This window comes from Brachyhypopomus gauderio, chromosome 6 (genome assembly GCF_052324685.1).
Source record: "Brachyhypopomus gauderio isolate BG-103 chromosome 6, BGAUD_0.2, whole genome shotgun sequence".
NCBI classification, from domain to species: Eukaryota; Metazoa; Chordata; class Actinopteri; order Gymnotiformes; family Hypopomidae; genus Brachyhypopomus; species Brachyhypopomus gauderio.
In genome coordinates this window covers 2041435-2184121 of record NC_135216.1, presented here as the reverse complement: position 1 = coordinate 2184121, position 142687 = coordinate 2041435, and the positions used below count along the sequence as shown (strand labels likewise).

General features: G+C 42.5%; 7 protein-coding genes across 36 annotated transcripts in view; 5 read left to right on the top strand and 2 right to left on the bottom strand.

Annotated features, from left to right (window-relative positions):
• Positions 1 to 599, bottom strand: part of celf3a (cugbp, Elav-like family member 3a) — a 96718-nt gene extending 96119 nt beyond the window's left edge. For all 4 annotated transcript variants that reach the window (XR_013131693.1, XR_013131691.1, XR_013131692.1 and 1 more), the window contains exon 1: positions 360 to 599. The gene's annotated coding sequence lies outside the window, so the exon portion shown is untranslated. The remainder of the gene's footprint in view (positions 1 to 359) is intronic.
• Positions 600 to 12354: 11755 nt separating this feature from the next.
• Positions 12355 to 17870, bottom strand: mrps21 (mitochondrial ribosomal protein S21). Of its 3 annotated transcripts, XR_013131690.1 has the most exons (3): positions 14329 to 17870; positions 13487 to 13657; positions 12713 to 12851 (listed from the first exon to the last, which is right to left on the bottom strand). XR_013131690.1 is itself a non-coding variant. In XM_077008115.1 (2 exons), the coding sequence occupies exons 1-2, from the start codon at positions 13582 to 13584 to the stop codon at positions 12671 to 12673; spliced, it is 279 nt and encodes a 92-aa protein (XP_076864230.1). In that variant the 5' UTR covers positions 13585 to 13646; the 3' UTR covers positions 12355 to 12670. The 3 variants fall into 3 exon arrangements, 2 of the variants coding, with proteins under 2 accessions (XP_076864230.1, XP_076864229.1); XM_077008115.1 differs by lacking the exon at positions 14329 to 17870 and having other exon boundaries at positions 12355 to 12851; positions 13487 to 13646; XM_077008114.1 differs by lacking the exons at positions 12713 to 12851; positions 13487 to 13657 and having other exon boundaries at positions 15460 to 15598; positions 15688 to 17870.
• A 1232-nt stretch (positions 17871 to 19102) lies between these two features.
• Positions 19103 to 64920, top strand: crabp2b (cellular retinoic acid binding protein 2, b). Its single transcript, XM_077007733.1, has 4 exons — positions 19103 to 19379; positions 33111 to 33289; positions 33476 to 33592; positions 64621 to 64920. Exons 1-4 carry the CDS (start codon positions 19298 to 19300, stop codon positions 64669 to 64671), a joined length of 429 nt encoding a protein of 142 aa, XP_076863848.1. The 5' UTR covers positions 19103 to 19297; the 3' UTR covers positions 64672 to 64920.
• A 3770-nt stretch (positions 64921 to 68690) lies between these two features.
• On the top strand, positions 68691 to 78953 carry scamp3 (secretory carrier membrane protein 3). Its single transcript, XM_077008113.1, has 9 exons — positions 68691 to 69214; positions 69360 to 69443; positions 69991 to 70098; positions 70412 to 70535; positions 70856 to 70984; positions 75716 to 75875; positions 76186 to 76287; positions 76424 to 76541; positions 77269 to 78953. The coding sequence occupies exons 1-9, from the start codon at positions 69161 to 69163 to the stop codon at positions 77416 to 77418; spliced, it is 1029 nt and encodes a 342-aa protein (XP_076864228.1). The 5' UTR covers positions 68691 to 69160; the 3' UTR covers positions 77419 to 78953.
• A 75-nt stretch (positions 78954 to 79028) lies between these two features.
• Positions 79029 to 86785, top strand: rnf115b (ring finger protein 115b). Of its 4 annotated transcripts, none has more exons than XM_077008108.1 (10): positions 79029 to 79325; positions 79584 to 79723; positions 80002 to 80060; positions 80179 to 80251; positions 80664 to 80875; positions 82962 to 83030; positions 84609 to 84681; positions 84860 to 84953; positions 85284 to 85399; positions 86007 to 86785. In XM_077008108.1, exons 1-10 carry the CDS (start codon positions 79145 to 79147, stop codon positions 86127 to 86129), a joined length of 1140 nt encoding a protein of 379 aa, XP_076864223.1. In that variant the 5' UTR covers positions 79029 to 79144; the 3' UTR covers positions 86130 to 86785. The 4 variants fall into 4 exon arrangements, with proteins under 4 accessions (XP_076864223.1, XP_076864225.1, XP_076864227.1 ...); XM_077008112.1 differs by having other exon boundaries at positions 79212 to 79348; XM_077008110.1 differs by lacking the exon at positions 79584 to 79723 and having other exon boundaries at positions 79029 to 79348.
• A 1886-nt stretch (positions 86786 to 88671) lies between these two features.
• Positions 88672 to 123240, top strand: ash1l (ash1 (absent, small, or homeotic)-like (Drosophila)). 8 transcript variants are annotated; one of them, XM_077008096.1, is made up of 27 exons: positions 88672 to 88829; positions 89778 to 89876; positions 94058 to 94828; positions 95347 to 99694; positions 101790 to 102489; positions 102692 to 102865; positions 103004 to 103098; positions 105038 to 105111; positions 105245 to 105290; positions 105573 to 105681; positions 106961 to 107167; positions 109620 to 109766; positions 111166 to 111274; positions 111508 to 111660; positions 111760 to 111830; positions 111935 to 112101; positions 112179 to 112331; positions 113320 to 113374; positions 113701 to 113833; positions 114228 to 114515; positions 114851 to 114937; positions 115892 to 115982; positions 116231 to 116369; positions 117168 to 117340; positions 117663 to 117829; positions 119566 to 120049; positions 120509 to 123240. In XM_077008096.1, the coding sequence occupies exons 3-27, from the start codon at positions 94250 to 94252 to the stop codon at positions 120598 to 120600; spliced, it is 8841 nt and encodes a 2946-aa protein (XP_076864211.1). In that variant the 5' UTR covers positions 88672 to 88829; positions 89778 to 89876; positions 94058 to 94249; the 3' UTR covers positions 120601 to 123240. The 8 variants fall into 8 exon arrangements, with proteins under 8 accessions (XP_076864211.1, XP_076864208.1, XP_076864203.1 ...); XM_077008093.1 differs by adding an exon at positions 92517 to 92627 and having other exon boundaries at positions 111508 to 111830; XM_077008094.1 differs by adding an exon at positions 92517 to 92627 and having other exon boundaries at positions 88675 to 88829; positions 89745 to 89876; positions 111508 to 111830.
• Positions 123241 to 123668: 428 nt separating this feature from the next.
• lrrc71 (leucine rich repeat containing 71) lies at positions 123669 to 138648 on the top strand. 15 transcript variants are annotated; one of them, XM_077008101.1, is made up of 17 exons: positions 123669 to 123956; positions 124184 to 124222; positions 124322 to 124453; positions 125885 to 126004; positions 127574 to 127649; positions 127749 to 127823; positions 128148 to 128216; positions 128371 to 128560; positions 131439 to 131522; positions 132282 to 132356; positions 132587 to 132700; positions 133095 to 133182; positions 133558 to 133637; positions 137273 to 137296; positions 137718 to 137829; positions 137906 to 137994; positions 138238 to 138648. In XM_077008101.1, the coding sequence occupies exons 2-17, from the start codon at positions 124186 to 124188 to the stop codon at positions 138358 to 138360; spliced, it is 1488 nt and encodes a 495-aa protein (XP_076864216.1). In that variant the 5' UTR covers positions 123669 to 123956; positions 124184 to 124185; the 3' UTR covers positions 138361 to 138648. The 15 variants fall into 15 exon arrangements, 10 of the variants coding, with proteins under 10 accessions (XP_076864216.1, XP_076864214.1, XP_076864212.1 ...); XM_077008099.1 differs by having other exon boundaries at positions 123669 to 124011; positions 128401 to 128560; XM_077008097.1 differs by having other exon boundaries at positions 123669 to 124011.
• Positions 138649 to 142687: the final 4039 nt, after the last annotated feature.

Below are 142687 nucleotides of genomic sequence, written 5' to 3'. Positions count from 1 at the left end.
GCGCGGTGACGGTATTACCCTCGTAGCTAGCGAGGTTAGCTAGCTAATGCATAATGTAGCCGGCGAGGTTAGCTTGTGTGGCTAGCTAGCTAGTTAGCTAACGTAGCTAAGACCGGACGGGAAACGCACTAGCTTAGCTACAGATGCTAGGTGGATAACTGAAACAAGCTCTAGCTCGCCAGCTACAGCCGCTATCACACGGCAAACAGTTCAGCTACGCGGACGTCTGTGTGTAGTGGGTGTGTAGTGAATTATCCAGCGAGTGAGTCGTTAATACCCCGCCAGCGGCCTCCGTGAGCGGGAGCTGCCTCGCCAGGGTCAACTAGCCCAGCATACAGGTTAGCCAAAGTGCTACTCACATTTCCTCAACCACTTCATCCAGTACCGCACGATTACACTGTGGTGTTTCTTGCTCTCGATGCACCAAGTTGATAGTCCTTGAATTGACTCCATTGTATTTGTTACTCCTTGAAAACGACGGTCTAATGTTGACTCCAAAACAGCAGAGGAACCACGACCGTGGCCGCTTGCGCCTTCACTTCCAGCCGCCATTTTCCAGGCCCACTGTTGCTGTGTGCTGTGTTTGTTGAGCTGACCTAGACACATCCTTGGGCCAGCCAGCAGGCTAAAAGTCGGATATAAACACAGTCTTAGCTAGTTTTTTATTTTATTTTATATATATATATATATATATATATATATATATATATATATATATATATATATATATATATATATATATATATATATTTATAATCCCCCTCCACATACTGTAATAATAAAGAAAAAATTTCAGCTTTGACATATGAAACAACAAATAGGACGAACATAAGAACCTTGAATGGAGCTTCGAATCTTTGCAGAGACTTTAAATGGAGGTACCAATGTAGGCATGTGCAGCATCTCCATATTTTACATTTACATTTACATTTATGGCATTTAGCAGACGCTCTTATCCAGAGCGACTTACAAAAGTGCTATGTAGTTGCTTGGAATCTCCAAGGTAGAATATATAGTCCTGAACACAAGGTACTCTAAGCTGGAAAAACCACTAGACGAAAGTCAAATGATACCTAACAATTATACCTGAATATACACATCCCCTGAGGAAAAAGACAGTAAACAATTCCTATAACCCAATTATGCACAATACCTGAGGAAAGAGACGATAAAGTACAATAGACAAAGCATAATTATGCAAAGTGCACTTGAAAGAGGTGGGTCTTCAGTCGGCGTCTGAAGACAGCAAGTGACTCCGATGTTCGGACACACAAGGGAAGTTCATTCCACCACCTTGGAGCCAGGACAGAGAAAATTTTAACCCAATGATGCAAGAGCAATAACAAACAACACTTATGCAGTGCGTTAATACAGTTTTACTGAAAATGGTTGACTGAGAAATACTGAATGTAATAAGTTAGGGCTTTGGCATAAATCTGAACATGCACAGAAGTTCCGACATATGGCTTGGATATCCTGATTCTTTTTGGAGCCACCTATGATATGCTTCATAAAAAATCCATTGTTTATCGTGTAGATGGAACAGCAGATGCAAAATTCTGAGGTATGTACACATAGCAAAATTAGCAAAAAACAAATGACCCAATTTCAATTCAAGTGCCAAAAATGGGATTGCAATATAAGCTTGATAGAGGGATGGGGCAAAGTGTTAGGTATACATGACCCTCCAAAATAGGTTTTTCAGAGGTAGACTCCAAATGAGAAATTTCTCAGAAATCCGTAAATGTATGTGTTTTCTCCAGTAATAAAGATATGAAAATTACAACCATAGTAACTGCGGTTTCACTGTATTTTACTTCTTTATTTGTAACAAGCATTAAAATCGCTAGTAGGTAGTTAGCGTTATATCAATGTTGCTGACAATCCTGCATTTTGATATTTTCCTGTCTCACTCCACTGAAGGACATTTGAAGGCATATGAGTTTGATGGACTTTACTGCTCCTCTAATAAGAATGGAGACGGGCAAAGTTGTCTACTGAACATAGTAACTTGGTAATGAAGCAGTGTTCGTTTTTATTTGGTGACTGACTGATGCATGAAATTAAAGTAATGAACATCAACTGCAGACAACTGTAAAAGGATGCTAATATAAGAGAGTCACCATTGCTGAGGACTGCATATTAAGCCTTTTACATTTACTGATGACACATCCGAATCTTGAACGGTTCTTCCATTTTGTAGGTTTAACAAGTCAACCATTACCACTTCTCACTCACTTCCAAGGAGCACTCGAAAACCAAGGGTGGGATAAAAATAAGAGATTGGATTGGGCACTCTGCTCAGCTTCTAAAATCATCTTAGTCTCACATTTGGTTTTAATACTTTCTTATACTCAGCTCAATCTCTTATTCTAGGGTGAACAGGTGATGTGTGTGTTGTGATCTCTTATTCTAGGGTGAACAGGTGTGTGTGTTGTGATGCTTTGACCACTGAATGTACATGGTTTTCATCAGCCTGTTACCAAATATGCTAGTGTAATGCATCTATAGTTTATAGAATAAATTAGCCCTGTAATTGGATAGGTTCACATTTCATACATAATGGTCTGACATTAAGCATGACTAAAGAGACATAGCTCCAACATCCTGTCAGCCACTGCAGACATTCATTACAGCAACTAAATCCTGTAATGAAAATAGGAAATGAAAAAGAAAACAAATATTGAGGTGGGTAATGATTTTCAGTAAGAATTTAAATCCAACATAAATTGAAGACTCAAAAGCTTCACAAATTAATTTAATTTTATTAAAACCATAACATTTTCTGAAAACAGAAGTTATTTTTTGTAAACTGCATTCAAAAGCATCTTTTTCCCCACAATGAAGTAAATAGCTTGCAGGAAAAGACAGACCAAGGTTTGTGATAAAAAAATGTACTCACCACATTTTAATGTTGTAATCATTTACATCATGGCAGTATTGTACTATATCAGGAGATCCTCATAAGCAAGTGGTCATAACACAATAAACAGGTTTCACATTCTGCAGGCATTCGCACCTGACAAGGCCACTCTTACATCATCACTTTCTCCTTCTCTAAATATTGCTACACTCAGCTCTGTCTATGTCCTTGTAATTCAAAATGTTCATGAAGCATCTTCATAAACATTTTGTCATGCTTTCTATGGATTATAAAACACATTAAATGATACATATCCTAATGTAACAGTTTATCCTCAACATTTAATCCTGAGTGGGCACAATCAACCCAAGTAAATCTACAGATTTCAGATTTGTAAACAAAACATGGAACTCTGGTCAATAAATGTAGAATTCTTATTGCCCTCTATTAAAATTCAAAAACTTGTATAAAGTCATGCTCTTTAGCCAGACTAATGCACAATTCTTGCATTCAAGTCAGGCTTGCTTGCAAATCCATCTTATGTAAAGATGTGAAGCAAAAGTTTAGGCTGCAATACACATGAGCCATGTGTATTATGTATTATGGCATCAGGTAAGCAAAACTATAAAGGTTCTGTAAAAACAAACAAAAAAGTGTCACGTAGGGCTACACTCCCTCTCATAGCTGTCACTCTGGGTTTAGCTGTCTGCCTGTTTATCCCGCCCTGCTCGTTGTCTCTGTGATTTCCCATTGTTTGCCACGCCCCTGTTATCATTGTTCGCACCTGGTCCTTGTCTAGTCCTGTGTATAAAAGTCCCGGTGTCTCCCATGTCTGTATCGGTCTTTTTGTTCAATCTTGTTTTTCGTGAATATTGTTTCCTCAGCGAGTATTTCTGCCTGTTCCATGTTTTCCCCGTCGCGTTTAGTTTCTCTGTCCGATTATGTCTGTTCGTATTTCATGTCTGGACTGCCTGCCTGTTATGACCCATGCCTGTCACTTCGACTCTGCCTATGGAATGTCCTTTAATAAATCTCGCTCTCCTCAGCGTTTGTGTCCGCCTCCCTGTTCTGCCCAGCGCAGATCGTTACAAAAAGTTTCCAGACCAATGCTCTGAAACCTCTTAACTACAGAAGCATAACTAATCTTTTCAACTGAATAAATGGAATAAATAGTGCAAATTACTCTTTAAAAACCTATAAGATGTACATTGTATTTTCCCAATAACATTTGTTCACAATTTCCTTTGTTTTTCATATTGAACAATATTTCATACCCATTGTTCCACCTTTAAAATAACTCATTAGGTTCCACTGAATACATACACAACAGAGATATGGTGGTGAGCTGACATGAACTCAACTTTTATACTTTATATTTTACCATTTCAAGGCTACATCAATGGGTTCAGTGTCTTCAAGTACAGATAAAATTGCTTTGAAATAAGTTGGAGGTCTTTGTTCTTGATTGATTGATTAATTGATAAAACTTTATTGTCCATTAAAATTGCATAAAATGGAAAATTATCTTTGGCAGTCTGGCTGACATATACATACAGTTACACAAGTACACACAAAAATATTTACGTAAATACAATTCCCACTATGTACGAGCTTTATGTATAATTCCATTGATCAAAATATTCACAGCAGAAGGAACAAATGATTTTTTTGTATCCATTCTTCTTAGCTAATGGAACCTTAAGTCTCCTGCCTGAAGGCAGTAACTGAAATGATGAGTTAAGGGCAGGGGTGGAAAGTAACTAATTACATTTACTCACATTACTGTAATTGAGTACTTTTTATGAGTAATTTGTAATTTTCTGAGTAGTTTTTGAAATATGTAATTTTTACTTTTACTTGAGTACATTTTGACCCAAGTAGTTTTACTTCACTACATTTGAACGCCCTCACATTACTGAGTAAAAAAATATTGATGGTGAAAAATTAAATGCGGGCAGAGTCCCAGAACTGAAGGCCAATTGCATGGCCTTGCCTTGCGCGTGCTCTTTCCATTGTCTCAATCAGGTCGTAATCTGGTGCACTTTTTTTCCAAAAGGATGAGATTGTTCTATTTTTAAATCTTCTATCAGGTTCTGTGGGATCCTGTGGACATTTTATTGTGAAAAGTGGAATCCTATGGGCACTGAATTTTGAATAGTTGGATCCTGTGAGCGTTTTAAATTGTGGAATCCTGTGCGCATTTTGTTTTATTTTGAGATGTGGGATCTTGTGGTCATTTTATATTTTATTTTGAGTTGTGGCAATCTGTGGGCATTTAATTGTGAATAGTGGGATCCGGTGGGCACTATATTTTGAATAGTTGGATCCTGTGAGCACTTACTTTTAAATTGTGGGATCCTATGAGCATTTTTTAATTTTTGATGTGGGATCCTGTGGGCATTTTATTGTGAGTGTGAATCCTGTTGCATTTTAGTTTGATTTGTGGCATCTTGTGGGCACTTAATTTTGTGTGCATTTTGTTTTTTGAATAATTTGCAATTTAAATTTCTTTATTCGTATCATGGTGTTGTCCGTTGGACAATAGGACTGAAAATTGTTTGCACTTTATGGTACAGGTTGTGACTGTCCTTGTTCTGTGAGGATGTATGTTCCTGAGCCCAGCTGATCTTTTTGCAAGTGTGAATGTGCACTTAAATACACTTTGAAATCGATTAAAACAACTTGTGCTGAATTTGGTTCATGAGTCATCCATGCATGAAATAACTGAAAGTAACTAAGTAACTTTTACTCAAATTACATTTTAAATGAAGTAATTTTGTACTTTTACTCGAGTAAATTTTAATATGGTTAATTTTACGTTTACTCTGAGTAGATTTTAGGTAAAGTAATGATACTTTTACTCAATTACAATTTTTCAGTACTCTTTCCACCTCTGGTTAAGGGGATGGGTATGATCATTGTAGACCCGAGTTGCCCTGTTTGATAAAGATCGACTGTATAAGTTCTCTAATGACAACAGTTTGTCTCCAATGATTTTACTGGCCTGTTTAACCACCTGGACCAGCTTATTCCTGTACTTCACTGATAGGTTTCCATACCAAGACACAATGTTAAAACTGAGAACACTTTCAACAAGTGACCTATAAACCATGACCAGAGTGTGTTTACTGGTATTAAAACATCTCAACTTCCTAAGAAGAGAGAGTCTCTGCCTCGCCTTTTTATAGAGGTTATCCGCATTAACCTGAAAGCTAAGTCTATTGTCAATGTATGTCCCAAGGTATTTAAAGTGCTCTACTTGTTCCACTTCTTCCCCTTTAATAATAACTGGTTTAAAGACAGACCCTGTGCCTGCCATCCTTCCTCCAAAGCACAGCTCCTTTGTCTTATTAACATTAAGATCAAGAAAGCTGGTGTCAAACCAGGTGGCTAATTGGCTGATGGACAGAGTGTAGGAGGAGCTTATAGGGTCCTCCAAGCAAGCAACCAGGGCCATATCGTCAGCATATTTTATAAGGGAGATATTTTTGCTATTGTATTTAATCTTGTTTGTATATATTGAGAAAAGAAGTGGCGATAAAACACACCCCTGTGAGACACCAGTGTTCAGGACAAGGCAGTTAGAAAAGCTGCTACCCACACACACACACTGGGGCCTCCTCCTCAGAAACTCTATGATTCACAATACAATGCTACTGCTAACCTTCAGGTCACATAAACGTTGTAAGAGAAAATGGGGCTGGACTGTATTAAAAGCCGAGGAGAAATCAGGAGAAATCCATAAAGAGCACCCGAACATATGTGTTAGGCTTGTCTGTACCTTATGACCAAGCACCTTATCTAAGGGCGTACTCACACTAGGCACGGTTTGCTGGATCCGTGCTGGGGCCCGGTTATCCCCCCTCCCCACTCCCCCTCTGGCCTGCACTCACACTGGCTTCAGCAACCCGGCCCGAGCACACTTACGTCATCACAACGTGACTTTATTTGGAATAAAAGCGCGCTCGCACAACACTATGGAGTTCACGATTCTCTTTTTATTGTATTTTTGGAGTCGTTTTGGGAGTGCAGAAACACGGTGCAAGCACAGATTTATCGATAATTTAACACAACGATTGTCTGCTAATCGCTTTGCCGCTATGACTGTTTAACGTGAGCATCGCATCACTGACGTCATGTTTGAGTTCCAGCAAAATGAACCAATCACACGAGGCACAAAGCGGGCCCGGGCACGGATAGCGCTCACACTAGAAGCGAACCGTGCCCGAGTCCACATGAATCGTGCCCTGGCCCACCTCTTCAAGCGGGCCCGAGCACGGTTAACTGATCCGGGCCCGGGCACGGTTGGAGCGCTCACACTAGCCAAACGAACCGTGCTTCGGCAGGCAACCGTGCCCGGGCCCGGATCACAGAGCCTAGTGTGAGTACGCCCTAAGAGAACCAGAGTGGCATCTTCCACTCCTCTACCAGCTTGATAGGCAAATTGCATGGGGTCCATGAACTTAGCTGTTTGTGATATTAGCTCCTTGCAAACTAAACACTCCATGCATTTACCTAATACTGATGTAAGTGCAATGGGTCTATAATCATTTAATGATTTGATACGACTGGTTTTTGGTACTGGAATAATTGTTGCCATTTTCCACGCCTGAGGGACAAAACTAGTATTAAAAAACATCTGGAACAATTGAGAAAAAACAGGTCCCAGTTGGATGGCACATTCCTTCAAGACCCTTCCCTTGAGTCCATCTGGCCCACTAGTTTTATGAGGGTTGACTTTTTGGAAGATCGAAACAACGTCCTCATCCTTAAATGTCACAGGGGTCGGGGTCAGTCCCTCACAAACAGAATCACCATCTTTACTAAAATCATGCTTATCAAATCTAGAGTAGAACATATTTATATATTATATATATTATATTAATATATATACATATATTCTTCTTGCATTCAGTGGTAGTTTACACATTTATAAGCTGCAGATGGCTAAGGTTTTGACATCATATTGTGCTATACTAATGGAATACCAAAAGTTTGTTCAGTAGATAGGTGTAGTCTAGCTTTAGGTGCAGTTTATAGCAGTTTATGCATCTAATTGTATTACAACTAAGTGTTCTAGAAGCTGCTATGCATTAGTGGCTCTTTTAGATGCTCAATATGCAGAGGTGGGTAGGAACGCATTACATTTACTCCGTTACATTTACTCAAGTAGATTTTTGGACAAAAATGTACTTGTAAGAGTAGTTTTAATATGAACGACTTCTACTTTTACTTGAGTAAATATGTGGTGAGAAAAACGCGACTTTTACTCCGTTACAATCGGATTTGCGCCGCGCGCTACCGTTACTTTCGTTTTGTAAATAATTCGTCTTTTCAGTGAGAAGACTGACCAACCTCTCGTCACCCGAGTATGAGTGACCAATCAAATGAAGCCGGTCAATCACGTGATCACATACGCAAATTTTCTCCACCGTAGCAAGAAAGTGACAGAAAAACCTACCGAGCATCCCTGACCTCATACAGCCAATGTTTATATTACAAACGTGTAAAAGGACAGTTATATAATGCGCTGCAGGGTTGCCAAGTTTTCAAGATCACTTTTAGTGAGATTTAAAACGGGGTGGGAGGTGGGGGTTTGGGTGGTGAACGTAAATTGTTGACGGGAGGGGGGGTGCAAAATGGACACAAGTTAAGTGTTATATCGCGATCGATCGATCACCAGTGGTTGGTGCCAGAGCGAACTAGTAACTCATTGAATCATAGATGTGGATCAGAGGTAAATAAAATTAATTTTTTTCGGCGTGAGAATTCGGATGTGTGGCGTGTAAGCGTGTGAAGACAGTCAAATGCGTGTGTCTCACGCTCAATGCGTGAGAGTTTGCAACCTTGGCGCTGCCAATTGTGTCTGCAAACGTGTGGACATTTCAGCCTACAAGAACTCAACATCAAATATGAGGAAACACGATGCGATAACGTTTGCTGTATGTATAATTTTGTGTAATGCTATATCTCTGAGGCATAACGTTTGTATGATGTAATTATTAAATGTAACGCAGTGCAATACTAAAAACCAGTTCTCACACTGATTGTACACACTAGCAATATAGGATGATTAAGTCTGCTACAAATTGATTCAGTTGGTGTCAAGTTGTATCTACACGTATTGGCTGACAGTCTCATCAGTTAGTGCCTTTGTGGAACACATTAAAGTTACACAGGCCTAATAATTAGGAACAAACAAAAATACATATTATTTATAATAAAGAATTTATTTATATATATATATATATATATATATATATATATATATATATATATATATATATATATATATATATATATATATAATATTTATTTATAATAAATTATTTTTATCATTAAAAGTCATTGTTTCCCGTAATTCAATTTCCCATGATGTAATTTACTGACATGAGACAGTACTCATGCATTTACTCACTACTTGAGTAGCTTTTAATCAAAGTACTTTTTTACTTTTACTCAAGTAAATTTTTGGGATGCATACTTTTACTTTTACTTGAGTAACATTTGGTTCAAGTAACAGTACTTTTACTTGAGTAAAATTGTTGAATACTCTACCCACCTCTGTCAATATGTTGAAATACAGTTGTTATAGTTATTCATCAGACTTAGCTACATCAATGGCAAATGTAATTCCATCACTGGCAAGTTTCAAGATGTCTAAGCAAACTGTAGAGTATACAATATTTTTGTGAAGTATTTGAGTATCTGTGGCTATGACATCTGTGGGACTTGGGATGGGTAAATGAACAACAAGAGAATAAGACCTCAGTTTTCTTTGTGAATGATGAGTTCCCAATATAAGTGGATTAGGAAATTTTTAAAGAAAAATTACCCACTTAATTCTATATGCTTAGCTTCTCTGTTGTCTTTCTTGGCCGTACCCCATTCACATATCATGTCTAGCATGGGTCTGAAGTAAGGGTGATCAAAGAGACAGAACAGTACTGTGTGTCTAATCAGCACCCACCCGTGGAGGGAGGTGGTACTACAAGTGAGTGTCGTTGAGGATAGGGTGTTGCTGCACATATCAAGATTGCAGATACCTTTTGATTCTGGTACCACTGGTCTTTCTTTCCTAAGAACCACATATTTTCTGTGAGAGATAGATGCTGTTGCAGTTCTGGCAAGCCCTGAGATCATCTGCCTGGGATGCTGCTCTTCATTTTTGCCTTCATTAAGTGCGTTTGCAACTTAAATAGGTAAGACTCTGGGGCTTGGGATCTGACCAACTTAATTGCCATTTCTGAAGGAGTGTGTGAAGAAATTGGCTCAACATGGAGATGTGCACATTCTGGTCTAAATGACACAGCAAACATTTTTTCTTACTTGTGGTAAAAAAAAACATTGTCCAAAAAAGAAAACATACACCAATTTTGTAAACTGTACATCATATTAGCAACAGTTGATGCATCTTGTACTATGATACATCTTGTACATGTTAAAGTGAATGCACATTGATGCCATTATTGAGTGTATGTGTGATTTATACCAATTTTCAAAAAGCTTATGATGAATTTTCCACTTCAAATAAAAATATTCCAAACAGGAACTTGTAGGTTTTCTAGATATAAATTAACTGAATAATGCAATAAATGGAATGGATTTTTGAAGGCTCTAGACTAGTCAGTCTAGTGTGTCTCTGTTACTAAATAAATCTCACCTTACAATTGCTTTAGTAAAAAATCCATTTGATATTCCTGCAGAAAACTTAATCAGCTGTAATTATCCCTAACGCTTAATGTATATATCACTAATAACAATATGTTAAGCTGGTATTATCCTTAACTAGTGCTGTCAATTCCAGGTGCCGCGATTAAAAGTCCTCACCAGGATTTTGCTCAAGCTTGCTAGATTTTCTAATTAGCAATCCAGGTAAAATTTGAGGAATCAACACAATCCAGGAAGCCTGAGCAAAATCCTGGCAACCCCCAAACCCAGACTACAGTACTTGTCTGACTGCAGTGTGCCAAGTGTAAAGTTTGGTGGAGGGGGGATTATGGTGTGGGGTAGTGTTTCCGGACTTGGCCCCTTCGTTCCAGTGAAAGGAACTCTGAATACTTCAGCATACCAAGATATTTTGGACAATTCCACGCTCCCAACTTTGTGGGACTAGTTTGGAGGTGGCCCCTTCCTCTTCCAACATGACTGTGCACCAGTGCACAAAACAAGGTCCATAAAGATAATATTCTCAAGTGTTTTGTTGTTTGTCAAATTAAATAGCCCATCTATGCCAAACCACCTGGAATTCTTTGAGATGCTATTATCGCGCACGTCTAACTATGAAACCAAGCATTTGACAAAATCCTGAGCCGCGTCAAGGCTGGATTATTTATTATGGATTATACTTTTGCGAGTGACCGTAGCGCGACTCCGCACACCTCGTGCAAACCTGCGCGAACAGCGCATTCTTTGCAGTGTTGTCCGAAACGATATGTGGTAGTATAAAGAAACACCCCTCAAAAACAGGGGAAAGAACATTTTTTGAAGGGATGTTGCATTGTGTTCCAGGTTTGAAAAGTGCTGGAATTTATGCTAAAGTGAGGGCAGCCCTGTTCTTAATCAGAGTGTAGATAGAGTGACTGTCAGTATGCAACATGCAACCCCCCCCCCTCATTGACTAGAAATGTTAAAGCTGGCACTCCATGTCTCAAAGGTTGCTGGCCCCTGGACTAGAATGTTGGTCTTGCTTTGTCATATATGCTTGCTTACTTGATTTGATTTGATGTGTGGGCAAAACGGTGGCTTGGTGGTTAGCATGTTAGCCTATCAGCACTGAGGTCTTGGGTTCAAGTCCCTGTCTGAGTGGAGTTTCCAAGTTCTCACCGTGTCTGCATGTGTTTCCTCTGGGGTCTCCGGTTTCCTCCCACAGTCCATAAACATAGAGGTAAATTGACAATCCCTGAGTGTGTGTCTGTTTCACTCCATGTTCAATAAAAGCAGTTGTGTGAGTGTGTGCGCTTGTATGTCCAGTGGTGGATGGTGCTCTGTCACTAGGATCTGTCCTCTCTCCCCTTCCTGCACCACATTCAGTCCCCCAGGGGGTGTGGACCCCGGTAGAGAGTACGCTGTGAGAGTATGCAATTGGCTGCCGCTTCTCGCCGGTGTGTAATTGGTTGTGTAAGAGTTGTACCTGTATTAAAATTTGTAAAGCGACCTTGGGTATCTAAAAAGGCACTATATAAGTAATCAACCATTAATTCATTCTGACATTGTTCAATCTCATGTAGCTCTTTGCAGCCATTTTATCAATCTTGCTGCCTTGTAAATGAAGTACCTGGACAGTTGTGGTGCTTTATAAAACTACTATTCAGCATAGGCCAGCTTAAATGATTCAAATCATTATGCAAACTGTTGGAAGTATACACAGTATAAATGCTATTATGTCTGATTTTGGGGCTGTGCAAGCTGCATGTAAAAAAGTTAAAATCAATGTAAATGGAGCAAAAATAACAATGACAAAAGAATGAAAAATGACATGTACTAATATACACATTTGAATGGTAACATAATGGTAATATTTAATAGTGCTATACACTGAAAGTGTGATGTGATTTCATAAATGTGGCCAATTTCACATAGTGTGAAAGTCTGAAAAGATAATCCAAACAAGCACAAAATGAGCATCAAATAACACAAAATTGCTCAAATATTCATTTACAGGGGTAGAATTCCAGTACCTGAATGTTGCCTAATATTTTCATATACCAGTCCATAAATCCCCTTTCTTCATTAAAATTATACACCCCCAACCTAAACACGTGGTTTGTTCGTCCTTGTTAAAGTCATCTTCAGTCATCTTTCATGCTAACACCCCAGCCATGGGTCTTGCCTATTTTTCCTGGATATGAAGGAGATCTTGCGGGCCATCTCCATTTGGTAGATCCTCTTGCAGTTCTCATAATTCTCCCTCTGTCTGCGCCTGCACGGCTTCTCATAGTAGCGTCCACGTTTCACCGTCTCGATGATGCCGTCTAATGTCAACACCCTGAAGAAAGACGATGGGAGGAAGGAAGAGGAAGAGGCATGATCTGCTAAGCAGTCACAGTTACCTCAGAGGAAAAAACGCCTCCTGATTCTGGCATATTTCTGCCTAATTAGTGGAACATCATGATCAGGCATTTGGAAGCAGAAGGACACAAGTGACATGTATCCAATTAAAGCTCTTGAAACAGCCCAGACCACCCACCCTAAATTCACTAATGCTAATAACTGAAGTGACTACTTGGACAAACAATAAGAGAGTACGATAAACCGTGTGAAACTTAATCGTAGCTGTAGTCTCAAGTTAACGTGACTGATAACTAACCAGCTAGTTAGATTGCTCAGTGAAGGAAAGAAAACAGGCACCACTTAAGCGCGACTAGTTCGTGAAACAACCATATCTAGCTAACTAGACTGTCCTGATAAACATTTCGGATAAGTTTGTTATCTTAAGAGTTCAATTTTCTTTTTTACTGGCTTGTTTGTATGCTTGATAGATAACGCTAGGTAGTAATGACATTGAAAAAGTCGGGCATGGCATCTATTATCCCAACTGCTGGAGAACATTAATAATGTCAATTTAGTGTTTGTAAGATGTCTCCAAAATTACATATTTTAAATACTCAGGAGAAAAAATACCTATTGAGAGCTTTATACGCAGCATCAATATTTCCATCCTGAACCATTACTGTCCGTGCGACGAAGCGTAGGTGGTTCGCCATTTTCCTCGTGTTCATAAAAATATCGTCCGTGTAGAACTGCAGCTGTCCGAAAGGTTCCCACTCATGTGACTCCAATGCCAAATAAAACCTTGTTGACGGCAAATGCACAAAGACGGGTGGTTATTGTTTAATGTCCTACCCCTGATTTTAAAAATGCTTTTAAAGAGTATTTCTTTAAATAAAAATAAAGAAAGCATTTCTCAATAGGTAATACACTCGACCTGTTTTATTTTAATTTTAGTAGTTTCTTATTCAATGTAGATATATTTTTGAAATTATATTCATTATTGAGGAAGAAAAAATATTTTTATTAGGAATCTCTCTAGGTATTAGGCATATCTCCTCCTCTCGCTGTCTTTCCCAGGAGGAGAATCAGACAGTGGGGTCAGTGCTGGGCGACAGCTCATTAGGAATGTCACAATATATAAATTCAAGTAAGTGGCACTAATCATTTCAAACAAAGAGTTACAAATGTTCACTTAGGGAAGGCATTCAAAGAGAATGTAGTAAAACACAATAAACTCTTTCCACAGACTCTATTTTGACCTCAAAAACATGCTAACGCAAGAACCTTCTTCCATCTTTCTCCTCCTTTTTTAGACTCTGTTGCTGTCTTTATTTTCCAGGTGTGTCAATTTTTTCCCGACATGTTGAAATAGAGCTGATGAAATGGGCTTGGTGTGTGTAGAATCAGGTGAGCGAGTGGGAAAGAGAGAGGGTGGGTGGAGGCAGGGGGACGGGGGGGGGGGGGGTAATTACCTCTGAGCATTTGAGTCAGGGGGTCTGAAGTCTCAGCACCAACCCACAGCTGCCCACTCACATTCCATGGTGCACTGAAGCTCCATTCACCTTTCATGTCTGCCATTCTCAGCCTGTTCCTCATTGTAAGACACACCTCCATTTTCAGGTGACCCTTTGAAGGATGCTGTATTTTTCCTCACACTTTCAAATGACTTGCTTTACATTTACATTTACATTTATGGCATTTAGCAGACGCTCTTATCCAGAGCGACTTACAAAAGTGCTATGTAGTTGCTTGGAATCTCCAAGGTAGAATAGATAGTCCTGAACACAAGGTACTCTAAGCTGGAAAAACCACTAGACGAAAGTCAAATGATACCTAACAATTATACCTGAATATACACATCCCCTGAGGAAAAAGACAGTAAACAATTCCTATAACCCAATTATGCACAATACCTGAGGAAAGAGACGATAAAGTACAAAAGACAAAGCATAATTATGCAAAGTGCACTTGAAAGAGGTGGGTCTTCAGTCGGCGTCTGAAGACAGCAAGTGACTCCGATGTTCGGACACACAAGGGAAGTTCATTCCACCACCTTGGAGCCAGGACAGAGAAAAGTCTGGATGCTTGTCTCCCATGTGTCCTGGATGATGGAGGGTCAAGACGAGACATACTTGAGGCGCGGAGGGCTCTAGGTATGCATCTGGGTTTTACCATGGCCATCAAGTAAGGAGGAGCTGGACCATCCTTTGCTTTGTAGGCCAGCACCAGGGTTTTATATTTGATGCGGGCAGCTACCGGAAGCCAGTGGAGGGAGGACAGCAAGGGAGTGACATGGCTGAACTTGGGAAGGTTGAAGACCAACCGAGCTGCAGCGTTCTGGATCAGTTGCAGGGGTTTGATGGCATGCATAGGAAGACCAGCCAGTAGGCAGTTGCAGTAGTCCAGTCTTGAGATAACAAGGGACTGGACAAGGACCTGAGTGGCCTCCCTAGAGAGAAATGGCCGAATCCTCCGAATGTTGTGAAGGGCGAATCTGCATGATCGTGTTGTGTTAGCAACGTGGGCCGTGAAGGAGAGCTGATTGTCGACAACTACACCAAGGCTACGCGCTTCCATGGATGGAGTGATCACGGTGTTCTCGAATGAGATAGAAAGATCACGATGAGGACTGGCTCTTGCAGGGATGTACAGCATCTCCGTCTTGCTTGGGTTAAGCTTTAGGTGGTGAGCTGCCATCCAAGAGGCAATGTCTTTCAGACATGCAGAGATTCGAGCTGAAACCTGTGTGTCAGAGGGTGGGAAGGAAAAGAAGAGCTGGGTGTCATCCGCATAACAGTGATAAGAGAAGCCATGTGCAGATATTGACTCACCCAGAGAGCGGGTATAAAGGGAAAAAAGAAGTGGACCCAGTACTGAGCCTTGTGGAACACCGGTGGAGAGTTTGCATGGCGTGGATGTTGATCCTCCCCATGTTACTTGGTAGGAACGACCCTCCAGGTAGGATGCAAACCATGTCCATGCATTGCCAGTGATACCAAGGCCTGAGAGGATGGACAGAAGGATCTCATGATTGACTGTGTCAAAGGCAGCCGAAAGGTCAAGCAGAATCAGAACTGATGATAGTCCATTTGCTCTAGCCGCATGGAGTTTCTCAGTTACTGCAATGAGTGCAGTTTCCGTAGAATGTGCCGGCTTGAAGCCAGATTGGTTGGGGTCCTGAAGCTGGTTCTGTGAGAGAAAAGAGGATAGCTGGTTGTGTACAGCCCGTTCAAGGATCTTAGAAAGGAATGAGAGGAGAGATACCGGTCTGTAGTTGCTGATGTTGGTGGCATCAAGGTTGGGTTTCTTTAGGATTGGCACCACCCTAGCCGCCTTGAATGATGATGGCACAATTCCTGAAGATAAGGAGTTGTTGATGATGGTCGAGATGAAAGGGAGGAGTTCGTGGGAGATTGTCTGGAGGAGTGTGGATGGGATGGGGTCCAGAGGGCATGTGGTGGGACTGCTGGATGTCAGCAGCTGAAGCACCGTCTCAGCTGAGAGAGGAGAGAAGGAGGTTAGAGAAAAGGGAGGAGTAGGAGGGGACACAGTGGGAACAGGGACTAGGGAAAAGGTGCTGCGAATCGTATTGACCTTCTCTTCAAAGAAGGTGACAAAATCATCTGCAGTAAGAGAAGTGGGAGTTGGAGGGGGGGAGGGTTTGAGGAGAGAAGAGAAGATTTTGAACATCTTGCGTGGATCTGATGTAGATGCCTCCAGCTTCTCTCTGTAGAATGATGTCTTGGCAGCAGTTAGTTCCATGGAGAATAGGGACAGGAGAGACTGATACAAGCGAAGATCAGCAGTAAGCTTCGATTTCCTCCATCGCCTCTCAACCATCCTCAGTTCTCGTCGGTTGTTACGTAGGGTGTCCGAGAGCCAAGGAGCAGGTGGGGAGGATCTTGTGGGTTTGGAAGAGAGGGGACATAAGAGGTCAATAGATGAAGAGAGGGAGGACAATAAAGTGTCAGTGGCGGTGTCTGTGGAGAGACAAGAGAAAGAGTCATGGGACGGGAGGGCTGTGGTGATAGTAGAGGCAAGTACTGATGGAGAGATGGAATGAAGGTTACGACGGATGGTGGTAGTGCCTGTAGCAGTAAGGGTGTGACGGTGGGGAGGAAGAGATAAGGAGAAAGATACAAGGTGATGATCTGAACAGTGGAGAGGAGTTACTGCAATGTCCATCACTGCAGGTGGTCTAGTGAAGACCAGGTCTAGGACATTGCCTGCTCTGTGTGTTGGAGAAGACTGGGTGAGGTTGAGGTTGAATGATGACAGCAAAGGAAGAACGCCAGATGATTGTAGTTTATCTGTTGGGAGGTTGAAGTCACCAAGCAGAAGAAGAGGAGTTTCATCATTAGGGAGGACGCTCAGAAGTGTGTCTAATTCCTCAGTGAAGTTACCTAGGGTGCAGGGTGGACGATAAACAACAATGATGTGAAGTGTGGTTGGGAAGCGTACAGTGACAGCATGATACTCAAATGTTGAGATGGTAATTTGTGGGAAAGTGCAAGGAGTAAAGCGCCAGCAACTGGACAGAAGCAATCCAGTGCCACCTCCCCTTCCAGTCTGTCTTGGAGAGTGAGAGAAGGAAAATGCAGATGACAGGGCAGCAGGAGTAGCAGAGTTCTCTGGGGTGATCCATGTCTCTGTTAGGGCCAAGAAGTCAAGGGAGTGATGAGCTGCAATGGCTGTGATGAAGTCTGCTTTCTGGACTGCAGACTGGCAGTTCCAGAGCCCCCCGGTCGCAATGATCGGGGTGTTTGTTGAGAGTGGAGGGTAGATGAGGTTACTGGTAGTGCGTTTTCTGTAGTGATGTTTGTATTGACGGCGACTATAGGGAGTAAGAACAGGGATGGAAAAACACATGATGAATAAATGAATGAAGGTAGTATATGATGTGTGTCAAGGTGTGATACTTAACCAAAAAATGAAGATGGGCTTCAGTTGATTGAAGAGTAGAGGATGTCTCTAACCGCTACAGACTGCCACTTATTGCTTTCATTTCAGACCCCCTCTCCGACCCTTCAGGAATGTGACACCAAAGGCCTGGAATTGAACTGAATGAAGGAAATGGTGAACATGAAACAGATGTGTGTATATGTATATGTATGTATATATATATAACTTCTGCATGCCTTGATTATATATAGACGCTAAAACCTAGGTTAGTTCAAACCACGATTCAGACTGTGACTGCACACTTTAAATCTGATTTTTTTTCTCTCGCTGTGTCCATTTTAAACATTTTACGTTCGCCACCCCCCCCCCCCCCCCCCCCCCCCCCGCTCAACAACTTACGTTCGCCGCCACCCTGTGTCAGTATGACAGTGTCCTTGTTTTTTGTCAGACCTAGGTGGCAACCCTAGCTACAAATGATACTCGCCATTTCCGTTGTTTCTATGCATAAATAAGGGCTAATATTTAATTATCCATCACAGCAAACGGCATTATCTATAGCCAAACAAAGACACACTGATTCGTGGGTGTTAAATGTTTTTAATAAAATGTACCATAGGTTGGTTGTTCCCGTAGCACCCTTGGGGATCGACTGCCTTTCATGCTCAGAATTATGCTCAGAACACTTTACATATATTTTAATTCTCAGGCCTGAAAAAGTAACATAGCCTACTTGCTATACCGAAGTTCCCCTCTGACCACGGGACTTTGCAATATCAATCAATCAATCAAATTTTATTTACATTGCGCTTTTTACAACAGTTGTTGCCACAAAGCAGCTTTACAATTGTCCAGTGAGCAAGCCAAGGGCGACAGTGGAAAAACTCTAAGGGCATGAGGAAGAAACCTTGAGAGGAACCAAGACTCGGGGGGGCGACGGGGGGGGGGGGGGGGGGGGGGGGGGGGGGGCGACACACATCCACCTCTGGTCACCATGACAGCAATTAGAGATATACAGTATTACTTTGTTCCTCTGTTCCTCGTCATTATTGACGAACTTAACCGCCTCTCTCTCTCTCTCTCTCTCTCTCTCTCTCTCTCTCTGTGATTTTTTATGATTTGACTTAGCAATTTGGGGGCTCAAGGCGAATTTAGCTAGCTATCAACATTAATATGCAAGAAATAAGTTAGCTAGTCAGGGGGCCCCTACAGTAGGCTGCAGTGGGAGGGGCCCAAGGCAATTGCCTAGCAACGTCTCTATGCAAAGACCACCTCTGCTCCAACGTACCTAACTGCCTAACCACATGGTGTGAGCATATGACCGTCCCGTGAATCAGACAACCCATGCGGCAAAAAGAATGAGAGACTGATGTGTGTGTCTGTGTATGTGTGTGTGTGTGTGTGTGTGTGTGTGTGTGAGAGAGAGAGAGAGAGAGAGAGAGAGAGAGAGAGATACAAACAGGCAGATAGATAGAGAGAGAGATCCAGTGCCAATGTACGGGATTTTTTGAGAGACAGAAAAAAAATCTGAAGAAGCAAAATATGGAGTCTCAAATAGTAGACTTTTCTGGAACTTGGAAAATGAAAAGTTCGGAAAATTTCGAGGAGCTCCTTAAAGCGCTAGGTAGGTTTGATAAGATTTCACCGATCCCCAGAGGTAGTTTTACCTTGCTCGTTCAAACGTGTTGTTTCATGTAGGAAATATCATTAGGATTACCTTTTAAAACAAATTTGGCTATTAAGCTATTTTATTGCATAATTTTCTTTCATAAGCGAGAATAGATTTTAATGTAGGCTATACCCTAGTTTCTCATTAGGCAAATTGAGTAGCCTATAGTATAGCATTTCTTTGTCATTATGAAATCTTGTCGTTTCTCTGAAAAGTTAAATAAACTCCTCAATGAAACCCCTGTCACGTATTATTCAGCGTGGGTGCACGTGGGGTATTCATTAAAAAAATTAAAGAGGTCCAGTCGGGCAATATTTCATGATGCCAAGGTCTGGAAGTCCAACTAGTTATAATGTGAGAAGATACATATATAACATCTGCATGCCTTGATTTGTCAATCAAGTGAAATGAATTCAGTCTTATTTAAGTATTTTTTTAACTATATTTATTGTCCCTCGTCCCCCGTATTTATCTCGTTGTATAGCCAAACTCGTTTGCAATTGGTCCGTAGGTTTATTTGGACGTGTGACCATTACCATTATATGTAAGTTATTCTGTCTCAATATTAAAATGAAAATGTAATACGCATTTGCATTTATATGTTCCACTCATACAAGCAACTTTGAGCTCAAAATTCAAATTCAAATGGAATAGTTCCATTTACATTTTGCATTGCATTTTGCAAGACTGCAAAGACAAAAGTGTTCTTGGACACAGTGTTAATTTTGACAACAATTTTTGATTTAGTTTTAGTCTTAGTCTTTTGACTAAAATGTCATTTAGTTTTAGTCATAATTTAGTCATTGGATTTGTTTTTAGTCTTAGTCTAGTTTTAGTCGACTAATTTTCATTAGAATTTATTCAACTAATTATCAAAAGAATTTAGTTGACTAAAATATAAATGGTGTAATAGTCATTATATACACTTGCACAAAATGAAACATTTATTAACCAGTTACAGAATATTATTGTTTGTATGTGCAATATATACAAAAACAAATTTCCAAACAACTTTATTGACCAGAGGGGTATTCCAGAAAGTGGGTTTAACCTACTCTAAACTTAACCCTGAACTCTGAGTTAGCTTGTAGCTTGCAGTATTAATGACTGCGTCTGCAGAATATTTAGATATTATTAAACGTAAATGTAATACTGCGGTAGATGCTATAGAGAAAGGCAGTCAGCATGTAAAAAAAATGCCAACAGAGTTAATGCGTGAGTGAAAATTATATTTTTATATTTAGCAGAAGGGCGCGATTATATTATTATATTCCCCACATTTATAATACTGTATTGAGTTTTAAAATATTTTTTAAATTGAACACTTACTAATTTCAGGTCTAATCTGAGTGGTGTGTGTAACGCTTGGGTGAGGGAAGCAGGCACCAAGACGATTACTGTGTACAACGAACATTTAATGACATCAAACGAATAAGCACGGTGCGGAGCGCAAGCAGCACAATATCACACTCACGCTGACACGTTGCTTTAGACAAAAGACGAGCACACGACACTGCGCGAACGCACATTAAATAGGTGAGTTACACAGACCCACGTGACCTCGAGACAAGGCACAGGTGTAACAAACGAACACGCTCACAAACAACCCACACCCACGGAAGTACAAACATGGACATAACTGCACGCAGACGACAAAATGACACGCCCACAGGGAAGGGTCCGGAGCTGTCCCGTGACAGAACCCGCCACCAGGGGCTCGCTACTCCCGGAGCGTCCGGCGCAGCTGGAAAGCCCCGAACCAACACCGACGGGCAGGTCCGGAGCCGCCGGGATCACGGGCCTCCGAGAGCCGACACCCCCGACGGCGGGAACCGCCGCGAACAGCTCTATCACACCCTCCCTGGGAAGACAGGGGAGAAAACATTAAACATGGGCACGAGGACAAATACGCACACCGGAACAGTAAACACGAAGGGCACAAACGGGAACAGTGGGTTAGGGAGACACAAGGGGACAGACAAAAACACAGGAACACAGACATTCATTCCCGGAGCCAGGCTTCCCGCCTGGGGCAACGCCTGTAGCGGCGCGAAGGCTCCGGGGGCTGGAGACGCTGCAGTAGGCGGTACTCCTCCCGCCTGTTCCGCCCGCTCACCGCCAGGTGCCGCACGGCTGGCGGACGCGCTGGGTGTAGCGCGACTGGTCGACCGCTTGGGGGCAGTCCCTTTGGCGGACGCGCGAGGCGTAGCGCGATTGGTCGACTGCTTGGGGGCAGTCCCTCTGGCGGACGCGCGAGGTGCAGCGCAACTGTCCGACCGCTTGGGGGCCGTGCTTCGGGCGGACGCGCGAGGTGCAGCGCGACTTGCAGCCCGCTTGGATGCAGCGCGACTGGCGGGTCTCGCGGCGACCCACCTCCCGGGTCCGCGGCTCCCTCCCCCCGGGAGGGCCGTAGGGGCTTGCCGCCCTATAGGCCTGCCGGCGCTCCCTCTCCGGGAACCCCCTGTAGGAAGCTCCTCCATTGCCAGGCCAGCCCCCTCTGGAACCGGTATCGGGGGTGGTGTCCATCTCCGGCTCCTCCTCCTCGGCCACGCTCCAGTCCATGGACCGAGCGGGGGTCTCGCATCGGGAGTGTTCCATGGGCTCCTCCCCGCAGGAATCCCTACTCACCGACGCGAGCGAACTGTCCGGTCCGCTCCCTCTCCCTTTGTATACCGTCGGGAGCGAACACACTGACGGAGGGCTCTCCCCCTCGCTCTCCTCGATGTAGTCGGATGGGAGGGGACTGACGTCATCCTCCCCGTAGCGAATGGTGCTCTCCGAGCACACTGATGGGGAATACTCCTCTTCCTCGGAGTCCACCCCCTTCGCCTCGCAACCAGACGGGGGGGGGGGGGGGAACCGACGTCATCCCTCCCATAGTGAACGGTGCTCTCCGAGCACACTGATGGGGAATACTCCTCCTCCTCGGAGTCCACCCCTGTCGCCTCGCCTCGCTGAGCGAATGTAAACAAAAAAAAAGACATGCGCAGACTCACTATGTGACGTCAGCGTTTTCCTAAACATGCGTTTTCCCCGTCCACACGAATACGCCGAGACCGGAGTTTTCAAAAGTCTCCACCTTGGAAGGCGTTTTCAAAAACCTCTGTTTTCGGTGACCGAAAACGCCGTTTTCGTGTGGACGGGAGGCTAAAAACCTCAGTTTTTAGAAACCTCCGGCGTCGTGTGGACGTAGATATTTTTGAAAACGGAGACAAAAACCTCCGTTTTTAAAAAACTCCGGCGTCGTGTGGATGTAGATATTTTTGAAAACGGAGACAAAAACCTCCGTTTTTAAAAATCTCCGGCGTCGTGTGGACGTAGATATTTTTGAAAACGCTGATCGTGTGGACGGAGATATTTTTGAAAACGGAGACAAAAACCTCCATTTTTAAAAACCTCCGGCGTCGTGTGGACGGGGCCTAAGATAACTAATAAAATATTACAGTGACTGATGATAAACGCTTTTAGAGGGGCTGTTAGCATCAGCTGTTAGCATCAGCCCATCTAAAACAGTGCTCTGACGCTTCAAAACCCGCTAGCATAAATGCTAACCCATCGATATATAAAACACTGGAAAAAGGCCACCGACTAACCCAATAAATAGCTAATTTGTGTTCTGTTATGCCAAGAAAACCCATAAAATACAACACGTACGCTATAAAAACTTAAATAACTTACATTTGAAAATGACTTCGCCGCTGGACGTCCTTCTTCCGTCCGCCATGATGAAAAAAGTTGAGCTGTGCCGTGCTGCCCCGCGTTGCATCATGGGATTGCCTTACCGGCTGAGGAAGGGTCTAATGCTGACTTATTTCAGGGTCAGATTAAGATATCTTAGTAGACAGCATTTTAAGGTATCTAAGAATTGAGACAGCCTACTTCTCAGGAACGCGCATTCCATGACGTAAGATGCTGTCTATGTAGAGAGCTCACTAGGTTTTGAGACAGACCCATAGTCAGGGGGAGGTAAGTCTATATATGTCCAGTTTGAGGGAAAGTGGCTGGTGACAATAGCTGGGTCATTCCAGGATTTTGGTACATTTCCTGTCCCACCACTTAAATTTCAAATGTACATATCCAAAATATCTAAATGACTCTAAAAAATTTTTTTTTAAACATTGTACTTGTTATAAGACAAACTGTAAAATTTGGTGGAAAAATAAGCGCCTTAGATATTATTCAAAAGACCGAATACCTTTGAACCACCTCAAAAAATGGCCATTTTCTCTTGTCCCACACATTGGGTGACCAACTCCTTTGCCAAATTTAACAATTAAAATAAGCTCTAAATAAATTACTTCCTCTTGTATATTGTTGAAATGCATCTCCTTTACTTATGAAAACAACTTATTTGGTGTACATTGTATTGCATGTCACAGTTTTTACACTATTAAGTTGTGTCCCACAACATGCGCGCAACCCTGTTACCATAAGGAATTTTATCTGGCAGAGAAAGGGTTAAAAATATTTGTGTACTAGCACAAAGGAATTTGCATCACAAGGACATTTCCTGCCCACATGGCAAGAAAAATGGTAAGTGCTCTAACAATTTTCAAGGTTTTTTTCCAAATATGTTTGTCCAAGTTGTGTGTGTCACTCAGTGAATGCAACCCTGTTCCTCATATTCTAAGACTAATATTGAGTAGAGTCAAAATTTACTTTATATACTTATATAACCATATTTGTCCTTGATCTTGTATACATAGCTAAATTTTACAGTGAGCATCTGTTCCTGGGGTAGACCACAACTTAGCCTAAATTTGCAACCCTGTTAGTCGCAACCCTGTTACTGCATACCAATTTACTGCACACCAATCTAATAAAGAAAAAACTTCTTCCATATCTGAGATTGACGAATCAAACTTTTTGATAGTTTATAACCTGTAGATTATAAATATATGATTTAAAATGATCAAATTGAAGATCAAATTTTCAGAAGTTACCACCCCTGAAATGTACCAAAATCCTGGAATGACCCAGCTACATTATTTTTGTTACCATTAAAGATAAGTACATTATTCATTACGTATTATAAAGGTTAGTACCTGTACATTAATGCTATGGATGGATTTTCTGTTTATGTAATCGCCTTCATGTTCTAATGGTGCTGGAATAGGTAGCATATGTAGGTTCCATCAATGCTCTAGGAAATCCTTAAAATGTAAATGGAATATAGTTTTATATAGTGCTTCTCCTTTGCTTAATTTCTTTATTGTCCGTGTGAATTAAAGACAAACCAACGATGCTGTGGAATTCCTCTTTGATGTCCATAACTGGCTTATGCCCAGGAAACACCACAAAACTGGGCACTAGTCATTTTAATGCCAGACATAGTTTTCGGACAGACGGACATACAGTAGCTTTGCTGACAGATCCCGCATCTCCTACACCAGTGGTTCCCAAAGTGGGGGGCGCGCCCCCTAGGTGGGGCGCGGAGCTATTGCAGGGGGGCGCGGAGCTTGGAAGTAAAACATGTGTCATTAGGGATGCACTGATTCCGATATTAATATCTGAAAAAATTCTAGATCGGGTATCGGGGACAATGTGACCGATCCATAAAAACAGATCTATTCAGTCTAATTCTATGCTTGTATTGCTTGGTTTTCGGAGTTAGTTCAACCTTAATACTCGCGCTGGTGGTATTCCACTTAGTCCGTTTATTTGCTGGTTGACCAAAATAAACCTGGGCTCCAGCAATACTTCACTGTTCATACATAAACTGGTGAGTTGTCCAAAGCTCATTGAATGCGTTACAGAAATAAATTAAATAGCAGTGGTCTGACTCGGTCTACGGCAGAAAGCTAAAAAAACAATATTCCATACGCGCGCTCAACTCGCTCCCTTAAAGAGACAGTACACATATTTCTGGCCGTTACATGCTTTGTGCTCTGCGTGATGTCTGCGCTTGCAAACTAGCCGCATATGTATTGCTGTTTCTCTTATTTCATCTCCTTATTTATTTTCAATTATATTTAGAATTCTTGAACCATTTAAAAGGTTTCTTGCAATTTATTTTTTTCATGTTTGACCAAAGTTGTGAACCTATTGTTTTTGTACGTTTTCAACACATCCCTAGTCAATATGGGGGGGGGGGGGTGTAGGGGGGGGCGCAAAAATGTTCTCATCTACTAAAGGGGGGCACTGCAGAAAAAGTTTGGGAACCACTGGTTTAGAGCATTCAATTAGAAGACTATTACAGTAGTTCAATCTCGACGAGACAAAAGCATGGACCAGTTTCTCTGCGTCAGCTAATGAAAGTAAGTGCAGGGCCGGCGCCAGAACATATACAGTGAGGGGGCGTCAGAAAATTTCGGGGGGGCGAACGTAAGTTGTTGAGCGGGGGGGGGGGGGGGGGGTGCGTAGCGATTGTTGTAAAATAAATGGGTCTTATTTTTTACATTGAGGGGGCGGGACACCTCGCCTGAGGGGGCGACGCCCCCATTCGCCCTCCCGTGGCGCCGGCCCTGAGTAAGTGTCTCAGCTTGGCGATATTACATAAATGGAAAAAGGCAGCCTTAGTGACATTGCATACATGTCCGTCAAATGAAAGATCAGAATCAATAGTGACACCTAAACTTTTTGCAGTAGATTTAGGTAGAGTGACCATATTTTTATCTGATTAAAAACAGAACTGCCCTCACTGATGAGGCTCAGGGATTCCGTGTCATGCAGCGCCGTGCTCAGGGTCCTAGTGCCTGTAGAATTAATGGCCGGATGAAGGTAATTTAAAAACCAGGACATTTCCTCACTTTAAAAAAAGAACCCGGGACGCCGGACGTGAAATACGGACATGTCCCGGGAAATACGGACGTTTGGTCACCCTAATTTAGGTGTTACTGAAAAACCATCTAGGGTAAGGGGAATATCAGCCCAATTGCTTCTAGCAGCTTTAGGCCAAAGAATCAGCACCTCAGTCTTGTCAGAATTTAGTTGAAGAAAATTAGATGCCATCCAGTTTTTAATGTCCTGGACGCAGTTCTCAATCTTGCGAGTTGTAGTGATATCATCTGGATTATAAGATACAGTTGTGATCAAATTTATTCAACCCCCACTGAAATAAAGTGTTTTGGCCAGTTTGACATTGATTTTGATCATTTCAGTCATCTTATTTACAATTATATCAAAGAGGCACTTATAAATTAGACAAACATAACATAATATTTATGATGGAATAACCACAAATGTCTTTACTGTGCTCACATCATTATCAGTTTTATTCAACCCCCTAGTGACATTATTTTTTAGTACTTAGTACAACATCCTTTTCCAGTTATGACAGCTTTCAAGCGTGAAGCATAGCTTGACACAAGTGTCTTGCAGCGCCCTATGGGTATCTTAGCCCATTCTTTATGGGCAAAAGCCTCCAGTTCAGTCACATTCTTAGGCTTGCGCACTGCAACTGCCTTCTTTAGGTCCCACCAGAGGTTCTCAATTGGATTTAAGTCTGGTGATTGCGATGGCCACTCTAGAATGTTCCAGCCTTTCATGTTCAACCATGCTCTAGTGGACTTGGATGTGTGCTTCGGATCATTGTCCTGTTGGAAGGTCCAACGTCTCCCAAGCCGCAGGTTTGTGACTGACTCCATCACATTTTCCTCCAAGATCTCCTGGTACTGAAGGGAATTCATGGTACCCTGCACACGTTGAAGCTTTCCTGTACCATTAGAAGCAAAACAGCCCCAAAGCATAATTGACCCCCTGCCATGCTTCACAGTAGGCAAGGTGTTCTTTTGTTCATAAGCCTGGTTCTTCCTTCTCCAAACATAGCGCTGGTCCATTGTCCCAAACAGTTCTAATTTAGTTTCCAAAACCTGTTCCAAAACCTTTGTGGCTTGTCCACATGACTTTTGGCATACTGCAGTCGACTTTTCTTGTTCTTTGGAGTCAGCAAGGGGGTGCGTCTGAGCGTTCTGGCATGGAGGTCTTCGTTATGCAGTGCGCGCCTTATTGTCTGAGCTGAAACTTCAGTGCCCACATCTGACAGGTCTTTTTTCAGTTCCTTAGCAGTCACGCGGGGATTTTTCTCCACATTACGCTTCAGGTAGCGCACAGCAGTCGCGGTCAGGATCTTCTTTCTGCCACGACCAGGTAACGTTTCCACTGTGCCCTTTAACTTGAACTTGCGAATGATACTTCCGATAGTGTCTCTTGGAATATTTAACAACTTCGCAATCTTTTTATATCCATTGCCATTCTTGTGAAGAGCAATAACCTCTTCTCTTGTCTTCTGGGACCATTCTCTTGCTTTCACCATGCTTGGAAACACACCAGTAGATGTCTAGAAGGAGCTGAGTATCACAGTCCTTTTAAATCTGCCTAATTGGTGCTTATCATGCTTGATTGCTGCTCGTTGACATCCACAGATGTTTTCAATACCTGATGGAAAACACTGGAATGAACCTCTGTTCTTAGGAGTGGTAGTCGTAAAGGGGTTGAATAATTGTGTCAATGAAGAAATCACAAAAAGGCCATTTAATACTTTATGACAAAAAAAATTGATGCTATCTTAGTTGCATTTAGTTCTTTAACAAGTCCTTGTAAGATTTCATTATGAACACAATTACAAATGTGCACTGAATTCCATAAAACCCTTCGCAGCATTGGGGGTTGAATAAATTTGATCACAACTGTATATACAACTGAGTATCATCTGCGTAGCAATGGAAGCTAATATCATGCCTACGAATGATAGTGCCCAGTGGTAGCATATATAATGAGAATAATATGGGGCCCAGTACAGATCCTTGTGGGACACCATACTTTACTTTAGAATGCTCTGAGCATTCATTATTTACTAGTACAAATTGGTAACGATCTGTCAGGTAGGACCTGAACCAGGAGAGTGCTTGAACTCTTATGCCAATGAGTGTCTCCAGCCTAGTAAGTAGAATATTATGGTCAATGGTGTCAAAAGCAGCACTGAGGTCTAGCAGTATGAGAAAAGAAATGTGTCCTTTATCAGAGGATATTAAGAGATTGTTCAATACTTTAGTCTGTGCCGTTTCAGTGCTGTGATGAGCTCTAAATCCAGACTGAAATAACTCTAAGACATGTTCTGTCTGTAAGAAGGAAGAGAGTTGAGAAGAAACTACTTTCTCTAAAATTTTGGATATGAATGACAGATTAGAAATTGGCCTATAGTTGGACAGTTCTTGGGGGTTAAGACCAGGTTTTTTAATTAACGGCTTGATGACTGCAAGTTTAAATGAACTGGGAGCGTAGCCCAGGCTAAGAGAATAGTTTATCATAGTAAGCAACGGTTCTACATTGCTATGCAGTCATTCTTTAAGTAGATGGGTTGGTACAGCATCTAGTATGCATGTGGAGGGTTTAGCAGATTTCACCAGTGAAATAAGCTCCTCGCGACCAATTGGGGAGAAGGACTCTAACAGGGCATCAGATCTGACCAGACAGCTGTCAAGGTGCATTGGCATGTTGACAGGCTCTGAGATAGCACTACTAATTTTTCCCTAATTTTATCAATCTTATCATTAAAGAACTTCATAAAATTGTTACTGCTACACTCTAGTGGAATTAGAGAATTGATTTGTTCGTGACTCCTCGTAAGGCTGGAAACAGTTTTAAAAAGGAGTCCTGAATTGTTTTTATGTTTTTCTATTAAAGCCGATAAATATAAGGACTTTGCCGTATGGAGGGCATGCTTATATTCAATAAGGCTGCTTTTCCATGATAGTCTATACACTTCTAACTTCGAATTTCGCCATTTATGCTCCAGGATCCGCGTGGCTCGTTTGAGACTACGCGTGTGCTCATTGTACCATGGCGCTATTCTTCTCTCAGTGGCTCTCTTATATCGTAATGGCGCAACCTTGTCTAAAGCTGTACGAAGGGAAGTCTCGACGTGCTCAGTGAATCGCTCTAGTCCTTCTGGAGCTACAGGTGAGAGAACATGAGAGAACGTGAAGACGTTAACATTGGGCATTTTGAAAATAAACAACCATTAAATAATGTGATAAAAAGCGAATTATTTCGGATCATTTCGAATATATGTATAAATATTTAACTTAATTAAGTTTAATGTGCTGGAAAATATAGAAATGGACCTTGAGAGTGATGTACAAGTGCTTGAATTCCACCTTGTAAAGGTGTATGAACCCTGCAAACATGACTTTGTTCATTGCGCTGAGGCGCGGCGCGCGCGAAGTTACAAAATTCAAGAGGTGCACGACCTCGCGAATTGACAGCGCGCGAGGCCCTCGCGCATGGGCGGAGCCACAGCGATTACGTCATTTTCGCTGCGCGGACCCTTGCGCCGCGTCACAAGTACCCGTCGCTGCAGAATCAAAAGTCCAGGGGGTGGAGCTGGATCTAGATCCAACTCCTCCCACCGTCCATAGTTTCTTTTGGTCGGTCCAGGGGGTGGGCAGAGCTGCATCTAATCCAGCTCTTCCTACGTGTCGCTTACGTTTTCTGACCAGGAAATAGAAATCCAATAAATTCACCCTTTTACCGTTTAAAGATCAAAATGTTCTTTGAATGTTATTTAAATAACACAATACATGTTTTTTTAAGTTTACAAGAAAACGTAAAAGTGGACAGGAATAATGATCTGTGATTGCCAACATAATAAAGTACAGTACATTTCTTAAATATGTACTATTAAATTTTTTTACCATTAATAATTTATTAATAATTTAATAATAATAAATTACTTTTTTCGTTAGGACGGTACACTTCAGGTGTGCAGAATGGACAGTGGTATTTACTACAACATGTAGTGCACTGCACAACTGAAAGCGTCTGTCCTTTTTTCAAAACCGTGATATGCATCTATAGATGGATGGAAAAATATAGTTGTGAAGTTTTTCAGTGAACTGGTTAATGAAGATCATGGCCGTTACATGCACGCACTACTGAATAACCCCCCTTGACGTGTCCATGCGGTACTTTTAAGTAACTACAGCAAACACGAATTAATTTAACAGTTTATGTCCAATATGAAGAACACAACATACATAAGTATTTAATCTGTATTAAATCTGTATTCTGTTTAGCTAAACATTCATCTTCTAACATCAGTTTTTACCATCACTTACTTAGACACCTAGATTAGATAAACTTAACAGTGTTCGTACAAACAGAAATAGTCAGATTTAGTATAATCACCAAAGGAAACTAGTTACTAGCATTAGCGAGATGAAAATTGGTTTATTATTAACCTACTTTCACATTCGTGATTGTTCACAAATGAAAGGCATGAGAGTAAATAAGAATAGCAATTTAGGACTACAACGGTGATTTGGAATGGCTGATCTGATGCTACTCTGCGTAGTGCAATTACTTCAGACCAATGAAAACACGATGGTGGGAGGAGTTGGATCTAAGATCCAGCTCCACCCCCTGGACTTTTGCTTCTGCAGCGACGGGTATCTCCCGCGTCAAGTATAAACCAGGCTTTATTTAGTTATCAGCTCTGTTCGAAATAGCCTACTACATACTACTGGTGTACTGATCGAGCCCCAAATCAGTATGCCGTATGCAGTATGTGACCAAAATGAAATTTTCCAGTACACGAAACATACCCGGATGACCTACTACTTTTGCAAAATATTCCAGTACGCGAACAGAGCTATCTTTGTAGTGTACTGCATCCCATCATGCAACGCTATGTTCACGTGACCCCGTAGTATGCTTTGCATTTGTCGCATACTGGAAACTATACTGCATACTACTACGAGGACCAGTATGCAGTAGGCTATGTCTCGTTTTCGTCATGAAAAAAAGGTTTGTTGACGAAAACTATGACGAAAAGTATTCGTCAACAAAATTAACACTGCTTGGACATCATCTCTTGAATTTCTGTACACTAAAATAAAAATTTTATATGAAATTTAGAAAAACGCCCAATTTTTGACTATGGTCAAAAATGCATTGCACATTCATGTCTGTATATAAAAGTGTTTTCTCATGAAACTTTGAAGGCTTTTGAGTACAAATACATTATGAAATTGCCTGAATAGGAAGCTTCAAGATTTGGGTGTGTAATTTCGGGCAGAAAACGAAAAAAAGGCTGAAGTTTTAACTGGGTAAACAAACCAGCAGAAATGTTTTTCTATTTCTGATCACATGAGGCGCTTCACGGACGTTGGCCGTCCTACCGCCGTAATTTGAGGCACACTCAGTTGCTCTGCCACAGCGCTCAATTTGGCAATAACAGTCACATCAGCCCCAGATTAGGCTGATGTCCACCACTTGCTCAATTAATCTTTCACACTTACCGAGTGTAAATTCACCATAAGGACTCGTTTGCTACACTTTGAATTAATCTAATGAGCGCTTGTACTGCCATGCTTAAAAAAACTTAGCGTGCTATAGTCCCATCCTGATTGGCTGCCTGATGTAGAAAGTGTGACAACTAGGACAGAGGGCTGAACGCAGATGCGGACTGAACAAAGGTTTAATGATACATATACACAAAGCACACAAAACATACACCAATAATCATCAAACAACACCTAACATAGGAACCAAACACTAACATAACTGGGGGAACATGACTACAGAAAAGGAAAGACATCAACAAGCATATAACTAGAAAAACCACAATCTGAAGTACAACTGAAAGAGAACATCAAAGAACAGAGTACAAACAGGCTAAATATACAAACAGAGAACACCAAGAATCCAACAGGTATACGAGCAAGAAGTACTTACAATAACCGACAAGACAAGAGACTAAACACAAGACTTAAATACACTAACCAACCAAGGGACTCAACAAGACACAGCAGAAAGCAATAACAAGGGGCAGAAAACAAGGCAGGGGAGTGAAGTCAGACACAATGAGGAATTTCAAAATAAAAGACAAACGGAAGACATGACCGACAGGAGGGAGGCAGGCCTGACAGAAAGCTGTGGAACCCAATTGGCTGAATATAGTGGAGGGCTGTGGAATCTGATTGGCAGGCTGATGAAATAGAATTTGTTTGACTATAATTTGACTGTAGTGGAAGACCATGAAAATGAAAATGTATTCTGCTCGGATTGCGTTTTCAAAATGCATTTTGACAGTTTGAGCGCTGTTGGTATCGTAATGTTATTGCAAACAGGAGAGGTGCTATTGCTCCATTAACATTTGAATATTGACATCTTTTTAGCATGGTGGTGAGGTTGAAAATTACATTTGAAAAGCGTTATTACGGAATGCAAAGCATATTAAGCAAATAGCATTTTGATTGTAATTTTGATACAACCTTTGCTTGATCACATAAACTTGATCATTCAAATCGGGAAATACATTTTTATTTCAATAAAGGGATAAATAAAGCATCAAAATGTATGTGTAAATGAAATATGAATAGACGTCTACCACATTTCAAATGTAAATGGAACTATTGCATTTGAATTAGAATTTTGAGCTCAAAGTTGCTTGTATGAGTGGAACATGTAGATGCAAATACGTATTACATTTTCATTTTAATATTGAGACAGAATAACTTCCACACCGTTAAGTACTGTAAAAGCTGCTCCAGAAAACCAGAAAGTGCTCAACAAGATTATACGTTGTCGTTTCTGTTTTGATATGAGTTTCAGGCCCGCATGGGACATCATTTCGGTCCGGATCCAGATTGAAGTCCACCTATTAGTGGCCTGTGGCTTAGACTATCTACATAGTTCTACGCAATCTGCGTTTTCTCCATTTAAGCATCCATTTGTGTTCTGTAGGTGTAAATGTATTTTTAAGGAAAATTGCAGTGGCAGCAGCCTCAAGACCCATGGTTGAGATCACACAGCAGGGAGAGACTCTGTCTATCCAGACCTCCACAAGTGTCCGCACCACTCATGTCTCCTTCACGGTGGGTCAGTCCTTCAACGAGACCACTGTAGATGGGCGACCTTGCACGGTAACGCCACCCTGTTTTGCATACTTTTATGCAACAAACACAAATTAAATAGAAATTAAATGATCGAATTATACATATAATCCCACATAGGAATAGATCTGTTCATCATTTCTGTAAGAAAAGTGATATTTTTAAACAGATTTATTCAGCATGTACAACATATACTTTATTGATTCTTTCCTTCAGAGTTTTCCAAAATGGGAGACAGACAGAAAAATCACCTGTGAACAGACTCTGCAAAAAGGCGAGCAGCTTCAGACATCATGGACACGGGAGCTGACTAGTGATGGAGAACTCATTCTCGTAAGACCATCCTTCATTTGGCTACAGAATAACTAAAAAATTTATTTTCAGTCATTACATATAACATAAGAGCCATGTCACTTTAGCTACATTCAAACATGCAGGAAAAATACATTTTCAGTTTCAGTTTCAGACACTTCAAATCCAACACATATCCAATAAGCGGTAACATAACTCTGGCCACATGAATCTGAATATTTTAAAATGTAGTAAAGTTTAAATGTAGTAAATGTGGTAAATTATAACATTTTGTTTTCAGCGTTGGTCTACACAAAAATGGCATTTTAGGGTCACCAAAATGATGCTTTTCAAAAATATCCCCTAGGTATTTCCCCTTAGGAATGCCCTTGATTGTCTTCAAGTACCCTGATTATATAGATGAATAAAAGGTTCATGGAAAACATTAGGCTTTGAAAATTAAATCCCGGTACTCGTGGACAGGGCCTTAGTGTGCTACTTTTGCACCAGTTACATAAAACTCAACATTTATCAAAAATGTTTATGCCGGCACAAAAGCAAAACAGGTAGTAGCCACAGAGAGCCATAATTAAAATCTTGTCCCTCTTTTGACTCACAATGTCTTACTGAATTTGCATCTGGCCTCATTAACATGAGCATGAAACTAGTAGCTGCCATGGTTGACTGAAGTTACAACATGTTTAATTTGTCATGTGAAGGATCCCTTGCACATGCAGGTCAGTTCAGGCCCATGATCTGATCAGATTAATGTCATACTGTATTGGCAACTGTAACAGGGAGGGGGGAGCAGGATGCAGAGCCCAGATAGCAATCAAACAAGAGGCTTTATTTGTATTAACTAGTACATACAAAGCACGAATAAACACGCACAGCGTCACTCACCGAAGACTCTGACAAAGACGAGCGACAGACACAACATATGGAATTATCAGCACTTTCGGAGCCAGAGCAGGCTAGAGTTAAGGGGTTGCTGATGAGGTATGAAACGGTGTTCTCAGCATTTGAGGGAGATTTGGGGTGTACTGCATTGATTTCCCATGACATCCCAGTAACTGATGACAAACCAGTGAGGCAGCGGTATCGGCGCATTCCCCCTTGTGACTATGATGCAGTGAAGGCTCATATCCACCAGTTACTTGACAATCAAGTGATCCGGGAAAGTAGTAGCCCTTACGCCTCACCCATTGTTGTAGTAAAGAAGAAGGATGGTAGCATCCGTATGTGTGTGGACTACCGTTCCCTAAACAGTAAGACCAGGAAAGATGCTCTCCCCCTCCCTCGTATTGAAGAGTCATTAGATGCTTTGTCCGGCGCCAAGTGGTTTTCCACCATGGATTTGGCTAGCGGGTACAACCAGATTCCAGTAACAGAGGGCGATCGCCCCAAGACTGCATTTTGCACACCATTTGGACTATTTGAGTTCAATAGAATGCCGTTTGGGCTGTGTAATGCACCTACAGTTGTGATCAAATTTATTCAACCCCCACTGAAATAAAGTGTTTTGGCCAGTTTGACATTGATTTTGATCATTTCAGTCATCTTATTTACAATTATATCAAAGAGGCACTTATAAATTAGACAAACATAACATAATATTTATGATGGAATAACCACAAATGTCTTTACTGTGCTCACATCATTATCAGTTTTATTCAACCCCCTAGTGACATTATTTTTTAGTACTTAGTACAACATCCTTTTCCAGTTATGACAGCTTTCAAGCGTGAAGCATAGCTTGACACAAGTGTCTTGCAGCGACCTATGGGTATCTTAGCCCATTCTTCATGGGCAAAAGCCTCCAGTTCAGTCACATTCTTAGGCTTGCGCACTGCAACTGCCTTCTTTAGGTCCCACCAGAGGTTCTCAATTGGATTTAAGTCTGGTGATTGCGATGGCCACTCTAGAATGTTCCAGCCTTTCATGTTCAACCATGCTCTAGTGGACTTGGATGTGTGCTTCGGATCATTGTCCTGTTGGAAGGTCCAACGTCTCCCAAGCCGCAGGTTTGTGACTGACTCCATCACATTTTCCTCCAAGATCTCCTGGTACTGAAGGGAATTCATGGTACCCTGCACACGTTGAAGCTTTCCTGTACCATTAGAAGCAAAACAGCCCCAAAGCATAATTGACCCCCCGCCATGCTTCACAGTAGGCAAGGTGTTCTTTTGTTCATAAGCCTGGTTCTTCCTTCTCCAAACATAGCGCTGGTCCATTGTCCCAAACAGTTCTAATTTAGTTTCATCTGACCACAGTACACTGTTCCAAAACCTTTGTGGCTTGTCCACATGACTTTTGGCATACTGCAGTCGACTTTTCTTGTTCTTTGGAGTCAGCAAGGGGGTGCGTCTGGGCGTTCTGGCATGAAGGTCTTCGTTATGCAGTGCGCGCCTTATTGTCTGAGCTGAAACTTCAGTGCCCACATCTGACAGGTCTTTTTTCAGTTCCTTAGCAGTCACACAGGGATTTTTCTCCACATTACGCTTCAAGTAGCGCACAGCAGTCGCGGTCAGGATCTTCTTTCTGCCACGACCAGGTAACGTTTCCACTGTGCCCTTTAACTTGAACTTGCGAATGATACTTCCGATAGTGTCTCTTGGAATATTTAACAACTTCGCAATCTTTTTATATCCATTGCCATTCTTGTGAAGAGCAATAACCTCTTCTCTTGTCTTCTGGGACCATTCTCTTGCCTTCACCATGCTTGGAAACACACCAGTAGATGTCTAGAAGGAGCTGAGTATCACAGTCCTTTTAAATCTGCCTAATTGGTGCTTATCATGCTTGATTGCTGCTCGTTGACATCCACAGATGTTTTCAATACCTGATGGAAAACACTGGAATGAACCTCTGTTCTTAGGAGTGGTAGTCGTAAAGGGGTTGAATAATTGTGTCAATGAAGAAATCACAAAAAGGCCATTTAATACTTTATGACAAAAAAATTGATGCTATCTTAGTTGCATTTAGTTCTTTAACAAGTCCTTGTAAGATTTCATTATGAACACAATTACAAATGTGCACTGAATTCCATAAAACCCTTCGCAGCATTGGGGGTTGAATAAATTTGATCACAACTGTAGTACATTCCAAAGGTTAATGGAACGCATGTTTGGGAACCAGAACTGCCAGTCCTTGTTACTTTACCTGGATGATATTATTATTTTTTCATCTAGTGTAGAGGAACATGTACATCGGTTAGAGCTGGTATTGAGCCGATTGCAACAGGAGGGCTTGAAGGCAAAACTGGAGAAATGCTGTTTCTTCAAACATGAGGTTCAGTATTTGGGTCATCGCATCTCAGAGAGGGGGGTGTCTACTGACCCTGAAAAGGTGTCTGCAGTTGCACATTGGCCACGACCCACCAATGTGGCAGAGCTGCGCTCATTTTTGGGCTTTGCCAGCTACTATAGGCGGTTTGTGGCAGGCTTTTCTAAACTGGCAGGTCCTCTGTATCACCTAGTGGCCGAACAGGGTTCTACAAAAAAAACGGAAACAGGCCAGGCCATTTTTGCCTCAGGTGTGGTCGGAATCATGTGAGAATAGCTTCAAGCACCTGAAGGAGAGACTCATCCAGGCCCCTATCCTTGCTTTTGCTGACTTTTCTCTCCCTTTCATTCTAGAGGTTGATGCTAGCCACCAAGGCCTGGGAGCTGTTTTGTCTCAAGACCGGGGGGGGGGGGGGAGGTTAGACCTATTGCCTATGCGAGTCGAAGTCTTCGGCCACCTGAAAAGTCATATAGCTCCATGAAGCTGGAGTTTTTGGGACCAAAGTGGGCCATGACGGAGAAATTCCGGGAGTATTTGTGTGGTCAGCGGTGCATTGTGTGGACTGACAATAACCCACTGAGTCACTTGGAGACAGCCAAGTTGGGGGCCACAGAACAACGGTGGGTGGCCCAACTTTCCTCCTTTCAGTATACCGTTCGTTATCGACCTGGACGAACTAATAAGAATGCGGATTCATTGTCCAGGCAGTGCCTTGATCCCATTGTAGGCACTGAGGTTGATACAGGGGGGACTATATTGCCCCTGGCACTACAAGGTGCCGTTGCCGGAGATTCACATCCTGCTATGGCTCAGTTAGCCATTACAGCACTACCATCTCGTACTAGTGAAGAGGTGAGGGCTTTGCAACAGTCAGATCCTGCTATAAGTGCATTCCATCCATTCTGGCAGGACCAGAGACGGCCTAGGGCAGAGGAGAGAAGGCAGTTACCTACAGCAGTTCACGGGCTTTTGCAACAGTGGGATCGTATTGTTCAGTCTGAGGGCATTTTGTATAGACAAATTTTTCGACCAGAAGGAGGGGAGGAGGTCTGGCAGTTAATTCTGCCAGATGGTTTGAAAAAGGAAGTACTACAACAGTTGCATGACAATCATGGCCATCAAGGTGTTGAACGTACCCTGGAATTGGTGCGACAGAGGTGCTATTGGCCAGGTATGAGTCAGGACATTAGAGAGTGGTGTCAACAGTGTGGTAGGTGTGCATTGGCAAAGCCTCCACACACTCGGATACGGGCCCCAATGGGTCATCTATTGGCGTCGAGACCCAATGAGATAGTGGCAATGGACTTTTCTTTGTTGGAACCATCTGCAGAAGGATTTGAGCAGGTGTTGGTGATAACTGATGTTTTCTCAAAGTTTACACAGGTAATTCCTACACGTGATCAGCGGGCCTCTACAGTGGCGAATGTGCTGCTTAAAGAATGGTTTTACAGGTATGGTGTCCCTAGGCAAATACATTCTGACCAGGGTCGAAGCTTTGAGAATGCTTTAGTCCACCAGCTCTGTGCTTTGTATGGTGTCCAAAAGACACGTACTACTCCTTACCATCCACAAGGAAATGGCCAATGCGAGAGATTTAATCGCACCATGCATGGTCTCCTGCGTACTCTTTCTCATGAGCAGAAGAGGCACTGGACAGAATTTCTCCCTCAGTTGGTGTTTAATTATAATTCTACAGTTCACCAGACCACCAAGGAGTCCCCTCATTTTTTGATGTTTGGGCAAGAACCCCAGCTTCCTATTGACTTTTTGTTAGGACGATCACGGGAGCTAGAAGGGGGTTCCGTGTGTAGTTGGATGAGGGAACATCAGAGGCGACTTCGGGTGGCATTTGAGAAGGTGAGAGTTAAGGTGCAGACTGCAGCTCAACAACGGAAGGAGGGGCATGACCAGAAGTTGCAAGCGGAGCCATTAAGGGTGGGCAGCCTCGTTTATCTTCGCAACAACTCGGTACGAGGCCGTAATAAAATTCAAGATGCTTGGGAATCCACTGTTTATGAAGTACTAATGGCCCCAGGAGTGGGCGGAGCGGTCTATTCAGTGGCCCCAGTACAGGACCATAGTCGTCCCCGTCAGGTCCATCGTTCCATGTTGAAGTTGGCCCCACCTTGCGTCCAGCCACCGCCGTCAGAGATAGGACTGACCGAACTGGATGGTGATATCAGTGGTGGGGGAGAGGACCTGGGACAGTGGGTTGCAGTAGTGCCTTTGGACACTAGAGATCAAGTACAACCACCGTTGCTGCTGGAGCCTGACGTTTCTTCCAGGTCTCCTAATAATTTAAGGGGTGCTGTGCCCTCTAATGTAATTCACTCTCCCCCTGTAGTGGTGCCTGGCACTGAAGTGCGTGTGGGGCGTAGGACAACTCGCACTACAGCAGGGACACATAGGAATCCCCACCATTTGCCTGTGTCTGTAGTGGGTATGGCAGTTGGGGTGGAAAACAACCGGGTCCCTAGGGTTGGTGGTAGTCTGCCTGCCATATTTAGGCCATGGTGTTAGGATTTTAGGTTTTGAGCTATCGGTGGGACACCGATTTAAAATGTCCGGGGTAGAATGTAACCAGCCGACTATTGTGGGCTGAGAAACGGCATCTTCTTTTAAGTCCCATTGGGCAGAGGTGTGCTTTTATTCCATCTATTACGGTAGTGAGCTAATCTCAGCTGCAGCCCATTTTAAAATGACAACTAATTATTAGGGGGGTATGTATAAAGACAGACCCAAGTCAGATGATGTGGTGCAACATTTTGGTGTGCCCTGCGTTGATGCTCTGGTGACTTGCAAAGAGTTTACTGTTGTGCCCAAACTTTGGACCAGTACGGGTTGAGAGCCTGGGGGAACCGGAGTCCAACTTAATTGCCGTTGCTGTTTTTGCCTAACGGGTTTGACATTAGTGTTCTGTTTCCTTTTCTTTTTTTTCTTGGTTTGGTGTTTTGTTGCTTGTGTGGGATGTTAGTTATGTTTTGTTTTTATATGATTTAGTGGCGTTACTGTATTGTGAATGATTATTGTTTTTTTTGTTTAACTGACCACAGTTAGGTAGCAAGTGTTGCTGTGAGTCCATCGGTTTTGCTGGCTGATCGTAAGCTGCACGGCGACTGGCGATAGGCCTCTGAGTTGGTGAGCTGGGCTGTTGCCGTAATTGGCAGTGTTAGTGGGCGGCTGGGAGGTAATATCGTGTTATGCTCTGCTAAGAGATACTTTCTTATTGATTTTGGATTGCGGGTGTACGCGGGTTTGATGTGTGATTGTGCTAATTCAAATTGTTGTTGGGGTGCTGTGCATGTAGAGCTAACCGGCCAGCCCTTAACTTTTATTGCCTTTATTGCACCCTTCCCAGTCAGGTGTCCTGTGTTGTCGAACGGCAGAGCGGCCAGCCAGCGGGTTTGATGAGACCTGAGGAGCCTTAATCGGTGCTCCGGTTGTTGTATGGACGGCACTTGTCCTTTTGTGAAGACTGTAGCTTTGTGATGTGGTTTTATGATTGTTATGTATTTTATCCAGTCCTGTTATTAAATATTTGCTACTGGTAGTGCTCAAAGTAACTGTGTTTATTGTTCATTACAACCATTGTTAAATTAGGGTCCTGGGGGGTGGGGCCCCAGGTGGCGTAGTAAAAAAAATTATCTATCGGCCAAATAGTAGCGGACGGAGTGAGCAAGGTGACGGCCGCCAGGCTACACATAGATGGAACCCATATTCCCATAAAATGCCCATCTACTCCAGATGCTGAGGAATACAGGAACCGCAAGAATTGGTTTTCCATAAATGTCCAAGGTGTATGCACTCCCCAATTACTGTTTTCAAACATTGTTGCACGTTGGAAAGGTGCTACTCATGATTCCCGTATTTTTCTTAACTCATCTCTGTATGCTCAATTTGAAAGAGGAGTACACAACGGAATATTGCTTGGTGACAGTGGGTACGCCCAGAAGAATTTTTTGTTTAAGCCATACTTGCATCCAGCAACAGCTGAGCAGTGGTGCTACAACCAGGCTCACATGCGCACTAGGGGTCTAATAGAGCGCATGTTTGGAATTTGGAAGAGTCATTTTCAGTGCCTTCGAAAAACACTCAGGTTCAAGCCAAGAAGATGCTGCATTGTCATCATTGCAACAGCTGTTCTACACAACTACCTGAAACTGCGTGGATGCCCTGATCCTCCAATTGAAGAGGATGACAATCCAGATGTACCACCATTTCCAGCAGACGCCAGAGAAGGACTTGCATACAGAGATGCATTTGCACTGTGCCACTTTAAGTAGATATTCTCAACATTATCCTTTTTTTTAACTTCTGCTCAAATTATATACATTTCACATGTAATGAGTTAATAAATTTTTATTTCAAAGTAAATGTGTACATTTTGTTTGGTGCATTACAGAAATAACCATTACATCCAACATATCATTTATTTTATAGATTTATGTACTACTGTGGCATTTGAGACACTTGCATGTCTCTCTCCTTCATCTTCATTTCCAGTTCTACTTGTAGGATCTTCATTTTCATTTCATGCTCCTCCTTAAGATAATTTAACTTATGTTCATGAAATTCATTTGCCAGCCGTTCATGGATAGTGAGTCTTTTGTTGTACTGACCAGTAGGCCTACTGGCAGACGCTGCCACACATGTTGAGGATGTGGAGGGTAAACTACTTTGCAACTCCACTTCAGTTCTGTCCATGTGACCTTCTCTTTGAAACCAGAACAGTTCAGATAAATGCAGATTACATGACACTGACACAAATACAGTTTTAAATGTTAGAAATAAAAGACAAGATGAACTGAATTAATTTACCCAAAGTAGGTGCCTGAGATCCATCATCTGAACTGTCTAAATGGTCATCATCTGGTATGTTCTCCAAAGGTTGCTGACTCTCCATTATTCCTGTCAGTAACTCATCCACCTGGTCAGGATCTTTATGTGCAGCCCCCCCCCACCAGTCTTAAACCTCTCTCTTCGGGCTTCAGCAGCAGTCTTTTTGAGGCTTATTTTTATATTCTTCCACAAAACCTGTATAAAGTTATGTCAACTCACTCATTTCACAAAAGAGAAACCTAATAAAGCCAATTATTCTTACTTGGAGTTGTTGTAATGTTCTTGTAGATGTGTGTTCATTTGCATTAAATTCATTGCAAATAGATTTCCAGGCATTCCTTTTCTTTGATTCCGCAGCTGATGTGTGTTGTTTTTCTTCAATAACCGGGTGTCTTGAAACTATTTGCTTTAACAGAGTTTTCTCATGCTCAGTAAAGTTTTTTGATCGGAGTCTCTTCTCTGCAGCCATGGTTTTACTTGTATCTGACTCTCCAGTTCAATGCTATTTTACACATTTCTAGGTCCATTCCATGTTTTATAGGCAACTTTGCTCCAGCTAATTCAGACTATCACAGGTGGTTTTAAATCAAGCTCGTTTACTTTAATTCAGGACTCCATAGTCCAGGTGTTAGTAATCAGTAGTTAATCTGTGTTTCAGAAAGCCCCTTTTAAAGACATGATTAACTACTCCAGATTAAGGCCTGGTCCTGGCTTAAGTTAAACCCTGTCTGGGAAACCGCCCCATAATGTAATAAAGTAAATAAGATTGAGAATTTCTTAACTAAAAGCGGATCTAAACAGGAATGTTTTGAAACTGTTCTTAAAACTATGCAAGGATGAAATGCCTCTGAGCTCTTCAGGAAGAGAATTCCAGAGCTTTGGGCCATAGTGGCTAAAAGCACCCTCGCCAATCTTTAATCGGCTTTTAGGAATCACCAGTAGATTACTGTTTGAAGACCTGAGAGACCTGACTGGAACATATCTAACCATCATTTCACTGAGGTAAAGAGGGGCAAGACCATGAAGACATTTAAAAACCATCACTAGAACCTTAAAATCTATTCTAAAGCTGACAGGTAACCAGTGCAGTGAGTGGAGCCCAGGTGTAATATGATCTCTCTTTCTCCTGCGGGTCAGAACCCTTGCAGCCACGTTCTGAACTCGCTGTAGGTGCGAAATAGAGCTCTTTGGAAGAGCAGATAGAACAGCGTTACAATAATCTAGCCTTGATGTGATAAATGCATGGACAAGTTTTTCACTGTCAGCAGGAGAGAGCATATCTCGTACCTTAGCAATGTTTCAAAGGTGAGAGTAAGCTGTCTTGCATGTAGTCATGATGTGTGATTTGAAGTTGAGCTCATTATCAAAGGTGACGCCCAGGTTTTTAACACATTGTCTGGCATTCAGATTCATATGATTTAAATAAGTCTGGACATCATTCCTCTGTGAATCACTGCCAAGAACAAGAACCTCTGTCTTCTGTTTATTTAACTGTATAAAATTGTCAGACATCCATGTCTGTATATCATCTATGCAGTCAAACAGTGAGCAAATTGATTTTAGGGCTTTAGGTTCTAGCGAGATATACAGTTGAGTGTCATCTGCTCACTGATAATGATGTGTGGTAACGGAAGCATATATAGGTTGAATAGTAACGGCCCAAGAATTGATCCTTGGGGGACGCCACAAGTTATTTTTTGACGTGTGGAGGAAGAGGTACCTAATGCTACATAGTAATCACGCCCAGTTAGGTATGATCTAAACCAGTCTAAGACTAAGCCACTAAGACTAAGGCCTACCCAGCTCTGTAGTCGATCAAGAAGTATTTCATGATCAACGATGTCAAAAGCGGCGCTTAAATCTAGCAGAAAAAGGACTGAGAGTTTGCCTGCATCCTTATTCAATCTCAAGTCATTTACTACCTTAACTAGGGCTGTTTCAGTGCTGTGGAGAGCTCTGAAACCAGATTGAAAATTGTCATTTATTTGATTTACTTTGACATAGTCATTCAACTGGATTGACACTACTTTTTCAATTATTTTGCTACAGAAAGGTTAGATATAGGTCGATAATTATTAAGAATTGTGGGATCAAGATTTCTGTTCTTTAATAGTGGTTTAACCATTGCAGTTTTAAACATTTTAGGGAATTCACCCAATTGCAGAGACTGATTAACAATCGTTAGAACTTCATTTGCTAATGAGCGCAGAACCTGCTTGAAAAAGCTTATTCACAAGTAGAGGATTTTAGTGATGAGATCACATCAAGTAGTGTTACCATGTCAACTTCTTGGAAATAAGACATATTAAAGTTAGGCTGAGTAACTGATGTAAGGGTTGATGGTCTATTAGTGCTTGTTGCTATGTTCTGCCTTATACTAGTAATCTTGTCCCTAAAAAATATAGCAAACTCCTCACATTTTTCAACTGAAACAATCTCAGGGAAGCTACAGGAGGTGGGGTTTACTAGCTGATCTATGCTTCTGAACAAGACAGCTGAGTTATTATTGGATGAATTTATTAAGGTAGAGAAATAGTTTTTCCTTGCTGATTTCACTTCACTGTTGTAATTCTGCAATGTTGTTTTATAAATATCAAAATGTACTTGCAATTTTGACTTTCGCTAAACGTCTCTCAGCCTGCCTACAATCTTGCCTAAATTTTACAATAGATGGAGTGTATCTCCAGGGCATCTTAATTTTACCAGAGATTATTTTAGTTACCTTTGGTGCCACAGCATCAATACAGTTCCTAACTCTGTGTGTGAATGTTTCAACTAGCTCATTCCCATTTTCTGAGAGGGGAGGGAGGGACTGTATCATGTCTGTGAAGGCCACGGCACTGCCAGCACTGAGATAACGCTTGGTTATTGTACGCTTTTCACTGAGTGTTCTAGTAGATAATGACATATTGAAAAATACACCAAAATGGTCAGAGATTGCAACATCAGTAATTTCAGTATTATTAACCTCTATACGTTTAGAAATGATCAAACCTAAAATGTGGCCATGCTTATGAGTTGGGCCTGATACATGCTGTATAAGATCGAAAGAGTTAAGCATCCTCATGAATTCTGAAGTGATTGGATTTGTGGATATATCCATGTGAATATTAAAATTCCCAGCAATTAAAACATAATCAAAATCAATTAAAATCCTTGAAAGCATTTCTTCAAAATGTTCAAGAAAATCTGCATGTAGACTGGGAGGATGATAGATAACAATCAAAAGAACTGAATAAGTACTGTTGAGTTGTACTGCCAGATATTCAAACGTAGGATCCCCTAATGAGATCTGCTTACAGCGGAATGCTTTATGGTAAAAACATGCAACACCACCACCTCTCTTATTTACTCTGGAGACATTAAAATAGTTAAAGTCGGGAGGCGAAGCCTCATTTAGCACTATTGCTCCATTGCTATCAAGCCAAGTCTCTGTTAGAAAAAGAAAGTCCAGACAGTAATCTTCAATTAATTTAGCTATTACAAAAGACTTGTTTGTGAGTGAGCGGACATTTAGTAAGGAGACTTTGAAGACTTGGTGTGTTTGATCAGCATCGCCTACATCACTTGTGCAATTCACTGGGATCAAATTTTTTGTTTGTTGTACAATGTTTTGTGCCCTTATGTTTTCTTCTGACTACATTTTTATTTCGATTCTGAGAGCCATGCCACCGGCTATTTAAAAGAACTGGAATGTAGCACTGACTAGGAGCATGGGTTCCAGTGTGTCAGACCTGAGAATTCACTGAGTGTGCAGGAGAAGTAGGTGAGTTCCTACAAGACTGCAGACTGTAGTGTTGCAGAACCTCTTCAATCTCCTGGAGTTTACCTCTGAGACTGTGGACAGATTCTCTGACAGGAGATGGTGGGCTCCTTTGACTGACATTACTGACGTTACTGCTGGCGGTTGGGTGCAGGTTCCGCATGTGAGTGATTCCATAAATTAGATTATCCACAAGCATTTGAGTCCCAGCCCTGTTAGGGTGAAGCTTTAAAAAGCTCAGAACGCCTCCAAAAGATGTTGAAATTGTCAATGAAGTTTATCTTGCGATGAGCACAGGCTGTAGTGAGCCAGCTGTTTAGAGCCAGCAGTCTGGTAAAGTGACCACTGCCTCGACGTGCAGTTGGTATCGGTCCAGAAATGAACACTTCACACCGGGAAAACTACAGAATGTCGAGCAGATGGTTAAAATCCTGTTTCAGAATCTCAGACTGTTGTTTGTAAACATCGCTAGAGCCGACATGTACAATCAGTCTTTCCGTAGCTGGATGGTCATGCAATATGTGTGGAATCATGGGTATCACTTCACAGACAGTAACACGAGGAAAGCAAAAGGCCTTAATACTGTTGCTCCATACATCTCTGATGACTGAGTCCCCAATTAGCAGCGTTTTGGGCTGTGGCGGTGTTCCTCGTCTCCTTTCACCGTTAATGCCTCGGCAGCTAACATGGTTAGCATCCCGATGGCTAGCATGGTTACCACCCCGATGGCCAACATGGTTAGCATCCCGATGGCTAACCCTATTAGCATGCTTATTAGATAGCTGTTGATTGGCACGAATTGCAAGCTGGTGGTTGGGATGACTCTTAGCATGCTTGTTAGCATGCTGCTGGCTAACACAGTTTGCAGCCTGGTGGTTGGTCCGCAGATGGCCAGAGTTATTTGCATGCTTAGCAGCCCGACTGGAGTCGGATCTCTGATGCTGATTGGGGTGTGCTTGATGTCCTTGATGTCCTGGAGAGGGAGGCAGTATGTTGTGATGAGACTGCTCAGTTTCTGCTACTTCTGTTGAGGCAAGAGCTTCATATCTGTTATCGAGAAGAATGTTCTGTTCTGAAGATTGCTGCTTGCCGCCGCTGCTGTGCTGGTTTCTGCTACGTTCCTTCCCCCGAACAAGAGTCCAGCCCTTATCATTGTTGTTGTTAACGGGATTAGGAGTTGAGGCCAAGATGAGCTTAGGCTTTGCCCCCAGAGACAATGGAGAGAAACGTCTCTTTCTTTGCCAGTCACAGGGACGGTTTTGTCAGCGGTTTGTGTGACAAGAATCGAGTCCAGATATTCTTCCTCTTCCCTTATAGAATGTAAGGTATGGATTCTTTCCTGAAGTTCTGCAACCCTCTGAGATAGTTTGACACTCAGAGCAAATAGATGATGTGGAAGCATGAGCCATAATCGCAAAAGCACCGGGCACACAAGGCTCAAATATCCAAGTTAAAAATCCAAAGTGCAAAATTAGCACCAAATAAGTTCTGGCAGGTATTTCACAGCTGAAAACAATATCAGCTGCTGATAAAACAGTGCACAAAAACTACTCACAAGGTTGAGGCGCAAAAAACAGCTCACTCGCAGTGTCGGACTGTCGGAATGTAAAAAATGCTAAATTATCCTTTATAGATGAATGTAAAAAAGCTTACCAAGTGAAGTAATCAGTAATGGATCCTTTTAACTTGTAAAAATAACTTTAACTTGTAGATATAACTCAAATAAATGAAAGGACAGGCAGAGCTGACAGAAAAGCGTCTGTACAGGAGGAAAGCAGGAAGTATAAGGTCAAAAATAAGTATTTAGTCAGTCACCAATTGTGCAAGTTCTCCCACTTAAAAGGATGAGAGAGGCCTGTAATTAACATCATAGGTAGACCTCAACTATGAGAGACAAAATGTGAAAAAAAATTGAGAAAATCATTTTGTCTGACTTTTAAAGAATTTATACTATAAATTAAGACTATATGCCTTTTTGCTTTGGTCATCGTACCTAGGTCTGGTTGACACATGCGCCACCTGTGCATCTTCCTCTCTAACAATTCGCATCTGAATTTGAGACATTTCGAATTGCTGGGGAATTTCGACTGCTTTAGCCTTGGCCTTTGTCTAACAGCCTCTCCTGGGCGCGTTTCTCTCTGACTCCGGCTATTATTGCATCTATCAGCATGTTGTCTGCGTCTGCATACTCACAGTCCATTAGAAGCAGCTTCAGGTCCTTCACAAAATGGTCGAAGCTTTCTGTTGCACCCTGCTTTCTCTGCTTGAAGCGATGTCTGACGATCCGTTTATTTTTTCTCAGTCTGATATTCCCGGCGAACTTGTCCAGCACTTTCGCGGGGTCTTCTTTTTCGCCATCCTCCCACTGTAGCATCTTATATATCTCTCTCCCTTGCTCACCAATCCACGTACCTAGCCATCCAGGTTTCTGTTTTGCCTGCAGTGCGGCGATGGGCCCTGCAAACAAGAAGCCAACGTGGCAATTAAAACGTTGAAATTCCTGATACAAATCCACGGCATCCCAGTCAATCTTCGGGTGCTCAAAATGCGTGGTCATGGCTGCGTAGTTTCCGTTCTTAACAGTCTTCTGACACCATGTACACATTATAAGTACATTACAATATAACAGGAACGAGACGGGAGCTGGTTTTTCAACGTGCGCTTACTTTCTTTATTGCGTTACAAGAACTCCGTCTCTTTTGAACACTTCCCGCCTCTCAGCACGGGTGCCCATTCAGGACACACAGAACGCACACCACATATGCATTTTCAACAATACATTACAGTGACTACAAAGACGCATTGTCAGAAATGTTAAGGGACAGACTGCTGTATGGAGTGAATGATGACCGAATGCAACAGGGACTTTTATCTGAAACGTACTTTTGATAAGGCTTTGGAAGTATGCCAAGCTATCGAATCATTGTTGAAGGATGTGAAAGAAATGCAAGGGAAGCTGGCCCAGGACACGACACTGCATCCATGCATACCAAGGACTCAAGTAGATGTCCACAAAGTATCTGCTTATAAAACTCAGCACAAATTCCCCAGTTGTTATTGTTGCAAAGACAAGCACAAGGCCACTGAATGCAAGTTTGCCACTGAGCTGTGTCATAACTGTGGCAAACGAGGGCACATTAAGAAAGCTTGTAGATCGAAAGTGGGGAATTCACATATGCAAAAGGCAAAGTTCAAAGGGCAAAAAGGCGAAAGCAGAGGCCCAGGAAAGAAACAGCAAGCAAATAAACTTAGAGGGGAGGGAGGAAGTGATACAGAGGACATGAGTTTTCATACAATTTACAGCATGTCAGAAGAGCTGACCAAGGTAGCTTCCATCACACGCACCTTGGATGTCACTAGAATGAAAGTAACATTTGAAGTTGATACTGGTTGTGGAGTAACCATATTAAGCAAACAACAATACACACAACTGTGGAAGAAAACATACACCACAGAATTAAAGCCCTGTGTCAGGGAATGCTCAGGTGTTCCCCATCACCACGCCGACATTCCCAACATACTTTTTCCCTTCCGTCCCACTTCCTAGATGCAAAGTATTGCCATCCATGTTGCATACCGAGTGTTATACCCTAGTGTTGATTTTCCTTGTTCCCTAGACCTCGTCTCCTGCATAGCCCTCGGATACCTTACGGACTCTGCCTACCCGTCACGACCTCGGACCGGATTGACCACTTCTACGTAGCGACAAGATTTATTCTTAATACCACCGTTGCTCTCTCGCACGCTACTACTACTGTTTACTACTATCTTTCTAAACAAAAGCCTCAAGCTTTTGCACAAGGATCCCTCTCCGTGTCCTTCAATCGTAACAAAATACTTCACCTACAACATGGATCCTGCAGAAGTTCCAGACTGAACGCCAATTAATTTCATTCTGACTTTTCTCACTGAAGAGGTAGGCGTCTGGGGTACTGCCCTCTGGAATAGTGGGGATCCCTCCTTGGAGTCAGAGAGTCAGTTCTCGGCGCTGTTTAGGTCTGTCTTCGATCATCCCGCAACAGGACATGATGTCCTGCCTAGCCCTCAGATACCTTACAGACTCTGCCTACCCGTTACAACCTCGGACCGGATTGACGACTTCTACGTAGCGACAAGAGATATTAGTTATTCTTCTCGCATGCTACTACTACTGTACCTATTTTTCTAAATAAAAGCCTCTAGCTTTTGCACAAGGATCCCTCTCCATGTCCTTCAATCGTAACACCCTGCTTGCTAAAATAAAAAACATACACAGGAGAGATAAGTTGTAGTAGTAGTTGGAGGGCGAAGTTGGCTATAAGATCTGGCCATGATGGATCAGTTAGTGAACAAGGTGAAATCACAGCCTAAGTTGCAGCTGGAGGGAATCCTCGAAAGACAAGCTGAGAAGTTCAAAGAAGGGTTAGGACAGCTCAAGGGTGTCACGGCGAAGATTAATATGGACAGGGAGGCCCAATCAGGATTCTGTAAACCCTGACCGCTACCCTATGTGGTCAAGCCACTGGTTGAAAGTGAGCTACAGAGGTTCCTGGATGACAAGATAATCAAGCCAGTGCAGGTTGCAGAGTGCAAAAACCAGTGCAAAAACCGGATGGCTCCATTAGAATATGTGGGGATTACAAAATCACTGTTTAAGGTCACAAGAGCCAGGGAGGTGATGCTTTATAGAGACTGCTGACAACAGACTGTCCTCAGCAGGTATCACAGTCAGGACCGGAAGGAAGTGGAAGGCACAGGAGGCAGTGGAACAGGCTGAAGCAAGACTGAGGCATGACATCTTGGTTGGCGCAGTGGCAGTTGGGTGGGCTGGGCTAGGTAGCTTCACACGACCATGCTACGAAAAAGCCCAGGGGAAAGAAAGACGCCAGATGATCCAAGCAGAGATCCGAGCAGGGGTGGAGGAGGAATGCCGCAGCAGGATGGGCTGGGAGAATGCCTCTGCACGGAAGACAGACAGACCCCTGGACAGAGCTTTGGAAGTCAGAGCCTGCACGACTCAAGTTTTTGATCCAGTCAGTGTACAATGTCCTTCCAAGTCCAACCAATCTCCATTGCTGGGTATTAGCAGAAAAACCATTGTGTTCACTTTGCCATGGTCGAGGCTCCCTGGAACACATCCTAAGCTGTTGCCCAAAAGCCCTGGGAGAAGGGAGGTACACCTGGCACCATGACCAGGTGCTTAAGGCAGTATCAGAAACCATCTGCACCAGAATTCGGCAAACAAAATGCCAGCTCCCAGGAAGGCATAACATCACCTTCATCAGGGCAGGAGAAAAACCCCAAGTGGCACACAAGGCCCCGACTGGGCTACTAGCCTCAGCTAATGACTGGCAATTCCCAGAGCAGATTGCAAGAACACGACTTAGGCCCGACTTGGTCCTAACATCGGAGTCCTCTAAGCAAGTAGTGCTGCTGGAGCTTACAGTCCCCTGGGAGGAAAGGATGGAGGAGGCTCATGAACGAAAGAAGGCAAAATACCTGGAGCTGGTAGAGATATGCAGAGAAAGTGGCTGGCGGGCCCGCTGTGAGCCGATTGAGGTGGGCTGCAGGGGTTTTATAGGACAATCTGTGCACACGGCATTCAAGCTCCTTGGCATTAGAGGGTTGGCTGAGAGAAGAGCCACAAAAAACATCAGTGAGGCAGCAGAAAAAGCCTCCAGGTGGCTGTGGATCAAGAGGGGAGAAGAATGGAGTAGCATGCTGCTTGGACACAAACCAGGGACTGATCACCCCCGGTTGGGTCGCCCAGGTGAGAGTGTCTGATGATTTAAGACCCGAAACACCCAATGATCCTGGGTTCATCACTGACGATGTGTCCAAGCTGCACCGGCAAGGTGTTTCAATAACTGTCAATAGAGCATCGTGGGTGGATCAGTATCCAATTCCCAAAGTGGAGGACCTTTTCGCACAGCTAAACAGGGGGGCAGCATTTCACAAAATTAGACATGAGTCATGCATACCAACAGGTAGTCTTAGAAGAAGAATGCAGAAAGTATGTAACCATCAATACACACAAAGGCTTGTTTACCTATACACGCTTATCATTTGGAGAAGCTTCCAGTCCTGCTATATTCCAGAGAACAATGGAGGGCATCTTGGGCATTTGAGGTGGAATTCTGGATGTTGCCATTTATTTGGATGACATACTTTGTACAGGACCAAATGAACAAGAACACCTGAAAACACTGGAGGAAGTACTTCAAGAGAAAAGTGGAGAAAAGTGGAGAAAAGTGGCCTGAGGTTGAAAAGAAGCAAGTGTGAGTTCATGGGAAAAGAGGTGACGTTGCTAGGCCACAAGATCAATGCCAGCGGTCTACACCCTCTGACAGAAAAAGTGGAAGCCATCACAGAAGCACCTGAGCCACAAAATATTAGTGAGTTAAAAGCTTACCTGGGCTTGTTGAACTACTATCATAGATTGAGTCAGGGTTGGACCCAGGTGAGCTCCTCCTGTCGCCACAAGGAGAAGCTCGCGAGCTAGACCTGGGGGCAATCAGACGCGATAGGCTACACCTGTTTGTAGCCTACATAGAGTGGGCAACATAGAGTTGTTTGTTGTTTCCATGCACTCACAGCCTAAGCCATTGTCTCTCGCTCTCTTTGTCTCTGCGTTTCATTCGCCTGTTTTCGTTTGTTCTCCCCGAGTGTTCTCAGTCTCTCTCTCTCTGTTTTTGTCTTACCAGTTTTTTCCCTTTTCCTCTGTTTTTCTATGTTGGTTTGTCTGCCAGTGTTCTGGCTTACAGATCGACGGGTAACCTCGGTAGAAGTTCACGGACGTGTCCCTGAACTTCACTTCGCGCGGTCGCGTCGCGAGGTCGTGCACCTCTCGATTTTTGTGTGGGCACTTTGAAGGTCAATTTTCAATATTTTCTAGCACATTCAGCTTAATTGACATATTTATACAAATACACATATACTCGAAATTATTCCAAATAATTTGTTTTTTATCTCACTAAAAGAGATGGTACCGTGTTTGGTAACAGCAGAAGAGCAGTATAAGTGCTGCATAATAAGCTTGTTGGTGTTTTAATGTACATATATTGGCACCTTCCACACCTTCAACATCGAGTGATCGTGGCGGTGAGGGTGAGGAAGGAGACCACCCTGGCCCTACCTAGAGACAGTGTTTGCGTTTGCTGGAGTGAAAGTAAATTCCTATAGGATGAAGTGCCATCTCTGCCTTCCTAAAGAGGGTGAAATATTGGCCTTCAAAAATTCACCTTTGAACTTGAAGAAACACATCAATGTAAGTTATAAATATAATGCACAGAATATATCTTCGCTAAATAACCTAATTACGTTTATGACGTGCTGCAGTATTCACTTAACATTAGCTGGCAGTCGGTGATGTGTTTTTAGCAACAGTAAGCCATGTCTCTTTTCATGCTGACTAATCATGTGCCCATTTTTATAGTGTTTTTATAGGGTAAGGGCATTTATTGGTGTTACGGTGACAGTCCCGGACCCTTCCCTGTGGGCGTGCCGCTACGTTGTCTGCGTGCTGTTATGTCCATGTTAGTACTTCCGTGGGTGTGGGTTGTTTGTGAGCGTGTTCGTAGTCGCACCTGTGCCTTGTCTCGAGATCACACGGGTCTGTGTTAATCACCTATTTAATGTGCGTTCGCGCAGTGTCTTGTGCTCGTCTTTGTCTAAAGTTTTGTGTCTGCGCGAGTGTGAATTGTGTGCTGCTCGCGCGTGAATTGTGTGCTGCTCGGTATGCTCCGAATCAACGGTGTAATACGGAGAGGGGGAGGACGTTAGTCCCCCTCCGTCCCTGTATTCCGAGAAAACGCTGTGCTACGGGGAGAGAGAGAGCGCCAGCCCACCTCCGTCCATTTGTTCAACCCCTTCCGGGTTCGACAGCGGGAGCAAGGAGGGAGACAGTGCCTCTGGGTGCTCGGGGCGCACCATATACTCGGAGAAGCCAATGTCCCTGAGCCGGTGTGTCTCGGAGGAGGCGATGGACACCTCGAGGGGTGAGGCGTTGGTGACTCCAGGAGCGCGCGAGGGAGGCGGCGCAGCCAGCGGTCCAAGGTGGGGGTTCGGTGCGTCTCCAGTGAAGCCGCGGATACCCGCAAGTGCGCGGCGCCTCCACTCCGGTGGCGCCCAAGAAGGCGGCCGAGGTGCCCAAGAAGGCGACTGAGGCGCCACGAGGGAGGCAACCGGGCGCACCGCACAGTGCAACGCGCGCTGGATGCACAGCGCCAAGGAAAGGAGGGACTCCGCCGCCTGCTGCGTCCACTCCGTTAGCCTCCCAAGGAGGGGTAGCTCCACCATTGGCGCTCTGGCAGGCAGCCCAACCATTGTCGTGGCTGCCTGTCCCTGTTTGTATGTTAGCCCCAGTGTTTCTCCCGAACCCCCTGTTCCCTTTTGTGCCCTTCGTGTTTAATGTTCCAGTGTGCGTGTTTGTGACCGTGCCATTGTTTAATGTATTTTCCCCTGTCTTCCAACGGAGGGTGTACTAGGGCTGTTCGTGGCGGTTCCCTCCATCAGGGGAGACGGTTCTCGGAGGCTCGTGATCCCGGCGGCTCCGGACCTGCCCGTCGGTGTAGGTTCGGGGCTTTCCAGCGGCACGGGACACTCCGGGAGTAACGAGCCCCTGGCGGGGGGTTCTGTTTTGGTGACAGTCCCGGACCCTTCCCTGTGGGCGTGCCGCTATGTCGTCTGCGTGCTGTTATGTCCATATTAGTACTTCCGTGGGTGTGGGTTGTTCGTGAGCGTGTTCGTAGTCGCACCTGTGCCTTGTCTCGAGATCACACGGGTCTGTGTTAATCACCTATTTAATGTGCGTTCGCGCAGTGTCTTGTGCTCGTCTTTGTCTAAAGTTTCGTGTCTGCGCGAGTGTGAATTGTGTGCTGCTCGCGCTCCGCCCGGAGCTTCACGTCATTGTTAATAAACTGTTGTATGTTCACCTTCAACGTCGTGGTGTCTGCCTCCTACACCCGCCGTTACAATTGGGGGTAAACGCAGGGCAGTAGGCTCATCCTCAGTATCCGACGAACGGTTTTTACGTCCAAAATACAACTCATTTTCTCAGCTAAATTAAGTCGAACTTGTACTTCTGCTTCAAACCTATGACGTAGCGGGACATAGGTTATGTTTTTTCTGTACGAAGTGTTAAGCCCAGTTTTTTAAGTTGCTACTTGTTTGTACATACAGAACATTCAGTGTTTGTGGTCTTTGACATCTTTGATTTGTAAGACATATATAAAAACAATTGATAATCAAACTTTGACGGCTTTCTTTAATTAAATCAAAACACAATACTTGTACTTTTTACTTTCAGTACTTGAGTAATAAATTTGAGAAAAAACTACTTTCAATACTTAAGTACAAAAAATGCTGAATACTTCTGTACTTCTACTTAAGTAAAGTTTTTAAAGAACACTTCAACTTCTACTCAAGTAAATTTTTTGATAGAGTACTTGTACTTTTACTCAAGTATGGGTCTCTAATACTTTATACAACACTGGAGATTCCTCCATATCGTTGAGTTGTTTTCCCTTTGGGTTTTTGTTTTCCCGCTATCGTGGAGGTTTCTGTTTGCCGTTTTTGGCGTTTTCCCTTTGAGATCTTTTGGTTTTGGTTTTCCCGCATCCGCGGAGGTTTCCGTTTGCCATTTTTGGCATTTATTTATTTTGGGTTTGCACTTGAGTCCTACACACTGCAAAACCAGTGCGACACCGCCGTGTTCGGGGGTGCCGCATTACAGATTGCTCCCGTCGTATGGTGGATGGTTCAGAGAGACCTATAGGATTTGTCTCAAGGACTCTCGGTGCAGCTGAGAAGAACTACTCCCAGTTGAACAAGGAAGGCCTTGCGGTAGTTTTCGGAGTGAAAAAGTTTCATAAATACCTGTATGGGAGACGGTTCACAATAGTGACTGATCACAAGCCACGTTAGCAGCGTATGAGTACACCATCATCTACAAAGCTGGCCAGGACCATACGAATGCTGACGCATTGAGCAGGTTACCCTTGGATGGGGAGAGAGAGCACACCTGAGGAGAGAGTGCTGTTGTTTGAGGACATTGGCATGTAACAGGTGAACGCACAGCAAATTAAGAAATGGATGGACAAAGACCCTATGCTAGCAAGAGTCAGGCCCGTCGCGATGGGGCAGGCAAACCAGGCAATTGCTTGGGGCCCCAAGCTGGCCTGGGGCCCCCAGACAACAACAGGTTAAGAATTAAATGCAGCGACAAACTGTGTGAGCCCCCCTTTACATTCTCAAAGTCATGAGCAATGACACTGTTCTCAGAATCCCCCTCAAAGGGGCCCCTCCCACCAGCTGCTGAAGGCAGGCAGACACTGTCCTGGCAGACAGCCAAGTTTTAGACGCCGGCAAATATGAAACTTAACCATGAAGTGAATTTATCCATCAGGAAGCCAAAAGAGAAAACAAAAGAAGGAAGAGGAACACAAAAAAACTAGTGGTGGGCCGTTAACGGCGTTCGTTAATTTGATACTCTTATCGGGCGATATAAAAATTATCGCCGTTAATCTATCTACTAAATGGGTAAGCAAACTATGATGACTTTCAACTTGACAGTTTAGCTCGGCTGTAATCCTAACCAAATTGCACAGTAGGGGCGAGAACGAGTTTTCAAACCTGTGAATTAAAAATCGTACGTGTGTTTACATGGATGCAGCCACGAAGTCGCCAGGTTTGCTTCATGGAAAATTCATTTTTAGGAACGTAAAATATTACCGGAGCGGAGCTCGGAGCGGTCGTTTTCTGCATGGTCCTAGCGCTAGATTCGTCGCTATTTAAATATTTATTTTTAACCGTTAAAACTGCAGAGGACCAAACCGGCTTTTGAAAAAGTCCCCCCCAAATTATGTCCGTGAGGTTAAATGTACTAAATGTTGGCTTACATTTCAAATATCATGTTTAGCTGAATAAACATGTTATCAACCCCTTTTAATGTACAGTATGTAGGCTTACAAATTCATGTTTAACTGAATAAACCGTTGAACACGAGTAGCCTACATTTTATTGAGTATGTTTTTTTTTCTTCAAGTATCAAAGTAGAACAGCTTCCTCAAGCAGTCATTGATGCATTTTGGAAACAGGAGATGAGCCCCTGGTCTAATGCACCCTCTGTATTAAGAAACCCTATCTCAAAAGCTGACTTTTAGTTATTACTTGGGTAGCACACATATGAGCCATTTTAATATAGATTAATCTAGATTAATTTCAAGATTTCAGTGAGATTAATCTAGATAAAAAAAATTAATCTATGCCCACCCCTAAAAAAAACACAAGACAGTGGTAAGTGATGATTTACACTGGATAAATTAGGCCTACCTGTACAAATGGTGTAATTTAGCAGCAGGTAGGCTAAAAACAATATATACTCCCGGGTAATCCCATACTTAAATCTGCTATGTTCAGCTACAAGTAGTAAATTTGTAAAGTAGTTAGTTTGAGGTGTATATGCTGTGGTTCTTGAAGGTGGACTGCGGCCAGATATGTTTTTTTTTTTTGGCCGGAGGGGAGTTTGGGCATGAGATTTCTGGTGTGGAGGTTGGGGGGGCCCCGGTTGGTGTCTTTGCTTGGGGCCCCCAAATACCTTGAAACGGCACTGGCAAGAGTGCGTGAATACATCTTGCGAGGCTGGCCAAAAGTGAACAGTCCTGAGTTCATTTCATACGCCCGATGCCAGGATGAGCTCAGTACCCAGGAAGGATGTATTCTATGGGGAAGATGTGTTGTTGTTCCACCACCGGGATGCAATGCCTTACTGAAACAACTACACCAAGCACACCCCGGCATCACCCGAATGAAAGGGTTGGTGAGAAGATGTGGTGGCCAAACATCGGTGCAGAGGTGGAGGCATTTGTGAAGGCGTGTGTGACATGCCAGGAAAACCGGAACAGTCCTCCAGTGGCCCCATTAGTTCCTGATAAACCATGGAGGACAATCCACATCAATTATGCAGGTCCATGTATGGGAAGGATATTCCTGATCATAGTGGATGCGTACTCAATGAGTAGCCCTACATCTGCAGTTACCATTGAATGTCTTAGAAAGAGTTTCAGTCAACATGGCATACCTGAAATTATAGTGTCAGATAATGGTACCTATTTTACGAGTGAACATTTCCAAGAGTTTGCTGGAAAGAATGGCATACCATCCTTTTTCTAATGGCTTAGCCGAGAGGGCTGTGCAGACGTTAAAGTCACTCATGAAGAACATGGCTAGAGACTCCATTGAAACTAAAATGTCCCGAGCCCTTTTCAGCTATCGCATAATACCCCAATCTACAACTGGCAAGTCACCAGCTGAGTTGTTGTGTGGTAGGAAGTGGAGGTCAACTCTTGACTTAATACTTTCAGACTTTAGAAACTGAGTACATGACAAACAGAAGAAACAAAAAGGTTTTCATGACATGCGTATGCAAGTGAGAATACTTGGAGAGGGACACTTGGTCTACACAAGCAACTTTGGCTCAGGACCAACCTGGGTACCAGGAGTAGTAACAGAGAAGACAGCCCCTTTGTCATTCCAAGTGACTTTAGGTAATGGACAAGTTGTGAGACGACACATCGACCAAGTATGTGGTAGAAGCTCCACCCCACCGGCAATGACACCAGAGTTGTTGCCTGACTCCTTACCTGAGGAGGATGTCGCTGAACCACCATTTCAGGTAGTACCTGAGGTAGCCGTCTCCACGGATTCTACTGACAGCACCGCAACAGAAGCAACTGGGGAGCAGCCTGAGTCTTTGAGTCTGTTATAGTAGTACAGTAACTACTGTAGTAACTGTACTGTTATAGTTAGGGGTTAATTGGGAGTTCCAGGATGTCTAGTGTAAATGGCTAAGAGTAATAAAGGTTGTTAAATCTAGAGGCGAGGGATGTGGTAGACTGAATGACAAGTTGGAACAATTATATTAATTGCCTCTAGAGGGAGCTACCTTCTCAGACTAGCGATACTCTTATTGGAGACACAGCGAGAACAAGAGAGAGTTTTAGCCGTGGCTGAAGACATGTTCAGTGGTTGTGTTAATGTTGGAAATAAAATGGCATGAAGCCCAGAAAAACAACTCAAGTGTGATTGCTGCTACACGCCACCATAGGATATAACACACAGTGTCCAAGATTCCTGATTATGTAGAGAGGGTTTTTAGAGATATTTAAAGAAACTGCACTATGGTGGTGTTTGAGGGTTACATCTTCAATATTTTTCTTATTCATTCTAAATGTCATGCTGTCCTAGGCCTGATATTTCTAAGGTTATCATGATCGGCTTCATGCAAGCTTGGAACAGGCCTTGAAATAACCACACTGTATGATCAGTTTAAAAGCCAAACTCCAGTGGGGTGCCCTTTGAAAAATAGCCCCAGGGACAAAAATGGCAAATCTGATATAAAAGCTAATCCTGCATGTAAAGGACTTGCATATTTCAAAGGCCGTCCCGGTCCTCCTTATTTGTATTATGGGGAGGATCCAGCCTTAAGCTGGTTTATTACCAGTGTTGGGCAAGCTTAGTATGCTAAGCTATCAGTTACTCAACAATAAACAGCTAAGTAAGCTATCAGTTACTCAACACTAAATTAAGCTTCTCTACACAAAAGCTACCACCCATAGATATAGCAAGCCAAGTTATACAAATATGGCAAAAGTGACCTTAACTACTCAGAAGCTACTTCACGTTGCACCAACCTAATGCCAGATCAGTGCAAAATGTCAGATACGGTTATTATTTACACATTTAATAAACCATACACATTTCCCCCTAGTAATCACTAGTGTGTGTGTGTGTGTGTGTGTGTGTGTGTGTGTGTGTGTGTGTGTGTGTGTGTGTGTGTGTGTGTGTGTGTGTTTGACTGCACAGATGGGTTAAAAGCGACAAATTTCGGACAAATTTCGATTGGGGTGTAAAAATCACAATTGACAAAATATGGCACATTTACATTTACATTTATTGATGAAGAGCCCATGGTATAACACAGTGTAGACCAGGGGTGCCCACAGTTTTCAGCTTGCGAGCTACTTATAAGATGACCAAGTCAGAAAGATCTACCGGGGCGGCGGCGACCGTAATTTGTTGAGCGGGGGGGGGGGGGGGGGGGGGGGGGGGGGGGGGTTGGCGGCAAATGTATGAATGTATATCAAAATACAACCGTCAGTGCAGATGTGCGATTCATCTACTACTATTTTATGTGACGCGATCTACGCACATTCCTTCGCGATCGATCGACGTAATGAGCACCCCTGGTGTAGACATTGCATCTCTGATGAAAGCTGATGTTAATAGCACTCATCAGATTTGAATACTATGGAAAAGGGGGCCAAAAAAGTTATATTTAAATTAGTGGTGGGCTATTATCGTCGTTAACGGCCTTCGATAATGTGATACTCTTATCGGGGCGATATAAAAAATATCGCCATTAATCTATTCTTAAAGTTGGGTTGGGAGCTGGGTCAAAATAAGTAAGCAAACTATGATGACTTTCACCTTGATAGTTTAGCTCGGGTGTATTCCTAACCAAATTGCACAGTAGGGGTGAGAACGAGTTTTCAAACCTGTGAATTACAAAGACCACCACAACAAATCGCACGTGTGCTTACATGCAGGGCCGGCCCTTCCATTAGGCAATATAGGTAAATGCTAGGGGTGCCGTCTGTCCAAGGGGGCGCTCGCATGCATGCGTTTTTTTTTTTTTTTTTTTTTTTTTTTTACAAATGAACAATTAATAAATGTGAAAACAAGCAAATTCCACATAATCATAATTTCATTGTTTAATAATATTAGTCAAATTATAATAACAGCACACGACACCTCTCACCCCCGCGGCAACCCGCCCTCCCCTGCGCGCTCTGCGCACCTCATTACTGTTTCTCTGTGGGGGAAAAAGATATCACAGTGAGTGATATCTCCCCGTAAAGACGTCAAAAAGGCAGAAGTCCTCTGGTGCCCAGGGTAGAAAAAGGAAAAAAGTTGAGCAAGAAATGCGGCAAAAAACAGGTAATATAATGGTAATATGTGGTGAATTAACACTATAGCAGTGGCGAACCGTCAGGGACTTCAACGCCTTCTCTGAAGGTTCATTGATCTTAAAAAGGATGCTTTATCTATTATATGTAATATATGTTAATAACGCTTGACCAATAATTTGTATTTTTCCTATAAATCGGCTTTCAAATCCACTTTTTGTGCTCGTGATGGAAAAAAAACTCAGTGCTGAAATTAAAAATCAACCAATTGTGACGCACGTACAGGGCGAAGGATGAGACACAGAATCCCAGCGTCACTCATAGTCACTTTTATTTAATGAACAAATAACGCAGTATGCGCACGGATAAACACTGACACGTGTACACAAAACGTGCAGACTCAGACAACGACGAGCACAGGACACTGCGCAAACGCACATTAAGTAGACAAACCACATAAACCCCACGTTATTACGAGACGAGCCACAGGTGAGACGAATCAGCACAAGACACAAGCGCACCCACGGAGATCCACAGACGCAGACTAGGAGACGTAGACGACGTAAACACACGCCCAAAAGGGAGGCCTCAACGTGACACCAATCAGAATATTTCATACCGTTGTTTCTAGGCAAAAGAGAGAAAAGACATCCCCCAGGAACTTCTGTTTATCTGTCACCTACCCTTGCCTTTTACTTTGAGAGCTTTTATTATGGATTGACAGTTTTATCAACCAATCATATTATCGAATTAGAATCGTGGGGGGTGTGGTCTCATTTTTATTTGAAACAAATCCAAAATATTGCCAATCTGTAGCTGTTGTGTTTTTCTTTGAAACCAAATATTTGGCACGTTGCGTCACGTCACGTGGTTAATATACTGTCACAATTTTTACAATTACAAAGCTATGATTAGCTTAGCTCAGCAAGTTTTAAAATAAATATATATTAAAGCACACATATGCTCCTCTGTTCATTGCCGATGCACTTTTGAAATAATAATGTTGCAGTAGGCAAATTGCCCTGATTTGCACTGGTGGTAGTTGTTGTTTTTTATTTTTTTAAATTTATTATTAAATTATTAAACCGCCAGGTTTGCTTCATGGAAAATTCTTTTTTTTTCTTCAATTCTTTATTTGTCATATTTGTATTTTCCATAACAAAAACCCATCATAAAAAATTTATAAAAGAATTACAGTACATATCTAATCACAATAAGTTACATAAAGCAGTCAGAGGTCCAGAAGTGGTTCCCAAATTTTTTGAAAGATATTTCCTTTGTCCTTTAGACAGTAAGTAAGCTGTTCCAGTTGCAATGTTTCAGTCATAGTTTTTTTGAACAGGTTGAGTGTTGGAGGCCTTTGCTTGTTCCATTTAAGAAGGATGCACTTCTTTGCTACATACGATATTAAACCAATCCTCTTGACAGGTCTGGGATCCAGTGTCCTGTCCAGATCGGTACCAAACAGGTAGCATGATGTAAAATGTATTGGTATTTTCAGAGTTTTAACAGTCAAGTCATGTATCTCCTTCCAAAAATGTTTTAACGCCCCGCAGAACCAAAAACATGAATTAATGTTCCCAAACATGTTCTACAGCGATGACATCTGGAGGATGAATTAGGGTATATTTTGTTTCAAAGGACTGGGGTGAGATACATCCTGTGTAAAAATTTGTAGTTCTGTTCAATTACTTCAAAAACAATCGAATAAAGACATTCTGACAAATAGTGTCCCATTCCTTATCACTGAAAGTACATCCTAGATCTTTCTGCCACACATGCCTAATTTGTAAGTATTTATAAAAATCTTGTTTTGGAATTTTAAACTCTAAATTTAGATCTGGAAAAGATTTAAGGGAACCACTACTAAACAAGTTCTGAAACTTGTATATACCGTATTCTTTCCAGTTAGTGAGCAAGGATTTTCCAATTGAGGGCGGCAGGTCCGGATTGGAGGATAATGGAGCTAACAGAGATATTCTATCAAAAGAACCACAAAATTTCTTTGCATCCTGCCAGGCCAGCAAAATACTATGAATTATAAATGTTCTTGACACTGAATGTAACTTGTTTATATTAGTAATGAATGGTAAGGAATCCAGAGCAGTGGGGAGGTATAGTTCTCCTTTGATATCTGTCCAGCGAGCAGGAAAATTCATTTCAAAAAAAGCATTTTTAAGAAGCTTCCTAATGGAGACATTGACAAGATTAAAGTTGTTTGCACCTTATGCAATGCGGAATTAGTTTATTGTAGGAGTTATACCAGTCTGAAGTATCATTTAAATGCAAAGCACCCGTTTGCTAATGCTGCTGACGCTGGGTCAAGCACTGATGTAGCCCAGGGGAAGAGTCGCCACCGCCGAAAACAGGTTAAATGTACTAAATGTTTCCTTACATTTCAAATCTCATGTTTAGCTGAATAAACATGTTATCAACCCCTTTTAATGTACAGTATGTAGGCTTACAAATTCATGTTTGACTGAATATGCCCTCTTATGTAGACTTACAGTACTATTTTCATGTTTAACTGAATAAACCATTGAACACGAGTAGCCTACATTTTATTGAGCATGTTTTTTTTTTCTTCAAGTATCAAAGTAGAACAGCTTTCTCAAGCAGTCATTGATGCATTTTGGAAACAGGAGATGAGCCCCTGGTCTAATGCACCCTCTGTATTAAGAAACCCTATCTCAAAGACTCACTTTTAGTCATTACTTGGGTAGCACGCATATTCTTAATGAGCCATTTTAATCTTGATTAATTTCAAGATTTCAGTGAGATTAATCTAGATTTAAAAAATTTATCTATGCCCACCCCTAATTTAAATATTTATCTCTAATTATTTAGACCCCTGGACTAGGACTGTGGACATCTGAATAACTGGAGTCTAATGATAAAATGCACTTATGTATATGCTGATATAATTTCAAAATGATTTCAAAATGTAAGCTTTAAAAAACACTTTGAGCAGAAACGATGGATAAACTATCTTAGACAGGCTACTACCGCCACTTTTGTAGGCTAGTTTCCCCCGCTAGTCAGGATGAGTTAACATTCGTTAAATTACATTATTCCCCCCTTTTCACTCATTTCTAACACTTTTAGTCAAACTGTTGGATATTATTTTGCATACACACATTTCCTTATTCCCTGCAGAATAAGGAAATTTCCCCTACAGCAGGGAAATGAATGAGTCACCTCAATGTGTTCTTAGGTTGGTGTTAGATGTCTTAGATGTCATGGGCAGTCATGGCCTAGTGGTTAGGGAACTGGTCTTGTGACCGGAGGGTCATGGGTTCGATTCCCAGACCTGACGCCATGACTGAGGTGCCCCTGAGCAAGGCCTTAACCCTCAATTGCTCACTTGTATAAAAATTTGATAAAAATGTAAGTCGCTCTGGATAAGGGCGTCTGCCAAATGCCGTAAATGTAATGTCGACAACAGTTTGGTTTTTGTATTGCAAAGCACACATTTAAACATGTGTTTTCTCTGTGGATTCTACAAGTGTCATATTTTTGGACATATGGCCACCGTGTGTCTTCAGAGGACTACTCTTTCTATTCTAGCTGTCCTCCTGCCTCTTCCTCTACCCTCTTGTGCTGTGTCTATGCACGTTTCGATAGACAAGCAAGCAAAGTAGAAGCTTGCGCGTGAACATGCTTAATTTCTGTCTGTTGCATTTCAAAATCATACTGCAAAGCAAACCTCTGTTTTTCTCAGTCCTGGAAATTGTAGCTTTTGTGGATGCAATTGTCTAACCACTGGACACTGAGATGTTCTTCCTTCATTTAATTACCAGTGTGTACTGATTAGTACCACATGCACAAATCATGAGAAGCGGAATGAGCTGAGGCAAACAACCATTTGCCTCAACCTCTCTAGAAGAAGTTGACAAGTTTAATTGTCACTGCAGTGAAAGCCTCAAATGCATGCCTAATTTTTTTTTCTGAAAAAACAAGTAACCACAGAAATGCAACCAGATGGAGGTACGTTCCAGTGTACCGCCATCATCGGCTCCATGATAACCTGATTCCAATTACGATTGTTGAACTCAGGACTTCTGGCAAATAAATAAGTAAACAAATAATGAGACTGAGGTTTTGGAACAGGTCTCTGAGAAGCAATGACAATATGAGCACATGCCGGATCTCATAATGTCGTTTAGATGTGGAATTTTATCCAGATTTCACTGACTGTTCTGATGAATTCTTACTCTTCTTTTTTGTCTTTGTTTCAGACCATGAGTGCGGGAGATGTTGTTTGTGTGCGTGTGTACGTGCGGGAGTGAGAAGACCTGTCACACTTGTGGTCATACCTCAGCCTTTGTTGCTTTATTCATTCATTTATATCATGGACCATAGTGCCACTGTCTCAGTATGATAGTTCATATCTGCCATTTAGCTATGCTTTTTTATTGTGCGTGTGAAAGAAAGGTGTACGTTTGTGTGTACATTTGTGTGTGTGTGTGTGTGTGTGTTTGTTGACTTCTCTGCTTCATATTTTTAATGTCAGACACAGGACCTGTATTTACAGTTAAATGTTGAAAACAGTCGTGCTCAATAAAACATTATTGAATAAACATATATACAATACATACATTTGTTGTAAAGTTCACTTTCTGTGAAGATGCTGGTCACAAATACTTTCTGTATTTAATTGTGTCTGACTCCTGAAATGACAAACAGATGTTTCTGTATTCAAAGTTGCTGCTTATATAACCCAAACGTGGCTCCTTTCTTTGCCCCATTGCTTCTCCTCCATTCCTGCTCAGTTCACTACTGCCAGATTCACTCCAAGAGTAAATGTTGGCATCAAACATACACAGTGTAAGACTGTTCACCAGCAGCTGTAGCATTCGTTCTTACCTGAATTTCCACCTTCTTAGATCATTGATATTCTCTGGTACATATGATTTGATGAATTATGTTTTCTACCTCTCTGATCATTCTTCGGTTTGGACTGCACACAATAAATTCAGATTTCATGACCACACCCTCGATATTTCAAAAGAATCTTGGGAAGGCACTAGTGGCTAGTAGGGAAGAGGAAGCTAACTATAGACAAATTACAATAGAAAGGAAAATGATTACAGAATACCGAATACAGAATACTTGTATTGCCGCTCATCATCACATGTGTGCTTGGTTACAGCCTATGAGGTCAGAGAAGGCTCCTCATTCCTCCCCAGCCCCTCTGTGTGTGTGTAGCTTTAACATCACGTTTGACAGCTTGATGCTTCTGTTCTGTCTTGCACTACCAGTCTTTTATTTGTTTGCCGCCTGGTGCGAGTTTGGCATGATTCATCATTGTTACAGCACAGTCAAGGATGTAACTTTTTTCCTGCCATCCTGTGTCAATCTCTCACTTTTCTCTCGCTCTTTTGCTTTTATGAGCACATTCACACACACACACACACACACACACACACACACACACACACACACACACACACACACACACACACACATCACACACACTCTCAAAATCACTTGCTTTCATAGGCACACACTCATGCACTCACTTCCACATTCCAAGTTCAGATTTCCTTGTATTTTTTTTAGCCTGCAGCCGTAATGTTTTTTCCATGTTTCCAGAGAGCAGAGCACACCGGAAAGCCCTCTGAGTGCTCGATTTAAGGGTAAGGTTCCAGTGTGTGCCTGTCACTGTATGTGTGCGTGTACTCATACACACACAAAAACTCTGGGGTCCACTTTAGACTTTTACACTCTCAAAGTCAACCCAGCTCTGTGTGTGTGTGTGTGTGTGTGTGGTTTCAGTCCTTCATCAGGTATATTCTGTCTTTACGCCTGCTTTCCTGTGCCTATTGGAATATTTCAGCTTAGCCTCATTTGTCAGCAGCAGGACACTGTATAATTTCCTTTGATCATGGTTTGTACACCATTCAGGTTAACAAATGTGGACTAATGCTTCATTTATGTATGTATGCTTTCTGGGTTAGCTTGCACCTATATTGCAGAACATCCGCAGTGAATAAAAATCAAACCTTGTTTGGTTTGAAATGCTAGGAACAGTTTTCTTGTTAACATGGGCCGTATTACTCCAACAGTGACTCCTCCCTGTAAGAGGGTGCGGTGGTCCATTCTAAATGGAGCCCCCCCACGCTGGCGTCACCAGCCACTAAACCCTGAATGTAAACAGGAGGATGAACACCACTAAACCACTGGGGCTACTGGAGCTTCTTCCATCCCTGCCTGTTGCCATGGTGACTCCAGCACCAGGCTTGATGTCAACTAATTCCTGAGCCAATGATGTCACAGGCCATACATCACCTGATTGGCCATGAATATGTTTTTTTCCCTGCAACTGGAGCTGAAGTGGGGGAGGGGTGTGTTTGAGGTTGTTGCATCCCAAAGTGTCCACAAACCAAAACAGTGCTAAACAAAGGCAAACATGTAAGTACTGTTGTGACAAGTCTAAATGACTTACAGGAGTTCTTCCAAGTGTGTTGAAAATCCAAAGTCATTTGGTACACTGTTGGCCTGAAATAGGGGCTGTGTGTGTCATATGACAAACCCTTAGACACCCATGTGACCCCACGTGACTGCAGGGTTGTAGTGCTTCAGGAATGAATGGAAGTAATGACAGATGGAAAGCAAGAAGCCCATCAGAAGTTGTGTTAAAGCACATTTGGGGTAGAGAGAGAAACTGAGAGAGAATGAGAGAGGGAGGTAGAGCAAGGGAGAACATGGGAGAAAATATTGGGGGTATTGGTGAGTAAAACAGATATCTGATTCTCATTGCATCAACAAATGTAAGTTCTTTAAGAATTTGAAAAGCACATGGGCATAGCAAAAGCATAACTGAAATAATAACTACACACTATTTTAAAGTACATCTAAAACTAAAAGTCAGGTAAATAAAAAAATTTAACTCTGATTTTAGATACAAATCATTTATAGAAAGGAATAAATTGTTCTACTCTTGTGTCCTAATCTCTGATAATGTAGATTATATAATTTATTTATAATGTAATTTGAAGAAAGGTTAGTCTTTAGTTTGCTGGACTACTATGGTCACTAAAAGGAATATAGAGACAAGCTTCATTTTCATATAAAGAGCCTTTACTAGAGTCCAGTGTTTCCAGATTCTAAGACACATTATGAACTGGATCGAGTTAAAATTAATAAATAAAATACATATAAACAACAACAGTAAAAACACTTCTAAGTCCAAGTCCAAGACAAATTTTGTGTATGGTATTTTTACAACAGCAATCATCACAGTGCAGCTGTACTCTGGAGTCCCCTGGTGAGCGAGTAAGAAAGCATTCATAACATCACTAGGATGAAACCTCAAGATGAGCCAAGATACAAAGAAGTGGCCCATCATTCTCAAATATATATGAAGTGGTTGTTAAACAATACCTGTTTACTGCTCTAGGGTGCTTGGCATGTGTCTAAATGATTAGACTGGATTTAATACACAGCTAAATTAGCAAGGTAGTGTCATGCAAGCACAAGAATTTGGAATGTGAAGACTGAAAAGATTCTACCTCTGCAATATTGGGAGTGACAGGTCAAAATATTTCTGAATATAACTATTTATCTCTGTCTCCGTTTCAATATGTGTCTGTTGACCAATGTGTTCGGACACAATATGCAGGAAAATAATAGTATAATAGTTTAATTACCTCTTTAATGTAATATGACATGTAATGTAATGTAAATGTATTTTTTTTCCAGGCGTTCACTGTTAAGTATATTGGTTGGTCTTATTAAGTAATAGCAAAGGGCTTAAGTCTGCATTTTTATGCTATTCTTACACTTATTTGACTAATGCTAATGACGTGTATGCAGATGCAGCATTCACTCAAGAATATTGATTTGATAACAATTCGAACTAAACGTGTAAACGTGTTTTCGTTATAATTTACTATTTAAAAATTAACTACTCAATTGAAATTATAAAATACATTACAGGTATGATTTATATTAAAATAAATACCGTGTCGAGAATCAATCGTTTTTTCATCTAGCAAGATAAAATATAGCGTCGCCTTGTGGCCAAAGTCGTCTTGTGCTTACTGAAGCCTACCCTACTATTTTACAAAGGGTATTTTTCTAAATTCTAAATATATGTAATAAAGCAGTTGTAAGACGTTTAGTTGGTTTAATGAACGTCACTAGTGTAAATTCGGTCACGACTGTAAAACTGTAACAATAATAAGATGGTGCGTAGAGCCTGGTTTAGTCTGGAGATGAAGGCGCGCGCTCTGCTGCCTCACTGCACACGCGCCCTGCCTTGCAGTCACGTGACTGTACTTCATCACTGCACACGCGCCCTGCCCCGCAGTCACGTGACTGCATTTCCTTCATTATTCTTTCGTAGTGCGATAAAATATCGGACTCGAATTCGAGCAGAGACGCGGCAGATGAATACGGATTAATAATAAATCACCATCACATAGAACAGAAGAAACTAAGCCCATCATACATCAAAGCAGCTAAGCTTTAATAATTATTTTGCAAGCAAGATTCTTCCCACCCGTATCAGTCTATTTTGAAGCGATTAGCTAGCCTAGCTATGTGAGCTCGTCTACGGTAATAGATCAGTGTAGTGGCCTCAGTTCAACACACAATCATTTAACATCATTTTACATCAGTCATCTGTAACATCATTTAACATCAGTCATCTGTAACATCATTTAACATCAGTCATCTGTAACATCCTAGTTAGCCCAAATTTAACAGGTTGTTGGCTAGATACCGATCACCGCTCTTCTCGTTACTCAACAATAAAAACTAAAGAAATACGCTATGTCGAAATACACTAGTTTTCCGGATCCGAACGACGATCAGAATCCATTTCAGGTTGTTATTATTATTATTATTTTATTGTTATTATTATTGTTGTTGTTGTTGTGACTTTTCATTATCTAGCTATAGATAATGAAGATAATTTTTACACCATGCTGGGAAAATTAAAACGATTCTCTTCCCATTATGATGTTTCCAGGATCCTTCAGTGACTCAACATAGTAGCAACACAGACTATCCCACCCTGGACCTCTACAATCCATTTGACAACAGATCGACCGGGGTAAAGAGAGAATGCGACTTTTTTTCTGCTGTCAAATGCCATACATTGGTCATAGGAAATGTAATACATACAATACATACATTCTAACATGTTCCTTAAGAAAGGGTCAAGACATATTTATTCTTATATCATTTCATCCCGTCACAATGCGGATTTTTGGAGAAAACATGCCAGACGATGCTTTTCTGGACATTCCAGATTGTTTTTGTGAATATGGTTACGAGTTACGACAGCTGCTATTCTATTGTAGTTTTCTGCACTAGAAGTGGCGTGAATTCATCGTTTTGATCATGGGTACCAGGTGTCAACATGGACTACATTTAACTTGTGTGTTTTCCTACAAAAAGCAGTTGATTTTTGAAAGACACCTAACTTGACTGACATTCAATAGTATTGTGCTTTCATGTTACATGTTTACATGGTCATTCCAATTTTCACTATGATGAGTAACCAAAGATACATGATACATTGAACATTTAGGTTTACAGACATCGCTGGCAACCAAAGTGATTTCTTGCTCTTATTATTTCTTTTGCCAACACTGTAGCCTCCACCTCCTTATGAGGCCACCTCTCCATCTGCCCCACCTCCAGCTCAAATCCCACCCAGGACCACGCCCACAGAACCTAAAAACTATGGCTCCTACAGCACACAGGTACCTTTTTCTACTTTACAGACATCACAATATGTGGTGTCGTTGTATTTTGTTCTATGTATTATTGAATAAATAAGTGGCATCGTTGTTTTGGGATGGACCATGTTGCTGATAATGCGGATCCTCTGGTTCTTGGGGAATTGAACAGAAGCTTCCTGGACATAATCAGACTTTTTATTGCTTCTTTCAAAAACTTAAAAACTTTAAAAACATTATTCCATATGCATAATTATCAAATAAAAATGGCAGAAAGTGAGTTACATGTTGCAGTTCTGAACACAGCATCAGCTGCTAACTGCCCGTCTCATTGAAGCAATCTGCAGTCAGTGCCACCACAGCAGAGCTCCTTCAGAAGCAGGAGGAGTTGGAGAGGAAAGCCAGAGAGTTGGAGAGGAGAGAGCGAGAACTGGACTCTCACGCCCGCAGCACTGGGACGGGTGAGCAGGGTGTGCAGTGGGGGTGCTGTGGGCAGTGCGGGTGGTGGCATGTAGTGAAGATCCAGCTCTGTTGTTACTGGTGGGACTGGTACTGTCCACAAGAAGTAGCATGCAGGAATACTTGATGTTCGGATAAGCTCCTGAGTCAGGCAGCAGAGGATGTCGAAAAGATGATTTGTACGGAAAGGTGACCCAAGGTGGTGATTGACTGTGTTTAATGGGGTTGTGATGAAGGGGAGGCAGGGTGGGGGAGGTTGGGTTTAATTCCATGACTCCAGATGTGCCTGGTGACTGAGAGAGCTCCCACATCTTCCCTTTAGGCCGACAGAACAACTGGCCTCCTTTACCATCTTTCTGTCCGGTGGGACCCTGCTTCTACCAGGACATCAACGTGGAGATAAGCCAGGCCTTCCAGCGCACAGTCACCATCATGTACTACTTCTGGATGTGTAAGTTGCTGGCAGAATATGGCACGTCCCTTCTTGACTGTGGCTCTCTCATTTGGGTTTGCTGCGTGTGACTAGTGCACGAGCCTGGAATGGCTGAACTGGTCGCTGCTTAGAGCACTGAAGGGACACAGAGACTCTGTTGGAGATTCTCTTTCATAGGCACAGCCAGCAGTAGAATAAATTCCATTTGATGTCATATTTGCCACTAAGAGCTGGGCTACGAACATTCTCTTCTATCTTGGGATTTGGTGGAACACAAACAAAACTAAAAAATGCCAAATCTTGCAGTAGCCTAGAAGAGCCACTAGAGGTCAAAACATTAGTTTACATGCTAGATTTGTTCCTTGAAAATATGGCTACAGAGGTTCTTTCTGGTTTTAATAGTATATTTTTTGTAGATGAGAGTTTGAATGGCATCTTAAAAATTTGAAGTGTAACGTCCATTCTTTATAATTCATTATAATGACTCTTTCGATTTGGTAAACATATTTCCAATATAAAGTCAAAGTCAAATTTATTTATGTAGCACTTTTTGCAACACATGTTGTCACAAAGCAGCTTTACAATCATATGGGTTCAGATCCCTAATGAGCAAGCCAAAGACGACAGTGGCAAGGGAAACCTTGGGAGGACCAAGACTCAAAAGGGAACCCATCCTCCATTGGGCGGCCAGTTAGCACAAGTTCATATTTGTGGACAAAAGGTGGTTCTACAGTTATAGTTAAGGTTCTTGTTCCCCCGGCCAAGTAGTCACAGTTCCTTCAGTGCAGATGGTGATCCTCAGGTAGGAGCTAGCATCAGCACGTCCTCTTGAGGAATGGCGCATCCAACCCCAGCATCAGCACATCCACTGGCAAGACAGACCATCTCCCAGGTGCTTGTAGGTGCTTGCATGCAATCGTCTTAGGGAGAAGCATGCAAAAAAGATAGACAATACAGACTGAGTGTGTGGACATCAATTTAAACCACCATTGATTTAAATGTACGTAGCTCATGTGCCAGTGATCAGCATGTGGCTCCGGCAGGCTAATCTATAGCAGCATAACTAAAGGGAGGGGTTCAGAGGTGACCCCAGTCTTGAGGGCTCACTGAGACATTGCTTTGCAGTCAAGTCATTGTCACAACTACAGTGATGCCATGACACAGCTGGATGACAGCATCAACATCTCAGATTACCAGAAATATCAACGTCTGGGGGCCCCCGAGCCCCACACCTTACAAGGGGAATATTAACTGAAGACTTGATTAAATAGGTGAGTCTTCAGTCTAGATTTAAAGATTGGAACTGTGTCAGAATCTCGGATTGGAGCTGGAAGGCTATTACATAATTGGGGGGCTTTAAAGGAGAAAGCTCTGCCTCCGGCTGTAGTCTTACAAATTTTTGGAACCAGGAGAAATCCAGCTTTTTGGGAGCGCAAAGGGCGAGATGGGTTGTAGTAAGCAATGAGTTCACTCAGATATTGTGGGGCAAGACCATTTAATGCCTTATAGGTTAACAGAAAATGTTTTGATTCAATATGATATTTAAACAGAAGCCAGTGTAATGCTGCAAGAGTGTGACAAATATGATCGAATTTTCTAGTCTTAGTTAGGAGTCTAGCTGCAGCATTTTGTACAAGCTGTAGCTTCTTTATGGACTGTTACACCATCCAATTAGAAGACTATTACAGTAGTCCAAACTTGACGGACCATGGACCAGCTTCTCTGCATCAGCTAATGAAAGTGTCTCAGCTTGGCGATATTACGAAAATGGAAAAAGACAGCCTTAGTGACATTGCATATATGTGTGTCAAATAAAAGATCTGAATCTATAGTGACACCTAAGCTTTTTGCGGTAGATTTAGGTGTTACTGAAAAACCATGTAGGGTAAGGGGAATATCAGCCCAATTGCTTCTAGCAGCTTTGGGCCCAAGAATCAGCACCTCAGTCTTATCAGAATTTAGTTGAAGAAAATTAGACGCCATTCAGTTTTTAATGTCCTGGACGCAGTTCTCAATCTTGAGAGTAGTAGTGATATCATCGAGATTATAAGATATATACAACTGAGTATCATCTGTGTAGCAATGGAAGCTAATACCATGCCTATGAATGATAGTGCCCAGTGGTAGCATATATAATGAGAATAATATGGGGCCCAGTACAGATCCTTGTGGGACACCATATTTTACCTTAGTACGCTCTGAACATTCGTTATTTACTAGTACAAATTGGTAACGATCTGTCAGGTAGGACCTGAACCAGGAGAGTGCTTGACCTCTTATGCCAATGTCTCCAGCCTATTTAGTAGAATATTATGATCAATGGTGTCAAAAGCAGCACTGAGGTCTAGCAGTATGAGAAAATAAATGTGTCCTTTATCAGAGGATATTAAGAGATCGTTCAGTACTTTAGTCAGTGCCGTTTCAGTGCAGTGATGGGGTTTAAATCCAGACTGAAATAACTCTTAAGACATGTTCTGTCTGTAAGAAGGAAGAGAGTTGTGAAGAAATTATTTTCTAAAATTTTGGATATGAATGACAGATTAGAGATGGGCCTATAGTTGGACAGTTCCTGGGAGTTAAGACCGGGTTTTTGAATTAGCGCCTTGATGACTGCAAGTTTAAATGAACTGGGAATGTAGCCCAGGCTCAGAGAATAGTTAATTATGGTAAGGAGAGTTTCTACATTGCTATGCAGTCATTCTTTAAGTAGATGGGTTGGTATGGCATCTAGGATGCATGTGGCGGGCTTAGCAGATCCTACCAATGAAATAAGCTCCTCATGACCAATTGGGGAGAAGAACTCTAACAGGGCGTCAGAGCTGACCAGACAGCTGTCAAGGTGCATTGGCAGGTTGACAGGCTCTGAGATAGCACTACTAATTTTCCCCTAATTTTATCAATCTTATTATTAAAGAATTTCATAAAATTGTTACTGCTACACACTAGTGCGGGAGTGGCCAACCTGCAGCTCGCGAGCCGCATGCGGCTCTTTGTCTGGTTTCATGCGGCTCCCCAGCCGGTCCGCACTCTCACCTGCACTAACGGTCTGTGTCGTGGCCCGGTTACCTCATCAGCTCTGAGGGCGACACACTGCTACATCTTCATGCTGCGCAGTTTGTTTACAAGCCTAGCGAGCCGTAAACCAGGCTTAACACTTTTAAAACCGGCGTAGTGGAAAACACGCATACTTTCCGCGTGCAGTGTTGTCCGAAACGATATGTGATAGTATAAAGAAACACTCCTCAAAAACAGGGGAAGGAACATTTACCTGATGAATTTTAATGTTGCTTTGTGTTTCAGGTTTGAAAGTGCTGAAATTTAGGCTAAAGTACTTGAAAATGCTTGAAATTGTAACTACTTCGTTTCACAACAAATAGCTGTCTGACTGAACAGTTTTCTTGTATTACGTTAACTCTTGTAATTCCAGGACGAAACATGAGAGAACGTGAAGATGTTAAGATTGGGCGTTTTGAAAATAAACAACCATTAAATAATGTGATAAAAAGCGAATTATTTCAAATTATTTCGAGTATATGTATAAATATCTAACTTAAATAAGTTTAACGTGCTGGGAAATATTGAAATGGACCTTTAAAGTGACGTACAAGTGCTTTAATTCCACCTTGTAAAGGTGTATGAACCCTGCAAACATGACTTTGTTCATTCCACTGAAGCGTGGCGCGCGCGAAGTTACAAAATTAGAGAGGTGCACGAGCTCGCAAACCGACAGCGCGCAAACCGACAGCGCACGACGCGTCAAGTATAAACCAGGCTTTAGACTGTCTTCACACGAGTTACTAATTCACCAACTACTGGCGATCGATTGATATAATACTTATTTTTTTGTCCATTACCCCCCCCCCCCCCCCCCCCCCCCCCCCTATAAGAAGGGGGGTCTATACACTTCTAACTTCGAATTTCGCCATTTACGCTCCAGGATCCGCGTGGCTCGTTTGAGACTGCGCGTGTGCTCATTGTACCATGGTGCTATTTTTCTCTCACTGGCTCTCTTATATCGTAATGGCGCAACCTTGTCTAAAGCTGTACGAAGAGAAGTCTCGACGTGCTCGGTAAAACGTTCTAGTCCTTCCGGAGCTACAGGTGGATCAATGTGTGTCAGACCCGGTAAGATATCAGTGAGTGCCGCTATGGTACTAGGTGTTATAGTTCGTTTAATTTGGTAGCGGGGAGAATTAATACCATCAGTCAAACACAACTCATACGTTATGAGGCAACTCGTACGTTATGGAGAGAGACTAAATGTTAATACAATAACAACACTTTATTATATTACACTGCATTATAGTGTCCATATAAGCCTTATATTAGAAGCATCTTGTGGAAGTGTTAGTGAATCAGGGATAAGTAAAGCTAAAGAATTTGTTTAATGTAAATTAATTAAATTAATAAGGGCAAAATGACAACTTTTGTCACACTCCCAAAATACCCATTAAAAGATGAAATGCTCATACTTGGCAGGATTCTGTATGACAGCTCTCAAAACTAATAGGAGTTATGAGCTGTTTGTCTTTAAGCTATGAATGCATTTTCTCCTCTTTTCTCCTCAGTCTTCTCTCAAAGTCTTCTCTGACTTTCCTTTGTTAACATCCTCTTTCTCTTCCCCTCCTACCCTCTCTCTCTCTCCCTCCCCCCTCCCCTCTACCTCCCTCCCCCTCTCCCTCCCCTCCCCTCCTTCTCCCTCTCCCCTCCCTTTTTGGATCACTTCTTCTTCGTGCTCATCCTTTAAAGACACGGCTTGCACTCTGTTCTTCAACTTGATCTCCTGCCTGGCCATGTTCTGCGTGGACACCAGTGGTGGAGTAGGTTTGGGTCTGGCCATCCTCTGGTTTCTGCTCTTCACCCCTTGCTCCTTCGTCTGCTGGTACAGGCCGGTGTACAAAGCCTTCAGGTACATTCCACCTGCCCAGCCAACGCATGGGGTGCTACTTTTTCTTTCTTTTTCTTCTCATGAATTTTGCAGTAATCTGATCTGACTAGTTGCTGTATAGAAGCACTTTTATGTTCAGCAGGCCATGAACTGCAGTATACTGCAGTGTACTAACCCTAACCCTAGTTCATGTTAAAATTCAGCCTGCTGAACATTAAAGTGCTTCTAAAGCTAAAGTTTCATAGCAACTGGAAATTGGGCTAGAACTACTGGATATTTAGATATCTGACAGAACATATGCTTTAACAAATGGGTCTTTTTGTTTCTACAGGAGTGACAGCTCCTTCAACTTCTTTTTATTCTTCTTCATCTTCTTTGTCCAAGTGGTTGTCTATGTGATCATGACCATCGGCATCCCTGGTTGGGGCTTCAGGTCAGAGAATTTTGGTTTGTCTGTGTAATTTAGACAATATGATTTTTTTTATTCCATTGCTGCTGGTGTCCATGTTGAACTTTTGCCATTGTTCCTACTGATTCACCCATTGCACTTACCCTTGGTGCCTCTCTAGTGGTTGGATCATGGCACTTGCTGCGTTGAATACGAATGTGGCCGTCGGGGTGATCATGCTGTTGAATGCTGTCGCCTTCACTGCCCAGGCTTCAATGGGAGTCGTCATGCTCAAGAAGGTGAGCAACCATTACCCAGTTAGCTGTTAAGATAACATTTTATTGATCGTGAAGGAAATTGTGCAAATAGGTTACAGAGGAGCATCTTTTAACAATCACCACCACTAGGATTAAATGGGGTTTTGTTTGGGTTGCACATAATGTTGGTTCCTCAGGCTGTTTTGACTGTGAATGTTGGAATAGCATGGGTACAATGGGTACCAATAGCATGGGTACAATATTGGAACAAGCTTCCTGCCACATAAAATGTGCAATCTAAATCCTCTTACCCCTGAATTAATGTAGAGGAAAACCGAAAGATTACAAGTAGTACTTTGAACTTATGGCAAGATCTAAAATGATGATCTGTTGTTGGAAATCTCCGGGGTGATGTTTTTGCCCTGTGCCTAATATCACCACATTTGGATTCTGTGATTTGCTTACTCCAGTGACCTCATGTGGTTTGAGGACGAGCAGGACGGAAGACCTCCTCTCCTGTGTTAATGTACAGCCTGTGTACGTTTGACATCAGTTGATAGGGAAAGCAGGTCTGATGTCAGTTGCAAGTCAGTTAACATTACCACATGCAAAAGAGCCTGTTGCTCAACACTCCCATATAGTTTCCCCATCTGCAGTGATTTGTGGGTGCTGAGATTCGAGGGTTCCATTTGCATAGCTCTTTCCTTGTGGTACAGCCTGGGTATGCAGTATTTCCAGTATGTAATCTATTTTATGTCTATTCCCTCAGGTCCACTCTTTGTACAGGCAGACTGGAGCCAGTTTCCAGAAGGCTCAGGCGGAATTTGCTACCGGCATGCTTTCTAATCAGGCAGTGCGCCAGGCAGCTGCAAGTGCCACCACCGCAGCAGCACAGGGGACCTTCACCGGAGCCCGGTAGAGTGAAGGAAGAGGGCCAGTGGGGTGGGAGGGAGGATGGAGAGCCCTGATAGAGGTAACAGTTTCACGAAGGACAAGATCATCCTATACTTGCAGCCCGGCTTCGTTCCAAATGACACTTACTAACTTAAGCTAGGTTCTTCTTGATTGCGTGTAAAGTCTAGATACAGTAGATAAGGGAAATGTAATAAACTGATGCTGCCCATTCATTGGCTTAATAGCTGGTCAGCTGACTGCTGAACCTCAGACGTGCTACTCACTCGTTTATACCAAATTAGTCTGTATGTAAATGCATAGATGACAGAAGCAGAATTGGCAGTTTCCTAAATGAGGAAAGGAAGAAAAATCAGTAGTGAATCATTTGATGGCAATTATTGTGTGCCATGTGTTGTGAAGAATGTTATCTTTGTGACAGGAGTATCAGTCTGTTTGCAACATGAAAGTGAAACTGATCAAATAAAAATACAGCGATTCATAGTTCAGGTTCTTGATTATAATAAGATCCAGGTCATGAGATGAGGTTTTAAATAGTGAAGAGTTCACACCAGAAGTGACTACTTGCAAGACCTGATGTAGCCTGTATACTGTAGCCTCCATTCTTAAAATTGCAGTAATTACACATACAAGAAAAGTGCACATTAAAAGACAGTTTAACTGTTATATAAATGCACAATTCACAGTGAAATATTGTTTAAACCTGCACTCTGTAAGATTTTATCACGTATTTCTCAGAAATTATTCTCCTTGTTCTGTAACCTGACAGACTTGTCAATTATCTTAGACAGGACCGTTTATGGTTACTTTACTATATTCTAGTTGTTACAAAAAAGAACATTAGAGAGATGCTGTATGGATCCTGGCTTTAATTTTTACACAGCTTTACCAGTGTAGTACTAAGATGTGTTTGTTCCAGTGGATCCATTTCTAATTAGGACTGTTGCCATTTTGCATGCTTCCTGCTGCCGAACAGTAATGGAAAATTACAGACTTCTGATTGCCACATATTGTATATATTTCTGATCTGACTTGAATTTGTGGTGGTGGGTTTACATTTTTTGTTTGTTTTTTATTTTTTATTTAGGACATGGTTTACTGTGGTGTCAGATTTGTAACTGCTAATCTTGATACATTTTTTATTCGATTGATTGATTTATACTTTATTGATCCCTTTAGGATGTTTCCTTCAGGGAAATTATGGAACGAACCTGAATGCCAGACAACATGTACTAAAATGTTCCTTACCTCATCTTTACTGTCCTGGAAACAGAGAGGGGGCACGTAAATCGCAGAAGTTAAGCAAATTAGCAACAGTCTAACGCTCATTGTTCAATTTCTTGTTGCGAATGTATATATTTTGCCTTTATAGTCATTAACACTGTTCTGTAGTAATTCTTTATATTCAACAATGAATGCCAATGTAAGAGTTTGCATAATGCCAAATGTATGTCTCAAAAAAGTGTGCGTATATATGCGCGTTTTGGTATTGGTGCTGTAGGCTGTTATCGCAGTTGTTTTAATAAAATGATTGTATGTGCATCTAAGAATGGGATTCTCCTTAGATCGAACTATGGAAAACGCGAACCAATGTAAAAGATTTGTCAAAGAAAATAAGGCAAATCCCGTATTTAACAGGAATTCCCACAGTTAATGGCAAGAAATGGTGCCATGTCCGTTTGGCCAGAGCTGATTTGTTCTCCATAATAAAAACGTGCTGCCGGTGTCCACATATGAACTTTAGACTAGCTGCACTCGCCGCTGTTAACACCCAGAAGACGAGGAGACCGAGCCCTCCCGCGGGGGTCTGCGCCCCGTGGCTACTGCAGCTGCCTCAGTTTCGTCTGATCTTCCCCGAGATGGCGGCAGCGGCGGCGGCTCCCACACACCGATACTTCTGCCATTCCTGTAAAGGTGAGGTGGAGCCCAGACTCCCGGTGAGTTCACGGTTCACCAAGTTTGAAATTCGTTTACAATGTGTATTATCACGTCCGAGGAAACTGGACGTTTAAGGCAGCGAACTACCAAAACTTTAGAGAAGCGATATGATCAGCTTATTTTGATCGTAGTTGATGTTCATGTTTAATGATGATAATTTAAAAGTATTTGTGAGTTTCCCTAACGTGAAAGAAGCGTCTATATTAGTGGTGTCATTTGTGCCATGGTCACCAGGCATTCATGATCTAAATATGGGAGTTACATCAGTGCCATATTTAGCCTGGATAAGGAGGTGCCTAGCCTACAACCTTACAAGCGACGTCCGTTATAAGCAACCCACCAGGACATACAAGACCATTACCGCCGTTATTAAGGTGATTTTGACAATAAGGAGCATGTGCTTTATGTAGGACACCTGAACCCCGCCCCTACGGAGTAGGCGTGTCTGTGTTCCACAAGGTTCTGCGCTCCCTGTTAGAGCCTTCCTGCATTCTGATTGCGTACTGAATTTTCTTTTTACATCAGTGTCTTTACACGTGTTTAAAATATCCTTTAAAATGTTTTACTACCAAAATGAAAAGAATATTTAGTTTCACTGTTCTAAAGTTGAATAATTGGCGACGCATAAAAGACTTGCTGACCATCCACGCAGGAGTGTGTGTGCCCCAGGTGTGAGTCCGGCTTCATCGAGGAAGTAGCGGAAGGGTCCAGGTGAGGTGTCCATTTGTGCCGTAATGTTGTGACACTCAGCAGGTGGCAGATGCTCATAAATGTGATCGAGCTCTTTATCGTACTGTGGTGTACGTTACGAACAGGTGTTGTTCTCTAGCCTTCTACAGAGTGGAGTTGTTGCTAGCGATGGAGTAGTGGGCAGTGATGACATGACCTCACAGTTTGCTGAGGTAAAAGCTCTCTTATCTATCTACCTTGAAAATGTCTTACATCTGGTTGACCATCTGAATGCTGCTTTCTTCCAGTCCAATAAGTTTAGGATTATGATTTAAAGAGTACCTCAACTAAAATTCTTCTTTTAACAAAAACTATTATGAGCAAATTAGCAGTAGTATGACCACTACTCTTAAGTGGTCTCACTTTTATTGTCATTTTAATCATGAATATTGCTTTTGCTATTTTTTGCTAAAGCACATTCAATGCAATTCATCACCTATGTATATGCTGTTTGAAAACAGTGTTTCTCTTATAAACTCAACTTTCCCTGATAGTGTTGTACTGTTATTAAAGTTAAGTGCTCTTACATTCCTAGCCTGTCAACTTCTTACTTTGGTCACTTAAATTTACCTCATTTGTCATCAGCTGTGGCAGCTGCTCTTCATGGAACGTTCTGCCCTCCTCTCTGACCCCGCCGCCCCAGGCCCTGATCCCCTGATCCCCTCTGCTGCACACCCAGTGGCTCCTGGATTACCAACAATGGCAGCGAGACGTGTCACCACACCAGAGGATCCTATGGGGGCCTTGGCTCCTGCATGGAGGCCTTCTCGACCTGACCATGGACCGCAAGTAGAGGGGTGGGTAGAGACAGAGAGAGTAATCTCTGATTCTTTCACAGCAGTTAGACTGATATGTTGAAATGTTGAAAATATGTTGTATGAGTTGTTAGTGTTAATTTGAGCCCAGCATTAACAGGTTGAAATGCTACAGGAATAACTGCACTGCATTTGTACTTAATTAATTAACTGCATTAGTAACTGCACTGTTTCAGATTATTTCAGGTGTAGCTTGATCACCTCATGCAACCAATCTCAAAGGCAGCCAATTTTGTTTAACTTATTTTAATCCTAAAATAAGCACATTTTTTGTTTTACTGAAATGATCTGGGGTGGGTTTCCCGAAACGTTCGTAACTCTAAGTACTTCGTAACCTCGTACTTACGAATATTCTTAAATTTACGAGTGTTTCCCGAAACTCTTCGTAACTTACGTCGTTCTTATAGTCGTTCGTAAGTTAAGAATCTCCGGACCCATTCGTAACTCACTAAGTACTTCTTAACTCGAAGCTCTCGTGCAGTTCTACTTCAAAAATGATAGAGGCGCTAATTTCACTCGCGCGGGTTTTAATCACGGCATTACTACATTTGCGTTTATGTGTATAATTAGCCAGTAGCCTATTTTCTTTTAAAGTATTTACATCGCATATACCACAATGTGTCAACAGAAATCAAATGTACTACTTTGAATTATTTAGCATTAGTTTATATCTTCCCAATATTTAATTAAGTCTCTCCGTTCGTCATCGTGCAGTCAACAGCCTTACAGACTCAAAATTAATGTATTCTTTGCAAAGAAATGGATACAAGTTGGCCTATTAAGCTTGTTTTAACTTAACCAATAAAATGGATTGATTAATCGGTAGCACATATAAGTAACTTGGATTAAGGTTAGCAATTGTGCTTGTGTGATGAACATAGCAGCTCTTCAGAGTACTGGCTTTGAATAGAAGACATAATTTAAGAAGACGACGTAATCCACGAAGCCATGTAGTTCGCCTGAATACAGAATTTTGCCCTTAGCTCCACGACGCAGTTACTGACCGCCCTCCGATTTTATGCCACAGACTGTTCTGCATATATATATAGTATAAAATACTATATATATATATAATATATATATAGCTGACAGTGGGTATCCACTCTGAAGCTTGTATCAAATCCCCTGGTGTCCTTTCAGTAGCTGTGGGGCCCAGTGTCCCCAGTGCCTTCTCCTCCTCAACAGTGAAGGCACTTGTGGACATTTGACCTCCACCAGTCTTAGCCCTCTCATCCTCTCCTTTCTGAGTCCTGCCCCCTTATTTTTGACTTGACTACAGTTTTTTTTTTTTTTGTTTTTTTCTGAATTTGATGAACTTCCTCGAGCTATTGAAAACAGTAGACTATACTTTTGTTTTTGGCTCAGTTCACTCGACAGAACGTTTCATTTTCTCTGCTTGTTTGCCATGGTTTTGAATAACGTGAAAGGTTAATTGTGTGCCCTATTTATAGCCTTGATAAAAGCCTACGATCGGTCACAATTGCAAAGGTAATAATATGTTCTACTCATTTTTTCCTTATACTTTAAATGTCAACACTTATTAGTTGTTAGTTTTTATGATTGTCATTTTGCCAATGATGCTTTTGCGGCGTAATTATGAAAAAATGTATGTAAATCGGTGGTTCGGTTTTCGACTAGCGGAGATTTTCCAGTGCAGCTGCAGAGGCGGAGTCAACTAAGAACTACTTAGAACTCGTTCGTAAATTTGGAGACTACGAAGGCTTTTGGGAAACACTCGTAAATTTGGCGTTCTTAAAGTTACGTCGTTCTTAAAGTTGTTCGTAACTTTCTAAGATCGTTCGTTATCGGGAAACCCACCCCTGGTAGTACACAAATCCTACTAAACCCATTTGGGGAGGATAACCAGAGCTTTGTCTGCTTTTTGTTCTGTTCAACTGCACAGATTAGATCAATTATCAATCTCATTTAATGCTTGCAGTTGTTTATTCTGTGCTTTACTGGGAGGATTTAACAGAAACGCACAAGATTATTTGGACTATTTTCTTCAGACTTGCTCCTGCTACAGCCTCTAACTTGCAGTAAGAACCTTTTTTTCTTTTAAATTAAGGATTGTCCAACAGTTCTTGGCCGGCCTGTTTGCAAACGCAGGTAACAGGGGCTCTCCACCATCACCATGGTAGGTGCAGCTGGTTATGTGCCACATTTTTGTACCTTTTGCTACTACATATGTGCAGGGGTGGAAAGTAATGAATTACATTTACTTACGTTACTGTAATTGAGTACTTTTTATGACTAGTTTGTAATTTTATTACAAACTTTCATAATTTTATGACTAGTGGAGTAGTTTTTGAAATATGTAATTTTTACTTTTTGTCGAGTAAATTTTGACCTAAGTAATTTTACTTCGCTACATTTGAACCTCCTCACGTTACTGAGTAAAAAAATATTGATCGTGAAAAGTTAAATTCAGTCCCGGAACCGAAAGTCAATTGCGTTGTCAGGGCTGGCTCGGCTGCCGCTCCTCCTAACAACATTAGAGGCACCCGAGTCAGTCCTAGACTCTCCAGGCGCAATCAGCAGTGATCCGTTTTAGCTGTCTCTATGGCTTTTTAAGAAAGCTTAGTGAAACGGATCACTGCTGAATCATTTTGGCTCGCCTTCACACAAGCGTTTCTTGTGTTTAGGTGTCTCGTCACCTTATGCTCTCTCATATCTCTCTTGCTTTTCTACTACTTATTTGAGTAACTATCTCTTGCGCTGCTTACTAGCCTACCTCAAGTTTTCCCCATGCTTTATCTCTTCCTATCCGTTCTTAGTTTATTTTGGGAAGGGTTTTTGTTTCGTCGTGGCGTTTTGCCTGCTGCCAGTTACTTCCCCTGGCGTCCTAAGTTTCGTTTTCTCGCGTTGAGTTTTCTCCGTGTCTTTTCTGTTGCATTTTTCTCCCGTGGTGTTTTGCGGTTGAGTTTATTTTCTACACGTTGAGTTTATTCTGCATCTCGTGTGATTTGGTTTTGGTGTGTGTGTGTGTGTGTGTGTGTGTGTGTGTGTGTGTGTGTGTGTGTGTGTGTGTGTGTACACGCATGCACACATTTTGCTCTTTGCGTTTTGTCGGCACTTGGGTCTACTACTCTCTTGATTTTGACGGGTGTGTACTTGTTGGTACACCCGACGTTACATGCGTGGCCTTGCCTTGCGCGCGCCCTTTCCATTGTCTCATAATCAGGTCGTCATCCGGTGCACTTTGTGGTATCTTGTGGGCATTTAATTGTGTGCTTTTTGTTTTTTGAATAATTTGTAATTAAAATTTCTTTATTCTTATCATAGTGTTGTCCGTTGGACAATAGGACTGAAAATTGTTTGCACTTTATGGTATAGGTTGTGATTGTCCTTGTGCTGTGAGGAAGTATGTTCCTGAGCCCAGCTGATCTTTTGCAAGTGTGGATGTGCACTTAAATACGTTTTGAAATCGATTAAAACAACTTGTGCTGAATTTGATTCATGACTCATCCTTTTTTGCATTAAATAACTGAAAGTAACTAAGTAACTTTTACTCAAATTAAATTTTAAATGAAGTAATTTTGTACTTTTACTCGAGTAAATTTTGAGATGGGTAATTTTACTTTTACTCTGAGTAGAATTTAGGCAAAGTAAAGATAAATTGTAATTGAGTAAAAGTTTCAGTACTCTTCCCATCTCTGCATATGTGGGACCATCTACTGGTCTGACCTAGATAAACATTAATCTTTTTTGTCAGGTCAGAAATGTTGCACTCAAATCCAGGAGATTATACCTGGGGACAAGGAGGTTTCGATGCAGTAATTTCACAGGTGAGTTTATGTTTAAAGAAATGATGAGCACAGTGTTAGTTTCCCACACTTTTCACCTCTTTCATGTTTACCTTTACCCCTTATACGTCTGAAATGTTTCTCTCTTATTTCCCCCTTGACAAAGTGAGTGGGCATTATTTCATTCCCTCCCCTGCTCAGCCGTCCCTCTTTCCTGCAGTTGCTGGGTCAGCTGGAGAACACTGGGCCACCGCCTGCCGAGAAAGAGATGATCTCATCCCTGCCTGTCATCCATGTCTCCTCAGAACAGGCTGGTAAGTTCCCATAATCTCCTGAGTCATCATCCACACCGCCAGCCTTCAAATCTTACTGTGTAAAAAAGAAAAAAAAAAGGAAAAAAAGCCGCCCACATATTTCTAGACGGCTTAGCAGAAGGGATTTTCCTTCTTCTGAATTTGGACACTCTCCCATTGGCTAATAACTCCGTACAGCCAGTCATTGAATTGGGTTAGGGGTCTATACGGGTGCACTGTTGGGATGCCACAATAAATGTAAAGTTAAAATGTGAATGTTTTTGGTGGCTCCATCATACATGCTTGTCCTGTGTCGGTCTCCGATCCCGTGTGCTCTATCTGGTCTCCCAGCGGGTTGTCTGGAATGCCCTGTGTGTAGAGAGGAGTTCTCAGTAGGGGAGCCGGCCCGGCAGCTGCCCTGTCTGCACTGCTTCCACAGTGACTGCATTGTGCCTTGGTTACAACTGGTGAGAGTCCATCAATCTGACATCACAGAACTGCATGAGCTCCAGACCTTTCATATCAGTAAAGAGTAAGGATTTTTAGCTCAGGATGACTTGAGGTGAGGTGTTCTTCATAGTCTTTAAATATCCATGTCCACTAGGACTACTACTGGCAAATAGGAATTCCCATTTCAGGTCCACACACATTTCAAGGAATGAACAAGCTTATTAAAATATTGTTTGGATTGAAATTTTATTATTTTTCTCACTAACTTTTGGAAAAGTAAGAGTCACTCCATTCTCAAAGTGAATCCAAGCCTTCTCCACACAAACCAAAGCTCTTTCAGCTTCAAACTTTCTGTTAACAGGTAAAATGCAACATGGACACAATGATGGGTCTTTGACAGCCAAATAGATTAGATAGTTAACTATTACATTTTGGTAGCCCTTACAATACCTTCAGTAATATGTAGATGAATTGATTCTAGAGGGTCATTGATACTTCTTTCTGAAAGTGGATAGCTTCACAACTACCTTAAGTCAGTTTTGCCCTAGTCAAGATTTCATTGTGATTTCTAGAACTGTTTCTGAGACACTTGAGAGATTGGTGACCAAACTGTTTTGTCCACAGCATGATACCTGCCCTGTCTGTCGGAAGAGTCTCCTTGGTGAAGACCATAGCCTCCTCCACCAGCATACACCTCAGGATCCCAGCACGGTCCCCATTGAAACCTACAGGACACAGGACCTATGAGGATATTGGCCCACTCCCCCTCTCTACTCTAACCCATCCACCAAAGACAGAAGCATTAACATAAAATTCTTGGCACCGTCTTGAACTCCACCATGTGTCCTTCATGTATTCATTCAATCACACTGACTGACTGTCTTCAGTACATTTACATTTCATAGTCATCAACCATATGATTTTGGACTCTCTGGTCATAACCTTTTTGAGGGTTCAGTAAATCCCTGAATGTTAATGATGCCTTGAATAGTAAGAATACATGAAATCACATCTTTGCTCTAGGAGGGAATATTGCTTTTAGATTTATTTGTGCCCTTTTTGTTTTATGTCCCTCCCACTGAAATCTGCACGAGGACATATAAATTAATTGTGTACCTGTAAATATGACAATAACAGTGCGACAATGCTTTAAATATGAACAACTGATCTTGTGAAAGACATCAAAATTTTGTTGCATAAAATATAAAGGAAACTGATGAGGACTTAAAGAAATGCAGTGTGTGAACATTTTAAAATTTGTCTCGGTCAGTATCAAAACTGACTCTTAAGTTCTTATTGAAGTGCTGATATTTTTCTCTTTTGTCATAATTTTTTCACTTATTAACATCTGATTAAAATGCCTAGTTTGAGTGACCTGTTCTGGATTAAATGCCATTTATGTCCTCCTGCTTTATCAATCTTGTCTTGAGATGAGCTTGTGTGGACTTTTGCTGTTTAATTGAACAATAGTGAACTGGCCAATACGACAGTATAGCTTGTTATATGCCTATCTAAGGGAGCATACAAACACCTTGAAATACTTCACGCCTAGTTCTCTCATTCAGGGCTTCTTAAATTTCTGCTCTAATTCTCCAGTCTAATTAATACTGAATGAAAGGGTGCTAGGGCAGTGCACTTGATAACACCTGCATCTCCTTTTAATATATACATGGTAATTTGCTATATGTCTTCTGTGTACAAAATTCAATTTACATTAATAGATCGGGAGGTATACAGTTTCAATGTTGTAACAAAACCCCAATTATAACTAAATACTGTATTAAATAAATTGGGTACAATTCAGATTAGGTGTGCAATTCTGCCGTGCTAAATAATTTGTGATAAAAATAGCAAATGGAAAAATGACATATTCAAACCTTTGTAGGATTATTACATTTTGTATTAAACCTTAAGACATGTTAAAGAAGGGCATCTGTGTTCTTTCTTGTGGATATACTCTAAAAATAGTCATTGGGAATCACCCAATCAGTTCATTGTTTAGGGTAAGAGATCTTAACTATTTCCCCAGGTATTCCCCAGATACTAAGACCAAATCTTGGGAGTCGTCATGCTTACTGGTGGCCATCACAGGTTTGGCTACTGAGACTCAAAGACAAGATGGTGCTGGCATCCAAAGCAGGTCTTTGTGGAGCATTTGTGATTTTTAAAGCCCTGTTGCTATTAAAAGGCTCGCAGTCTGGAATGCTTTGTGTATAGTGACTCCATATAAAGCAATAACATACTCTAAAACTGAATATGTCACAAAGTGACTCATAGTTTCTGACATGCTGATGCCTTCAATTCCTATGATCAAATGGTCAAACTTTAGTGTGCTTACTGCTGTCATTACATGAACATATCAGACCTTTTGATACGACCTTTTATGCATTTAATAATTACAAATGTAGATGTTAGAATATAATTTTGAATTATATAAAAATATTAGTCCTAATATTCACCAATCTGAAAGAAAATCATATTTCTCAGTTCAATTGCTCAAAAGAAACTCCTATTCACATATTGATAAACACAGTCCGGCATATCTGCACAATTTCTGTTAAAACTAAAATATTTTGTTATTTAAGCCCCACAGTGGCTCAAGCAGTCATCTCATCATCCAAAAAAATCAGTAACAGGTAACTGAATGAAAACGTTAGTAATCTCGAAAATAACATGAATTGAGCAATCTTAGGTTGGCCTATAGCTCCTATCCCGCCTCCTTCGCGTGGGCCAATGGACTAACTTGAGTTTGTGCGAGCATGGAAAAAAAACCAAATAAAAAGAAGAGGTCTACACTGCCCCTGTGTTTTTCTTGTAACGATTGGACTCCATCAATTTAAGGGGCAGTTACACAGCCGCCTCTTTGCTGTCATTCCCACGGGAGTCCAGATTTTTCACTGTGGGTAAACAGAAACAGCAAGAAAACATAGTCCTCATACCCCATATAACATTACAGCTAATATCACGCGTCCACCGCCCTATCGGATGGACGTGATAAATAAATGTGAATATATATAAATATATAAAACATCGACATTTCAATCAGTCAATCCACCATAAAATATGTATATATATATATATATATATATATATATATATATATATATATATATATATATATATATATATATATATATATATTCTGTTTAACGTTATGTAAAATAAAAAAAATTGGAGGAAATCGGGAGAAAGTGTAAGCACCACTCAACGTGTGCCCCCCTCCTCCGTCACGTCGGCCCCCTCCCGCCTGCCCTCTCCTCCCCTCCCGCCTCTCCTCTCCTCCCCTCCCGCCTCTCTCTGGGAGAATGCCCGTGTTGTACTGACAGAAACGATACGGGCTTAGCAGACATGGAGGCCCGATTAACCACACAGGCCCGTTCAGACACCTCTAAACTCGACTAGCGCAGCCCCGGAGAGCGAATCTGGCGACATTTTGGGATATTGAGGGTAATGACCGCTGTGAGAGGAGGAGAGAGAGAGCGTGAGAGAGAGAGAGAGGGAGGGAGGGAGAGAGAGAAGATCCATTTCGGGTTTCTGTTGATTCAACGCAGCCGCCATTTTGTTGACAGTTCGTGTTTTTAATAACCTGTACAGCGTTTAGGCGAATAGCACTGGATGTTAATTCTGCTTTCGTTTATGCATCAGTACATGTTCTCATTTTATTTATGTATTTTATTGGCCTCCCAGACAAGAATTAATACTTTGATAAGCTAGTTAGTCACACCATAGTGGCGCCTCGTTAGCAGGTCTAGCTAGCTGCGTTCGTGCGGATTGTTGCAGTTAGCTGTTTAGCTATTAGCTAGCTGAGCTAGCTGGCCGTGTCAGCGATGTGCCACTGACAGTACAGATTACCCCATTTCGTTCCAGTGCTTCTGTAACATATTTAGACGTAATTAATGGTTGTTTAATGAGTGCCATTCTAAACATAAGACCTGTAACTACTTAGTTATCGTAGTGGTGGATCACAGGCACGCAGCTAGAAGACCACGTACCCTTGTGGAGAAATGATGCGATCTTACCAATAAGTAGCCAGATACAACACCCACTACTATTATAAACACTATATTAGCTACATTTATGGATTTTGTTTGACGCAAGATATGTAGAGCATGCATGTACTACTTCGTATCAATAGCTATATTTTCTTTAGTAGCTATTTTCCTGAAGCAGTATTGGTCTCTGAATTAAGTACATATTCTGATAGGACGTGTTTGGTCCTGTTGTGATCTGTGGAGCTGTGTTGTGATCGTAAGACATGGCAAATGCACTTCGTGGAAATAAAATGACGGTAGTTACTAACGTTTGCAGAATAAGTAATGGTTTATATCATACATAGTTGCTGCGCTCTGTTTTCCTTCGCAGTTTTGATTTTTTTTTCATGTGTCGGGACATCAGGAGTTTCAACACACATTTCCAGAAGGAACCATGTTGGGACACACGAAGAGCGGATTTTGATCCGAATAATGTGATCGCCGATTTAGACCGTTAATCACGGTGAGTTTTTAAAACCTTTTATTAAAGCGTTGTAAGCTTGCAACACGTAAAGCGACTTTTGTGTCATGCTGATCCATTTGAACTTGAAGCTCAGTGTGTATTTAGGATCAACATGTTCGTGGGTTTCTGTACCTTTTATGGCTTCATCTGCACTTGCCAAAACGGTTAAAATCGGCAGGCAAGAAACTAGAGTAATTACACTTTTTAATTCAGTTAAAGATTCAATACTTGAACACGCATGCTGTTGGAATTCTGGCCGACAGCTTTCTACGTTAACGACAGATAATATAAGCCATACTAAAGTACTAGGAACAGATGTTTGGTGTGCATGTGTTGGTTTCACTTCAGAGTTCACAGGTTTAAAGTTATTACTTGAAACTGCTACTGTGCAGTTCTCGGAAATTCGTATAGCTATGGCTGTTTGTGTAGAGATTTATAACGGTGTTTTAATCAGTGATCTAGCAGCTGTCAGTATACGATATTTGTATAGTGACGAGTTGAATCACGTTGGATTTTGTATAGCACGAAGTCATCCTCAGTTGTAGTGCATCACTGCACGTGTTCCCTATGATGGGAGTTTGCTTGGGATTAAACATTTTCATGACTGGACTCTTAACATTGGTACATGATGGAACATAATATGTCTGAAACCTTTAAGTCACCTTTGACCTCTGACCCAGGGCAATGCTATTTGCTGTCAAGGAAACAGCATCTGATGCCCTGCACCTTCTGGTTACCACAATCTATCCAAGCATAGAGTATAATTAAAGTATAGTGTATTTATGAACATAATCACAAACCCATGTGTCCTCTCAATAATGGATTTAAGTATGCTTTTCTTTAAAGAATTAAACTATATTGCTAATCAAGCCACACTTTGCAGTATGTTCCAGAAAAAGCATTTATCGGCTTTGCCCATTAGTAATAGAATATACATTGTTTTTTAAACAGACATTCACTTAATTAACGAAATCTATTGTAATGTGATATACCCTGCAAAACACTCCTGATTAATGAAAGTGATAAACGATAGGGGTTTCATTGACTTCTGTCATAATTTTTGGTTGCTTTTGGCATGTCGCCTGCTAAGCAATTAAGATAGCCATCATAGCAAGAATAAAATCAGTTTCAGCATTTTTCCACAATGTGTTCAAATGTGTGTATGTATGTGTGTGGGTGACGGGGGAGTGGACAGCAGCATGCTCCTTACCTTGTTTCAGTACTTAGTAGGTACAGTTGGATACAGACCGTGACAAAGGAGAGTCTGTCAGAGAAGTGTCTGTGGCTCGTACCGTGTGCAGAACTGCTAGAGAGTGACAGTGAAAACCAGGTTCCAACGAAATGAAAGTAAACAATTGGCAATGAAGTTACATTATGGTTTTGGTTTTATTTACAAAAACAGTCAACAGACATTGTATCAGGAAAAAGTGGCAAATTGTGATGTTTGATGTTAAGAATGCTTTTAATATACAAAGGTTTAGTGTGCTTCTCAAACAGGATTTTTGAACTTGTTAAACTATCAAAAGAAGGCAGAAACCTAGTCACATGGGTTGTAGTTGTCCTCAGACGTTATACATTACATGCTTGTACTCCTTTAAGGGGAGTGTGGTAAAGTGACTTATCCCTGCAACAAATAAATTTATAAAGACCTAGAACACTTAGGAAATAGGAGAATGATTGTCACTAAGGGTGGGACAGACAGAGTAAGGAGAAGGAGGAAGGTTGCACTGGAGAAAATGTGTTTTTGATTAGCAAGAACACACCAATTCCACTTTGACTGCTGTATAGTGCACTTTCCAAGTGAGTAAAAGACAGTGAGTATAAGTGAGTAAGAGGAAATGGAGAATGACAGGGAAGGTAGTGTAGGGGGTGACGTAGTGAAGGACATATAGGGAGGGAAGATGGCGTAGGGGGTGACGTAGTGAAGGACATATAGGGAGGGAAGATGGTGTAGGGGGTGACGTAGTGAAGGACATATAGGGAGGGAAGATGGTGTAGGGGGTGACGTAGTGAAGGACATATAGGGAGGGAAGATGGTGTAGGGGGTGACGTAGTGAAGGACATATAGGGAGGGAAGATGGTGTAGGGGTGACGTAGTGAAGGACATATAGGGAGGGAAGATAGTGTAGGGGGTGACGTAGTGAAGGACATATAGGGAGGGAAGATGGTGTAGGGGGTGACGTAGTGAAGGAGAAAGAAACCTGACACAATTTGGGAAGGTGGTATATGAAATGGAGGATCACTGACAAAAACAAGGCGGTTGGGTTTTGAGAGATCTTGGGTGAGTAATTGTAGTAAACATAGAAATGTGAGTGTGGGGAAACGTGGGTGTGGGGAAATTAGGGCAAAACTCTTTAAGTTCTGACCCACAGTTTATCATGGCAGTGTTCCTGCAGAACACAAGTTCCCTCACAGAATGCAGTAACTAATGAAATGATATTTTCTATCAGATTTGATAAAATCCATGTCCATGTCATTAAACAACCATGCTCATAAGCATACAATTTAGATGATCCAAGAAATGTTGATAGGCATGGCTTGTTGTCTCTGTGGGCCATGAAGAAACAGTCTGCATGCCTCTTCTCACTTCGTCTGCCCACTTTTCTTGGTCTCTCGTCTTGTTTTGATTGGCTGTTGCAGAGGGCTGAAACAGGCAGCCAGATCCGCTGACTCCCAGAGGGCCCTGTGTGCTGAGGTCACAGCTCTGACTTGCCTCTCAATGACTTCACCCTTAGAAAGCACCTGCTCCAGGCAAGCCCTGTGCTAAATCACTGTGTGGCTGGATTTGGGGGTTTGGAGGTAGCAGGGAGCTACTTCCATTAGGTTCCATGATACCTCTAATAAAACATTCCAGGCGTTCATAGGCCTTGACTACTGTGATATTCAGAAGTGTACAAGTGGAAACAAATGGCTATTTGTTAGTATTTACTTTTTGTTTGTACTTGTTGCTGTTGAGAAATTCAAATCTTTAAAGATTATTTCCTCATAAAAGACTACTTTGTCTAAAAATGGTAATGTGGCTGAAATTAATGAAATTTAGTGGAAACGACATAGCCCTTTTCAGCATGTTAACTGGTACCCACCAGCTGTCATTTATTAGCAATGATTACATTTTTGGATTAAATACTCCTTTAAAAGCTATTTCAGATAATGACTGTAGGGGAGTTTTGTGAGAAGGGCCAGATGTTCATAGTTATTATAGAGTCACAAAATCAAATTTACTATGTGAAACTGACATTGGTGAGATGGGCAGCAGACTGCAGACACTAAAAGTTTGTGGTTCATGCTGGCAGACTTTCAGTTCTAATCTGCCCTGTGTCTCCCTTGTGCATCTTTAGATGTTTTGGCTTTGGATTTGAAAAATACTTTTCAAATGTCAAAAAGACATTTTTTGCTACAGGTAAATTTTAGATTAATATAGGATATGTTGACATAGACTCACAGTTTAGTTTCTTAAAGAGTGGGTTTTGTTTCTGTAGATGGTATCAAATAGGGGAACTGTTTGACCTTTAAAGTAGAGCTGCACAATAAATGTTCTTTTTAATCGTTATCACAATAATGATTTTGTGATGAAAAAATAACAAAATCCTGAAGTTGCCTCTGTACATATGTCATAGGTGAAAAAACATGAATCTCTATATGGTCAGCATGTAAATTGTGCTGTTTTGTGTACTCCTGTCATTATTGCTCAAGTTGATCCAAAAATTGTTCTGAAAAGATGCACATTTAGACTGTCTTCACTGTTCTTCACTTCTGTGAAAACAACACATTATTATGAAAGTGAAATCACTGTAATGAGCTGCCAGTCCTCTGGGATTGTTGACAAACATTGGAAGACGATGCATAACAAATTGAGAGCTAAGATGGAAACAAACATCTGTGATGGAGAGAGTGAGAAAGAGAGAATGTTTTAGGAAATAACATGGGTTTGAATATTGTTTATTTTAAGAAATTAACTTGATTTTCAATTGTTGTCAAGATGTTTCATAATGTTATATGCTATACCTGAAATTGTGGTGATCCTTAACATTTTGAACACCAGTAAAGGTGTATGGCTTTAATGCTGGAGGTATATGGCTATAATGCTGGAGGTATATGGCAATAATGCTGGAGCCTTTTAGGTAAAACCAACACAAGGCAGAACTTCCCTTCTTACCTTTGTTCTGTGTTTGTTTCCCCAGTTTGAAGGTGAGGGCTGGGTGACCAGGACAGGACGACACTGCTGCAGTCAACAAGAACTTCTCCTCACCGTTTACCACTGCCCCCTCTCCCTCTGTCCTCTTTCCTTCTGCTGCTGGAGTTCTGCAAACCCCACTATTAAGAACTACTGCTTGTGAACACACTGTGTCTTGCTCAACCCCTCCCTGTTACCAATGGATCAGAGGACACAGGGGGGGCCCACCACTCCACCCCCTCTCCCTACAAATACCCAAATACCAGTGGAACGTGAAAAAGAGGCAGTAGGTGGTAAGAAAGAGGACGAGGAGGAAAAGAGAAAGCGAGAGAAGGACAGAGATGGGGCGCCAGCCGACCTCTGCAGCCCTGAGAGTGGTGCCAGCGATCACCAGCAGCAACAGTCCCCTCAGTTCTCTGTCAAAGAGACCAGCTACTCCGAGGGCAATGTCAAGCTTAAGATAGGCCTCCAAGCCAAACGAATGAAGAAGCCTCCTAAAATCCTAGAGAACTATGTATGCAGGCCTGCCTTTCGCGCCACTGTTAGACATGGGGGTCGTGGAGCGGGACGTGGTAGTCGTCGCGGAGGACCCCACGATGGCAGTGGTAACACCCCTAGTCCCCCCCATGTTAAGGAAGCAGAGAAGGTCTCCAACGTGAACCAAGGAACGTCTCAGCTATCGAGCGTTCCAGCTGCTACTGCACCCCCACCTTCTCTTCCTCCACCCATTTCAACCAACCCTGCCATTCCTGTGAACGGGAGTACACCAGCTAAAAGGGTCAGTGGGCTCAATATTATTCAGAATCACAGTTTGGGATTGTAAGGATGAGAAGGATGGGGGAGAGTGTTTTCTGATATTTTAAGAAAAAGACTAAAAGGAATCACACAACAAGCTGTCTGCTACAGACTGGCTAACAGAGCCAGACCAACATTTTGGCAAGGGTTGGCTGAACTCTTTTCCTGCCTGATACACATCGACAAACTATTTTTGTCATCTTCTCTTGACATGATCTCTAATAAGTGTTCTTATATTTTTCTGCCGCCTGTTCACTTTGTTCACCACATTACTGAACAAAGGTTTTGGTGGTATTTAGTTAATTCCATTTTGGTCTTAGGTTGCTAATACATTGGAACTTGGTTTAACTGAGAGAAGTTTGTTCTAAGCTAAATGCAATTTTATGTGTACTTGACTACAATTTGAAATTAGTGAATAATACCAATAGCACATAAAAAATTTGCTCTTGTATTACATGTTAATTTCCAGTGTCTCATGTGTTGTTTTTTCCCCCACATTAGGGTCCTCTGAAGCTGGCCTGTAAATCAGAAGGAAAGGCAGATGCAAAATCCATTTCATCTTCGGAGAGACCCCTTAACTTGCACCGCACTCTAGCAGACAACAAATTACACTCCTCTGGAAAGAAGAGCCTCACACCCCAATCCATCCCCACAGTACCATCACCAACCACCCCTACCCCCACTGCCTCAACTCCACAGGAACCCAAGATTGATGGGGTCACAAAACCCACCCAGTACATTTACACTGACAGCCAGAGGGAGCAAGAGAAAGGAGTTCAGAACTGGGGTGCACCCACAGTTACTGAGAAACTTGCACAGCTCATAGCCACCTGCCCACCTACAAAGTGTCCTAAGCCCAAAGCCCGTAAAGTGTCTCCTGCTTCCACACACAGCAGTTCTCCTCCCTTGATCTCCAATCTGCAGCGGCCTGAGCGGGCTATGGCCAACAGGAACACATATTCCAGAGCAGTCCACCTCTCTCCTCCCCCACCAGTGTCACGCCCCCCTGGCCGTCCATATGGCTCGCGAAACAAAGACAGCATCCTGGAGAAGTTATCTGGCATCCCTAGGAAAGAGGAAGCTGATGGACTCTCAAAGGGGATTATAAGTAGCAACATCAGTAGCAACTGCAGCAGCACCGCCAACATTCCTGCAGTTTCTTATGGCAACAGTCGTTTGACAACCATCACAAATGACAGCAATGACGGCAGTAATGGAATTAAATCACAGTCACGTCTTGGGCACTGTCTTCCACATTGCTCCACACCTTCTCTTTCTTCATCCTCTTCCTCCTTAGAGAGGATAGGGAGTGTGAACATGCCTACATCCCTTGGTTCACGAATCAGAGTGAGTCCCTTACAAACAGAGGAAATTATTGAGAAAGAGAATGAGCGGGACAAAGACATTGATAATCTCAGAGATTTAAGCAAATGTTCATCCTCAGCAGTGTCAGGGAAGCTAGATAGTAAAGAGAAGGGACTTGTTTTAGTACCTCCAAGTGAGAGGGGAAAAAGCTCAAGCCCAGCTAAGAGAAGTCCCATTCAGGACAGCTGTGCTAATGGAGAGCCAAGTCCAGTTGAGTCCATTAAACACACTGCTTCTCCTTCTTCGCCTTCTGGTTCTTGCAGCAGTCCTGCACCGCTTTGTGATGACCCTGAGCCTGCTTCTCCTGCATCACCTGCAGAGCTTGACTCCAAGCCTCTAAAAAAGCGCCGAGGTCGACGACCTCGCTGGACCAGAGTAGTCAACCGCTCCCAAAGGCCAATGCATGATACTTCTCCTAGCCAACCCAAGTCCACCACAACACTGCCTGCAGGTCTTGCTCCCTCTCTTCCAATCCGCCGGCCTGTAGGTAGGCCCCCCAATGCTAATCGTGTTCCCCCTGTTGTCTCCCAACTTTTTGCACCCCCACCTAAGAAAAGGGGCCGTCCTAAATCTAAAATGCCAAGATTGGATGCACCTGCACGTGGTCGACCACCTCTCAAAGTTGTCCCATCAAAAGTGTATTCCATGCTCAAGTCCAAAGAGGAGCAAGATCCCCCTGTTTTGCACCCTGAGATTGACCTGAACCTTCCTAAACCCATGCCAAGAAAACGAGGAAGACCAAAACGTTTGCCTCCAACCCTGCCACAGGAGACCCAGCCCCCAACATTAGCTCCAGAGTCGGGGGATTCTTCTGCAAGTGACAAGGGTTTTCGCAACAAGGGCAATGGGCAGCTTATAATGAAGACTCTAATAGGCAAGATCAACAAAATGAAGACAGTAAAGCGGAAGCGGCTCCTTAGCCAAATTCTGTTGGGGTCAGGTCCAGGACCTGAGCAGGATATCAATAAAAGCTCAAGTGTGTCAGGAACAGTGGCTGCTGCAACACAATCTCTCTCAACACTTGCAGCAACTTTTGGTGGCAAACTGGGACCTCAGATCAATGTAAGCAAGAAGGGGACAATATATATGGGTAAAAGAAGAGGACGCAAGCCAAAAGTACCATCAAACCCTTCACCAGGTGCCCCTACACCACCACCCGAGGCATTTTTGACCCCAAACACATCCTCCCCACACCACTCGCATCAGTCTCAGGCCTCACAAAACCAGCAGCACCAGGTGCCCCCTTCTGACATTTTTCCCTCTCCATCACTTTCCCAGTCCAGTGGGGGCCAAAGCCCTATTAGCGACGCTAGCTTTGTGGAGCCGGGTTCAGTGCACTTCACACCCCACCCACACTGCAGTCACTCCCATCAGGGCCACCACTCATTTCCCTTTACCCCTCCAACTTTTTCTGCGCCATCCCCTCGTACTCTGGGGGCATCCACAGCTGCGCACTACTCCCAGAAAAAGCCTCCTTGCAGAGGTCATCACCATCACCACCACCATTACCGGCAGCACTTCCATTACCGTAAGCTCTCGCCGCCCAGGCCGCTGTTGCCCACGTCCCCTGCTCCTCTTAGTGAACTGAAGGAAGCCACACCTTCCCCAGTCAGTGAGTCACATAGTGAGGAGACTGTGCCAAGTGACAGCGGCATTGGAACAGATAATAACAGTACGTCAGATCGTGGTGAGAAGGCTGGAGGTGCCAATGGTTTAACAGGGGTGGGAGTCCAACAGGGTATGCCCAGTGGCCTGCTTATGCCTGGAATGATGGGGTCATCAGTGGGCATCGGGATGGGGCTTAATCCCAGAGGCAGTAGGAGACATTCGTCCTCAGTACTTCTTGATCGCCCCTCACCCACACCATCCCCACTCGGCACAATGTCATCACCTGACCCACGCCGACCACACCCAGTTGCTGCACCCTCAGCACTAGTGGGGCACAAAGAGAAGCACAAACATAAGTGTAAGCGTCGTGGACATGGCTGTCCGGGCTATGACAAGCTGAAAAGGCAGAAGCGCAAACGCAAGAAGAAGTATCTGCAGCTGCGCTCACGCAGACAGGATCCAGACTTCCTTGCTGAGCTTGATGACATCAGTGTGCGGCTCACTGAAATACGAATTTCTCACCGCACACCTGCGCTTCGCCTGGGCAGCAGCTTGGGACTGGGTACAGCTGCAGCTGGGACAAGCCGCGGAACTGGCATGCCTAGCACCCGGGCAGGTAGTAGCATAGGAGGTGGTCCCAATCCTCCACCTCATCATTACTTACATAGAGACCTTCTGCCTACTATCTTCAGGATAAACTTTAGTGGGTACTATTCGCCCCACCCAGCCTACCCATGTGACTCTCTGCACTATGTCCGTAAGCCTGATCTCAAGAAAAAACGTGGAAGGCCTCCCAAGCTGCGAGAGTCAATGTCAGAGGTGCCTTTTGTTCCTGGGCTAGGATTTCCACTTTCCAGTGGAGGGTTTTATCACCCTTCTTACAGTGTCCCCTACTCCTCTGCTCCTCTCGGACTTGGTTATTATCGGAGCTATCCCCCAGCCAGTGCACTGTACCCTCACCCTCACCACCAGACTCCACATTCGGGCCCACCCCACCATGGGCACCATTCCCCTTCCTTCCCTCCACCTCCTCCACCTTCATATGTTCATCACCATCACCCACCCCACCTGCTTCTCAACCCTTCCAAGTTCCACAAAAAGAAGCATAAGCTGCTACGACAAGAGTTCCTAGGTGGAACTCGTTCACCAGTGCTCTACCCTGCTATGTCCTCCGATCTGTCATTTGGCTGGCACCATAAACACAAGCACAGGCACAAGCATCGTGATCGCTGTGGAGAGGAAGAGGATGATGATGGTGGAGGAGCTGGAGGCGGTGGAGGAGGGAGAAGTGGAGGTGAAAACATGGGAGTGGGAAGAGGGGAGCGAGGGGCAAGAGGAGGGAGCATGGACTCACTTCAGCGCTGTGGGTATGGCCGGGATGGCTCTGCCGACTCCAGTGCCAACAAGCAGGTGACTGCCACCTCTGGCAACTCTCCCTCTTCCTCCTCATCATCCTCAGCAGAAAGGTACAAGCGGAAAGAAGCATCAGTGTCTTGTCTGGGACCTTCTCGACTGTCCTTGGGCCGAGGAAATCGGGGGCATCGACCTGTGGAGTCCTGGTTCCGGATGGGCTCCTCTGATACTGATTACACCAAGCTTTCTCGCAACCAGAGCGTCAGCCAAGGTGCATTCTCTGATGGACATGTGCCTGAGCCAGTGGGGTGCTCAGATAGTGAGGAGGAAGATCCTACTTCAGCGAATGAAGAGGAGGATTCAGGCTCACACCACACCAACCTGTTTGCTTCTGCCCTCACTCGGACTTCTCTTAGGGGAAATCGAGGCAGGAAAGGTGGAAACTCTGAGAGCTCTAGCCTGACACGTTTGGACAGATCGCTGAGGAAGGATCTCTCCACTTCTGCTGAGAGGAGAGAATCAGGTAAGTTTAATGGGTCAAAGCTAACATTAACACTATACCAATAACGATTGATGTGTTTCATGTAGTTAACATAGAATAAATAATAATAAAATATATGGTGCACACTAGTAATGTATTGTTTTATATAGACTTGCCTTGCAATTAAAAAAAACCTCGACAAGTGATGAATGCAAATCAGTGTTTGAGTTTTCTAAGGTGACCCAAATTCAGTCTGACATTGTGAAGGTTACAGAATTAATGCAGTGAAGTGTAGTCACATTCCAAAAATAGCAGTTACCTCTGTGTCCTACAGAATTTTTGCTGTAATTTGATTGGACGATGGCATTCTTTGCTACACTGCACTCTACACAATAATAGATAATCTGTTACTGAAGAAAAGGCTGTCGCTGGCTTTGCCAATTTTAGTGTTACACAGTCAGACAGTGCGGTTGACAAACTAAAAGCCAGCAACTTGAAATGTCTCCCAATCACTGATGCCACACCTTGTTTTAAACAACAAAAGGGAAAGAGTGAAAAAATAATGGCTCCTTTAGAAGCAACAGCTGTTGGATTTTTGTGTGTGTTGAATTTTCTGTATACCAAATATATACAGACATGCAGAGTTTTACTCTAGTGCATAGACTAGAAGGCTCACAGTCAGACATATACCTGCATAAAGGTAATAATACTGAGGTAGGTGACATGGGGTGCTCTGGGCAATGAGCCAGAGATTTTCATGCTGACTGACATAGATTGACTGTGTGCATTGGTGTGTGCACGTGTACATGCTTGTGTGCATATGACGAAGGTCCCTTATGAGACAGCAGTGAAAAGCACATCAGGGAAATCTTGGATTAGACCTCAGGATGTGAGGTCAATCAGTGGTCATTGACTGCATCTCTGAGCTGCTGTGGCCAGGAGAAGACTGTTAGAAGGGGATAAAGGGAAAGAAAGAATGGTGGAGGAAAATAGTATTATTGTGAAAAGGGAGAGGGGGTTAGGAATGAGAAGACAATGGGTAAGTTGTATTATCGTTGATATAACAATGAATTTGAAGTGAGGTGTTCAGAATCCAAGTGGAATATATTGGAGTAAATATGGAGAATCAACAAAGGACATAAAGCCCACTAAGGTGATTTAAGGAGGTGAAGAAGACTGAAGGGAAATGCTGTGCAATGATGGAATGGGAATGATGGAAGGAGAGATAAAGTATAGATAGAAGGGGAGAGAGAGAACTCAGTATAATAGACCTGGTTGTATGTGTTAAATGAGATAAAGAGATAATGTGCATATAGACTGTGTCTTCAGCATTTCAGGCTGTGTACGTGTACATATGTGTGTACATGTGTGCCCCACATAGCAGCTACCTCTTCTTTTGTAGTTGAAAAGTGACAGGTACATCAAACATTTCAAAAATGCTTAAACATGTCTAAACATTTAACCAGTAGTGCTCATGTTAATCTTTAATTCCTGGATATTCCCTCCAATGTGTTTGTGATAGAACTGGTCCCTCGTCAACCATTCAGGCTATGACTGTATGTGGAAATGTGCCACCATTGTGAATTTAAATGGGATTCCTGGCTGTTTCTGTAGTAAAGACTAAAATATTTAACCTGTAACTTTGCATATTGATAATCATAATGCCCACACTCTTAAATGAACACTTTTAAGGAAGTGTGCATAAACATTTCATCAGCTGCCTTTCTCCTTAGTAATTACAGTGCACAAGAAGTACATTAGAAGCAAAACAAGCAAACAAAAAACATTAACTGCAATCCCTTTAAAGCCCAGTTAATCTTTTAAATTGAAAATTGGATTATTAGGAAACTCTCATAATCATAATCCTGTGTTATGATCTGATGTCACGGTGCTTATGAAGACGCTGTATTCACCTGTGCTCACTGTGAATTATTTTCTCACCGTAAATTACCACTCTATCACAGTATGACATCTTGTCTCTTCTGAGAGGTCCAAACAAGCTCATGTTCATACCATATGTAGGGAAAGGACAGAGAGCACATGCTTCTCTGCATCCATTTCAAATCTGTAATGGCGTTTGAGCATCATGTTGAACATTTCTTCACTTTTCCTCGTTCATCTTCTGCTGTTTGTGCAGGAAACGCTGGCATGCAGACTCGAGGCAGTCATTCTGAATGTGCAGATGCTCCACTCCACCGACACCACCACCACCCGCCCCTGTCCATCTCCCACTCCACTTCCTACCTCTCCCACTGCGGCCTAGACCAACCTGGGGTGGGTGCGGCCTCCCGGCCCTCCAGTCGTCAGGCCAGCCCCTCCACCCGCCCGCCCCAGCCTGCGTGCTGCCTGGACTCCTCCCCCTCATGCCTGTCCCACCGCTCAGCCCCGCCCCCTCCTAAGAACAACCTGCACCACGTCAACAAGATCCTTCGGGCCAAGAAGCTACAGAGGCAGGCACGTACGGGCAACAACATGGTGAAGAAGAGGGGCCCGGGGCGCCCCCGCAAACACCCTCTGCCCTCGCCGCCCCCGTCTCCCCCACGCCTGCCCACCGACACGGAGACCCTCCAGCTGCCCACCCGTCACAGAGTGGGCTGGGACGCAGACACCGTCATCGACGCCATCGAGTCCGTAGTGCAGGGCCAAAAGCGGAAGGGCCGGAAACGAAAGTGCTGGGACGAAACCGAGGAGAACGAAGAAGTGGAGGAGGAGGAGGAAGAGGAGGAAGAGGAGGAGGAAGAGAGGCCAGTGGCCAGAGAGGAGGAGATGATTGCAAGAGCACAAACAACAAGAGGAACGCCATGGCTGACTCCAGAGGAAATGCACTGTTTTCAGAGGTGTTTGCTTTTATTTATTATAAATCAGAGCACTATATAGCTCTACATCTTTATAGCAAAATTCTGATTGAACAATTATCAGTGCATTGCTGTTAAAATAGTTGATTAGGGTAGGCTTTTGCGTATTCTCAGTCTCCAGTACCATTTTGCTATCAGACCAAAATAAATACCATATCGAAACTGAACTGTTTTATCTTTATAGTGCTGTTGAGGGAAAGTCTGACGGACACTCCTCTCCTGAGCCAACGGGTCCAACCCCCATAGAGCAAGCTCCGCCCACACCAATGACTACTCAGCGGGAGAAGAGAGCTGCTAGGCCACCTAAAAAGAAGTTCCAGAAGGCGGGGCTTTATTCTGATGTGTACAAGACAGATGAGTATGTATAGCACTTGAAGGTGCCGTTACCTACACTCTCCAAGTCCTGAAGTTTGTAGAAAATGTCTTTGAAGGTCTTTGCATTTCTTCACCACGCCAACAGCCGAGCTTTCTCTTCCTCCCTTTGTCTCTCCACCAGTCCCCGCAGTCAGCTGTTACAGCTCAAGAAGGAGAAGTTGGAGTACACCCCAGGTGAACACGAGTACGGTCTTCTTCCTGCACCCATCCATGTTGGTAAGTCCTGCTTGCACCACTGTGCCCTCTCTAGTCACAGGATCCTTGTGCTTATTTTGATTATGTTGGTTTCATTGGTGGCCTTCAAATTGCACTTCAGAATAGTTCAGTGCTGAGAATACTTCAGTGTAAAATAATTTAATGCTGTCTTCATTCACTGCCCTTTACATCCAGTCTTTGCATTCCTCATTCCTCGTGACTGATAAATTGCATTTTCATCTTCATTGCAATATGAATGTGCATAATAAACACATTGCAGAAAGATAATAAAAAACTTTTTTTTTCTCATTTGAACTATCAGATGAAACATTCACACCATTTGGCCAGTCATATTAAGCCCCAACTAGCTGTTTGCTACCCTCAGACTGCTGCACCACCTCTGGGTTATTATGTTCTGCTCTTTATAAGTCTTTTTTGTTCTCGTGACTGTTGTTGGTCACTGAATGTCTTTTGTTCTCGTTAGTTGTTTTGGGTTTTGTTTAGTTTGTATCATTAAACTCCTTCAGTTGGAGATGCACTTTGCTTCCTTTCCTGTACATTCTACACCCATGTCGCTGAGTTTAGAAGAAAATATTTTAAAGGGGAAAGGAGAAAAGAAATGGATGTTCTTTTAATTAGTTAGTTAATTAGTATTCATGTGCAGTTTGCTCAAAAAATGTTTGTTTGAAATAATGCATTTCTTTAGATACGCTTTGATTGTAAATACAGTATAGAAAAAACTAACAATTTTCTCGTGCATACAGCGTGAGAAAGAGCGATCGCGTTGCCGAGATGGACTGCGGTGGAGGCTGCGCTGCCTCAGCTTATTGTACACTACACTCCACAACACTACACCACAACACTCCACTGTGCTGCTACTGCTCCTCCGCGCACCGCGCAAAATTAAATAAAAAGTCAGTCGTACTCTGGAGAGTCAGTCGTTAAGTGGGGACTCACTGTATTATGTGCAAAACAAAAAGTTCTTCTCTGTCAATACAGAGTGCAAATGGTGCAAACAGAGCCTGACCAAGTATGTCACTGAATTTGCTGCAACTACACTGCCATGTTCATTTTTAAGAATATTAGTATCCCCACACTGCTCCCGATATCCTTTGCTGTCTCAACTTGCCAAAGTGTCTTTCTGTCCCTGCTACCTCTGTTCAAGTGAGATATGTTGATTTGAGTACTGAGCTGTGGTGCTGGTGTAAATGTCTCTGCATCCTGCTCGTATTAGTCGCGGTGTACGGCATTATTTTCATACACTGTTTGCATATGGTCAGTGTCTTATCAGTCATTTATCATTTCCGCCGGCTACCCAAAATGGTGCCAAACAAACGATTTGAAAGTGGCGGGGGCATCTTCAATAGTAATACCTGTATTTTCCAACATTCTGGCTACTTGCAGGATCAGAAATCCCGCGAGACAGATTTTTAACACGCCGAGAAATTTCGCTGAGTTACATCTCGCAAGATCTCGTGACACGAGATCTCGTCACACCCCTAGTGAGCATGTATACAGCAGTGTACCTGAATAGCAGAAAGACATGGGAACTGTGTAGCTAATATGCACAGTTCATTTATTGCAAGTCACAACATTGCACATCTATCGTACATTTTCTTCATATCGTGCAGGCCTAATTAAAAAATCTTAATATTCAAACCATACTTAAAAATTCTGCGATATTGTTATCTTTATACCTTATTTTCTATCCCTACTACTTGTAGCTCCCCTAGAATGTGTAACATATACACTGAACTCCACAAAGTGCTCAGCCTGAGCTTGCCCCCTAATTACTAGCTAATTAGTTACTCCCAACACTTGTAATACCCCTCGGTTTACAAAACGATTGGTTACGGACTGTCTGGGTGTTGAGTTCTGTGGCCTGCTGTTTGATTCCACTGGTAGAGTATGTGAGCTCTGCCTGTGTGTTATTAACCTCTCTGTCTCCTGTCCTCTCCAGGGAAGTACTTGAGACAGAAGCGCATCGATTTCCAGTTGCCTTATGATATCCTTTGGCTTTGGAAACATGACCAGGTAGCTAAAACCACCCACTTTCATTTTACACAGCTACACGTCACTCTATTCACAGTTATTAAATGTTAATCTCACCATCTGTCAGTTATTACAGTGACTTATTTTGCATGGTCCATTTTACCATTCTTTTCAGCTCTATAAGAGACCGGATGTGCCTCTCTACAAGAAGATAAGATCCAGTAAGGACGTTTCTCATTTGTCGTCATTCAATACATATGCTCTGAATTTAAAATGGAACCTTCATTAGCTTGCATATAGGAAATTAGCAAAAAGAGAAAACTTTTGAATTAATGAATGTAGTATTTTGTCATTCATTAGGCTTTTTTTGTGTAATTGTGCTTTTTGTGTTTTTTCTAGAACAATTTTGGAATATGATATGGTATTAACTTCTTGTGCAGATCTAGTTTTTGGGCATGTGTGACTGTTTTGCTAACCTATCCCATCTTCACCGCCACTCTCAGACGTATATGTGGATGTGAAGCCTCTCTCGGGCTACGAAGCCACTACCTGTAACTGCAGGCTCCCTGAGGACTCTAGCGACAAAGGCTGCGTGGATGACTGCCTGAACAGGTAATAACAAAACAGTTGTTGATCTTTTTTGACAGGCCGTTATTTAGAACCACACTGCAGAGGCTTCTTGACCCCGCCCCCGTTCACCAGGCTGATGCAGTTACAGTTAATGAAACCATTAACTGTAGGGTGGGGGGGGGGGGTGGTGCAGCGAGTTTAAAGCTGTTGACGGGGGGGCGGGGGGGGATGTAAATTGTTAGCAGATAGCGGAGGGGAGGTGTAAATGCACACAAATTAAGTATTGTATTGCGATCGATCGCCAAGTATAAACGCCTCCGCCGAGCGTTGAGGAGCGATTTCGATTGGAGGATCATGCTCTTATTTTTTATATTATTTTTTTTTGCTGATGCTGGTCCAGCGTGTCGCATGCCAGTGATTATGTCTCGGCGTGCCAATGGTGGCATGCGTGCCATAGGTTGCCGACCCCTGGGGTAGACCCTTTGCAAGTTTTAGGTGTTCTACATTCAACTTTCTTCTGAAGGCAGTGGAGTTTTGGTGTGTTTTTGGCTTAATGATGGGTTGTAACGCAGAAATATTATATCACATATTATTCATTGATCAGGACAGATGGACACTTGTATTATTATGGTTTTTATGATTGCTAATATGATTTAATTTCTTGAAATTTGTAAAAAGAAACTGAATTTTTCTTGCAAAAAGAAACAAATCATTTCAGAATTTGTAAAAATTTAATAATTGATTAAAATGGAAATGGGCATGGTGATGTAATCGCTCAATCAATAAAATACATACACCCGCACACTATAGTGAGCAAGATACTGGTCAGTCTATCCAGAGGCGGTTCCCGGGGGGGGCAGTGCCCCTGTCACAACATCCTTGGCCCCTCTAAGGCCCCTCTAAATGGCGATAAAGTGGCCGCAGTGTTGGTAACTTAGCGATTTTGTCTCCAACTAGTGAGTATTCAGATGTCTCTAGCTACTCTTTTTAGAGGGTTATGCCCCCGCCCCTTATATTATATTATATTGCTTCCTTATATTACCCACCTGCAGGAGTGTGTAGTAACAATATGACCTCTTTTTTCCTGTCCATGTCTGTACATCCTCTTATCTCCTTTGCCTCTCTCTGTCTCTTACTCACCCTTCTGTCTGTCTCTCTTTCTCTCTCTCTACATTCTATCCCCCCATCCTCCCTCCATCCACTCCCCCGCCTCTCCCTTCTTCCCCACCCCGTGCCACACCCCTCACTCCCTTCCCGCCCACTGCCAACCTATCCCACCATTCGTCCCTGCCCCCTTCCTCTCGCCCCGCCCCTCTCTCAGGATGATCTTTGCCGAGTGCTCCCCTAGCACGTGCCCGTGTGGCGATCAGTGTGACAACCAGCGCATCCAGAGGCATGAGTGGGTCCAGTGTCTGGAGCGCTTCCGCACAGAGGGCAAGGGTTGGGGCATCCGCACCAAAGAGGCGCTTCGCTCTGGCCAGTTCATCATTGAGTACTTGGGAGAGGTGGTCAGTGAGCAGGAGTTCAGGTCAGCTCCGTAATTAACTTCCAAATTTCCTCATGCATGCAGCTGTCTGAAGTTTATGAACTGTGGCTTACTGAATAAGGATGAAAAATTGGAAGAATTGCTGTTGATTTCAGTTTTTGTTGTGAAGATATTCAATTTAATTTATTACTTGTGCGAGCATTCAACCAGATGTTTTGATGAACGTTCATCAGGAGGGGGAGTAAAGAATAGCCTTAGCACTCATTTCATTTGATATGAGTGTTTCCTTCCTTTTGAGATGTCCTATACATTTGGAGCTTGTAGCCAAACTGCTGTTTATATGTTGCCTGAATTAGGGATGCACCGATTCCGATATTAATATCTGTATCAGTCCCGATATTGGAAAAAATTCTAGATCGGGTATCGGTGACAATGTGACCGATCCATTAAAACAGATCTATTCAGTCTAATTCTATGCTTGTAACGCTCTTCGGAGTTAGTTCAACCTTAAATATCTACTCTGTCCCGGATAGAAGTGAACTTGGACAGTTAACAGGCGAGTGAAACACGAAGCACACAGAGGAGATGTGAATCGCTGACTCGTACTCGCGCTGGTGGTATTCCACTTAGTCCGTTTATTTGCTGGTTGACCAAAATAAACCTGGGCTCCAGCCCTACTTGACTGTTCATACATGGACTGGTGAATTGTTCAAAGCTCATTTAATGCGTTACTTACAGAAATAAAATAAAGAGCAGTGGTCTGAGTCGGTCTATGGCAGAAAGCTAAAAAAAACAACAATATTCCATACGCGTGCTCAACTCGCTCCCTTAAAGAGACAGTACACATTTTTCTGGTCATTACATGCTTTGTGCTCTGCGTGATGTCTGCGCTAGCAAACTAGCCACATAGGTATTGCTGTTTCTCTTATTTCATCTCCTTATTTATTTTTAATTATATTTAGAATTCTTGAACCATTTCAAAGGTTTCTTTCAGTTATTTTTTTTCATGTTTGACTAAAGTTGTGAACCTATTGTTTTTGTCAGTTTCAGGTTCTTTTGTATTATTTATTTTACATTCGATGTTATATTCATAATAGCACTGACTGAACAAATGTAAGTTGTGTTGTTTTTACATATTTATATGTGTGTTTAAGTGTGCTATACTGGTGCAGAATTTTCAATAAACTTGTAATTCAGTATGTGTATAAAAAAAAAATGTTTTAAGTCGATTCAGCACTGTGTTACTCTATCAGATCGCAGTGGGGAACCGTCAGGGCCCTCTACGCCCTCTCACAGGGCCTAAAATATTCTTAAAACATTATATATATAATTATCCAATTTTATTTTATCTACTCACAGTTTTACAATCGACATCTAAACAATTACAAAAATATAAGCAAATAAATTATTCACCCGTGTCTATTCAATCTGTGTTGGAAGGTGAGGGGTTAAGTGGAAGCCTGTGAGCCTGTGTCTCCCCCTATCAGGACTGTGATACCCGCTGTTCATTTTACAGAGGGCCAGGCCGTTATAATTCAGCGCAATACCAGTTTCAAATGACAGTAAAATTGACCAATCATATCTTCCCTCTTAATGGGCGGGCTTAACTGTATGATAATTTCCGCCCGCTGTGGCGACGCTTGCTGTCGTTAGCGTATCACGGCTAGCTGGTTTCGATTCATCCTTTTGACGTCCTCATTTACATATTCCGCTTCCGAGAACCACGGAGCTGTGAACCTTATTTTGTTTGGAAACTTATTTTGCTTAAGAAGTTATCTAGTACAGATATTGTTTATTGTGTTTCTAAACCTGTACTGTCGTCTCAGTTTTTTCTATATTCATTATTGCAGTTTATTAAGAGAGGAAAAAAATTCTTTTCGGGGGGGGGGGGGAGCGGGCCCAGGTTTAATGGTCACCGTTCGCTACTGTCAGATCGGTATCGCATCGGTATCAGCCGATACTCAGCCTCAGATATCTGAATCGGTATCGGAAGTGAAAAACGTGAATCGGTGCATCCCTAGCCTGAATACATGTGTGTGGCAGAGCTACCCCAAACCAGAAGTAACACTGATGTGTGAAAACCCTGTTAGCACTGTTGAACGTGACAAACGTTTCCCAGCTCTGCACCCACAGCTGTGCCACCGTCAGTCTTAATGCTGCAGTGGGAACCATTTGTCCCTTTTTGCCTGTAACTTTACACTGACAAAATAGATGTGAGTAATAAAATTTCCAGTGAGTATTGGTACATGGTAGGTGTTTCTGAGAGTACATAGTGCCTGTGTTACTGCCAAAATTTCAGAATTGTTTGGGGAATCATTTTCATTACCTGTAAAGCTTCTGAATTATTTTTAACTGTTACTTGGCTTTTGAGATGTTGTTATCCACTTTTAAAAAATTAGATTTTCATAAATCTAAATAAATAAATAAAATAAAGAAAACATGGATATAGTCCTGACAGAGTGTGAAATCTTTAACGGAGCCTCTCTGTGCGCAGGAGTCGTATGATGGAGCAGTACTTTGCCCACAGCGGGCAGTACTGCCTGAACCTGGACAGTGGCATGGTGATCGACAGCTACCGCATGGGCAACGAGGCACGCTTCATCAACCACAGCTGCCAACCAAACTGTGAGATGCAAAAGTGGTGGGTTTACACATCACGCGTCAGCAGTGTTGCGGCTACGCGAGCACCGCCCCGGTTCAGCGGCAGGTCCCATTTTGAGTGCCGGAAGTGAGGAATGGATCTCGTAGTGCGACATAATCAAAGACCAGTGGTGTCAGGGACGCCGTCTGAGACAGCCCGCCAAAAAGTCTCGCATGTTTGAATTTTCTCATCTAGTCTGACAACTTCCTTGACCCTGACCAGTAGGATAATGGAGTGCACTCTAGCACACATGCGTTAGAGAAAAGAAAGATACTAATTTTGATTTCAGTTAGAATAATTGTGAAATCACCTGAAATTAGCACCTGTCTTCATATCTGAATTCATCAAAGTATACAATTCCTGAAAACCAGTAGCTTTTCCCTCCGCCTTCTGTATACATGCAGTGAAGATGGTAGCTGTTGCTACGTGTATGTATTGTTTTTGACATCATTCATTATCTCTCTTTGAAGCAATAGTCAGTACATACTATATGCTCTTTGTGACACCCAGGAGCAGGTCCACATTTTTACTTCTTTCTTCCCCGAACACAAACCCGCCAGCATCACACACAGCGCTCCTGTAGCCACCATTGATGACCCAAGAACGATGATTGTTCAGAGTCAAACTTCGCCAGTCCACTGACCAAGACATGCCAAGCATTGACGCCACCATATTGGTGTAATGTGATGTAATTACCATGGGGACAAGCAGAAACGCTGTAGTCTGACCCTGGCGTAAAACAAGAGCGAATCCCTGCTGGTCTGTGTGTAAGACTGCAGTAACACCAGTGCTGCCCCACATACGGCAGAGCAAAAGGGACATGAGTCATGAGCAGTGAATCTTACACTACAATGTTAAGAGCCTGTGTTGACTTCAAAAGCACTCACTGCTACGATGAAACTGTTTCAGCCTTCCTTAAAAGTTCAGCCAACTCCTAACAGATATTTTGAAGCTTGTCATGAAAGAGCGATTATGTTTAGCTGGTAGGAGAGGCTGGAGGACACAGCTGTGCTGGCCACTAGATATTCATACCCACATACACATTCTCTTACACACGCACCCTCTCTTTCTGCCCCAACCTACCTGCCCTTCCTCTCAGTCCCTCAGTCACAGCCAGAGATCATGATGACTTCAAACATTGTGTCTCATTACAAACCATTGTGTCTCATTACAAACCATTGTGGGCCCTATTATAAAGTTGAAAATTCCATCCAGTACAATTCAACTAGCAAACTCAAAGCAGCTGTATCTTGGGAAAGTGGCAAGAACTCTACAGGAAATCAAGCATTGCTGCTCATTTCTGTATCAGAGTAAATTCCAATCCGGATCACTCCATTAACCTGAGAAATACTTTGGATTTATTGCCAGCTTGATACTAAACTGTAATTTACCGTCGCAGGTCGGTCAATGGTGTGTACAGGATTGGCCTGTTTGCTCTGAAGGACATGGACAGTGGCACTGAGCTCACCTATGACTACAACTTCCACTCCTTCAACACTGAAGAACAGGTGGGTGTGGATTTTGGCTACTCTCTGCTCCACAAGAGCTCTTAACACACACACACAGCTATCCACACAGCAGCATGACTGCCTGATTGTCTCTGCCTACCTGCCTGTGTCACACCGTGCTCCTTCATGGTATTTTAAATGGCCGTCATGACCGACAACCATTTCTCTTACTTCTGTTATCTTTAATTCTTCTTTTTTTAAAAAATTCTTCTTCATTTTTGTTTCCTCTACAGCAAGTGTGTAAGTGTGGCTCGGAAGGTTGCCGTGGTATCATTGGTGGCAAGAGCCAACGAATCAACGGGCTTCCCGGCAAAACGGGGAGTGGAGCCCGGAGGCTCGGGAGGCTGAAGGAGAAGCGCAAGTCGAAACATCAGCTAAAAAAGAGGGTAGGAGACGCAACATCGCGCACAAGCAGCTGGCAGACGTGTAGTCGTGTAATCCTGTTTTACAGCGTAGCAGTAACATTTGGCTTCCTCTGCACTCAGGAGGAAGAGTCCAGCGACAGCAGCAAGTTTTACCAGCACCTTCTGATGAAGCCCATGTCTAACCGAGAACGGTAGGATGCCCACACAAGCACTCATGTCTCAGAGCGATGAAGCCAGTGGAGGCCCAGACCCGAGGGCCTGACCTCATCCCTTGCTGCTCTCCACCCATCACCAGGAACTTTGTGCTGAAGCACCACGTCTTCCTCCTGCGGAACTGGGAGAAGATGCGTGAGAAGCAGGATCTGCTGAAGCGTGAGGGGGAGCGGGAGCGCGAGGGTACCGGCCTCTCCCTCTATGCCCGCTGGGGTGGCGTCATCCGCGACGACGGCAACATCAAGTCAGGTGCGTGTCCGCCGCCTGCACGGCCGGAGAGGATGCCCTGCACCACGCCGTCTGAGTGCTACCTTCCTGTCCTGCAGACGTGTTCCTCACGCAGTTCTCGGCGCTGCAGACGGCGAGGTCGGTGCGCACGCGCAGGTTGGCCGCCGCAGAAGAGAACACGGAGGTCACGCGCACAGCACGCCTCGCACACATCTTCAAAGAGATCTGCGACATGATCACTAGCTACAAGGGTCAGTATACACTCATGCACAAACATGCACACATATATGCACACACATGAATGTCAGCCTACACAAACACATGCATGTACAACATGTTACATGCGAAGATGTCAGGCAGTTCAGGAGTGAACAGATATATAATATAAACACACAAACACTTGGCACACAGATGCACACATTGCTCATTCTTGTGCATCACACTCTCAGTACCTCTGACTAATGTGTTATTTCACTGCTATCGAGTGACTAATGGCAATCTGCTGCATATTGTCTGTATCGTATGTACACACACACACAGACCGCAGTGGTGTAACAGGGCTTATTGGTAGGTGGGTGATATGGGTGCTGGGTGGATCTGACGAGGCCTTTAACCTGCTTCACGCCCCCCCCACCCTGCTACACAACCCCCCACCCAGATTCACGCCCCGCACCCTGCTACACGCCCCCCCCCACCGTGGTACTCTGCTCGTTTGAACCCGTGATAAATGTGTAGCGTGAGTGAGTGGGGTCACAGCGCTACACAGGTGTGCTGAAGAACAAACAAACCTAAAGCTGCTTCAGCAATTCCACGCTGCGGAGCTGATGCTGTTTAAACGAGCAGTGACGTGGTGAGCAGACGAGACCACAGCCTGTTGTCAGACAGCTGTTCCTACCATAGGCCATACCAGAACCAGAGCACACGTACACGCCAGCTTCTCATCACAGGTGTTCTTGGCTGTTCCTACCATAGGCCATACCAGAACCAGAGCACACGTACACGCCAGCTTCTCATCACAGGTGTTCTCGGGTGTGTCGGCCCAATGGTCTTTGTAGGTCTCATAAAACAATGAAATGGGACACGTTTGACTTTTCTGCTATATCCCATGGCAACTGCCACAACAGACTATCGAAATTAATTACCAAACCCCCTAGTGGTGCCTCTCTTGTGCACACACGCTCTGAAAACATTCACTCTCTCTCTCTCTCTCTCTCTCTCTCTCTCTCTCCATCTATCCAGACTCCACAGGCCAAACCCTGGCTGCTCCATTGCTTAACCTGCCTTCCAGAAAGCGGTAAGATCACAGTGGGGATCTTCTCAGTTCATTGTCCAGTCATTGTTACTTTGATAAAAAGGCTATGATGTAGTAGATAGAGAAGCTGTTTTAAAATTACAATAAAGCAGCATCATCTACAGTAAGTACAGTTGAGTTGTCAATGGCAGGTTTGATATAGCAGGGACAAATTAATTGTAGAAACAGTAGAAATTAATTCGGTCTGATTCAGCTGAACCCAAGGAAGCCAATCAGAAGTGTACCCAATGCTTGCAGCGGTTACCGTAGTTATGCAGCAGGAGTGTTTTTGGGGAGTGCTAAGTGCTTGTTTGTGTGCGTGTGTGTAGGAACACACAGTACTACGAGAAGGTGTCAGATCCTTTGGACCTCAGCACCATCGAGAAGCAGATCCTGACGGGACATTACAAAACAGCCGAGGCCTTCGACACGGACATGCTCAAAGTGTTCCGCAACGCCGAGGTCAGTCCTTCCAACACAGCTGTGTGTTTAGGAGCCGCCGCCTCACTCACACCGTGTTCCTCGGGGCAGGCAGGGAATCCACACGGCGTCAGAGCTTCTCTGCTCCCACGCTACTTTAATCTCTCCAAGCTCCCATCAGTAAAACACAAAGCAGCCCCAGACTGGCACAGAATGCAGTGCAGTCTGATACCCTTGGGCCCCACTCAAGTAGAGTAGAGAGTGAATGATGAGTAGATGTTTGAGTGGCATCATTCACTCTGCCAGTAACTTCTAAGTCCCCTCTCATTTTTGGCTCCCACACCAAGGTGCTGGAGGGCACTTTTGGATTCTGAAGTTCATATCAGCTCAGTACCTCCGTTTGAAAGTGTTACACCTCCTGTCCTTACACCGGCAGAAATACTACGGCCGCAAGGCTCCGGTGGGGCGGGACGTGGGCCGCCTGCGCAAGGCGTACTATGGCGCCCGCCACGAGGCCGCCGTGCAGATCGACGAGATCATGGGTGAGACGGCCAGCGAGGCCGACAGCTCCGATTCGCTGGACCGCGACCACAGCAACCTCCACCACCACCATCACCACCACCACCTCCAGCAGCACCACCACAACAAGGATGATGACGTCATCCGCTGCATCTGCGGCTTGTACAAGGATGAGGGTCTGATGATCCAGTGCGAGAAGTGCATGGTGAGACAGCCCACACCCATGAAAAGGGAGCTGGTCTAACTGACTAATTACCAGCAGTGGAAATCTTCCTGAACTAAGAAACAACTCAGCCCAAACTTTACAATCTCTGTGATAGCAGTTTAAGAAACCGACCCCTTAGAATCGACACACGGCTCAGCGCTGCATTATAATGACAGACACTGGGATCATTTTCCAACCCCATGGCTGAATCCCCAATAAAGAACCTTTTAAGCAGGGAAAACAGGATGTACAGCAGATGGAAAATCTGTCCTTTTACTGTAACCTCACTGTGACATCACCCGCCCCATCTCTCCGCCTCTCTTCCCCACCCGCAGGTCTGGCAGCATTTTGACTGCATGCGTCTGGAGTCGGAGGTGGAGCACTATCTCTGTGAACAGTGTGATCCTCGCCCGGTGGATATGGTGGGTAACCTTCATGCTGTGACCCCTGTGACCCATTTAATTAGTGTTGAACCCCACACCATTAGCATTTAATTAGATTGTTGAACCCCACACCATTAGCATTTAGAGTGTTGAACCCCACACCATTAGCATTTAATTTGAGTGTTGAACCCCACACCATTAGCATTTAATTTGAGTGTTAAACCCCACACCATTAGCATTTAATTAGTGTTGAACCCCACACCATGAGCATTTAGTGTTAAACCCCACACCATTAGCATTTAATTAGTGTTGAACCCCACACCATTAGCATTTAGAGTGTTGAACCCCACACCATTAGCATTTAGAGTGTTGAACCCCACACCATTAGCATTTAAAGTGTTGAACCCCACACCATTAGCATTCAATTTGAGTGTTGAACCCCACACCATTAGCATTTAATTAGTGTTGAACCCCACACCATGAGCATTTAATTAGTGTTGAACCCCACACCATGAACATTTAATTAGTGTTGAACCCCACACCATGAACATTTAATTAGTGTTGAACCCCACACCATGAACATTTAATTAGTGTTGAACCCCACACCATTAGCATTTAGAGTGTTGAACCCCACACCATTAGCATTCAATTTGAGTGTTAAACCCCACACCATTAGCATTAAATTAGTGTTGAACCCCACACCATTAGCATTTAGAGTGTTGAACCCCACACCATTAGCATTTAATTAGAGTGTTAAACCCCACACCATTAGCATTTAGAGTGTTGAACCCCACACCATTAGCATTTAATTAGAGTGTTAAACCCCACAACATTAGCATTTAATTCATGTTAATTAAATTAGAGGCATCCAGCACCATGCTCACTTTCACTTTGTGATTGTTGATGTGTTGGTCACACCCACCAACAGTGGGATTGTATATTCAAGACTGTGCAAATTCTGGGTGTCACATGACTTTTATTCATAACCAATAGGAAGTCCCGATGGTACCTCAGCCTAGTTATGCCCAGTCAGGCTCCACCTACTACATCTGCCTGCTCAGAGATGATCTGCTGCTACACCAGGGTAAGTGTTTACGTGTGTCAAAGTCAAATTTATTTATATAGCGCTTTTCACAACACATGTTGTCACAAAGCAGCTTTACAATCATATGGGTCCAGATCCCTAATGAGCAGTGGCAAGGAAAAACTCCTTATGTGTATGTGTGTCTATGCATCTTCACTAAGAGTATTCTGAATGAGCACAGGCATTCCCATCTGTTGGTCTAAGTTGTATCAATGGGTTATTGATTTTCCTGTGCGTATGTGTTGTAGGTGACTGTGTGTACCTGATGAGGGACAGTCGGCGCACCCCGGAGGGCCAGCCAGTGCGCCAGTCCTACCGGCTCCTCTCCCACATCAACAGAGACAAATTAGACATCTTCCGCATCGAGAAACTCTGGAAGAACGAGAAGTAAGCCCCTCCCCTCACTGCACCTCACAACCCAGGGGTGCCACCTCATTAGGGGTGTCACGATCTCGAGCCTCAAAGCCAAAAAGAGGATCGACGATCCCTCCCTCTAAGCTACGCAAGCATCCACACTACGCAAAGTAAAGCCTGGTTTATACTTGACGCGCCGAAAATGACATAATCGCGGTGGCTCCGCCCGTGCATGAGGGCCTCGCGTGCTGTCGATTCGCGAGGTCGTGCACCTCTTGAATTTTGTAACCTCAGCGCAATGAACAAAGTCATGTTTGCTGGGCTCATACACCTTTACAAGATGGAATTCAAACACTTGTATGTCACTTTCAAGGTCCATTTCAATTCCCAGCACGTTAAACCTAATTACGTTAAATATTTATACATATATTCGTAATGATTCGAAATAATTCGCTTTTTCATCACATTATTTAATGGTTGTTTATTTTCAAAACGCCCAATCTTAATGTCTTCACGTTCTCTCATGTTTCGTCCTGGAATTACAAGAGGCTCGTATTTGTTAATGTAATACAAGAGAACTGTTCAGTCAGATAGATATTTGTTGTGAAATACTTTTCAAGCATTTTCAAATACTTTAGCCTAAATTCCAGCACTTTTCAAACCTGAAACACAATGCAACATTAAAATTTGTCCTAAAATCAGCAATACAATCGAATCGAGGATTTAGAGAATCGTGACACCCCTACACCTCATTGCTGCTGAAAGTGTTGCTGCACTAAAAGAAGCTTCTCATCACTGTGGCGTGTCTCTCTCACCCACCCTGTCCCATAGGGGGGAGAGGTTCGCTTTCGGGCATCACTACTTCCGCCCTCACGAGACGCACCACTCGCCGTCACGCCGCTTCTACCACAACGAGCTCTTCCGTGTGCCACTCTATGAGATCATCCCGCTGGAGGCCGTGGTGGGCACCTGCTGCGTCCTCGACCTGTACACGTTCTGCAAGGGTGAGGCTCGCTCTGCTCCAAACACACACACACACACATATACACACACACACACACAACCACATACATACACACACAACCATGTACATAGACACACACACACAAACAACCACACAAACATACAAGTACACACACATGCAGATGTGTCCTAAACTGTTCTCCTACTAGTGTGACCTCACACTAGGACAAAGTTAATTAACTATGTCTGCACAGTCTCATAATCCAAGGGGCACTCTTGTAGAAACCTGCTAGTCACATGCACGCACGCACACCCCCTCATGTTAATGCACCGTCCTGTCTCACTGCTCCCCCCCACACCCAGGTCGGCCCAAAGCCGTGAAGGAGGAGAACGTCTACATCTGTGACTACCGGCTGGACAAGTCAGCACACCTCTTCTACAAGATCCACCGCAACCGCTATCCTGTGTGCACAAAGCCCTACGCCTTCAACCACTTCCCCAAGAGGCTCGCACCCAAGAGGGACTTCTCGGTGAGTAAGACTGATCTGGGCTCAACGGTGTGATGTGTGTAGAGCCTTTCAAAAATATTATGAAGATAACATGATTATTATAATAAGGAATAATATGTGTGTTGATTGCTGTTAAGTGTTCTCTTTAGAAGTGGACAGGTAGTCATTGGTAGTGCTCGGCTCTGGCCCACCAGTTCATCCAGTGGATAATGTTTTTATCTTTGTTGTACTAGCTTCTTTTTCCTTTTTTTCTGAACTTCAGATTTAAGGATGTACTAATATTGTATTTCTTGGGTTGAATACACATGACAACCACCCTGTTGTTAATTTTGAATGTATTGGATAACCACCCTATTCATTACATTCAAAATTATGCTACTGATTATACGTAATGTGTAGAAGATATGTGGCATGCCCATCTTCTCAGTGTTTTAATAGGCTGCAATGCTGATTGGGACAAGTTCAAATGCACTACGCTTGTACTAATTGTAATAACTTACATGACCACTGTAGTCCATCTTGTTATTAGTGCAAGATTCTGGCCTCGTCAAATCAAATCAAATCAAAGTTTATTTGTATAGCGCTTTTCACAACACATGTTGTCACAAAGCGCTTTACAGGATTTAAAAGGTTAACAATACTATGGGTCCAGAACCCTAAATGAGTGGCGAGGAAAAACTCCCTATGATGGTGGGGATTAGGAAGAAACCTCGGGAGGACCAAGACTCAAAAGGGAACCCATCCTCCATTGGGCGGCCCGTTAGCACACAAATTACACAAAATACAGACAAATACACAAGTCACACACAAATCACACAATCAGACTAAGTAAAGGTAAAAATGAAAGTTCTGGGTTTTGATATTGTCACTGTAAATGTCTGTTGATGAACGCCAGGCTTTCATTCCGTGTCGGAGCAGCGATGCTGGTATTGTAGGCTCCGACTGCAATGTTACTCTCCAGGTGAACCTCGGAGAAAAGATACGAGATGTAGTAAATATGCAACAGATTAATCAAAGGCCAAACTAAACAGATGAGTCTTTAATCGAGTTTTAAACATTGAGACTGTGTCTGAGTCCCGAATAGAGGCAGGAAGATTATTCCACAATTGTGGAGCTTTAAAAGAAAAGGCTCTTCCACCTGCTGTGATCTTTTTGATCCTTGGAACAGTTAATAACCCTGCGTCCTGTGAACGAAGTGAACGCGCTGGGTTATATTGTTCAATAAGTTCACTAAGATAGTCTGGAGCTAAGCCATGCAGTGTTTTATATGTTAATAAAAGTATTTTATAGTCAATACGGAATCTAATTGGCAGCCAGTGTAATGACGATAGTACGGGACTAATGTGATCAAACTTTTTAGTTTTTGTTAAAACTCGTGCTGCTGCGTTCTGAACCAGCTGGAGTTTGTTTATCGATTTACCAGAACATCCAGCTAGGAGACTGTTGCAATAATCTAAACGAGAGGATATGAATGCATGGATTAGTTTTTCTGCATCACTAATATTTAATATATTTCTAATTTTAGCAATGTTGCGCAAGTGAAAGAACGCTACCCTAGTTATATTATTAATATGTGTATCGAACGAGAGATCTGGGTCTATTGTGACGCCCAAGTTCTTTACCTCTGTGCTGGGGGTTATAGTAAAATAATGTAGATTCAATGCTACATTACGTATCTTGTCTCTCGCAGCCCTAGACCTAACTATTATTAGATCTGTCAATCTGTACAAACCTTGTTTATCCCATTTATCTGACAGCCTCACTACGTGCCAGATAATTACAAGAGGAACGGTGGCCGCTCGGCCTGGAAGAATGAGCGCTCCAAGGGGGCCGCGGGCTGTGAGGAAGACCCCGCCCCCAGTGAACCATGTGATCAGCTGTCCATGGCCTTCTCAAGAGATGCGGAAGGAGCGGTAGGAAGAGGTGTGGAAGGAGACGTGAACCGGTCCCGTGAGGACTCCTCCATGGCCCTGGGTCCACTAGCACCGTCGCAGGAGCGGAGAGCTGGCGAGGAGGAAGAAGAGGAGGAGGAAGAGGAGGTGGAAGAGGAGGAGGAGAGGAGAGAAGTGGAGGTGGGCTCGGCTGAGCGGGGACGAGGCGCCGAGCCATTGGAGGCCCACTCCTCCTCCTCGCTGTCCTCCTCACCTCTGCACTCGTCTATCCTGGGCCGGAGGGAGGCGCAGAGGGAACGACTAAATAAGATTCTGCTGGATCTGCTCCATCGGGCACCCAGCAAAAATGGTGAGAGTGAGTGTGGAGCCCTGGAGACCCTCTTTTAAGAGACAGTACCCGAGACCCAGATAGAGCTTGTGAATCAGGGGATCCCACCTCCAACACGGGAGGTCTACCACCTTGCAGTTTACATCCAGTCCTAATCTAACACACCTGAATCACATCACAAGGCCTTCGCTAGCGATTATGTAGTATGGCCAGATGTGCTGTATCTAAACTGTCCAGGGCCGTAGATCTCCAGGTCTGTCTCCCGAAACAGAGACTTGGTGTAATAACTTTTCTTTTTCTTTGTTTCTTTGGAATCTGACGGTTGCACTGTGTGTTTTGCTCTAACAAGTATGAGAATGAAGTGATTCCAGCTGCACGTGTCTGTTGGGTCAGCTGAGTTGTGCTGGATCTGGAGTGGCCCTGAGCGGTGCTCCCTGTGGTCTTTCAGCGGACTAAAGCCATCTTCCGTCTCTCCCTCAGCTATAGACGTGACTTATCTCCTGGAGGAGGGTTCGGGCCGACGACTGCGCAGACGGACTCTCGGACCCAGCGACTTTGTGAGCAGGAAGTGATGTTGCCGCGGCCTGGCCGGCAATCAAATCTGCCTCTTTCTTGCACAGCAAAAAAATTTTAATTGAATAAAAAATGATTAAACAAATGATGCAGGAGCAGACACAACAGTGAAAGAGGAATTATGGAATGAGAGAGTGTCGTGGGGTGAAGTCTCTCCCTTTCGTGCACCCACTCTCCTGCGTGCACTCTGTAGAAGAACTTAAAGAGAGACTAGTGTAGTAGTGCACAGGACATGAGGTTTTGCCAGCAATGAATTAATTCTGATATCACCTTGTACGATGCAAAGACTCAAGTGTCAAATAAACATAGGAAAATGTAACTCCAAGCGCTTTAAACTGAAGAAAAAAAATTGAAGCCTTGAAATACAAACAGACTCACAAATGAACTATGACTGAACTGTCGTCTAACGGTCTTTTGGTTTCTAAGCATCTCCAGAGGTCAATTTCAGGCGACGCACGGTACTATATACAGTCGGAGGCCTCTGTGGATGGATCGGGCAGGGATTGGATATGGAGTCAGATTTAAGAGTCTGGCACCCCTTAGTGGTCAGTAGTGGGAAAGACTGTTGTGTAGCCCACATTTACAGAGAACTGAAAGGAAGAGAAAGGAGCAACATAGGAGGTGCAGTGTAGCGCACACAGGCACTGCTTGAGGACTGAGAGGAGCAAGGGAGGAGTGGAGAGGAGGGAACAGCGGCGGAGAGAAAGAGCGTCGGCTAACTGCACTTTTTTTCTTTTTCTTTTTTAAACAACATGGACATAGTTTGCTCCCGGAGACGTATGGATGAGACACTAACACTCACTCAGTATTGAACAGTGCTGTGTGGTAAAAGCAAAACAAGTATAATGATCTTTTGTTTGTTTTTCTGTCATACTGTAATTGCATTAGGATGGGTGGGGGAGGGTGTTCCTTATTTTGCAAGCTCCAAACCGGGACATGAGAAAGAGATTGACGGTTACCTTCTGTCTTTGAAAGCGGAGAGGGTGGTATGTCAAGAAGCCAGCCCTAGCCTGTTCTTGAGCATTTGATTCACCAGCAGAACAGGTTTCTAACCATAGGGGGCGCACTGAGGTCAGCTGTAATGCCTTAGAATGCCATGGTCTTGACCTGTGTGTGTGTGTGTGTGTGTGTGTGTGTGTGTGTGTGTGTGTGTGTGTGTGTGTGTGTGTGTGTGTGTTGGGGTGGGGGAGGTGTTTGAGTACTGCCCTAAGTGTATGTAACCTGTCTGGAAAAAAATGTCTGAAAGATTAAAATACATTAAGGGCTTGACAGCAATCGACAAAATTGATGAGATATAAAGTATCCTGTGATGTCAGATATCCAGTGAGGAAGTTCAGTAGTAGGAAGGGACAGGGCTTAGACATTCTTTTATTTTTATCATGTTTCAGGTTGCCATTGATGTTTATAAAGCAATTGTGATTGGTGTGATTTTTTTTGTTTTGTTATTGTTTTTTTTGTTTGACCGTACCACAACCCCTCCTCCAATCAGCTGTTTCAGACAGATTCCCCCGCCCTTTAGATGGACGAAGAGCAAAAACAGGGAGAGTAACAGATGGATAAAAACTGACAGAGAGGAAGTTGTATAGTGCCAAGCTATGTATATATATATACAGACGGGAATATGTGAGAGATGTCTCCAAAAGCAATATCTTGATAATGGATTTTGTGTATTGTATTGTACAGGATTCAACCCTAAATGTATTATTATTACTATTATCATTATTATTATGCCATTTGTATTGATATAATTGTCCTTTTAAGCTTGAGGCTGGAGGAGGAACTGGCTGACGAACGTTACAGAAATTTCTGAAGTCAATGACAGAAGAAAGCAGCTGAAATCACATATAGCCCATGACCTGAAATAACATAAAGATGGTGGTCAGATGGACTTTGTGGAAGGCATTCAGGACATCACAGCAACCCCAGACCCGACAACTGTCATTGTAATTATTAATTTTAACATTATTATATAATTATTGTTATTACTTCTGAAGGGGGAAACAGAAAAGGCTACTCCTCCTTTTTTGCTGCAAAGTGTTGAACACTAAAAAAACAAACCAACATAAAAATGTAAAAATAATATTTTGGAAAATGATTGAAAGAAAAAAAGCTGCCAGCTGAATATCATATTCTTAATCTCCTTTTCCTTGTTTTCCTTTAAATTGGGGAAAGGGTTCCGTTTTTTGTGATAGCGGTCATAATTATGATGCTTGTATTTCTTGTATTTGTGTGTTTTTGTGTGATCTGTTTAGTTATTTTTAGACAATCACAAAAATAACATGCAAGTCTTGTATATGGACAGACTGACAGACATTTTGTGTTGTGTACAGTTTGTCAAAACTTCTTCCACTCTGGTTAAAAGTTTGTAATTATGATTCTAAAGTCATGAAAATGCTGTTGGTTTTTACTTTTTTGTTTTATATTCTATTTGGGTTTTTTGTTTGTTTGTTTTTTAATAAAAAGCACTACATTGTTGTGAATATACCTGCCTGTTGCTCATACATTTAGCCAAGAATCATGTGATAGTTCTTTACTAGGTCATAACTATTGATACTCAAGGTATACAGTCAAAGCATATTTTAATTGTATGGATAGTCAATACATCTGCAAATAAAGTGAATTTTAACTATTGAATAGAACATTTACATTGTGTACCATTATTTGAATGATCCATAAACACTTCTCATTAATATCAAGTCAGACATGTGGCCTTCAATCAGTTAAAATTTCATTACATGGTTTTTAATTACCTATTTGCAATTTACAAGCTAAGACAACAAATACATAAATTGGTAAAAAGGTCTTCAGTCATTTTCCAAGATACGATATACAAAATGTTCATTTCAGCAAATAATTATTGTTTTTAAAAAGTCATGAACATCACAAGTGTATGCGGAGTAAGGTTTGTGGTATGAGTCTTGGTATCTTGCTCCCATCGGAGGGTCCAGATGAGGTCATGGTCTCACTGCATGGCCGTCTCGCTGCGATCACGCAGTCAGTCGGCAGGTGGCGCCAAAACGTAAGAGATCGATCTATTTTGTTAGTGTTGTTATGGTTACACTGAAACGCCATCCGTGCGACATAAACTATGATGGAAATATTAGGTTAGCAGAGAAAGTATGACAACACCGACCCTGAAGATAACCTAGATAGATAAAACCAGGAGCATATCATCATATCAAATCATCAACATTAAATGACAGTAGTTATACCTAGCAACTTCTAACAATTAAACATACATATTTGTCCAAGCTCTAGCTCGACAGCTAAGCTAACAAGGTTAGAATATATGAGCACTTGTTTCTTTTCCATAAGAAATCACAACTGACAAAGAATGAAAAAGCGGTGTGAAAAGGTCAGTAAGGAGAAAGGAAACTCTGGGTTTGAGGATGAGATTTCAAAGACTGCAGGTTGGTTGAATTAGCTTAAAAATAACAGACCTACTTTGGATTTAGGTTACATTTTCAGTTGTCCTCAAAGTGTAATGAAGTTATTTGATTGTTTCTATTTTACTCTATAGTTAGTTTCTAAAGTACAGAATGGTCATTTTGCTTAAGGTGTGTTCCTGATACTGTTATTCAGGGATGAACCTACAAGACCAAGGCGCAGCCCAAACCATAGGTACAACCTCCTGCATTTTTTCCCCTAATAGCAGCGGTTTTAAACTCGGTCTGCACCAGCATGGTCATACTCAGCAGTGCTTCTGTTCACTCTTCACAGATGACTACCGGTGCTCGGGCAGCTTGGAGCTGGACTTCCCTGAGCTGTGTGCTTTAGCTGGAGTGAGGAACATCCCAAATGTGAGGCTGAGACAGCCAACAGCAACATCACCATCTACAGACAGAGCAATGGGTATATTGTGGTACTCGTAATTTTTTTCGTTCGTTCACATAATATTTATATATTTATGTAACCACATTTTTAATCACAGATACACTAAAATTAAATAAATTAATTCCATATTGTGCACTTATAATTTTTAATATTAGACTTACACACGGGAATGCCTATTGTTATGACAACAGCTTCAGTGAGCTTTTATCTGTCCCTTGCAGTGTTGTATGTATTTCTGTGGCATTATTTATTAATATCTGGCTGTTCTCTTCATTGTGGAGAATCTAGAAGGAAATGAGGTTAAGATGTAAAAATGCAAAAGAGCTTTTGTCTATGTTTCAAATTTGTTATATATTCAAAGTCAAAGTCAAATGTATTTATATATGTTTACAACACATGTTGTCACAAAGCAGCTTTATAATCGTATGGGTCCAGATCCCTAATGAGCAAGCCAGAGGCAACAGAGGCAAGGAAAAACTCCCTATGATGGTGGGGAATAGGAAGAAACCTCGGGAGGACCAAGACTCAAAAGGGAACCCATCCTCCACTGGGCGGCCCGTTAACACAAGTCCATAATTGTGGTCCAAATGTAGTTCTATAGTTATAGTTGTGGTCCTAGTTCCCAGGCCAAGTAGTCACAGTCCCTTCAGTGTAGATGGTGAGCCTCAGGTAGGAGCTAGCATTAGCACGTCCTCTTGCAGCAATAGCACATCCAACCTCGGCAAGCCAGACCATCTCCTATGTGCTTGTAGGTGCTTGCATGGAATCGTCTTAGCTAGAAGCATGCAAAAAGATATACAATACAGGCTGAGTGTGTGGATATCAATTTAAACAACCATTGATTTAAACATACATAGATCACGTGCCAGTGATTAGCATGTGGCTCCGGCAGGCTAATCTATAGCAGCATAACTAAAGGGAGGGGTTCAGAGGTGGCCACAGTCATGAGGGCGCACTGAGACATTGCTTTCCACCCAAGTCATTGTCACAACTAGAATGATGCCATGACACAGCTGGATGACAGCATCAACATCTCAGATTACCAGAAATCTCAACGTCTGGGGGCCCCCAAGCCCCTACACCTTACAAGGGGAATATTAACTGAAGGATTGATTAAATAGGTGAGTCTTAAGTCTAGATCTAAAGATCGAAACTGTGTCAGAATCTTGGATCGGAGCTGAAAGGCTATCCCATAACTGAGGGGTTTTAAAGGAGAAAGCTCTGGCTCCGGCTGTAGTCTTACTAATTTTTGGAACTCCAGCATTTTGGGAATGCAAAGGGCGAGATGGGTTGTAGTATGCAAGGAGTTCACTCAGATATCGTGGAGCAAGACCATTTAACACCTTATAGGTCATCAGAAGATATTTTTATTCAATTCTATATTTAATCGGAAGCCAGTGTATTAACACATGTTAATATATTAAAATAACAGTCCACTTATCTGTTTAGAGAGTAGTCCAACTCAGATCACCTCTGGAAGTCCTGTAACAACATGGGGCCCAGAACCATACCTTCAGATAGAGAAGGAGAATGGAGACTCCCGGAGTGTAAAGAAAGTCAGTGTGCCTGGTAAGACAGTTGCTATACACTTACACTTACAGCATACACAGTCTTGAGGCCTAGCACTTTTTGAGGCCTATTTTTGTCACTATGAGCGATATGGTAACAAAGCATCAGACCACTACTGTGCACATTTAACCATCTAAAAGCAATAGATGCTGCATGCTGTCAAATTGTAATGCCAACATAACTCATCTGAACATACAAACACACAGCTAATATAAAAAAATCTTATAATTTAAAATATTTAAATAAATTTAATAAATGTTTTTCCCCTTAAAATAACCCTTTTACATTATGTGTTATTGGTGTACAGTTGTCGGTTACTAAGATTATACCATGTATGATAAATGTCTCTTGTAAATCAGATCCTTATCCTGAACTCAGTGGGTAGCAAATTGAAACAGTGCAGACCATGTCAATATGGCAATTTCAGCATGGTACAGTAGAACCCCGGAACTCGACCGCCAAAGTACTCGACAAATTTGGAGTTCGATGCAAAATTTTGAGAATAAAAACTTCGGAATCGGACCCGACTCATGTGACTTTTGTAAACAAAATACAGTTCATGCTTTGGTCACATGCTGCTAATTGGCGTTAGCTGGCATTGTTGTTCGATGGGTTTTAAACCAGTTTGAGGCTGTGTTCCAAGCTTTAGCTGTATTTTTGTTGTTTTTTGTGTTTTTTGTACTGTTTTAGACAAAAAACATGGGTCCCAATAGCAGAAAAGCAGAAGAAGAAAATGGTAAGAATAAATTTGAAAAAGGCGATAATAGAGAACTATGAAAAAGGCATTCGTTTGACGGACTTAGCATTGGAATTCAACTTAATTAACAGATTAATCTATTTTCAGTTATTTCTTATGAGGAAAATTGATTCGGGACTTGATTGCATTGCTTCTCGATGCTCCTTCCGGAATGAATGTTCAACTTATATAGCAGAGAGGAAGGGGAGAGAGGACAGACCCTAGGGACAGAGCACCCTCCACCACTGGACATACAAGCACACACACATTCATGCACAGACACTCAGACAACTGCTTTTTATTTTACCACACACAGTGAGAATTTGTCAGGGACTGCCAGTTTACCTAACCTCCATGTTTTTGGACTGTGTGAGGAAACCAGAAACCTCTCTACCTGAAGCCACAGCCCCCTGGGGGACTGAATGGGGTGCATGAAGGGGAGAGAGGACAGACCCTAGTGACAGAGCACCATTCACCACTGGGCATACAAGCAAACACACACACACACTCAGACACTACTTTTTATTGACCATAGAGACACAGACACACACTCAGGGTGAATTTGTCAGGTACTGCCAATTTACCTAACCTCCATGTTTTTGGACTGTGGGAGGAAACCAGAGACCCGGAGGAAACCCACGCAGACACGGGGAGAACATGGAAACTCCACTCAGATAGGGGCTTGAACCCAAGACCCCAGTGCTGAGAGGCAAACATGCTAACAACCAAGCCACCATGTTGCCCAGAACAAATTAACGTCGGGTTCCCGGGTCCTACTGTAATTCACAATCTTCAAATGAAGATCAATGGATGTGATTTGCGTTCTTTTCTAGGGTGGCGGGTGGATGATGTCATGGCTCGAGTGTTGCGTAAGACCTTACCATCCCTCAGTAATCTCCACAGCCTAGAGTGAGTGATGCAATATTGGCATGAGACGAGAACACTTTACCAGTCATGCTATTATCACTGTTATAGTAAATGTTATGGATGTTCTGATGTGTTTCACAGGATGTGGCGTGCTGGACTGACTGATCATACGCTGACCTCCCTGAAGAACACCATCACTATGTGCTCAAACCTCAGGTGACTGAAGCAGGGCAGGACTGAAGTCTTTAAGCAGTACATCGATTATGCATATACAGTAATTAAAACAGCCTTTTTCACTCGCCCTGTAGTTCTGGGGTGGGTTTCCCGAAACGTTCGTAGCGCTAAGTACTTCGTAACCTCGTATAAAACGTACAAGGTTAAGAAGTACTTAGCGCTACGAACATTTCGGGAAACCCACCCCTGAACATATTAATTGAGTAGGAAAACCTAAGGACCAAATGTCCTTCACTACATTATTAATGTTTTTGCATTAACATGCAATACAAAAAAACTTTTTTGCCCTCATTTTGTCTATGGCAGGACGGTCATTTTGGATGGAAACCTAGTTCCAGGACTGGGCTACCATATCTTACTTGGAGAGGACAGCACGTAAGTGTTTCTCGCATTTGCTGTCTGCCATAAACAATAAACTCACATGTTAAGTGATCACATGATTCCATAGAAAGGAACAAGGGATTATTCATTATTCATTTAGCCTGCTCTGCTTTTGAGCCATACACATCATTCTTTTCTGCTTTTGAAGCATACAAGTACTGCTCTCTGCTACTGCCAGGATATCTCACCTATCATTGCGCAACAATCGTATAGAAGAGGAGGGAGCACGTCTGATTGGCTCAGCCCTCTCCACGGCACACACAGCCAACAAGACCCTACTATCACTCAACATGGCCTTCAACTCTATAGGCGATGCAGGGGCCATTCATATTGCACAGGTGAAAGCTTGTGATGCAGCGTCGTGATTACTGTTGATTTATTTAAGAACATTAAGAAATGACTACCATGGCATTAGAAATTATTACCACGGGTTTATTTAAGAACATTAGAAAGGATTACCATGGGTTTACTTAAGGACATGTTACGTCTTCCTCACTTGTTCCTTCTGTTTCTTGTGTTTTAGTTTCACCTTCACGTAGTGGTAGCCCCGCCCTCTGTCGTAGCTCACTCACTGAAGTCATTCAGCTGTTTTGAGTTTGTCTTTTGATTAAGTTTGGTTCAGGGCACCCGCGGGTCCTTAAAAAGTCTTAAATTTAGTTTTCCATATTCAAGGCCTAAAAATGTCTTAAAATGTCTGGAATTTTATGAGGGGAGGCATTAAATTATTATTAGTGTGTGTTGTTCAGTTGTTCTGGCGCGATGTGAACTGTGCCAAATCTAGCACTAATGCAGAAAATAACCGCTCCAGGGTCCTAATGCTAGATTCCTAGCGTTGGAGTATACGGCCTCAACAACGTCAACAATTTTTGTTCACCCCCCCCCCCCCCCCCCCCGTCAACGATGTACACACCTGCATCCCCGGTAATAGTATTATTTTTTCTTGTGAGAGGTATTAAAAAGGTCTTAAGAGTCATTGAATTTGAGATTTAAAAATGTGCAGATACCCTGGTTTGGTTATATTCCCTGATGTTGGATCTCCCGGTGGGGAGTCATTCTGGTTGTTATCTGTGCTGTAGTCTTGCTTCTCCTTTGTGGGTAAACCTTATTCTGTCTAGTTGGGTTAGTGTTTGTTCTTAGTCCTTGGTTGTTGAGTCGTACCCGTTTGTTGTTTCAGTCTTTCTTAAACATCTGCCACCAAGGATTAGGTTAAGTAGCTGATCGCTTTTGTCCTTGGTTTGTTTGTTAGTTGAGTTTTGTTTGTTGTTTTATTCTATCAGTGTCTTGCATACGTGTCTCTCCTTAGCTGTGGTGATATGTCTTGGATACTTCGGTTAGTTGTGTCTGGTTCAGGTTTGTTAGATGTATGTCCTATCGAGTTGAGATGTATTCCTGTGTGTTTGCTCTTTTGGTTTTATTTAGTTTTGCTTCTTGTTTTGTTTTCAATGCCTGTGTGAGTCTTGGTGTTCTTGCTGGTGTAATGTGTTTTTTGTTTATTGGTTGTGTTCTGCGTAGTGTCACTGGGTCAGTACTGTTGGCCTACACGAGGCTCCGAGTCTTACTGTACGTTCTACGCCAAGTCAGTGTTGTCTCGTGTTGAACATGCCTCGCCGCTCCTGTGTGGTACGATTAGCCTCAAAGAGGCCCAGAGTGTCTCTCTCAATAAACTGAGTTACCTCTCGCATTTGCGTCTGTCTCCCAGTTGTGAATTGTTACAGGACATTAGAAATGCTGGCCTATATTTTTCACATGCGCAATGTAAAATGAGGTTTGATGTTATGGTCATTTACTGTAAATCTATTCAGTTTTCTCTATAGCTTTTTCTGTATTGTGTGGTTTTCTTTTAAAACTAAGTAAACGGAAATTTGAATATACTCACCGGTCACTTTATTAGGTACACCTGTCCAACTGCTCATTAACGCAAGTCTCGAATCAGCCAATCACATGGCAGCAACTCAATGCATTTTGACATGTAGACATGGCCAAGACGATCTGCTGCAGTTCAAACTGGGCACCAGAATGGGGAAGAAAGGTGATTTAAGTGACAATGTGGCATTTCTTGTTGATGCCAGACGAGCTGGTCTGAGTATTTCAGAAACTGCCTATTTACTGGGATTTTCACATACAAGGGTTTCTAGGGTTTACAGAGAATGATCCAAAAAAGAGAATATATCTAGTGAGTGGCAGTTCTATGGGCGCAAATGTTTTGTTGATGCTAGAGGTCAGAGGAGAATGGCCAAAATGGTTCAAGCTGATAGAACAGCTTGATAGAACAGCAACAGTAACTCAAATAACCAGTTGTTACAACTGAGATACGCAGAAGAGCATCTCTGAACAACACGTTGAACCTTGAGGCGGAGGGGCTACAGCAGCAGAAGACCATACTGGGTGTCACTCTTGTCAGCTAAGAACGGGAAACAGGCTACAATTCGCACAGGCTCACCAAAATTGGGCAACAGAAGATTGGAAAAATGTTTCCTGGTCTGATGAATCTCGATTTCTGCTGTGACATTTGGATAGTAGGGTCAGAATTTGGCGTCAACAACATGAAAGCATGGATCCATCCAGCCTTGTATCAATGGTTCAGGCTGGTGGTGGTGGTGGTACAATGGTGTGGGGGATACTAATATTTTCCATGATTAGTATCAATTGAGCCTTGTGTCAACACCACAATCTACCATGGTCAGAGTATTGTTGCTGATCATGTCCATCCCTTTATGACCAGTGTACCCATCTTCTGATGGCTACTTCCATCAGAATACCATGCCCTGTCATAAAGCGCGATTAATCTCAGACTGGTTTCTTGAACACAACAATGAGTTCACTGTACTCGATTGGTCTCCACAGTCACCAGATCTCAATTCAATAGAGCACCTTTGGGATGTGGTGAAACGGGAGATTTGTATCATGGATTTGCTGCTGACAAATCTGCAGCAACTGCGTGATGCTATCATGTCAATATGGGCCAGACTCTCTGAGGAATGTTTCCAGTACCTTGTTGAATCTACAGTATGCCACGAAGAATTAAGGAAGTTCTGAAGGCAAAAGGGGGTCCACCCGGTACTAGCAAGGTGTACCTAATAAAGTGGACTGTGAGTGTAAATAATAGTTTATCTTCTCCTGCAAGCATGCAGGACTTTGTTTACTTTCTAGTGAACTACATCCAGGAGTTTATTTACCATCTCGCGAGCTTTGGCTTTTCTTTGTTTTTTTTTTCAGGGTCTTCGCCTCAACCGTTCTTTATTGTGCCTCTCTCTGGCCAACAACCACATAGGAGATGAAGGGGCAGCCCACCTGGCTGAGGTGCACCTCTCAATCTCCTCCCCTCTACAGAAAAGAGTTTGCATGGATAGTTTGTTAGGCTCAGCAGTTGTTTTATAGAGTATGGGAAGAGCTCTACAGCTATGACACAAATTCAAATTCCAGTGACATCTTAGACATCACTGTGGAGGAGAATGCAAGGGGACATGGCTGTTGAGTTGATTCCTTTGTCCCCTTCCAGCTGATTCACAAGATATTCTGAAGACACTGATCTTTTTAAAGCTCTTGCTTTAAATGTCAGTTTCATAATGCAGTTGCATACAGCTATTTGTCACACACTGTTTTGTCAACATCAAATGACTTACTGGTCTTTTATAAAATAAAAAGACAAACAACGCTTGCCTTAGATTACATGGGTACATTTAAGGGAAAATGAGAATATTATGAATATGACGTTTTGACTAACCTTTTAAAATATTTTTTAATAACATATGAATTTGATTTTACTTACTTAACCTAATTTGAATTTGACCTACTTGAGTCCCCAACCCTTAGTGGCTAGCTGTGTCAACACATACTACGGAAGAAGATTCAGTTAAGCTCATTTTTATTTGTATATTACTTCATACAACAGCTTTACAAAAATCTGGCTTTAGAGCAAGAATGATGAAAAAAGACTCCAGAGGAAAGCCATTCCTCTTACTGGCTTCCAGATCATGGTGTTTTCAAACTTTACATGAGAAGATACAGCCTGTGTCATTTTCCTTCACACTCACCAAGTCTCACTGGCATGCCCTCCAGGTCCTTGGCCCCTTCACTCTGACACATGAAGAAATAGTTGAGAGAAGGAGGCAGGTGTTCAAGAGGGACCAGTTGGTAAGGACTCATATAGCTTCTTACACTGTCATTGTCATTACTTCCTAAACCCAAGTTAATTTCCAATCACTGTCACTTTCACATCAGTTGCATTTTAGCACATGGTAAAATCCTGATTGTGTTAGTCTGAGTAGTTTGTCCTCCAGAAAACTATTCTAATTCTTCCTTCCCTTGCTCAATTAGTCTTTCTTTCTCTCATTCTCTCCCTTACTCTCTCCTTTTCTTTTTAGACATCTCCAGAGGTTGGTGCAGACTGTAAAGGCGACTGTCCTCTCTCCATCCCCAGCAGTTCTTCAATAGAGTGCAACATCAGTAAGGATTCTAAGACCCCCTCCAAAAAGAAGGTACATTCTTACTGACCCTGTACCTCAGTCTAATGAGCTCTTATTGGCAGACTGATTGAAGTGACTGTTGTAAAATTAAAAATGTAATGTTCTTTTAAACAAGGGTGTTCTTCTAATGCAAACCCCTACTTCCAGTCTGATCATATGAATATAAAATATAGAATATATATCTTCAAAATACAGAGATTGTTTGTCTAATACCTCATTGTATATTTAGCTGACTAGGTTACAACTATATTGTTGTGTAGGTTTGGTACAGTATGTAGCAGCATTTTTGTCATATGAACTCATATAAACTGTTCATACTCAGATGAACTGACTCATATGAACTGTTCGTATTCATATGAACTGACTCATATGAACTGTTCGTATTCATATGAACTGACCCTTGCAGGATGCTGTCAAAAAGGATGAGAGGTCAGCAACCGGTCAAACAGGCCTCACTGTGGCAAAGAAAGAGGAGCACAAGATGGCCAAAAAAGGTTGTGGGGCTTAGATACAGCAACACTGCTGAGGGTCCCTGAGAAAATGCACTTGTTGTGTGCCATCTTGCAGCACACCTGCCTCATGTGTGCAGCCATCGGGGCCCTCAGGACACTGGGAACGGGGCTAGGCCAACAGAGTACCCAACGACTCTAGATGAAAAATACAGGGACTGACTGTGATTAAAATTAGATTAAAATTAGGATCCTTATGATTGAGATTAGTTAAAAGCCAACACAAATTTTTCTACATTTTATAAAAAGTGAAAAGATATATTCAGTCAGGTCCAAATATTTGACTAGTACTGGATTGTGCTTGCAGTAACAACATAAAACAATAGTTTACTTTTTAAAAACTTTTGCTGTTGATCACAGGCTCCGACACTAAAGTGGCACGTGGCCGAGGAGGCAAGTCAGGTGGGAAGGACAAGGGTCCATCAGAGACAGAGCAGGAGGTAAGAAACCCTGATGAGAAAGCCTCAGGTCATAAAGCAGGAGGTCCTGCCACTTCCTCTGTCACTTTGATCATTCACACATATTCAGAAAGTAAAAAATTTGTTACATTTACATTTTACATTCACGACATTTAGCAGACACTCTTATCCAGAGTGACTTACAAAGTGCTTTGCATCTGATCACAGAATTAATCCTATGTAATTATACGGATAGGTCAGAATTCAAGATACCCTTGAGTCAGACTACTACTAAACTACCATAGTCAATGTCATTACCTAGTGTTTTGCAAGTTAAACGTTTACCAAGAAGCACAAATAACCATAGACAGACATACAATTTAAGAACAACGGCAAGTGCTATCTGCTGAGTTAGTGCTCTGTTAAGAACTCAACAAACAGGTGAGTCTTCAGTCTACGCTTGAAGACAGCAATAGACTCTGCAGTCCGAGCAGCTAATGGAAGATTGTTCCACCATCTTGGAGCCAGGACAGAGAATAGTCTGGATCTTTGTCATCCATGAGACTTTAAGTGTGGAGTTTCAAGTCGAGCTAGGCTTGAGATTCTGAGTGCTCGCTGTACGGATCGGCTTTTGACCATGGACATCATGTAGGGAGTGGCTACTCCGTTTTGGCTTTGTAAGCAAGCATCAAGGTTTTATATCTGATGCGTGCCGCTACTGGAAGCCAGTGAAGAGAGCGTAGCAGAGGAGTCACATGTGAAAACTTTGGGAGATTGAAGACCAGTCATGCTGCAGCATTCTGAATTAGTTGTAGAGGTCTGATAACCCATAGAGGAAGACCTGCAAGTAGGGAATTGCAGTAGTCCAGCTTTGAGATGACTAGAGACAGCACAAGCAGTTGAGTAGCTTCCTGTGAAAGGAAGGGTCGTATTCTCTGTATATTGCAGAGGAGACATCTGCAGGATCTGGTCAGTTTTGAAACATTTGTTGAGAAGGACAACTGGTTGTCCAACGTTACACCCAGGCTTTGAGCAGTTTCTGACGGTGTTAACAAGGTGTTCTCAAAGGAAACTGTGAGGTCATTGTGTGGGTTGGGGTTCCTGGAATGTACAGAAGCTCAGTTTTGCTAGGGTTGGGCTTCAAGTGTTGAGCAGTCATCCATGAAGCAGTATCTGCCAAGCATGTCAAGATACACCCAGAAACCTGGGTGTCAGAATGAGGGAAGGAAAGAATTAGCTGGGTGTCATCAGCATAGCAATGATAAGAGAAATCATGAGACAAAATAATGTCACCAAGGGAACGAGTATATAAAGAGAAGAGAAGAGGGCCTAGGATTGAGCCTTGGGGGACTCCAGTGGAAAGTTTACATGGATTGGATGTGGATCCTTTCCATGTTACCTGACAGAAACGGTCTTCAAGATATGACTGGAACCATTTCCAAGTAGAGCCAGTCACACTGAGACTAAAAAGAACAAGAGAGTAGGATATTGTGGTTGACCATGTCTGTCAGGGCAGGCTCGGATGCCACACCTTCTACCTCCACAAGAGGCACCCGAGTAGGTCCTAGACTTGCGGGACGTAATCAGAAATGATCCGTTTCAGCTGTCTGAAGGCTTCTTAAGGAAACTTTGAGAAACGGATCATTGCTGATTAGTTTTGGTCTCGTCCCGTTGCGTTCTCAGCCTTTTCTCTGGTCTCTCGGTCCCTCGTTACTTCCTACAACTATAACTTATATAACTTATTTCCTATAACTTCCTACAGCTAAATGACAACAAGACTGAGGTATTGATCATTGCTCCCGAAAGGCTTAGTCAAACAATTAAGCAAAATCTTGGGCTTCTTTCCTCTGCTGTCCACTCTAGCCTCCGAAATCTGGGAGTTATTTTCGATCAGTCTTTAGCATTTGATTCTCATGTTAAACAGTTGTCAAGATCCTGTTTCTTCCACTTGAGAAATATCAGTAAACTGAGATCTATGGTTTCAACAGCAGATCTAGAAATGCTGATCCATGCGTTTATTTCATCTCGCATAGACTACTGTAATGCCTTGTTTTCATCTCTCAGTGTATCAGCTCGTGGACGTTTACAGATAATTCAAAACGCTGCAGCGAGGTTACTGACCAAGTCAAGCAGACGGTCTTACATAACACCCATTCTAAAATCCTTACACTGGCTTCCTGTAGAATTCAGGATCCAGTTCAAGATTTTAACTTTAACATACAGAGCACTACACAACACAGCTCCTGTGTATGTCGCTGACCTGCTCCACCCCTACACTTCATCGCGATCACTCAGGTCAAACAACCTGAGTTTACTGTCTGTGCCACGCTCATGTCTAAGGACTCGTGGAGACCGAGCGTTTTAAGGTGGTTGCTCCAAAACTGTAGAACACACTTCCTACACATTTAAGATCAGCTGACTCTGTGGATACTTTTAAAAAACAGCTGAAGACTTTCCTTTTTACGCAGGCGTTTAATTAGTGGTGGAGGTTGCAGCCGTTGACCTTGTGCACTGTATTTTATTTCTGTTTTATAGTGTGTTTTTGTGTTTTTTATTTATTTTATTTTATTTTATTTTCCGTTGTAAAGCACTTTGTGGCTTGTGCCTGTGAAAAGTGCTATATAAATTAATTTTAATTTTTTACTTTTTTTTTTACTTTTACTCGTTCTCTCACTCTCTCTTCTCTGCCTTTTTACTATTACTTATTCGAGTGTTATCTCCTGCGCCGCTTACTGGCCTCCCTCAAGTTTACCTCCAGCTTTTTACTTCCTATCAGTTTATCTTTTATCTTGTTTATCTTGTTTTGTTTTGTTGCGGCATTTTTGCCTGCTGTCAGTCTTTCCCTGACGTCCTTAGTTTCGTTTTTCACGCGTTGTATTTTTTCCGCGTTCTTTCTGTTGCCTTTGTTATTTTCTTCCCGTGCCTAGACGGTTGAGTTTCTTTTTTCATGTGTTGAGTATTCCACGTTGTTTCCTGTTGGATTTTTTCCCCGAGCGCTACGGTCGTGTTTTCTTTTTTACGCGTTGAGTTTTTGCGCCCCTTTAGGTTTCGTTTTTGCTTCTGCGTGTGTGTGTGTTTTTATGTGCATGCAGATTGGTTTCTCTGTTGTATTTAATCACTCACACGGCTTTAGTGATGAGCTTATTTTACTCTTGGTTTCATACGGCATTTGGGTTCACGTTCCCCTTCAATTTCTAGCGCAATGTGTACCGATCTGTTCGCCCTGCGTTACAATGTCAAAGGCTGCAGAAAGATCTAGAAGAATTAAAACGATGATAGCTTGTTAGCCTTGGCAGCATGGAGCTTCTCGGTCACTGCTGTGAGAGCCGTTTATTTTGAGTGTGCCCGTTTGAAGCCAGACTGATTAGGATCATGGAGTTGGTTCTGGGTGAGGAAGAGAGATAATTGGTCATAGACTGCTCGTTCCAGAGTTTTTGATAGAAAAGAAAGAAGTGATACCGGTCTGTAGTTGTTCATATTAGAGGTGTCAAGTATTGCTTTTTTCAAGATTGGTACCAGCCTTGCCATCTTGAATACGGTAGATACATGACCCGAAACTAAGGAGTTGCTGATGATTGCTGAGATTAATTGTTAATGAGACACACTGTCTGATTAATGAGGCATGGTGTTAATATTGTCTGATTAATGTACTATGGTTCCACATTACCTCCTTGTAGGAAAAAAGCAGTTCTGTGCAGAAGGTATGTTCCTATCTATATTTTGGAAGAGCAACTTACACATTTCTGTGTGTTCATAATTTGTTCAGTTGATGTAAATGGCTGCAATTTATGGTGTAGAGATACTAGTATTTATTATAACAATGAATACTATAATAAGGAATATATGGTGTACAAATGTATAATGTACGAATATTAGAGGTGTCAATTCCAGGTTCATAGATTAAAAGTCCTCACCAGGATTTTGCTCAGGCTTCCTGGATTGTGTTGATTCCACTAATTTTACCTGGATTGCTAATTAGAAAATCTAGCAAGCTTGAGCAAAATCCTGGTGAGGACTTTTAATCTATGAACCTGGAATTGACACCACTAACAAATATATGGTGTTAATGTGAACATCCTAGGTGATTTGGCAAATAAATCTCTGTCTCCATGTTTGGGCAAGTCAGAAGAACTGGTGGACACACTAAGCCCTCTGCTGGACCCTGGTGTTTGGCACGTCAATGGCAAAGTCATTCATCCGGGAAATGCAGTACTTATCTCTCTCAACCTATCAGGTCAGTTTCGCTCAGCTCATACTTTGTATATGTTTGAGGGCTTTGGTATTAACGCTCTCCTTTCCTGTGCATGCAGGTAATAAACTCACTGAACAGTCTCTTCACATGTTCTTGTCTTCTGTCGGAACCCAAACGGAAGGCGGTCTCCTGCGTCTGTCTCTCAGTGTGAGTTCTGTAGGGTTTTTGACCACTATATATCTGCTGAGAGAGAGAGAGAAGAGAGAGAGTCATTGAGCTAGAAGGAAAGAACGAAATAGAAAAGAGTAGTAGAGGACATACAACTACTGAGGCTAATGTTATTTAGTTGAATACTGCTTCAATTGATTGAATAGATACTGGAGATCAAGTCTTATTCCCTTCAGTTTGTGTTCAGAGAGTTAATCCAAACTCTAATTATTTTGTCTTCAGAGGAACAGCTTCCCTCCAGACTGTGAAACCTTCCTGAAGATACAGGCAGTGATGTCACTGAAAGATCCTCTGAACATAGCTGGTTCAGATCATGTGGACAATGATCAAAGTCAGGCAGCATAGCATAGTGTGAGCTTATATTTATTTCAGTATGGAGAAATAATATTAACAGGTTTATTATTTGTGACTATGTAAGGTAATCAAGTTTATTACATTACCCCCAACTTATTAGCCTTTTATGGATTTATGGGTGTGTTCAGTGCAACAGGTATATTTTAAGTAAATCACAAGAATTGTATTATTTCTTTAAGTTTCTTTTTGCAGTTAATCTATATTGGATTCAACATTAGGTAAACTTTTATTAATTGTGATGGATATCTGTACTAAATAAACATGCCATGTCAAAGGGTGCGCTTATGATTTGTCTATAAGTCTCAAATTACATAAATTTTAAAACACCAATAAAAATGAAACAATAGCTATAGTAAAACTGTAGTTGTAGTATAATAAAACAAAATCCCAACCTGCACAAAAGATGTACAGAGGTAAGGATTTCATTAATGTGATACAGGCATATAATTTTACATTGTAGATATTGATGTTTTTCTATTGAATATCATAATTTAATTATAAAAATGTACAGTGCCCTTAAGCAAAACTTAGAGTGAATTTAGTAGGGGTGTCATGATTTCGATATTTAATCGAAATCGATCGAAATTATGTCACAATCTCGAGCCTCAAAGTCAAAAAGAGGATCGACGATCCCTCCCTCCCGCTACGCAAGCACCCACACTAATCAAAGTAACGTAATACAAGAGAACTGTTCAGTCAGACAGCTATTTGTTGTGATACAAAGTAGTTACAGTTTCAAGCATTTTCAAGTAGCCTTCTTTAGCCTAAATTCCAGCACTTTTCAAACCTGGAATGATGCAACATTAAAATTCGTCAGGTAAATGTTCCTTCCCCTGTTTTGAGGGGTTATACTTTATACTACCACATATAGTTTCAGACAACACTGAAAAGAATGTGACGCGCCAAGTATAAATGCCTCTGCCGTTCGCAGTTTCGCGCTACGGTCACTCGCGAAAGTATAAGGTCGCATCTTACAACTAAAGTATTGTCCTCCATGTATGAAGACACTAAAGAAATTGTTTTTTAAGAAATTTTGTAGGATAGAGTTTAGTTTGTTAAGGCTCTATTTGTTCTAGTATTTTCTACCTGACTGTTCCTGTATTTTTTATTATTTATTTTATGTTGCACATTGCTGCTACCAAAAAGCCACTAGATAGCAGGTACCCTCTGTGACCTCATTTTTGTTATTATTATTATTCGTTTGTTTTTGTTGTTTTCCACTGAGAACAAGATTGTTACATTTATCTTAATTAAATTATTTAAATTTGACCATTAGTGCTGTGACGCAGCTTGCGCTGCGGAGCGAGAGGACGGACACAAATGCTGAGAAGAGCGAGATTTATTCAAGGGCATACCATCGTCGGAGTCGCTGAAACAATCTGGGGTCATAATGGGAGGGCAGTCCGGAAAACAGGCGTACACAGGCATAACAAAAAGGAAACACGAGTAACAGGCAAGGAATCAAAAAACAGGAAACACACTACGGCAGGGGTGGGCAAATAATTTTTACAAGGGGCCACATGAGAAACCTGAATTGTGTCAGAGGGCCACACAAACAATAATCACAAACTTCCGCGAATGGAGGAGGCACTTATACTTGCCGCGTCACATTCTGTGCAGTGTTCTCTGAAACGATGTGTGTTGGTATAAAGAAACACCCCTCAAAAACAGGGGAAGGAACATTTACCTGACCAATTTTAATGTTGCTTTTTGTTTCAGATTTTAAAAGTGCTGGAATTTAGGCTAAATACTTGAAAATGTTTGAAATTGTAACTACTTCGTTTCACAACAAATAGCCATCTGAATGAACAGTTTTCTTGTATTACGTTAACAAATACGAGCCTCTTGTAATTCTAGGACGAAACATGAGAGAATGTGAAGATGTTAAGATTGGGCGTTTTGAAAATAAACAACAATTAAATAATGTGATTAAAAAGCACATTTTTTCGGATCATTTCGAATATATGTATAAATATTTAATTTAATTAAGTTTAACGTGCTGGAAAATATTGAAATGGACCTTGAAAGTGACGTATATAATAATAATAATAGAATTTTATTTATAAGCGCCTTTCAAGACACACAAGGACACTTTACAAGGGAATAAGCAACAAGAGTTTATATAAAACTAAAAATGATTAGAATAAATCACCAACAATTTAAAATAAATTATTAAATAACTAAAAACATTAGAAAGAAGCAGCAGATGAGAAAAGAGACACACACATACACACATATACATACACATATACACATGTATAAATGCTTTAATTTCACCTTGTAAAGGTGTATGAACCAATCAATCAATCAAAGTTTATTTTTATAGCGCTTTTAACAACTCAAGTTGTCGCAAAGCAGCTTTACAGGATTTACAAGGTTAACAATACAATGGGTCCAGAACCCTAATGAGCAAGCCAAGGGCGACAGTGGCGAGGAAAAACTCCCTATGATGGTGGGGAATAGGAAAAAACCTCGGGAGAACCAAGACTCAAAAGGGAACCCATCCTCCATTGGGCGGCCCGTTAACACACAAATACACAAGTCACACACAATTCACACAATCAGACTAGGTAAAAGGTAGAATTGAAAGTTCTGGGTTTTGATATTGTCACTGTAAATGTCTGTTGATGAACGCCAGGCTTTCATTCCGCGTCGGAGCAGTGATGCTGGTATTGTAGGCTCCGACTGCAGTGTTACTCACCAGGTGAATCCCGGCATCAGCACATCCACCGGCAGCCAGACCATCCCCCAGGTGCCTGCAGGTGCCTGTATCCAATGGGTAGAGCCATGCAAGAAGATAGACAATACAGACTGAGTGGACATGAATTTAAACCACCATTGATTTAAATGTACATATCTCACGTGCCAGTGATGAGCATGTGGCTCCGGCAGACTAATCTATAGCAGCATAACTAAAGGGAGGGGTTCAGAGGTGACCACAGGCATGAGGGCTCACTGAGACATTGCTTTCCAGTCAAGTCATAGTCACAAATAGAGTGATGCCAAGACACAGCTGGATGACAGCATCAACATCTCAGATCACCAGAAATCTCAACGTCTGGGGGCCCCCAAGCCCCTACACCTTACAAGGGGAATGTTAGCTGAAGGCTTGATTAAACAGGTGAGTCTTAAGTCTAGATTTAAAGATTGGAACTGTGTCAGAATCTCGGATTGGAGCTGGAAGGCTAATCCATAATTGAGGGGCTTTAAAAGAGAAAGCTCTGCCTCCGGCTGTAGTTTTACAAATTTTTGGAACTAGGAGAAATCCAGCATTTTGGGAGCGCAAAGGGCGAGATGGGTTGTAGTAATCAATGAGTTCACTCAGATATTGTGGGGCAAGACCATTTAACGCCTTATAGGTTAACAGGAGAACTTTAAATTCAATGCGATATTTAATCGGCAGCCAGTGTAGTGCAGCGAGAGTGGGACTAATATGATCGAATTTCCTAGCCTTGGTTAGGACTCTAGCTGCGGCATTTTGTACAAGTTGTAGCTTCATTATGGACTGTTTAGAGCATCCAATTAGAAGACTATTACAGTCGTCCAATCTCGACGAGACAAAAGCATGGACTAGCTTCTCTGCATCAGCTAATGAAAGTAAGTGTCTCAGCTTGGCGATATTACGTAAATGGAAAAAGGCAGCCTTAGTGACATTGCATACATGTCCGTCAAATGAAAGATCAGAATCAATAGTGACACCTAAACTTTTTGCAGTAGATTTTGGTGTTACTGAAAAAACATCTAGGGTAAGGGGAATATCAGCCCAATTGCTTCTAACAGCTTTAGGACCAAGAATCAGTACCTCAGTCTTGTCAGAATTTAGTTTAAGAAAATTAGACGCCATCCAGTTTTTAATATCCTGGACGCAGTTCTCAATCTTGAGAGTTGTGGTGGTATCATCTGGATTAGAAGATATATACAACTGAGTATCATCTGCGTAGCAATGGAAGCTAATACCATGCCTACGAATGATAGTGCCCAGTGGTAGCATATATAATGAGAATAATATGGGGCCCAGTACAGATCCTTGTGGGACACCATACTTTACTTTAGAATGCTCAGAGCATTCGTTATTTACTAGCACAAATTGGTAACAATCTGTCAGGTAGGACCTGAACCAGGAGAGTGCTTGACCTCTTATGCCAATGAGTGTCTCCAGTCTATTAAGTAGAATATTATGATCAATGGTGTCAAAAGCAGCACTGAGGTCTAACAGTATGAGAAACGAAATGTGTCCTTTATCAGAGGATATTAAGAGATCATTCAATACTTTAGTTAGTGCTGTTTCAGTGCTGTGATGAGCTCTAAATCCAGACTG

What these genes read in the sequence shown, in the direction of transcription:
- mrps21 (XM_077008114.1), bottom strand. Translation starts at nt 17,725, where the DNA reads ATGTGTTTTTCCATCCCTGTTCTTACTCCCTATAGTCGCCGTCAATAC. An exon ending in CCTTTATACCCGCTCTCTGG is followed by an intron (nt 15,599 to 15,687) that starts GTGAGTCAATAT and finishes TCTGACACACAG; the next exon opens with GTTTCAGCTCGAATCTCTGC.
- lrrc71 (XM_077008097.1), top strand. Translation starts at nt 123,936, where the DNA reads ATGAAAAAGCGGTGTGAAAAGGTCAGTAAGGAGAAAGGAAACTCTGGG. An exon ending in AAAGAAAGTCAGTGTGCCTG is followed by an intron (nt 126,005 to 127,573) that starts GTAAGACAGTTG and finishes GTTCTTTTCTAG; the next exon opens with GGTGGCGGGTGGATGATGTC. An exon ending in AGTAATCTCCACAGCCTAGA is followed by an intron (nt 127,650 to 127,748) that starts GTGAGTGATGCA and finishes TGTGTTTCACAG; the next exon opens with GATGTGGCGTGCTGGACTGA.
- scamp3 (XM_077008113.1), top strand. Translation starts at nt 69,161, where the DNA reads ATGTCGAAATACACTAGTTTTCCGGATCCGAACGACGATCAGAATCCA. An exon ending in TTGACAACAGATCGACCGGG is followed by an intron (nt 69,444 to 69,990) that starts GTAAAGAGAGAA and finishes CCAACACTGTAG; the next exon opens with CCTCCACCTCCTTATGAGGC. An exon ending in ATGGCTCCTACAGCACACAG is followed by an intron (nt 70,099 to 70,411) that starts GTACCTTTTTCT and finishes GTCTCATTGAAG; the next exon opens with CAATCTGCAGTCAGTGCCAC.
- ash1l (XM_077008088.1), top strand. Translation starts at nt 94,250, where the DNA reads ATGGATCAGAGGACACAGGGGGGGCCCACCACTCCACCCCCTCTCCCT. An exon ending in GGAGTACACCAGCTAAAAGG is followed by an intron (nt 94,829 to 95,346) that starts GTCAGTGGGCTC and finishes CCCCCACATTAG; the next exon opens with GGTCCTCTGAAGCTGGCCTG. An exon ending in CTACAAGAAGATAAGATCCA is followed by an intron (nt 105,291 to 105,572) that starts GTAAGGACGTTT and finishes CGCCACTCTCAG; the next exon opens with ACGTATATGTGGATGTGAAG.
- rnf115b (XM_077008108.1), top strand. Translation starts at nt 79,145, where the DNA reads ATGAACTTTAGACTAGCTGCACTCGCCGCTGTTAACACCCAGAAGACG. An exon ending in GAAGTAGCGGAAGGGTCCAG is followed by an intron (nt 80,061 to 80,178) that starts GTGAGGTGTCCA and finishes GTTGTTCTCTAG; the next exon opens with CCTTCTACAGAGTGGAGTTG. An exon ending in TGTCTCCTCAGAACAGGCTG is followed by an intron (nt 84,954 to 85,283) that starts GTAAGTTCCCAT and finishes CTGGTCTCCCAG; the next exon opens with CGGGTTGTCTGGAATGCCCT.
- crabp2b (XM_077007733.1), top strand. Translation starts at nt 19,298, where the DNA reads ATGGAGTCTCAAATAGTAGACTTTTCTGGAACTTGGAAAATGAAAAGT. An exon ending in GGAGCTCCTTAAAGCGCTAG is followed by an intron (nt 19,380 to 33,110) that starts GTAGGTTTGATA and finishes TGTGTTCTGTAG; the next exon opens with GTGTAAATGTATTTTTAAGG. An exon ending in GTGATGGAGAACTCATTCTC is followed by an intron (nt 33,593 to 64,620) that starts GTAAGACCATCC and finishes TCTTTGTTTCAG; the next exon opens with ACCATGAGTGCGGGAGATGT.